Below are 144,179 nucleotides of genomic sequence, written 5' to 3' on the forward strand. Positions count from 1 at the left end.
ATGAACTGTCCATGTAGATTTTCTGTTGTTGCCCTGGATTTTTATTACAGTGTACAGATTTTGATCCTAAATGACTCTCAAAACAAATCACATACGTCCTATGGCACTTGTTGTTAATGAATTGGTCTTCACTGGTTTTCTAAAGAAAAAAAATCAGCATTTTCTGAAGCACAGATAAGTAGCATAAAAATACCTCTCGGGGTACAATTTTGATTGTAGACTTGCTTATATGCCCTAAAACATTCCCAGTGTTCCTAGAGAAACAAAATCATCAAAACACATTGATTAAGGAAAAACAATATACATAGCAGAAGCTACACCTGACAGTGTAATATTTAACAGCTAAACTTGCAAATGCTACTTTACTAAATCAGATGGATACTGGGACTTGTTGCTTGGACAAATTTTATTCCAATTTCTTTTGTGAGGCAGAATGAAGAAGAATTTTTTTAGGCTCTGCTACAGCCAAGCTGATGGCTAAAGCAGTCCCATTTTGATCTTTATAACAAATGCATGTTAATTAAAAATATGGTAATTCCTATGTACTTTTGTGGGAGTTATTAAAGGAATAGGCAATGGGGAAGTTCTTTTTGATTCCTCCTAGCTCTACTAATAGAAAAAAGCTTTATATTATGATTTCCCAAAGCATAAAAAAAGTAGTGTAAATGTGTACATACACATATGAGTTGAATGTGAGATAATCTATGTCCATTTCCAAGAGTTTATGAGGATAGTTAGCTGTATATTGTAACAATCTTAATAAACAAAACATTTTGGAGTTATTCTGCTTACATGATAAAGCAAGTTTTACAGAAATGAAGCCAATAAATGATATGGCTTCTTTTACTTAATAAAATGTATCTGTATAGAAGGCTAGAATGAGGCTTTACCCTCCCTACTCCTCTGTTCATATAGATACTGTCCCCTGAGGATATAGACTTTGGTCTTCGCCCATTTTCTCTTTGAATTTACATAAAATTTGCAAACACCATTCAAAGAGCAAATACTAATGCAGCTGATTTACAAATCTCAGTGTAGGGGAGGAGATGCTTGCAAATACAATTGGAATTCTGTAAAAGTATTTAGGCTCTACGGTCAGGAAACTATTTACAGTCCACCATGGGTATGATTGGTTCTTAGTCAATTATATTTAATGTTTTCACCAGGCTCCTAAAGGCTCTCTGCATGTAATTTGAAGGGATCTCACAGAGTCATTGTCTGTTTTTTCTACTTCAGGAGCTTAGGTTTTGACTACACTTCCATTTTTGAAGAATTGATACATTAGCTGGTAATTGATATATTAACTAGCAAAAGAGATGCCTGGAAGGACCCCTTGCCAGTCTCATGTGCAGGAAGATTGCCATTTGCTGGTAGTTTTATTCTAAAGGGAACAGATTACAAAACAAATCAGTGCAGTCTTGTCTGTGTGATTGTATTTGTAGGTATTCTCCTTCTCACAGCTGGTCTGACAGATGACACCATACAACAAAAGAAAACTTTGGCCTTTTTATACAGAGGCACTGAGATCTTTTCAGAGCAGTGGTGATGAAGTCTGCCTGCAGTAGTGACTGGGGACAGCCCGGCTCCATCAGCTGGAACTGCTCTTGCCACCAGGTAAAAAAGTCCTTTATTTTACACTCTTGTAAATGTCCAAATATGCTGTCTAGACAACAAAGGAGTGAGCATATGCACCAAATGCCATAGTAACTGTTGTCATCCTGCTTTATGTTTAGGCAGTTCAGTTTCCTCTGGTGGTGCATTCAGGTTTTGTTACAAGCTTTTTCACACAGTGCTGCACTTCTTTGTTAGGCTCCTCAGAAAGGTTATGGTTTTTATAAACTTCCATGATCACTGAACCACTTGCTGGTGTCCAACCAATTGTAATGAAAGTGAAACCTGCCTCCATGACAAAAGATTTTATTGAAATAGGAAAACACAGCAAGCAATCTACAAAACCCACAGAAATGACCCCAAACTAGGTAGCATAGTAAGCTTCTTTTAGATCAATACTTCATTTGGCAGAAAAATCAATTTCCCTGCCTCTGCAATCCATAAAATTCATCAGGAAAAAATTACCCCTCACATATTAGCAGGCCTTTCACCTTACTGGTTTGGAAATTAATTACAATAGACAATTTCAAACCCTGTAACAGGTTGAGGCAACAAGGTATTTTGCAACCTGTGAATTAAAACATGGATTAGCTGTGATGGGAGCACCTATAGCTTTCCTGATTTGCCCAGCCTCCCTCTGGTAGGGGCAAACACTGGTTTTTTTAGCTACAGCCTTCAACAGCCTCCAACAGCCTCAAGCAGTAACCAGGTTTCATTCCTGGAAAATGCTCACCTGGAAAATTCCTGGAAAATGCTTGCAGATACCTGTGCACAGAGAATGCCATAAAACAAAACGTTTTCTATCAGCATCCAAGTGATTTCCTTCACGGCAGTGACATCTTGCCTTTATTCTTCCTTATGGGAATTGCAGCCCTGCTGGGAAAGATTTAAAAGATCTTTACTGCATGGCTCACATGGAATTCACAGATTCCTCTCAGTCAGCCTGGTGCATGTGCAGGTTCCACATCTGAGTGCCTCGGCAAACTCTTCATCTGGGAGCTTTCCTGTACACTCTAGAGAGCTTGCTGACAGGAATGTTTCTAAATATAATGGCTTGCTGCTAAATATGTTTTTAAATACAATGTACAGAAGGTTATTGATCTAGTCAAGATTTAGCTTCATATTTAATAAATCTAATTTCTTTCTAGTATGTTTTTCTATACAATAAACTGAGTTGCTCAGCAGACACAATTTTCATTACGTCACTGTTTCGCTGCTACTCTAACCTCCATTCCTTTCCTCAAGTAAATTTAGCTTTCTTCTTTTTTTTTTAGACTGTTAGACATTTCTTTCCTGAATTTAGATTCAGTGTATTTTTTAGAGAATTCACAGTCTTTGTAAGGATATAGTGACATCTTATCAAAGAGGTCCAGACTCTGAGAGGTTGTTTTCCACCACTGTATCCCACAGTTCAGATCTTTACACTTTTTGTATTCACACTCCTGTATCGTCTCTGACAGAAGTTCAATAAAATCGTCTTTCTACCCTCAATATCAGGGTTCTCAGTGTTGTTGGAACTGAGTGTTATAGACCTCCAGTCTATATCTGCTGAGAAACCTGAACTCCCCTGTCTGCCTCATTATAGAGCAGGCCACTGGCAAGAGGTAGCAGTAGCTCTCCTATAAACTGATGCATCACTCCTATTGTTTTTAGCCTATTAATTTATGTCATAATTCCTAAGTTTTGTTTTTACACAGTCAGGTGGTTAGCTATCAAAAAGGTGAAGCATTATTGTTAGTATTGATACACCTGATGTTGCCTCTCTTGCTATAAATCTTTTTAAAGTTGGTTATTCCAGTACTTTTTCTCTTTATTCCATGTTATTATTTAAAGTTTTCCCTGTTTTAGACACTTCTTTTCACTTTTCAAGTCAAAGTTATCACACAGTGTCAAAATGCAGCACCCTGGCTTCCCACAGCATTGAGCAGAAGATGCAAGGACTGTTTTAAGGCTTCACTTGGTTCCTTCATTCTGAGCCACATACAAGTTCCACTATGTACAGCAGAGGTGCAGACAATCTGAAAATGTAAAGGGCAAACTGATATTTACGTACACAGCCTGGTGATGCAGCAGCACACAGAGCTCCCATGTTACTGCAGACTGAAAAACCAGAATGTTTGATCCTACCTAGCCAAAACCACCCCATGCTGCTTCCTTCCAGGATGCCTTCCAGTATATTTCAGTAATGTTCTAATGAATGGAAATTTTGTGGCTGTATGCAATGACTGAACTCAGTGACCTAGGAGGCAATTTACAATTTTAATACACTATTTTTCGTTCCTTATTTTCATCCTTTTTAGACCCAAACATTGTAATTTTAATCCTTTGTTACCCTTCCTCCACCCACTGGTGTGTTTACCACTTAGCATACATTTTTCTTTTTGGTTTAATTTTTGAACAGAGAAAGGGAACGAGCATCATAATCTGAGATGTGCTTGAGCATCAGAACCATGCTCTGCAGTGGCACTGTCAGACTCCCCTGTGATCTTGTTTCCTGTTCCTCAGCCACCTACAGTGGCACTATTTTAGTGAGTTTGCTGCAGCTTTATTACCCTCACTTGTTATTCTTGGGGATGCTGTGTGTGGGATATCTTTCAAATAAATTTATTTATTATAAATTTATTCCCTATGAAATCCATGTGAATATGAAGCTCAAGTTCTGTAGTTAACATAAGAACAATTACAAGGCAATGTGCAGATGAGGAAATGCCTTTCAGCCCACTGGTTCCAGCACTCTGAAATGAAACTACAACCATCAAAACCCAGCTAGAGCAACACATTATAAAATAGAAAAAAAAAAAAAACAATGGTCTGGGAGGTAATCTGCACAGATAAGAAAATGAATATACAATGTCATTGCAAAAACACTTAGAATTGTGCTTTACCTGTGATAAGGTGATTCTTTTTGTCTTTAAATGTTTTCACTTGAACGTTAACAACCATTTAGCCTTAAGGATAACTTCTAAAGAGGTATAAACCTTACACAATGTTCTTTTTTAAACTTAATTGCAAAACCATTACTGGTTGTTTTGCATTAAATAGACCACTGCTAAAAACTTAGCTACAATCTAGCCTTTTGTGTATCCTGGGGAAGATAGAACAGAAGCACACTCAAATGCTGCTCTCATATCCATGAGAGATACAGGAAGGAATGTCTGGAAGTTTAGAAGGAATGACCTTTGAAACCAACCTCTCCCTCTCTCCTTTTTTATTTTGCACTTCACTTCCCTCCCCTCCTCATTTGAGGGATGGTGTGAGGATATGTGAGGATGGTGTGTTGAGACTACTCCTCAGCTGTTCCCAAATTCCTGCATTTCAAGCATGTTCCCCAACAATTATTCATCATTTTTCCCTCCTCTCATACAGCAACAGATCTTGTACTCCATGATCCAAAAATTCTCCCTCTTGCTCACTCTAATTGCTTCAGACCTGTTTCATCTAAATTTTCTTTGGTTTACACATATATAGAAAGAAACTGGATATGAAGACAATGAATCTCTCTATCTTTTCTCCTCATACTTTAAAGGTCAGGTATGTTCTGCAACAGAGATACAAAAAAAAAAAAAAAAAAAGAAGCTGTCTTAGCAAATACTCCACACTGTGCATTTGCACAGTTGTTTTCCACTAAATCTAAACAATAAAAATATAGTAAAGCAGGTTCTGCATTATTTATATTAAGCAGTGAAAATGCTCCTCATATCATTAAATGATAGCCTTGCACGCAATTCACAGACATTATCTGGAAGCTTATATACCTGCTATATATATAAACCTAATGCAGACAGCCATAATAGTCTGTATGAATAGGGAACACTGTGCTTACTGAACCACAGTCATGAAACTAAAAATGAAATTATAGTTCCTCCATCATAATACCTAAGTCAGTATCTAATATTCTGAAAGAACAAGCACACAGTAATACCTGGGTTAATACTGGCACCATACATTATTATTGCTCAATGCTATCAAAAATAGCATCTCCAGATTCTTTATTGAAACATATTACATTACTTAAATTGTCATGACAAAGACAAAAGTGTTCAATTTCAGACTTTTCTAGCATCTCAGTTTTTATGAAATTGCAGATTTTTTTCTCTGTTAGACGTATAATTTATTTGCTGATTAAATTCCAATAGAGGAGTTGCTCAGTCCTGATTTTTTAAAAAACACGTTTGGGAGTCTAAGTTCTAAGCCCTGACAGGAGAATTTTCCTTTGTTCCCACTCACATCCTGGACTGGAAGATGAGGATTTAAGTGTTTATCCAACTATTTCATCATAAACCACTGAATAAATAATGTTCAGCATAAATAATGCCTCCATATAATGGTAACTCTGCATGCTTCAATATAGGTGAATTTAATACGAACTGTTGTAAAATTTCAAGGGTATCTCAGCCACTGCTTAATTTTAGCTTTTTTTTTTTTTTAAACCATGATTGTAAATGGACAATTTGTGTGAGCTATTTGGTTAACTCTCCACTACTCATAGGTGAATTATCCAAAGTGTGCATTAAACAGAAACACATAAGGAAATGCTCAACTGGTGCACACAGTGATTGTATCTGCAAAGACCATCTGACTAGTTTGCTTCACACTGTAGACATGATACAGCTGTGTCCACACCAGCCTCTAAGTCGTTCCTGATGGATGGAACAATTTTCACAAACCTGGCTTCTGGGACTCACTTTCATGAAACCTCTGCTCAGACTGTGAACTCATGTCAGATTTTAAGTCCATGTGATGGAGATAAAGCTACTGGGGCTCTGCTCTTCTGCTCCATCCTCCAAGTGGGCTGATTTTGGTGTCTCAGGCCTGGCATTAACTCACAGGTTTCACAGCATCATTTAGGTTGGAACAGACCACTGAGATATTCAAGTCCAACCTGTGACCAATCACCACCTTGTCAAATAGACCACAGCACCAAGTGCCACATCCAGTCCTTTGTTAAAAACCTCCCGGGATGGTGACTCCACCACTGCCCTGAGCAGCTGATTCTAACGCCTGACAACCCTTTCTGTGAAAAAATTCCTCCTAGTGTTCAGCCTCACACTGACACATTCTACCTGTGGATAAAGAACAGAGGTGTTTTGTCAGATTAAAGTGCCCATGAAGAGTCAGCTGGATCCCAGCAGGCCTTATTAGGGTTTATTAGCTTGGGTTAATTTGATATTTCCTAATAAAACCCAAAAGACCTTTTAGTCATGAAAAAGGAAGTCAGAACAGCCTGCTGCAGTTCAAGGCTGGCACCTCACACTTCCCAGCCCCTCCACTCATCACTGCCTGCATGTTCTCTGCCTTCTCCAGAGCCCTTTTCTGCCCTGGGCCCCAGTCCCAGACCTGGCTGTGTCATCCCAAACACACTTTTATGGGATCACCGAATGAGCTGGCTGGAAGGGACCACAGTGGCTCCTCTGGTCCAACTCCCTGCTCAACTCAAGTCATCCCAGAGCATGGGATTGTGTCCAGACAGCTCAGGAGCATCTCCAGCAAGGGAAACTCCTCATCCTCTCTGGGCAACGATTCCCGTGGTTAGTCAGTGCACAGCGAGGAAGTTCTCCATGGTCAGGCATTCCTGGGCATCAGAATGTGTCCATTGCCCCTTTGTCCCATTGCTGTGCACCCACGAGCAGAGCCCAGCCCATCTTCTTGAAACCTTTATGTTATTAATTACTCTCCACAATCAGGTAGGTCAATCAATAAGGTAATTTATTAATTCGTTGATAAGGAACGGGCAAGCAGCGCTGGGGACGCGGGGAGTCTGTGCTCCACCAACACGTCCGTCCTACCCCTGGTCACTGCCCTTTTTATAGGCAGCGTCTGGTGGGGCCATGCTGGGCTTACTGTGCTGGGGTACAAGTCTGAGCAAGCCCCAACATGTGGCTACCACTCAGTCAGCAGTGGCTACAAGCCCCCACCAGGTCTGGCCAAGGCTCGAACATATTGTCAGGTCACACTCCTAGCAAGCACGTAACAGCAGTGACGAGTCTGTTCATGTTCACATAAACCCGCGTTTTCCTTATGCATAAAAAGTAGATACAATTCATAATCATAGTGGCAAAATAATAATAAAATAATAAAAACAAAAACCAACAATTCACAGCGAAGTGATTAAAATAAATATAATGAAATCATTATATTTTCCTGTGTCTCATGTCCATGCTTTGAGTCCAGCATTCTTGTTTACATTGATCCCATGGCGTATTTCCATAATGACACGAATCACTATGTAACACCTCACATTTAGACAGTTAATACACATTAACGAAGCTCCCTCTGAGCCGTCTCTTCCCGGGGCTGACCAGGCACAATTCTCTCGGCCTTTTCTCAGAGAGGTAACACACGTTCCCTGGCAGGGACCCACACGGCCCCGACCGCCCAGAGCCGCCTCTCCCGGCCCCTCAGGGCTCCGGCCCGGCCCCTCTCCGCCTCCGCCGGGGCTTCCGCCCGGGGCAGGGCGGGGACAGCGGGAAGATGGCGGCGCCCATGGCGGGCCGGGCGGGGGCCGTGCTGCGGGACCTGGCGCTGCGATCCGCCCGCCTGCGCGGCGAATTCCCGGTGAGTGAGCGAGCCCGGCCCCGCGCCCCGCCGTGCCTGCTGCCGGCAGCCTCCGCCCCGCTCGCTGTGCCCCGCTCGCTGCCTCCCCGCGCCCGTGTGTGCCAGCGGGAGGGACCTTTCTCCTCCCGCCGCCGGCGGATGCTCGGGCTGGAGGATGGGCCAGCCCGCAGCCCCGGCGCTTGCGGGCTCGGGGCGAAGCTGTGCCGGCGGCTCGGGGCTGGGCAGACCAAAGCTGACCGCTCGGAGCGCCTCGCTCCACCCACACCTTTCAGAACTCTGAATGAATTCGGTAGCAGAGCTGGGTGACGCTGTGCACCAAGTGACATAGTTTGTGTGGGTGACGCCGTGCACGAGTGGTGCCGTTTGTCTGAACGCGTTTCGGGCGGCAGCACCGCGTTGGTTTGGCTCAGTGCGGCTGGCTGAGGTCAGGCTGGGGTGAAGATGCCTGGTTGTGCTCTCCTGGGGAAATCGATGCTTCCCGGTGGTCCTGAACCTCAGCAGAGCGATGGGGGAAAATGAGATGAGCCTCCTGGAAGGGCTCTCGAGGTGTAGCAGGTTTTCATTATTCACCTCGACAAGCAGCCACGGCGAGGTAAAATGAGACACGCACATTTTAGACAGCGCTCGTGCCTTTGGCAACCAACTCCGTTCTTTTACCTTTTGTTCATGAGCAGCTGCAGGAGAATCTTACTTTAGTTCACATTTCTGAGAAGAAGTGTTTTCCCTGGATCAAAGTCCGGTTCTCTCCGCAGGTGCCGCTGCTGGGAATGCTCCTGGCTGCAGGTGCAGGGCTGTGAGCTAAAGGCTGGTGTTGGTGCTGAGCTTAACCTGTGTTGCACAACTGCTGCTGTGTGGTTTATCTTTTAACCTGAAGGAAATTACCCACCTCGGTTGTAAATCTGAAATATTTCCTGCCCAACTTTCCTATTTGAAAGCTGGGAACAGTATTTGAGAACTCAGTGCAATTGATTTGTTGATGTAGCATTCGTCTATTTCATGTATACATGCATCAACAGGGACTGTTTATGTGTGGATATACACACACAATGATACCTATATACATACATTTATCTGTATATATACAGCTTTAATCTCATTAGTGTGGATGGGCTGCACAGTCAGTTACAACAATGTTTGGGGAATGTACATTGTATGGTTGAAGAAGTATTCCTGCCATCAAGGCTTAGGTGAGTCTGATCCTACAATAAGTAATTTGGAGGTAGCATCCCTGTTCTTGTAGGGCTGTGATATGGAGGGGATGAAAAGGCTGGAGTATGGAGCATTGTCTGAAAAAAGTAATCTTGGAATATAGGAGGTGCTCTGGTTGAGCTGCTTTGGTTGGTTTCAAGGCCTGTCTTTATCTGGTGCTGCAGTGGGGATTTGAGATACATGTGGAAATTAGGAGCTCATGCTCTATTCTGTCATCTCTCAAAGCATGGAGGCACTCTGTAAATTACCCCACTGAAATAACTGGGTATCAGCTCACATTCTCAAGAGTATTCTTAGGATATCAAGGTGGCCGTCTTTAAGAAAACCCCTTTTTTCGTGCATTATATTTGAACTAGAGATGTTGAATTTTTATTATAAATCCATTTTGATATTCTCTTTCTGAACTCTGCCAGACACTGAGAGCATCTCCCAAGATCTGTGCTTTCCAAGTAGGCTATTTTCAAGAGCCACGCCAATACTTTATAACAACAAATCAAGTTCTTAATTTCAAAGCAAACCACTTTCCTTTATACAGTCCTTCAATTTTGCAATGTTGCATAATAGAATTCCCATCTAAACATCCTAATCTTCCACTGTCTCTGACTAAGCTACAAATAAGTTGGTCAGCCAGAGTCTGGATTTCTGTGCTACAAAATAGGATAAAGGATCTGAGAGTAAGAGCCCTTCCATTGAAGGTTTTTCTCATTTATATCATTCATTCTGTTGCTCAGATGAGAAGTTACACTGTTACTTTATTTAGCATAAACCACCAAAACCTGTCCTCAAAGCCCATCACAGTGTTTCTTTCACAGATGAGGGTCTTCCATATGGTGCGAATGTGATCAAGAAATATCAGCCTTAAACTTTGGTTTTTTGGTAACCCTGTGTGAGATTTAGAATCTTTCCTTATAACCCTTATGACTTACTGTTGAAGTGGTGTTTCTACACTTCGTTGCAAAATTTCTTAATTCAGAACTGTAGCTGTGAAATTTGGTTGTATGCTGTCATTGTAATCTGCACACATTTTCCTGTGTAGCTCCATTTTAGGGGTGGAGTAGTTGATCCTATCACATGAAATTATTTTGTCATCCTTGTGCTTTCCCTTTACTTTTTTATAACCGTTAAACATTTTTTACTCGTTTTGCTGTTCATATTCGCGGTAGATTCAATTCTTTGTGCTGCTGGAGTTTTAAACCCAACCGAGTGTTTCAAGAAGACAAAATTTGAGTTGTCTGCAGTGCATGTGGACAGGAGCATTCAGGCCTGCTCTTGCTGGAGCAATATTTGTAAAGAGCTGTGACAAACGCTCCGGGGACCACTCGGCAGCAGAATTCAATCTTGTTGGCTGGCAACAAATAGGCTCCATTGAAGGCTGTTTATTTGAATGGGAGTTGGATTGGGCCCTTTGGGAGAATGCTGTGTTTTCAAAATAGCTTCAGATGCAGTGAAATTCAGCGATGAATATAAATGAGGAACAATTAAATCAGAATTAAAAAAAAAAAAAAAAAAAAGCTAAAGTAACTCTCCAATGTTCTAATAGAGTGAGCAGGTTGCTTGGTGCATTATGAGCCCTATCCCAGCCTTCAAAATGGGCCTCAGTCCTGCCAGAACACATCCAGATTCCACATGCATTGAAAATACTGAAAAAAAAACAGGAGGGGAAGATGAAATTAAACAGTATTTCTGTTATAAAATCTGGTGGAATCTATAGATGTTAAAAATTGAGAATTGCAAGGTTGCTCACTGCAGATACCTTCAGTTCCTAGACTTGTATAATTTTAAAACCTCATTAATGTTGAACGGAGAAAGTTCTGCCTTCTCTAAGAGACTGTATATAATAGTTGATCTTCCATGCAGCACAAAATGCTACTGAAAAAGACTTTTCAATTCGTGGCTTCAGAAGCTACTTTAATGTTGAATTCTTCTTTTTTTTTTCTTAGTTTTCTTTGGTGTTCTTGAAAATTTCTTTGGACTGCTTCCCTATTTGGCTTTTCCTGGTTGTCAGTTTTGCTATATTTTCAAGGTTTTACATTTAGAGGCAGGAAATACATGAGCCTACAGACTTTCACCAACAGCTTTTTCTACAGGCACCTCATCCAAATGACAGGAAAGCCCTCTTCAAACTCTAGACAAAACTGAAATGCCAAAGTGGAGCAGATGTTTGGCCCACTCCTCCCCGGCAGTTCCATTAAACACATGGTTATTGAATCCTATTTTGAGATGAAAGAAGGAAATGAAAACATAAATATAACCTCAGACTGTGATTTTTTTTTTCCCCCCAGTTAGTTTTATACTAGTGGAACTTCCACCCTGGGAGCAATGTGGCTCTGACACAGATACTCACAGCTCTGTCTTGAAGTAGAAAAGCTGCACTTTGCTGCATTGATTTACCTTCCTTTGTACCTCATGGAGGTATAATCAAGGGATAGAGCTAATTAGGTAAGAAGAGACAGCCTTCATGAATATGACATTAATGGAGAAGTAGCCACCCCTATGGTCTTAAATCTGACTCTGAATGAATAAATCCTTCCTGACCCTCCATCTGAACTCCAAACTAATGCAGACTCCTTACATTCCTTGGTCAAATTTTTTTTTTGTATAAAAGCAAGTGTTTTTTGGTTTTTTTTAATTGATCTACCTCTTGAGGCACTAGATAAAGTGTCAATAGACAAACTGTATTTTCTTTACAGTTACCTTAAATGATTGTTTCCTCCTGTTTTTCTCTGGAAATGTCAGTGTGTGTGGTAATTTTCCTTTTTTATTTTTTATTTTTTTAGTCACCTTTCATTTGGTGTATCTGGCTGATGACTGCCAGCAGGGATTTTATCTGAAATGTGTGAAGCTACTGAGATTCTTTAGGGAATACAGAGAAATGACATGAAGGTTTAGACACAGTTGTGATATAGTTGTTTCTTAGAAGTGGTTCATTTCTGTGCTATTTTATCTTTTTTCTTGTTTGGAAGGTCCATCTTCTCAAGAATGGGCAATGTCCTCATTTAGTGCACAGAGATGAGATTGTCTCCCTCCCTGATTTGGGGACTCACTCATTCCAAGATGATTTAACTTCAGCTGATATTTTTTATTGTTGGCCACACCTGTAGTGAGTAGCTCAGCTCATTATTGTCTTGGTCAGTCCTATTTTTCTGTGCATATTTGAGACTGTGATTATTATCTACAGCTTTGAGCATATACTGTGAGGATTTTCTCCAGAAATCTCCTCCTCTAATACTCTAAAAGCAGTTTCTAACTATCTGTGACTCAGCTGATTCCTTCCATAGCACTTTAATAAAACGTGGGACAGAGATGTCATTATTACCTGTCCAAGTGCATATGACAGTAACTTTGGAACTGGTAATTGAACATTGATCCATGATTAGTATCTGGTTATTGATTATATTTTAACTAGATAACAGCAAGAGTGGGTATGAAACAAATAGGAGTTAAGATTGACTATTGTGAAAAATTCCTTAATAGTGGAATTTTGCTGTGCTGCTGAATTCTTTGTTGCACGACTGAGACTTAAACCAGATTCTGAGCTGCAACCTTTAATGTGGTAAGCAAAATGAAAACTCTAGATTGGTGTTTTAGTTTGTTTGTGACATTATGCTGATGGTGATGATTTTGTCTAATTAGTGGCTAAATGTTAACTATGAAGGAATTTAAAGACTTGCTGTTTTTCCGCTTACTTGTTGGAACATGGTTTTTAAATCTTCAGTCAACGATTTATATTGATAGAACAAAATATATTCAATAAATGCTAGGGTTTTTTTGTTTAAAAGTTGCTGCTTTGAGCAGATTTACCCATGAGCTTTTTCCTTCCTGTTCTCTCTCAGGTCTCTTTCTCATTGCTCATGGGCTTCCCTAAACTATAAGAGTCTGTATCCCAAAATTGAATTAAATTTTATTTTATTTCTGTGATGATCTGAGAGTTTATAAGCTTTGACTCCAAAATCATAAAGCTCTAGGCACTCACAACCCCATTGGGCTTGAATGTGGGTTGGTGTATTTAACTCTAAGACTGCTTCATTTAAGAAACTACTTTTTAACATATTTTGTGATACTTTATTATTCATTTGTATTTACTTACCTTGCACATGGGTAGTACTTGGTGACAGATAATTTCTGTCTTCTGTGCTTGTCACAGAATCACAGTCTGGGTTGGGCTGGAGTCTGAGCAACGTAAGCTGTGAGAAACAGCCTCAGTTTGTGTCAGGAGGAGACAGAATCACTCATATTTTAGTTTACCTTTGATGTCTTAGCTTTTGTCCACCTAAATTCTTCATGAGATGCAAAAGTTTTGTAAGAATTGTCAGGAAGAGTGAAAAATGAAGCGAGATTTTTGATCGTGTTTGGTAGGTTTGCCTGCTTGTCCATGACTTTTGACTAAAAAATATTAATGGAACACTTTATCGTCTTTTGATACCTTCCTCTGAAGGATCTGTGGACAAAAGGACAATTTAATTTAGCATCTGCTAATTTCATGGCAGCTGAGAAAGCAGTTACTGCCTTGTGAAAAAAAAAATAAAAATTAGTTGTTTATACAGGGTATTGGTATAAAAATGTCAGGGAAATTCCAATTATTGGAGGAGTTCTGTATGCCAATGTACATGATACTGATGGGTATAGAGTTATTCATGATAATTGAAGATGAAAGGCCTATTAAAAGGAACCATATCCTTTTTATTGTCAAGATTGTACTTGCTAAGGTCTGAAGATGGCATAAAAATGTACTTTCCCTTAAATTTTCTATCGTCTTCAATTCTGTCACTCCAAACACATTGGAAACAGTGAATCTATTTAATTGAATTCTTTCATGCAGAGTTTCAGTCCAGATTTGTTTTTCAGTTAAATGGCTCAGATGAAAATAGTCTAAAGTAACGCCATAAATTTTGGAAGTAGAGGAACAGATATTTAGAGCTTGCTTTAAACACGATGTGAGATGATTAAACACGAGTCCAGAGCAACTGGAGTGCTGGAGCTCCATCTAGGGAGGGTTGATGAGCCAGCTGAGAACCCACAGGTCAGGATTTGTGGGCACCACCAGCATCACTGACAGGGTTATTGTACATTTCTGCTGCAGGCACCTTGATCAGCAAGAACCAGATGAAGCTGCAGACAGCTGAGGAAGCCTCAGTCAGCAGGTCCTGGTCCTCAGGGAGGATTTCATTCCCTCCAGGCTCTGCTGGAGGGACAGCACAGCAGGGAACACATCACCAAGAGTTCCAGGAGGTTTCTGGTAACAGCTTCCAAATGCAGATGTCTGAGGAGCTGCCGACAGGAGACACTACTGAACCTCACACGTGGCAACAAGATGTTGGTTTCTAATGTTGTTTATTTCTGGGTCCAGCATTGGCTGCAGTAAGACAAGAACAAGGCTTGGCATAGTCCCAGTTTCCTTAACCAGTGCAGTAATGCCCTTGTCCTTTGGGCTTGGAAGTGCTGCTCCACTGGATTAAAGTTCACTTTACTCCCCATACAGTCAGAAATGTAGAAATCTGCTTTAAGGACAAAGTCTGAGCATGATGAGATGATGCTTCTTGTAGTGTCCTAAGCTTGCTTTGAGATTGGAGAATGGCAGCAGAGTGAATTTATATAATTAGGTATAAACAGTGGAGAAATATTAATAAAGAAATTACCTGCAAAGGAAGGAAAAACATTCCTAATGTTTGGCTGATTATTCTGGGCAGTTTCTGGTTTCTCTCCAGCTCTGCCCAAATAGGTGAAGGCTCTCTGCCTCTTGTGTCTTTGTTTCTCAGAGTTTGCTTCATGTCAGTCTAAGTCAAATGGTCTAATTAAAACCAAGACTTATTAACAGTAAGGAGTGTGAAGCATTGAGATTGAAACAAAAAATGGGTACCAGTCTTTTATTTTCTTGCTGCTTCCAGGAAAGAAATTGGTACAAACCATTCTGGACTAATAAACCAGATATGACTTAGGCATGCAGTGAAACTGTTTCTGTAGATACTTTACTATATTTCTTTATTTTACTACCATGGGCATTTGCATTTTTGTTGCTTGGAAGTGTTATGTTGCTTAGTGCTCAAAGTCATATTCTATGATGACATAGTCAGGTAGCGTGGAAATTATCATGATTTGACTTCAATATTAAAGAACTGGAACAAAAAAGCTGTGATTATGTTTTATATTTCCTTCTCTGTGATGAAAAATGGAGCTCAAACTGTCTAAATTGGCATTTTATCGGTGTTTTTCTTAAAATATCAGCAACTTCTAACACTTGAAAAGCATTCTTCCAGGGTATTGTAGGCGTGAAACACTTCTTTGATAGATATGATTACTTGAGATATGAATGCAGAAACATTTCTGTTCATCTTATTGAATATACTTTGAGTTTTGTAACGATTTAGAAAGCTGAATTTGCATACAGGAAAGAAAAAATTGATAGTGGTTACTTTGTCACTTCTTTGGTGGTACAGTAGTTTTAGAATTTTTTTTTTCCTGGCTATGTGTACTATTTAGAGCATTTCTTCATAGTTGCATAAAAATATCATTTTCATCTTGTAAAAAATCAAGAAATTAAACACTTTTTAAAGATCAGAACAAAAATACAAAATTTCCCCTCAAGGTACTTAAAATAAAAGAATATTTCTGATTTATGTGGAGAAGATGGCTTATTTCACTTTTTGAATGTGTTGTGCATATCACCAACAATCTTCTTTCATTTGCCAAGGCAGGGAATATGTTACATTATTTTCTGCAACTGATTATGCAGTTGTGTATGGTAGTGAGTTTATTTTCATCAGATACTTCAAAGCCTTACTTTTTAGGTCAGGAAAGTATGCTTCTCTTAAAGCTTTGAAGTTTGAAATAAGCAAAATGAACATAATTTGACTAAAATTAATTACTAATGCAAAGCTGAACTTCTGATGGTGAGAGCATTTACAAAAGCAGAAACTGAATCTGGGAATTTGTGTTTTTCCTTTACCCAAGCAAAGGCTCTGAAAATCGAGTCCAGAGGTGAAAATCTTCTGGAGACATGCTTGCTCTTTAGGCACATATGGATATACAATAAATAATTTTAATACCGTTTTATTAGGCTGTAATTTGGATTTAACATGCAAGGAAAAAAATACTTAGCCAACAATTTCTGCAGTAAGGACAGAGGGCATTGTTTGGCCCTTTGAGTGGGCTGGGAGTTTGGTGTTTGGGCAGCCAGCTTTGTTGTGTGACATCCTGTTTGTGATGTGACCACTTGCATGTTGTTTGAACCAGACAGTTTTCATGTAATCCCCAGAGAATAAGGAACCTGCCCTGTTTCAGGGTTTCTGGAAGCTGCTAATGGTTCAGTGTTCATGTGAAGGTTCTTGGGTTGGGGTGTGCTCAGCCCTGCTCAGGCAGCCTGTCCATGCTAACCAAAATCCATCCCAGAACTTCTCAGGGTCGCGAGGGTGCTGTCACTTAATTTGCAGAAATTTTATTTTGCTGATTGGATGTAGAGTCCCGAATACTCCCCTGGAAGGGCAGCAGGATGCAGTTGTCAGGAATTTGGTGATGTCCTGCTTTATTTGGAGGTCAGTCTGTAGCAGCCTGACTGAAACAGCTGCTGAACAAAGTGAGGGAAATGGAGAAGAGAGGTCAGGGTTTTACTGTTCAAGAGGACACTCTTCCCACCCTCTCATCTTTTACTTTTGAGGACTGTAGTCCTTATAAACCTATACATACAGACACCCAGAAGGATCGTGCAGGTGGTGGCTGCTAGGATCTGCCTCATAGAGCACGAGGGTGTGGGCTCAGATTCTGGTTTTGTGAGATAAGGAGAATAAGAATGACAGAAGGAGCTCAAGTGTGACCCCGTGCATGTTCCTGGTAGTTTACAATGGAGCTTAGTGGGTAGGAGAGTGTATTTACAGAACAGCTGTCAAAATCCCTGAGTGTAAGCAAGCTGTAAATAAGTCTATAAAGTGTAATCGTTACTGGAGACTTTAAATCTGCAATGAGTGAAGGACTTGCTTCAAGTTCATTCCTGTGTCTGCTTCCTTGCATGAGAAGTAAACAGAAGGATAAATCAGAAAGCTGAGTTTGTCCATACATAGGCACATTGGAAGAGATAAAAGCACATTGGAAGAGAATTGTGTCGTTTCATTTGTGTTTCCTGGAGCTAGTGACCCAAGTGAGCCCTGCAGTGGAAGAACATCACACCATGCTCCATCATGCCCAGGAGAGGGCAGAGGTAAAGCCTGGGATCAATCAATTTGCAATCAGAACAAGATCGAGTCAAAAGAACATAGTAGGGCAGGCATTCAGAAACCTGCCCTACTTGAAGTAAAAGGGTTTCTTGCAGTAGACAGCAAGCAGGAACATTCAGTAGAACTGGTAAGGAAGTCATTACATTTTGGTAAAAATGCAGTCAGGATTTTCACTCCCACTTCCTCCCTGAGTACATTTACTGTCCTTACCATTTCATCAGAAATTCTGTGAAATATCCAAGACATAACTGAGATGTTTATAAAACTTTGTGGGTTTTATGTGCATATTGCTATGGTTTTGTTTAAAGGGAAAGGCTCGTGAATGGATACTGTTCTGGGTTTTTTTTATCCAATCTGTATGATTTTGTAATCTAAATTTCAAAATTGTGAAAGAGGTGGGAGCTGTCTTCTGAAATCCTCTTCTGTTTCTGTGACATTTGTTAAAGCACAGCAAAATTTTACTGTTTACTCTTAGGGCCACTGTGTAAAGATTTAGAAGGTGGGCTTTAATGAAAGAGATAAATAAAGTAAAGAAAGCCTTGCCAGCATCCAGCCACTTCAGAAGTGATGGACACACTCCTGGTGTTCCTCTTTCCCAGCTGAGAGATTCCACCACTGAGAGAGGAAAGAAAGCACTGAGTCAAAAATAAAGAGGGACGTTGAAGTATCATTATATGTTTCCTAATAAATATTGGTTGATATGTCATTGCAGTTTAATATATCTTTTAGTAGAAGGGAACATTGTTTTAGAGGTGGAAGAGTTCAAATCTCATTAATATTTCATATATTTATTAATTAATTAATTTTGAAGTAGTGGGTAGTGAATGAAAGGTTTAAATCCCCAATAATGTTGGCATTTTAATTTTAATGTGAAAAAACTTAAGAAGAGCCATATATTTTTAGATTCAATTACCTTGGAAAGTTGGCAGTTTAGCAAGTGAGCGAGTTTTGGGAAGGTTCTCCCACTTCAGTGAGCAAATTGGGGAAGAGTGAGGGAGTTTGATTCATGACTTGACTTTGGGGTCAAATCCAGTAGGCTTATTTCTTTAGTTAAATCATTCACTTTCCCAGGTTAATTTTAACATTCTGGGTAGGCTGTTCAGGTTGAGGCTGAAACTGTTCTTTTTATAATTGGTTTCTGCAGGATCTTGCTGCTTTGAACTGTCCTGTATTACACAAAAATGTCAGACCTTCCTACTCTGCCTAAAAGTGCTCCCTGCTGCAGTCCCTTGTGTATGACTCTGTATTTTCTTCTTAAAAAGCAGAAATGTGGCTTATTTGGCTATATCATGTAGAGGATATTTTACAGATGTTTATTTCATAGAAATTTCTGTTCATTTCTGTTCTATTATTGAAATAAAACTCCTTTGGTAAAACTGAAATTCGAAGGAAAACTTAATATTGTTTCTCATTTAAATTGTGTATGAATAAATGATTACAAATTGACAGATATTGCTTGTAGTGATTCCTTTCTTGAGTGAAAAACCAATTTCTATTTCCTTCTTAATTTAGGAACTTAAAATTATTAAGAGAGAAAAAGAGAAACTAGATGCACCCCAGCACAGCGAAATGAACTATGAATTGAAAATTTAATCACTGCTTTTGTTTCCAGGGCTGTGGAAATGTGTTGCATTGCACTAGATCTGCAGATGAACCAGCTTTTATTTGGGGTTTATTAGTAACAGAGGTACTGCAGGTGTTTTTGTGGAAAATGCAGAGTTCTCCAGTGTCCCCTCTGGGAGTGCCTCAGCCCTGAGGTCTCAGTGCATCCCCTGGACAGTTTCTCTCCAGCTCAGCACAGCTCTGGCATTGCACACCAGGTGGGCACAGTCTCTCACCTGTGTCCAGGAGCATCCAAATCCCCGGGGGTGAATTCCCAGTGTAGTGATGCCTTAGGATTTTAGCTTTTATGTTTTTTATATATTTGTAATCCTGTGGTTTTTAGTGTATGACTCTAAACTCCGTACAGAGTGTGAGCTACTGCTTCCCCATTTTGGTCACACACAATTCCTCTCCAGGCCTGGGGATCAAGGGCACCTCACTGCCTCAGGCCCTGAGAGATGGAAACAAAAGTGAGTTGGGGAGGGAGTAAACTGGGGAGTAAATGATTTCATTACCTGAAGTTGTAATTGGAAGATTAACCCCCAACATGCAAATGCACCAAACTTATAAAAGTATAAAAACCCATGACCCATCATCCATTTTTGAGTGTAGTCCCTGTGGGGACTTCATCTGCCCTAAATGTACCTGAAGGCCCTTCAATAAATATAACAGCTTTTATTTCTCTTAATTTTCTCTAGCCTCTGTTTTTAGGTAGTCCCAACAAGGCAGTTGGTGTTTAGGTCCATGCACTTCTGAGAACTTGTGCTTTTTTCAGAGTTCACCCAGAGAATTCACTTGCTACCAGGCTTTTATTATTCCATTAAATAGTGTACAACATTTTCTACTTTAATTTGTTTTGAAATAATTCAGCCATATTTTATAATGCCTTATGAAACTCATCAATATTGCCTGTGTATCTGTCTAATGAGAGTTCAGTAAATTAGCATATTCATTAAACAAACAAATTATTGTTCTGTTAGTAATTGGTGACTGCCTGTTTCTCAACAGATGAATGATGTCAACTGGCATCAATTAGTTTAGTGTGCTTTGTTACCTACAGGTAGGTAGTCTGTGGTTGATGTCCTTGCTTTATTAGGTTGTATTGGAATAATCACTGCTGCCTGGTAATGTGAGAAAAGTTGTTTCTCTTAACTAAAAAGGATGAGATCCCCAAATATATATATATATAAATATATATAATATATATATATATAATATATAATATATAAAAATATAATACATATAATATATTACATATATAATATATAATACATTATATATATAATATATTATATATATAAATAAATATAAAATATAATATATATAAACCTTCTTTAGCTTTCCAGTTAAAATAGCTTCTGTCTCTAAAATTTACATGATTCTAATTTAACAAAGCTCTTCTCTTTGTTTCTTTCATGTTTGTCACCATCTTTTTTTTTTTTTTTCCCTGCTGTGATGCACTGTGATTCCTCTCTCTGGTTTGCAGTGGCTCCTCCAAAAAAGAATTTTGCAGTGTGTGACAGGAGAAATTGGCTTTTCCTGGAGCTGTGGGAAAGTATTCAGGGGAAGATTTAACTAAGCACTTGTTTTGATTGCATTGGCTAGAACTAAGTGGTGATACAAACACCTAATGTAGTAATTAAAAATATCCTTTGATTGTTTCAAACTAGATTTCTGCAGTTCTTCTGGAGTGTTACTGTTCTGGACAGTGAATTGCAGTGACTGTGAGTAATTGCTGTGGAAGGAGAAATGCTCTTGGGCTGGTGGTTTCATACCCAGGCTTGGTTTGCAGCAGGCACTGCAGTCTCATTTTCAGTAATGAGAGCTTCTCAGCAGAGGTGGTGGCCTGCTTCACTTCTCTGAAGTTTTTAAACTCAGAATACTTAAAATTTATGCTTTCCAACCTCTTGGCCACCCTCTCAGCTGAGTCAAATTTTTTTAACAATTTAACAATAGCAATCCTAATAATTATTGTAACTGTGAGCTCCTTTTATAAACAGGCCCCATTTCATTTTTCTGTATTTTTTAAGTACATGAAGAGAATAATTTAGTTATTTAATACAGGCATCTTGTTTCAAAGAGTCCTAGATGTTAGCAATAGTAGTAATTATCCATCAGAACAGGCAATCCAGATTTATTAAACAAAAATATAGGGCCATACTTCGCATGTGTTCTTTATTTTATTTGAAGTTAGCTTTCATAAACCTTTGTTGCATGGACAGATCTCACTTGTTCTGAAAAGTGAATATATGGCTCATTGGTATAAAACAGTAAATTGTCCCTGCAGTTTATTGATCAAAATGCCTTAGCCTTTAGAAAACTGGGAAATGTGATTTTTATTTTTTTTTTCTGTATTTTACTACTCAAGATATTTTGTGTTCTATATTTTCAGGAATAAATATGGAGCTGAAAGGCCTATAGCTGTTAACTAGAGCTTGTGTGTTGGTTTTAAGTCAGTTAAAACAAATGGGAATTCATTTAATTGCCATTTGTAGGAATACATAATGGAACATTAAAAGGTCTTCAGCTGGACCTGTAGATTTTAAAACCAAATGCTCTTGTTTAATACCTGGTCTGCTTATGGTGCTTTGATACAGACTAAAAAATAAGCAATTCCTGACTGCCGTGAACAAGAGTATGGGAACTGTTTTTGTCAGGGAAATATTCAAGACTTCTTCCTAGACTAGCTCGCAGAATCAATTTTATTCCCCATAAATACATCACAGAGGTCTGGATGGAGGCTTTGATCATAATGCTCAGTGCTGGCTGAGGCTGCTGGACTCAGCTGCCATATGGCATCCCAGCTAAAGTGGGCAATTTGGGATGTTGGTGGGAGACAGTGTCCTCTGTGGCTTTTAAATAGGATGACCTGGATGCTAGCTCCTGCTTTGGAAAATTAAAATTGCTGGTGTGTGGCAGCCAACAGGGCATTAGTGGGGAGGGACATTTCCTGTCCTGTTTTCCATAATGTGCCCCCAGGTTTGCAGCATTGGCCATCTCTGGAGAGAAGGGGATGGGACAGCTTAAAGCCCATCAGCTTTACCATGACTCTTTCCACTTTCTTTTGTGCCTGAAAGACTTGCTTTCCTGCACAGCATATTTTTATATTTTATGACTTATATTTGTGATAAACTTCTATTTAGTTTGGCGCTGTTTTGCTAAATTTTTGTTGCTTGTTGGGTTAAGTTAGTCATTTTGTGGGCAGTGCCAGCAAACTGAAATAAGTGCTTTAGTTTGTTTTCAGTGGCCTATGTGGTATATTTTAAGTACATGACCTAATAAAATGTGTCTACACCTGCAGTGGTTTATGTGAGGGTATTCAGTTGAGTTTATTTCTGATGGTTTCTTTTTGAGAGAAACTTCTACATCTTTGTCAATTCCAGAGACTGCATGTCAATAAATATAATAAAGGTTTATGCCTCATATTGATGAATGGTCTGCTCTTTCATTACTGTCATCTTTGTGTATCTGCTTTCCTTCATATGTGCTTGGAATTGTATTACAGGTCAGAGTGCACAAATTGAATAAACTGGAATGCTGTAGAATGTGTTGGCTAAGCAAATAGATTTTTTTGGTGACAGACATTTATTTCTGATCACATACACTAAATACATCTTTTAATTTCAATACAGAGTACATCTCCTCGCCTCCTCAAAAACACCACTTTTTTTTTTCCCCCCAATTGACTTATTTCCAATATAACCATTACAATAAAATCCAAGTTTATAAAACCTGATACTTTGTATATTTGACATAGAATTTGCATTCATGCAGACCTAACTTGTGTTGCTAGAGCTGTTTCATACTGGCACAGGATCTATGAGCACAGTTACAGCTACTTGGCTTCAGTGGAAAAAACAGAGGGGGAAGAAAGAAGTGGGTATTTATTTGACCAGCTTTACTGCCAGGTGCTTTTAAGAAGTCCATCTTTATTTTGTGGTGTTAATACTGACTTCCATTAATACTGTGAATGAAAAGGGAATGTTGGATGTTAAAGTGTGTCTTCCTTTTAACAGTCATGCAATAAAATGCATTAAGCTATGCTAATGAAAACAGTAGAGCTGCTCAAATTATATAGGTGTGTCAAGGGATGTTCAATTATCCTAGAAATTTGCTTAGTGGTGGTTTTGTTTTCTTTAATAGTGTTGATTAACACTGGATTCTCTTCCCCAAGCTCGAATCGTTTGGCATTTTCAAAAGTAGAGTCTTAGCAAATAAAAATAAATATTTATATTCAAGGGTTTTTTTTAGGGAAATGATCTACTCATGAACACTGGACTTGATCAGGTGCAATACATAGCTGTGGATAGATAGCCAAGGTAGTTCCCTGTGGAATTAGGCATGAGGTGGCACTGCAACTTTTAAAACTTGATTTTTTTGAGACCAAGAGGACTCAGTTGTAATTGAGGGTATAATTTGTGCCTTCAGTTGTTTGTCAGACGTGACCTTTCAGTTATTGTTTTTGACAGCTTCTTCATATACTTGTTAAAGAAGAGACTTAAGTGATTCTTTCTATTCTATTTTAAAAAGTCAGCCTTGGATGTTTTGCCAGGGAGGCCAAAGAATGAGAAAACCTTATCCTGAGCTTATAGGTTCAGGTAAGAAATAATCAGTGACATAATGTGGTGGAGTTTGGGTTTGTTGATGCTGCTCTTGTTTTGGGCTTATATGGAACATTTCTTTTGGAGCAGAGTTTTGCTGAAATAGTTAACATGCAGCTTGCAAACTTCTTGATGAACGTGTTAAGACAGTTTCTTCTGTTTTTATGTGTGTGTGTTTTCTTTTTCCAAAAGCAAGCACTCAAAAGATACCTCCTGGGTCATCTGAAAGATGTTGTACATCAGAGTAGTTAATGCTGCATCTATAACAACAATGTTTCTGCTGCAGTGTTTTCTAAATCTCTTTGGGTGTTTTTTGGAGGGGCAGGGGTTGGTTTTTTGGTTTTGTTTTTTTGGTTGTTTTTTCTTTTTATATTGAAGCAAATTTCTGCTGGAAAGTGTACTTTTAGTTCCACTCTGGTTTAACCAGGTTCTTAGATTTTTATGCCTTGTTCTTTAAATACAGTTTTTTTCTTGTCATGTGACAGCTAAAGAATTGGCAAATGGAATAATGGAAGAATAATGCAACTGCTGTTCAAATACATTATTTGTGCAGAGCCTTTAGCATTTTATTAAAAAAGCCCCACCAAATAAAAAGGTGGTAAATAAGAGGTTATGTAGGTTACATGAAGAATCAATTTTTTCTCTAGCAATAGTCCATAAACCACAGATACAATTCTGCAACACCTGACCTTGTTAAGATGATCAAAAAGAAATATTTGATTTCTTGATGTATGTGCCACTCATTTAATCATGCTGTGGGACCAAATATGGTCTCTGCTTATATAAAGAAGGAACTTTGAACAGAAAGCTTGTTCAGAACAAAATACATAATTCCCAGTAACAATAGTTTTCTAATCCTCCTCACTCTATATACTTTTGGTCTACATTAGTGTGATTCTGACTGGTAACAAAAATCATGGAGATTGGAGAAGGGAAGGGAGATTAGAGGTGAAACCCAACCAATACTTTGTGCTTTTGGAAAATGCCAAATAATTCTAGCCAGGAGGAGAAAATCTAGTTTGAAATTTGTACTAGATTTAATAATTGTACCTTTATCTCAACGTTACTACTCAGTTGAGGCCTTTTGTTCCAGTTACTTGACTTTTGGGATTTTTTATGTTGTCAGACTCTCAGGAAATGTTATCAGTTGTAAAAGAGCCTTATTTAAGTGTATTAATCTCTTTGATAAGCACTTACATTCGAAATTTAATCTTAAGAAGTATCTTATTAGGACAAATTTAATTCCTCTTTAAAGCTTTATTATTTTAAATAACAACATTTTATTTTCTGTGTGCTGCTAGTAACGTTTTCTTAGTTTTCCCAACTGATTTATTCTTAAACCTTATTTGTGGTTTGAAAATAAACAACACCTTTTGATTTACCAGGGAGATCTGAATCTCAAATAGAGCCACTCTGCATCTTCAATGTGTACATCAATGCACAACACAAAGTTCCCATATGAAAGGATAACAGAAAAATGGCACAAGTGAAAAATTTTCTGGTTCTTTGTTTGTCACCTTATGAAGATGAAAGATGAGATGTCACACAGGGAGTCAGGTTTACTAAAATCCACACACAATTTCCAGTCTTTTCTTCACAGGATGGTGGGACAGGATCCTTGTACTCCAGCCCAACTTTGCAATAAAGAGACAGATGAAACACAGATACATCTTGAACTTCTGGAACATACTGGGTGTCAGCTGGGACAGAGCTGCATGGAAAGATTTCAGAGAGCTCTGGTGTTTTCTGATCTATTTTCTGACTAATGTGTGGGGGGAGGAGATAAAAATATTCAAGCAGGGATAAGGTGGGAATAGAAGGTGATGAGAATCAATAATGAACAGAAATTACTAACAGCTAGACTCTGCTTCCCTGTGCTTTAGGTTTTCTTTTAGTTGCTGCCCCATTCCCTCTTTCAGATTGATATTACTTTTCTTATGCTGATTTACAATCTAATTCTTGACTCTGTTTTTATTGGGAGCTGGAACTGAATTGGCAAATCTAACAGTGATGTTTGATGCTGCTGCAAGCAACAAAACAGCTGCAAAACAGGGAAATAAGTAAAACAAAGCCACGTGATGGCAGAGGTGTGTTCTGTGGTGGATTAAAGTCTCCTAAAAATTGTCAGGAGAAAGGGTTGGATTATGGCTGCTTGTGGGAAATAGCTTTCTCTCAAACCTTTGTTGGCTCCTCCCCGGAGTTCTGTGGCTGCACCTTTGTGCATTAGTGCTCTTGCTGCCAGTCTCACGTGTGGATTTATCTGTAGAATGCATGAAAGTTTATGATGCACAAGAATTTAGGCCACTGGAAGCCCATCTGAATGCTTGGTATAAATGTATTTGGTGGGTAGGGATTCAAGATTCTTGTATAAACTCAGATACAGATTTATTGCAACCAAAACATCTTGGACTGGAAATTGGTTCAAGGGAGCATCTGTTTAGTCACGTTTTTGAGATTTCATAGTCACTTTTTTTTTGTCTTCACCCTTAATACTTGTCCACAGCTGGCTTTTTTTTTTTTTCAAGGTGGTCTTGTAAGAGCAATCCCCTTTACAGATTCAAAGCTTGTGCTTTATTTCATCTCTTGTAACTGCTTTAGTTTTCCTGCTGTCCTCATGACATATGGTGTGTATCCTGCAAGTGCTTTAAAGCAAGTTTTTCATGTTCCTTGCTCTTCAGAACTTCTGGTACAGACTTCAGATACTTATTAATTTTATCAAGCAGTTCATTCACAACCAGGAGTTTGTCTTTTGTGCAAAGACTTGATTGAAAGTCCTCAGTTGGCACTCAGTAAAATGGTCACTCTTAGAATTATGTAATATAGCAGGGGGAAAAATGGGCTCCCTAACCTGGAGTTTGGAGGCTTTGTTTTTCTGTGCCAGCTGTTTTTGAGCAGACCTTTGTGTCATCACCCTTAGCACTGCGTTGACACTTTTCAAAGGAATTATTCTCTTATGTCCTTTCTGCATTCCTCAGGCTGGTCTGGTTCATAATTTAGGAAAGAAATATTGTCATAATATCTTAATTGTCCAATTTTTATGAGAGAACATGTGTCCCTATGCTTATGTATGCCTGCACTTCATGCATATATAACAATATTTTTAGCATCTCATCAATGGAGCATCTCTGTGGGACATTTTGAGTTATATTTTTGAGTTGTAAAGCACCTGTGAGAAGGTGTTTGGCAGCAGAAGTAACTGCAGTTCCCATCAGCCACAAAAGTCTTCTCCAGAAATAATTTTTTAAAATATTTTCCCTCTTATTTATTTGATTTTGATCAGCTTAGTAATACCTACATGCAAAAATGATTTATTGTTCTAAGTTATGAATAAAAGCTGTTATGAAGGCTTGGTCTTAAATTATAAAAGCAGTGACCAAAATCTTATTACCTGCATTACTGACCTGTAGAAATTTTTAGATAAACCAAAAGGGTCCCTCCTGGCCCCTAGTGTTAATCCCTTTGTGGAAATGATCCTGAAGTGATAATTGTTAGAGCCTAGCAGAGGATTTATAATAGGAAAACAAATTAAATGTCAACAATTATGAAAGGGACTTTAAATTTTGACCCTACATTTGAAGTATTGCTTAACTGTAATAACATATCGTCCGTGAATAGCATGGAGGAATATAAATCACATGAGGTGTCTGTGAGATGTGTAGAATTAGAGATAGCCATAGAGCAAACTGACAATGCCATTTTGTTCCTCTAAAATATGTTAATCAGGTTATGCATAAAAGGGTTTAAAATGTCATCCTGGGCTATTTGTAGCTGTTTAAGTTCAGTGGGAGTCACTTTTACAGAAAACATGCAGTTATATACTGTAAAAAATGGGTCTGTGTTTTCTTTATATCTCAGTCTTTTGTGCTGTGTTTCAAAGAGAATAGAACAGATGGGAGTTTGCTTTTGAGACAATTCAGCCTGTAAACCTTGAGTATTGTGAGAGGGTGTGTTATTGAAAGACTTTAGCATGGAGGGTTTTTGCTTTCAGTATAAAGTTGCATTAGGTTAATATTTTTTTTATCATGCTGTTAGAGATGAAAGTATCAGTATATATTAGTAATAATCCTCTTTGTCCAGCATATCTAAATACGTAGCAGTGGCTTGCATGCTGTGTTCCTTACTTCAGGAGAAACCAAGAACTGATTGTGGCTGGCTGCCAGGAGGACAGCAGTTTGTCTCTCCATGTGGGAAAAGCATCTTTGGCTGGCACAAAATGGGATTTTACCATTTCCAGGAGCCAGCTCCACCTTTGCCATTATCCCATTGCCAGGAGTCAGCTCCAGCTCCTTAATTATTGCTTTTGTATGAAACAATTTATCCTGTGTGGAGAATATGTCCTTTCTTAAAACCATTCAGCAAAGATCCTGTGACTTCTGTAGTGTCTCAAGGTTTCCTGCCAGGACAAGCAAATGTGGTGTTTTTGTGTGTGTAAGGTTGCTGTGTCTTTGTACCCATGGGCTGTAGATATTTTTATATTCCCACAGGGGCATCTAAACTGGCATGTTGGGAATGAGGAGGGAATTATTCTCCAGCTGTTCTTGGCCTGGCATGGCATGGCCACATCCTCAACAAAACCTGCTTAGAAGCACAGTGAACAAAGCAGAGATAACAGACCTCTGAAAATACATGTCTTAGTGTGTAGTTTCCTATAGAACAATGCTAATTCCGTGTCAGTTGTTTTTCTTCTCAGATACGCTTCAACAAACAGATAGAATCAGTGGAAATAATTTTATAGGGCGGAATTAGATGAAATGTTGTATAATAAGGATATTTAACATGAAACTGAATTTATCTTAATGTAAGAGTTTGTTACTATTTTTATAGCAGAGGATAAGATGAAAACATAAATAGACTTTGGAGTTCAAGCCAAATCTGCCTTGATATTAAATGCAAGACGTTTTGTCTGGCCAAGTGAGCCTTGTGTAGCTTTTAAAAAATATCTGTAGTTTTCAGGGTACTTGGGATGCACAAATGTTAAGAAAAGGCACTTAGGTAAATCAATAGGTATTTACCTTTTCTCTGAGTGTTGTTTAACTGCTGGTTGGAGATAGCCATAAGGTGGAAGGGCTCAGTGGGCTGTCTCATGAGCTCTTCTTAATGAGCATTATGTTATTTTCTCCTCTTGTTTTTTTCCAGACTGTTCAATTAACCCCCAGACGATGGCTCAACTTGCAGGAGTACCAAAGCAAAAAAATAATGGCAGACCATGGGGTTACAGTTCAGAGATTCTTTGTAGCTGATTCTGCAAATGATGCCCTGGAGGCTGCTCAGAGACTGAGTAAGTTGACTGATAATGGGAGGACTCTGCTACACTGGGTAGCAATCTGGAAAATAAATTGTTTTCTGATAAGTTTAAACAGTCTCTAAATTCATGCTTACTGAAAAGCTTTGATTTTTCACACCCATACCATAAATATATGCTTATTTTTATATATGAACAAGTTTATAGCAGCAATACTTCGAACTTTATTTCTCAAATGTTTGGCATGCAGCATGTAACGTGAATTCTTTAATTAACATTATAATAATTCAGAATGTCATGAATTGTTGCTGAGGAATCTTTTTTTGTATACTTGATATAATTTAAGGAGCTGAAATAAATGAACTTGTGTAAAAGTCTGTTTTCAGACAAAAATATGCTGTATTTAAAAGCAAAGGGAGGAAAAGGTTGTGGCCTCTCCATTTTAAAAGATACTTAGATATTTGTTAATGTATGTGTCCAAATGAAAAAATAGAATAGGTGAGCTGAGTTACCACCTCAAAAGGATGTGACAGTGGCTCGAAGAGAAGACCCTGATTCTGGAGCTTTTTTTTGTTTTTCTGACAACATCCTCATTCTGCTGTGGTGAACAAAAGATGATAGTGCAGGTCAAAAATGAACTTACGTAATAGCTTTTCTCTCAAAAAGAAAGTGTTGAAGTACTTTCTCAAGCTGTTCTAACTGAAATAATTTTTCTGCTTTTTAAAGTTGTACAGTTTTCCTCTTTTCATTTAGCTTTTGTTAATATATCAAACATCAAAATGCCAGAGGGCAGACATTATTGTAGTCTAATTGTGTAGTAACAGGAAGGTTTCTTGGTTTATGCTTTACATAATGCACAGGCCACTTAGTTAAATGCATTTCAATTTTGCACGCTGGAAGGTAAATTAACACAACTTACATCCAAGATCTCATCAGAGCTCAAGTAGCTGAGTAGCATTAGCATAATGGCTTGTGCAATCTCTAGAACTTCATTAAGGTGATACATTTTTCAGTGGCCAAAACCTTCTTATGACAATCAGTATATTTGAAAATATATCTGGAAAAAAAAATTAAATGCAAGTGTTATGGTCATTTAGCAGTACAAAATGGAAAAGTCGGACACAAAGCAAAACACATAAAATTGGAATATTTCCTCATGTCTGGCTGTCTGAGAAAATCAAGGAATGCTACTGAAGCTGTGGCAGGTTTATCACCAATCTTACAGCACTTAAACTCTCCTTTTCGTGATTGAACTCATAAATGGATTGGCCTGTCCAATAACTATTGCAATTCTTGATCTCTATGACTATTTGGAAATATAAATTACTCCATTAAAGGCAGTGAACCTCCTCTGTTTTATGATGCTAAATTTATTTTAAATAACCTCTGTAGCTTGCTTGCTTTGCAAATCACAAGAAGTATCTGTTAAAGACAAATAAACAAACTGTTTAAATTACTAAAAGTAAAATCCAGAACCAAGAAACGTTTGCTCATGCAACTTTATCGGGTAAATTTTATTTTAATTGTGTGGGCTTGTTAACACTTCAGAAAGTGGAAGTTGGTGCTTTTCTTCATTTGCTGTAGTTGCATGGTGCACTACAGAGCATGAAAGAATCGTGGTTTATGGTGTGGAATGTATTTCATGTTGGAATGACTGACACTCCATTGATCCACTTAATAATTAACAACATCCTCATTATCATTCTGGTGATGTGCTGTCCCTGTACTTCTAACATGCACTTTGAAAACTAAGGATCAAGAACAGCAGTTTTGCTGCTGTGGTCATTGATGCTCCAAGATTCTGCTGGGTTTATGTTGTTTATGATCCCTCAGATTAATATTGTCTCTATCACTCAGGTTTATCTGCACAATTTGCAACTGAATATGCAACCACTCAAAGTAAAAAGATATGGGAAAACAGGAAACTCCAGCCTACAACAGGCACGAAATGTTGTGAAATAAAATAACCAGTGCAGGCAGTTTGGGGATATTGTTGATGTACAGGTATTCTGCAGTAAAATGTGGGGAGAGGCCAACCTCCCCTGCCAAGTCCTGCTCAAAAATCTCATGTTTTAGGTGCTGTGTTGCACATTGCAGCTGTCCTTCACTTTGGCTTCTTCAAACAAGAAAAGGTGCTTGTCAGCATATTTTAAAGATAAAAATAGAATGAAGTTCTCAAAACTTGAGAGTCAAAGGTTCAGTATTTTTCTTGTGAAATGAAAATTCTTTCTATAGCCCTCAACATACAAGAGAAACAAGAATTTTCCTTTACAATCTTACAGCATTACATCACTCATAGGGGTCTGTGTGTGTGATAAAGGGGTACAGATAAGGTGACAGGAATCTCTGTCATGGAGGTCTGCATGAAATTTGGAATTGACAATTTAATTTCACAATTTCACCAACTGTTTTGTGCTTGACAGAGCTGTCTTTACTGCTGCAGGGCCTGTGCTCACCAGTTTTGCTATTGTTGGATTTCCTGTTGATGCAATGGAAAGAGATGAGATGAATTTTGCTGCTGTCTTCACTTGTCAGGAAGGTGTTAATGCATGTCTTCTTGAAAGGGTTTGCCTTTATCCAGTATCAGCAGTTTTGTTACACTTTGCTCATTTCCTCTCTTTCTCTCTATTTTTATTAATATGTACGCTGAATGTTAATTTTCTCAGATACTTTCAAAATTTACCAACTGCACAAAAGGCAGTCTACAAGGAATTTTTAATGGAACTAAAGGATTGATTTTTTTTTTTCCCTTCTAAGATAAGAATGGCAGATGTAAGGAAAATTAACATTACATCACTCATATTGACTTCAAAAGAAGTTGTACACAATAAAGAATACAGAATTAAGCCCCAAGGAATTCATTGCCTTCTATGTGCTAAGCAATTTTCAAGTGTAACTTTTGTAGAGAAGGCAATATTTACAGAGTGCCAAGAAACTCAGTCACAATAGTTTTCTGGTTTGTGTTAAAATTCCTTGGTTTTCAAGAGAGGAAAGAAAGATGTTGTCCTGTTTGGCTACACAGTATGATGTTGCTTGATCTGCTCTCTGAAGAAACTTAATTTATAAACAAGTTCTTACAATTCCAGTGCAACTGTTTAATAGGAAAAAAAACCAAAAACACGGGAGCCAAGTTTTTGTCTGAAAAATAAGCTCATGTGGCTGTTTTTGTAAAAACTCACAAGTCTTCTGATTTAATTCTCACTTAATTTAGGACTTGTTTAGCCAGAGAAAGCATTTCCTTACTTGCTGTTTCTTTCCCTTGTGCTGTAGCACCAATAGCTAAGGAAATAATCCTTACTAAATTCTCTGTATGCATTTGCTCTGCCTGCACTGGGCATCATTTCAGGGCCATCATTTGCTCTGGGCTCCTCCAGCAGAAGCCCTTGAGCCTGGTGCTCTGCTCCTTGTGCTCTGCCTGATGGAGAAGTTATTCAGGGGCCCATAATTTAAACCCAGGAGCTGGGCAGGGCTGAGAGGGGCTGTCATTATGCTGGAGGGGGCTGCTGTGCACTGTCATTTGGCTCCTTGAATCAGTAGAGAACTTAGAGGTGGCTGGCACTGCTGACAGTCCTAAATCGATGCTGGGAGCTCGACATGTGTTTCTCTTTCTGAATTTTAACAAAAGCAATGGCCACTTAGAGCGCTTCATTACATTTAGGAATCAGTCAGGTGCAGTGTTCACACTCTGTCACAGACAAATGCAGCTCAACTGAGTGCAAGGTTTTTATTCACTCTTTTTCAAAAATAAAAATAAAACAAAATATAGCCTCTGCATGTCCTATTTCTATTGCTTATGCATGAGGGAACTCATAAAATTCGGCTTTGGACTGAAGGCATGCTTTTTATATCAGGCTGGAGAGGTAAACATGTATTTTATAAAGAACAGAAAAGGTTTATTGAAGCATCTTTAAATGAGGTCATTTACCTGTCACCTATTATTCACCATTTTTTAGAATATTGAAAGAGTTCTTGGTCGTGTGAGCCCCAGTCTCCTTCCTATCTCAGCTCCTGAAGCTATTTTCTTCCCATGACTTTTTAATTTAAAGGGAAGGCTGCATTTTTAGATGCTGTTTTAGATCCCTTATCTGAAAATTCACCTCTTTAATACTAGTTGTGAAAATCACTTGAAAGCAATTTAAGTTTAGAAGGGATCAAAAATTGACCTTTACATTTGTAGTGTCCTTTTTGTGTAGATCATGGAGAATTTGTTGGTGATAATGCTGTCTGCATTTAATCTAAGCTTTTATGCTGGGGAAAATTAAAAACATCCTTGAACCTGATGTTTCTGAGGATATTTGAAATATGAATTCAAATCCTTTTTTGTTATACCAGGAAGAGCTTCTCTATGAGTGTCCTGTACAGTGGTCCTCTATATAACGTTTTATTTGAAAAACTTGGCTACTTAGCTGATCTTTTTTTGCTGTCATTGTGGGGTTCCTTATGTAATTTAATTTCCTCTCTGTTTCTGTCCATCAGGATAGGTAGCAGAATTGCTTCTTTCAGCATTTCTATGATTTCTGTATTTCTTTCTATTCTATGCTTCACTGTGTAGTAATAATTTTTCACCTGTGCATAATGAGTTATTTCTCAAAAACCCTCATGTACTTAGTGGTTATAATAAGTTATTTTTTAAAGCCACTCAGGTTATCCTTTTCTGCATATGCTGAAAAAAATGATGTGTTGCATTCACATTCCAGGAAACTGTACACAGAGAACTTGCTCACTGGTGAGGAACAGCTCTCCCACAAGTCCTCTTATTTTCTCTGACAGCTCTTATTAAAGTTCCTTAGACTTAAATTATAGCTTTCTGAAACTGTTCTTTCAGGCAAAATAATGCTGTAAGTTATTGACTAATATGATCCTATTCTCAGATGGGTAAGTATTTAGAAAACAATCTTTTAAATTTAATAGAAAACTGGTGGTGGATGAGCTGCCTTTGGACCACGTTCTCAGTGTTACTGAGCATGAGTATTTCTCTGTTCCACTTAATGGATTTTGCCTTGTCAGAAGGATGAAATCTAAGATTAGAGTGAATCTCCATTTTTCAGCCACTTCTCAGTGATAGAAAATACTTGTTAATACTCCATTATTTGCAGTCTTCATAGGCATCACTTAAATGCATCAATTGAAAGCTCCACAAAATTTGTCAATGCCTGTCCCTTGTTCAGTTCCCTGTTGTTTCTTAGAGCCCTCTCCTTCCTATGCCCATTTGCTCATTTCTTCTCAGCTTTTCTCCCATCTTATGAATTTTGATTGGGAAATCCTTTTTTTTTTCTCCTTTTTTTTTTTTCTTGTGCTGAAGAGTCAGTTGTTACCCTATTTAGCATAATTAGAGGACACATTTAGCAGTTGTGTACTGCTAAAAGCCATTTGTGTGCATACTGGTGTTTTGCTTGCTGAAGTGCTTTGCTCAGACCCACATTTGCTTGACTTGGCAATCATAGAAATAATGTTTCTGTGTATGATCAGAAGACAAATACTGATTGCTAGCCATAGTTTAAATGATATTTAAATATTATCAAATAATATTGCAAATAGTATTTTTTTTTCTACATTTGTCCATGTTGCAATTATTTGATTTTTGGAGAAAATCCCCAAATACCATGGTTGTGCAAACAACTTTAAAATTCTCACTTGTGTCTGAAAATAATTAAAATAATAAAGTAGAGTAAAAATTATGAAGGCAACAACATGTTGTTTTCTGCAGTTAAAGTAATTCTTTGCAGGAGGCTTGGTAATCAATATGTCAGTGACCCAATTTATTTACCTCATCTACTGGATGAAAAAGATCAGTCATGGAAAATCAGAGGAGCTGGGAAAGGTGTACCAGGGTTTTGTTCAGGACTGTGCTAAGATAGGGAGTTTGTTAGAAAGTCCTGGGGAATTTGCTGTGATACAGCTACAGAACAGAGCAGGAGTAAAGCACCTGTGCATAGTAATTCTTTTTATGGACATTCTTCATTTCCTCACATGTCGTTTTTGGGGGCTTTAGCTTAATTCAGCCTTGGAAGCTGAACTGCACAAGGCACTGTGGAATTAGGATTTCATTTGAGGATTTCACCCTCGGTGGCTGTTGGTGCCACAGGACCTTTCCCCTCGACAGGAGCCCTGGATTTGTTCTGCTTCCTCCTCTGTGGTGTGGGTTGGTTGGGTTTGACTCTTGTAATCCTGCTTTTGCTCCCTCCCCTCTGCTTCCCTCCTCCCTCTGTGTCTCATGCTCAGAAACTGCTTCACAGAGGCAGCAGGGAAGTGGCAGACTTTGATGTGCAGCAGTATTTAATCAGTGCAACACCCTTGGTCCAGCCTGCAAGGGCTCTCTGCCTTTGCTCTCCTTCCACCTCTGCAGCCCAGCAAGGTTTTTCCATATAAAGCTTTCTGCACCTCTGTGTTTTCTGTGGAAACCAGGCAGCTGTGGAAACACACATACACATATACACATATACATTGGTAATGGCCACATGGCATTCCTGCATTCCAGAAAAAACAGGTAGAGAAACGTCCAGCTTCTCTAACCAGGAGTTTGAGTTTTATTCTTCTTCAAAGAAGGTTAATAATAGATTTTGTTAAAGCTCACCACTGGGTATTGTTTTGTTTCAAGTTGAACCTTTCTATTTCAAGTTAACTTACAAATTGTGGCATTTTTAATATTTTAGATATGGAAATTCTTTGCAGGACCCTCTGTCTCCAGAGGAATTACAGAAATAGTTAATTTGAAATGCATTGTTTTGAAAAACAAATTGTTTTGTTTTTCTTATCTGTTCTCTTCGTTAGAGAATTACATGCTGAGTGTGAGTCAGTAAATGCAAGCTTGAGACTGCTTACATTATTTGGATATTTTATAACCATTCTTTGTCACCAAATGTCTTCATATTGAATAGATTTATTATAATATGAGTAATGGCTTGGGGGCTAACAAATCAAAATCTCATTTCAGATGTTCGACACTAATGTTGAGCTGACTTATTGTTCTCTGTGTTGGATTTCTGATCAAATTACCAAAATAGCTGTTTGAAAGTAAAACACAAAGTCAGAAATACTCTAGAAATGGGGTACTGAATTCAAAACATAATGTGTGCCACAGAGGGTGGGCATTTGTAGATTTCAGTCGTGTTAAATACACTACTGGATTTTTGTTCATAAAAGGAGGCAACAGAAGTTTTAGTGCTTGATTCAGGAACTTTATCAGGTTGGAAAAATGCAAAGTTTTACAAGGAGGGTACAAGATGACTGCTGGTATTTATTGCACTCTTGTCACACCATATTTTATGGTTCTTCAAGGTAGTTTTGCAGCTGCAGAACAATAACCAGATGCGTAATTGAGAAGCAGCTGCATGAAATTTTCATTTTTTTTATGCATAAAATCAGAACCATTAGACACACTTTATGTATAAGGTATGAAATACTAAACAACAATGTTTTCTCTGTAGTACTACCAGCTGTGTAAGGGAGAGTAATCACTCCTCCTACACTCTCTAGATGCCCATCAGCTTCTAAATATTCAGGGGCAGATTCCTGAAAGTTTCATTCTTCTCTGGTTTTCTTTCTTCTTTTCCTTGTTTGTTACTCAGTGCTGTGTAATGCTGCATCTTCTGTGTGATCAGTCCCAGTGGATAATCCCATGTATAGGGGTCTCAAATACAAAGTTGATGCTTTTGCCTGTTTTTCATTCAAACTTTTCAGTGGAAGGGCTGGTAGCACAATCATGTTGAATAAAATCTAAGAGGGAATGATGGCAGTCCTAAGGTAGGATGGTTTATAATTGATATTTTCATAATTTTCCTGATGTCCTGTAGTGTCTCCCAAGGGATACAGGGTACAGCAAGAAGATACTGTTGTTGGTTTTCCACTTTCTATATAATATATTTGGTAAAGTTGCTTTTTAAAAAAATTATCAATTGTTTCTGTAAATTTATTAAACCTTCTGTCCTTATGGACTGGGTGGTGGTTTAGAATGGGCTGGATTGAGAAGTAAGGATATTAACTTGTACATTTGCTATAAAAGCACATGGTTTTGAACCAAGCCAGGAATCTCTCACAACTGACTTTTCAACTCATGTGAAGCTCAGAGAAGATCCAGTATCCAGCCTTCATGCCATGATTCCCATCCCCTATTTCCTCCTCAGCCTCTTCCAGTCAATGAGGTAATATGAACTGGTATTCTGCAAAGGTTAGGATGACTTGCAAGAGCTTGTTTTATCTTTAAAGATGGGAGTAATTTACAAGTTGAATATATCAGCTGTTGAGAAGTATGATCATAAGAGGCTGTGATTATTATTTTTTTTTAGTGGATAATCTCTACCTAAAATGGTAGAGCAGTTTCTGAAGCTAAGGATGTTCTGACATTTTGTTAATCTGCTACTCCATATTTGAGAAAGTGCTGTGAATTTTAAATATGTTTGTCTACATTTCTTCAAATATTTGCAGTTCAAGAAAAGTAAAATATTTCAACACATTTATGAATACAAAATGTGTCTTTGTAACCCTGCTGAATTCAACTGAGAGATATTATCTGACTCTCTGCACCACAGTATATTTTAAATAATGCTCTAACCCTTGAGAATGTCACCACAAAAAAACACATTTAGTGAGAATCATGTTCAGGGTAGTTCCAGAAGTTAGCTATGCTCTTATTTTAAGTGATTTTTGTTTTATGAAGAAAAATCTGGAGTTGACAATTTTACCAGTGTGTGGTATACTCTCCATGGTCCTGCAGTTAAAGTGAGCTTTCGTTCTGTGCATCATTATGAAGGGGAACATTTTTCTTGCACCTCCCCTGGGCTTAGTTGGACTGCTCACCTGAGTAAGATGAATATGGCTAAACTTCAGGCTATAAATCTTAAATATATTTATTGTTCTAAATACTTAAGAACAGCCATGGGGGTTTTGGAGAAAGAAAAGAGAAAGGCAACCAAGAATTTGCTATATAAACAGTTAACAATGTAAAGTCACTGGGAATATTCACCACTGCTGCACTGCACTTCCCTCTACTCCCAGCCCAGTCTTTGACCCCTCTTTTTCTCCAGTTATTCACCTGTACAGTCTAGCAGGAGCTTTCTCATCTTGGTGTGTTGTGCTTTGTCCCCACTGAAGATTATTGTCACAACACTCCTGATGCCACATCTGCATGTCCAACCCCCCCTCTTGTTCTTGTTCCCACAGACAAATCTTGTATCCAGATTTTTGGTTCAGCTCATTGGATGTTCAGTGTGGTTGATTTTCTTACTGGCCTTTCCACATCTTGCCTTCAATACAATACAACTTCTGCTTGGGTATTTTGGAATAATAGTGGAACAAGAGAGACTTGAGGCTGATTTCTGCAAATTTGGCTACCTTAGGAAAAACTGTGCAATCTCCCCCCCCCCAAATTGCATACAGGCTTATGTCTCATGCCATAAAGTAATCTGCCATTTAAATATGATGATTCATGTATACTATAAATAACTTTCTTATTTCATCTTCTGAGTGGCATTCCTATTTGAAGTGCATATGCAGATAGTATTTATTTTGTTGTTTCTTTGATCCATAAGAAGCCAAGTTAGGTGCTTAAAGATGTTTGTATGGGAAAGTTATTTTACAATTTTAAGATGAAAAAATTTCATGTATTTTCATATTTTATGTTGTTGGTTTACAAGATGAGACTCTTGTGTCGTTGAGCTTATGCAGCTTTGTGACTGTTTTTACAATTTTGATGTATGGGTTCTTATTTATGGCTGGGTTTTACATTGAGTTTGTGATGTTTAGTGTCCTGTAAATAGTGAGATGTCTGGACTTCCACAGACTGGAGTGAGCATTCCTTCAGAAATCTCTCTGCTGATGAAAAACAAAATAAACCAGTCAAATTAAATACAGGAGAGAGATTTTTAAGGGCCAAGGTTCAGGGATAATTGAACATGAGTTGCATATCACTGAAGATGTCTCAGTGTCAGAATTTTCAGTTGTGCAGAAAGGATGCAATTAGTGCAGTTAGCAGCAGGTAGGGCAATGTTAATTATATGTTCTTTTGTCTCTATGAATTGTTATAGCTATTTAGAGCCTTCTTCTTTTGCATACTATTAAGTAAATTATACTACAAGAGACTTTCTGAGAGTAAACTGTGACCACAATTTATCCAAATGTGATTTATACTGTCTTAGACACCAGTTCTGAACTTGACCTTGAAGTGAGAGGTTGGAATGTAAGAAATGGCAGAAGCATGAACAAAACATCATGCAAAAATGTTACCTTTAAAGAAAGATTGCTCTATTGTGCATCTGACACTTCTGTAAAATCTGGAGCTCTCTTCAGCAGCACAGAGAGAAGGAGTGATCTACCGTAGGTTTATTTTCAGCTGTTACCTCATCTGATTTGTAAACCAGGCAGACACGATTCCATGACTCTGCCCAGGCTGAGAAGTGGGCTTTCTGATGTGGCAAAGCAGCTTGCTGACCTTAAGTTAATGAAATATTAACCAGTGCTTAGCAGTTGTCAGGATGACACAGAGCATCTGTTTTTGAGGATTCATAGGAGGGACCATTGGGATGGTGCTTAGGTCACACACTTGTCATTTAAATGGCAGCCTGGCTGAACCTACACACTCAGCTGGGGTTATAAAACTGGTGTACAGATGTGATCTGCTGCTGCTGACAAGTTCCACACACTTTTGATCCACGGTCTGCTTGTCTGAAGCTGAGAAGGGGCTGAACAGCACCATGCATGAAGAATGTGAGCACTTGAGATGTACTCACCTCTTGTGTCAGTCCCTTTACAGGTTCAACACAGGTTCAGGGCACTTAAATCAGCTGCACATTCTCCTTCTTTGCAAACAAAGTTGGTGTTTATTCCAATTTTACATTTTTACCCAGAAAAGTTCAGTTTATATGTGAGTAATTGAGAAAGCTTCAAGTTCCACTGTTTGATATGACTACTCACTCATTGTGGTGTTTAGACTGTTCAATTTCATTAAAATATGTAGAGTTCAATTTCTAAGCATAATATCTGCCTTCAAAATCCCCACAGAGCTCAACTTGCAGGAAACCTAAATGAAACAGCTTTGCTGGTTTCCACATCATGTTGAGATACATCCTTTCCTGCAAATGCTGATTGCCAAAACAAAAGCTAATGCCTCTCTCTTGCTTTTATATTAATTTTTCTAGGCTAATTTAATGTTATGAAACCTGTAAAACATGAAGTTTAATGTATATAGTTATCTCTTTGCTGCTGAGGTGGTGATTGGAGCTCAAGAGACAAATGCCAAGCTGTCAGAACTGGGGGGTAGCATGTTTGTATTCCCTCAAAGGACTGGGAAAGGGCTGGTGTGTGAGAAAGCCATGCAGGCTTCTAATTAAGCAGGGCAGTGCTATCAATAATTGAGACCTGTGCCATGTGAATGTATGTACTGCTCTCTGTCTTTAACCAGCTGCAGAGTGCCCTGTTGAATACTAGAAATTGTGGTTTTTTTATGTACCCTCCCTGCTCTTTCCGAGTTCTAAAAGCTGATCATGCATCTTCAGGAGAATCACAGATTGCATTCCTTGGGTTTCAGCTCAGTGCTTGGCCTCACTGCAGCCCCTTGGGTCACAATTGCACAGATCCTCTGTGACAAACCAGGTGCTGAATTGATTCAAATGAAATGTTGGGGCAAAGCTGTGTGGACCCTTCCAATTTCACAGGACAAAAGAAATTAAAAAGACTGGAGTAATCAAGGGAATCACTGTGCTTCTCAGTGGGCATTTGTGTGTCCTCAGCTTTCCTGTGAGGTTCAACAGCAGGTCAGCAGTTTATAAGCTCAGATTTCTTCAAGGACCTAATAAGAATTTGTGCAAATAACTCAGGAAATGTGTGGTCCAGGAGTACCAATAATACCTGTAGGTGGTGTTAGGAAATGTTGGTTTCTGCCAATATCAACATATTATTCTGGAATACAAGTTGTTACAACAGTCAAAGAAATTAATTAGTAAATTCAATAATTTTGGTCTCACGGTGTGTCTCTGGTATCTGATGTCCCTGCTACTCACTGTGGACAGTAAACTCAGGGGAGCATGGAGCAGTGGGAAGAAAGAGCCCATTTTAAAAGGGTGAGGAAGAAAGAGCCATCAAAAGAAATGTCATATTCCAACAAAGAACTCCAATGAAGAACAGCCCTAGACCAGAATGAAACTGTCCACCTTTGGACCCAGAAGTGCAGTGGAAGGATGAGCCTAACACCAGGAAAAGAGGTAGCAATTAGGGAATAGTTGTGTAATATTATAGAAGTTTTTTTTCCCCTGTTGAAGCATTTATTCCTGTTCTGTAACAAGTAAATCTGGAATTAAAATAAAAAGCAATTACGTTGTTGAGATCATGGGTATATTTACAATATATTCTTGGCTTTATATGTGTCTAAATATGTAAATTGTGCTTTCTCTTTGCCCATAAACAAGGTTTTGAGTGTAACATTGCCTGTGGCTTAGCTTTATGCAGACACCTAACAAGTGTGACTGCTTCCCTGAAGCTCAGCTTCTGTACCTCTAGAAGATTCCTGAGGTGTGTGTGCTTCTCTGCAGGAGGCCAACATTTGGATTTTTAAACACCTTCCCCCCTTTTTTCTTATGAATCCAGAGTCAGTACACTAAGACCATTCCCCACTTGGAAATATTTTTTGCAAGAACAAAAAGACAGTTTCTTTTGTATATAAAGAAAGAAATAGGCTTATGTGCAGGAATGAAGGATCTTAAATAAAACATTGTCCTTTTTCTACCGTAGTTCAACTGGGAAAATCAATTTTTGGTTCCTCAACTACAAAGAAAGATCAAAAGGAAAAACTGACAATCCAAACAAAGGGCAAGGTGATGTGGGCTGCTTGCACTCCTGTTCCCTGGTGTGCTTCATACAGGCATTTTTCCAGGCAGAATATATTTACAGAAGAATCAAGGGTATTTTTTTTTGTATCTCCAAATCAGCGATGTTGTGACTAAAAGTGACCTGAATATAAAAGTAAAAAGCCCCTACTTTATGTTCCAATTTGTGGAGTTCTTTGGTGCTAATTTAGGCAACGGTTCTCAGATGTGTCAGGTTCCTCAAAACATGTTTTAAAGGATTGTAATTTATTTTACTTCACTAGAACTGGCCAAAGCCAGTACTTTTTTTTTTTTTTTTTTTTTTTTTTTTTTTTTTTTTTTTTACATGTTATGTAATGCAAGAGAGAAAATATTTTTCTTCTTGCTTAAATGCCAACCAGATGCATATTTAAATCTTCATATGAAAACTAATTTCAGTCAGTGTGGAGGGAAACTTTATGAAGATTGGCTTTCTTGCTTTGTATTGATTCCTGTTTATATCTTTAATAAATAAAACATGATTTATTGTTATAAGCTCATATTTACAAGAGGAGAAGATTAAAGTGTCAGCAGGAAAAAGAGAAAGGAGTGTGAAAACTCTTTAAAATACACAAATGCAAACGCACCCCAAACTGAAAAACAACTTGAAGAGCTTTTATGAAGTGTATTAATTATCTTTTGCATAAATATGAAACGTTGAAAATAGTTATAAAAGTATTTGTTTTTAACATATTTTCACTTCTTGGAGAGAATTATTGTGTAGACGTCAATTTTGTGGCCATATTAAATGTTAATTTAATGGATGTTATAAGTACAAAATAAACAGGCTGCATCTGACTCAAGGCACATCTTTAGAGGAAAATATTTTTGTCTGTATGTTGTGTATCAGTGTGTTGGGTCCTTACCCGTGCAGGCAGAATGCATTTACATTTGGGACTCAGTGTTTGGCGTGTCTTGGCATGGTAGGGATGCAAATAACTATGTACAGAATGCTCATTTCAAATACAGATGGTCCCAAGTTTCAAAAGCAGCAACTGTAGCTGGCAGCTCTGGGACTTTGGTGAGTGTTTGCAGGGAAAGGAACTCTGCACTGTGGCATTTGAAAAACACAACCTTTAGACAGTGCCTCCACATGATTGGCACAAATGACCAGTGATTTATAAAGGCCTATGATTATTTTCCTCCAGAACTGATTAGCTCCAAGATCTCCCCATCTCTCCTGTGTCCAAGGAAAGTTTTGAAAGCAAATCCATTGATTTAAGGCCTTACATTTGTGTGCCTGTGTAATAGCTTTGTAAGGCTGATGTCAATATGGCATAATCAATAAAAATAGGTCTGTCTTTTTGATCTGTGTAGATTTTGAGGCACTTCAAACTGCTTACAGCTTGTTTATCGTGCATTTAAATCTTAATTTGTGGTGACAAAGTGCTCTGAATTAGGTGAGTGGTAAGAAGCCATGTAGGAAAATTATGATGATAGTAATGAAATGTACCTGATTTTGTAACTGTGCACATTTGCAAGATTTTTCTTTCTTTGTCTATTCATTAATTAATTGTGTAACAGGAGAGTTCCTGGGAGGTGCTGACAGGAAACTGGCAGCTCCACCTGCTCAGTCTGCAGTGCCATGGGAGTGCCTTTGTGGTGCTTTGTCACCTCCCTTCCACAGGAGAGCACAGCTTGGCTGTAGTGATGCTGAAAGTAATGCACTCTTCATTTTCACTTTCATTTCTTGTCCTGCTTCTTCTTTCATCGGTGTGGGGCAGCTGAGAGCTTTATGAAGAGCTCATGGCATGGAGCACACGAGATGCCCGGGATGTTCTTGTTCTCCATCAGCACCTCTGCTCTGCTGGCTGCAGCTTCCCTGCACTGAGCTGTGAACCGTCCCACTCCTGGGGAAATCATTTCACACCAACATTCCTGTCCTTCCCTGAGATTCCTCTCCTGGTGCTGCCAGGTCGCTTGTCCCCTGCAGTTTTCCTGGGTTACAGGCACAGTGGCACTGCTTTGCCCTGAATTTGGGGGACCTTTATGCCTTGTTTTGTCTTCTGGCTTGGCCCTGGGGCTTCCACTCGGGCTGCCCTGCAGGGTGGAGCATTTCATTTCACACAGCCCATTGTTCTGTTACATGCTTTTGTTTAAATCTCTTTGCCCCCTAATGTTGCCTCCCAATGTTTCCTTATGCTGAAAACTCATTAAATTGTTGATATTTCATCCTTTCTACAGGCTGCAAGTGAGTAGACGTACCCTCGATTTAGTTGCTGCTGCTTCAAAATTTATTTAACAAATGAAGACTTGGTTCTGCAGAAATCAGCCAAGATGATGTCAGAAAAGCACTTTAGTGTTAGTCAATTGAAAGAAAAGACATGATTGTAGATGTTCAGTTTCAGATCATTGGTAACAAAGTAAAAGAAAATTATTATGTGCATTATCAGATTTAATTTCTCATATATCCAGAATACTTGGCTTTAAAACTTTAGTCCAGAGGCTTTGCATCCAATTTACTTTGAAGAAAAATCTATTAATATCACAACAGCTACTTTTGTGATTAATTTGAAAAAGTCTTTCCTTGTCACACAAAGGAATTCGTACAGACAAAGAAGGGAAAAAATAGATTGTGTTAAAATGCACAAGAAGAAAATGAGGAATGGTTTAGATTCATGTAGGTTTGTTTAGGACATATGCTAGAGATAATCTGTTTTAGGGAAAAAAATAGGAAAACTATGAGTGTGGTTGATAATTATTGCAATATCCTTGTCACTCTGGAATAAATGATCCTACACCAAGATGGACAACTTTACTAGTAATATTAATGCTTGTTTTCAATATTTCTTAAGAGTTAAAACATCAAGAAGCTTTATAATGTCCCTTTAACCTCCTATTAATTAAAATTTGAGTTTTCTATGGAAGAACCATTTTTTATTTTTGCTGTGGAATTGTGATACTCAACCAGTGGGATTTTCTTGCTCTTTTTTACTTGGGACTTTACTAGCAACCAAAAGTGTTATGGGTTCTGGCTTTGCCCTGTGTGTATATATATATTTATATAAATATATTTTTATATGTATAAAAAAAGCTCTGCCTATCAACTTGACTTCCAGTAGTGGACAGCAGTTATCCCTGGTGCTTCTAAGGAAATTTCTCCCCTTAGAGATGTTTTATTAAAACAACCATTCCGATGATGCAGGTAGTTTTATATTTCCATTTTACAGTAAGAGACTTTAAGAATTTCTGTAACTTTAGGTACTCAGATGGGACTCTCAGACCAAATTGCTCTCCAATCAGCACATACACAAGATGTAATAAAAGGCAGGGAAGAAGAAGCTGGCTGTTCTGGAGTCATTTAGAGGAGCAGTTTGCAATGGTTTGGAGTGGGCTGGTTTTTCAGCTGCTGTGCTGGGTACTGGGAATTCTTAGTCCCTGTAAAATGACAAGGTAATTTACATTACTGGGGGCCTGTAATGAGCTGACAGGCTCCCAGTCCAGTGTGCAGCTCATGGATTTCATTTCTGACTGGCAGAGCTCTGCCAGGTACTTCTGGCTGGGCAGGAACCATCCTGTTAGCAAATCCATGGAATGGGTGAAGGTGAAGAGTATCAGGGTCTCAGCACAGGTTGTGCTACACAATTCATGGAAACTGTTGTGAAGTTTCACTTCTACAAGAAAAATCTTAATTGTGATCTTTAAGGCATGCCCTGTGATTAATTATAACCTCCAGTGGCTGGCATGGACCAGAAGTGTGTGAATGAGAAAAAGGCTGAGGAAGTGTTTGGAGTATCTTAGACATATGCAGACATTCCAAAGCATAATTTCCTTTATATCATTCCAACCATATGTATTTTTATGGGCTTTTTTTAGTGCCTAAAAATCAGAAAATAACTTTTAATTGTTGTTTATGAAGCACCATATGGCTGTCTGTAATTTTGGCTTCTTCTGTAATGAGGAAAATGAAATTAATAGGAAATCACACTCAGAAATCTATTATTAAGTTAATGGAGCTAACAGCTTGTCCACTGTCCTCATACACATCATGTTGTAGCTGCATATAATAAAAAGCAAGTCCTTATAAAACCACTGGGAAAATGAAGTGGCAGAGAGAGGCTGAACCAAGCAGCTGCCTGTGTTGGTACTGGGTATGGTCATGAATGGCTCAGCTAACAAGCTACTGTGAAAATCAAGGGTACAACATGAATTTTGGCAGATGCATTACCATGTGTTCAGAATAATTACTATAATTTCTTCTAGATGGTTTATGAATTAAAGGCTCATCTCAGGATAAACATCTCTTGTCCCATTTTTTATTTTCATTTTTCAAGTAGAAACTTGTTTGATTCACCCAACTAAGTTGTTCAAAGTTCTGTGGGTTTTTTGTGGCTTAACATTCAATAAGTAATGGGAACACTTGAAACCTAATTTTTTTTCTCTCTTAACCTGTCCAAATAGTCAATGGGTTTTCAGAGTTGAAACTTTACTGTCAAGTTTGCATTATCTTGCTTCCACCAAAAATTCAAAATTGAAGACTTTTAATACAGTGGTGTGAAAAAAGAATACACCACAAGATGAACATCTATAAAAATTACCAAGCTATGAAGAGTACAGCAGGTTTTTTTTCCCCCCTTTATCTGGAAAATTCCCTAAATTGCCTTCTTTCAGCATTTTTGAAAAGTGTCTGCAGATGATGTGATACTAAAAAAAATATCACAGAACAAAAAAGAAATCTAGAATTTTTATTTTTTTTTCTTAGAAGGCTAATTAATATTGTCAGGGATGCACTGTTAGGGACGTGTTCTGGGTGGGTTTACATTGAATGTCTTGGCTGTATATGTGAGAAGGAATTGTATAGGTTGGGTAATTTTATAAAGCTGTGAATATAATATTGTTCAGGTAATACAGATTTGAAACTATGTTCTAAATAATTTTTTTTCGGTATTGAATCTAAATTTACCAGTGTATCATTGATCAGTGAGATGGCCTTTTTATGGAGTAATTAAGTCTAAAATATTGAATTAGATATTAAAGATTCTTATAATAGGTCTGTTCTTAACCTTTTTCCAGTGTCAGATTATTTTGGCAATTGCTTCTACTTCACATATGTGATGAGTAAACAAAAACAGGAGGAGGATGGTAGTGCATCCCTTGTTACTTGGGCTCAGTGATTTCTGGTGTTATCTGACATTAAGTTACAAAAACAGGTGCTTACCACAACTGAAACTACATCTGTCTTCAGCAGTTAATATTTACCAATTGCCAGAGGACTACAATATCTCTTTTAATACTGCTTAATGCAGTAGGATTTTTTGATGCAATTAAAAGCTAGATACCATGAAATCTAACAACAGGAATCCATAGAAGGTTTTTAAGCAAACTGTGCAGAAAATATCTCCAGGAGTAAATATGGTGACTGTGTTGGTTGCAGTGTTTCTATGATTTAAATAGGTATCTTTCAATTCATTTTTGTATTCCATTGTCTCCTGAATTCTTTAAACCTTTATGTGGTGAGTTTTCCCTGTCTGTTTCATACTTGGATAACTCTGTTTTCTAGATCTGGAGCTCTGGAAATGAATGAGCTTTTTCCCAGAGTCTCCACTCAATTAACCTCCACTTGACAAGATGGAAACATTAGAACCAACTCTGTTCCTTCTTCCTGGATTTTCTTTTCACTCTGGGTAAAATTCATTGCTACTCCAGATGGCCAGAGCCATACCTGTTCATCATTTTAGTCCCGCTTTTATCTGCAAAAAAACTTGAATTTCATATTTGTGCAATCCTTCAGCATCTCAGTTACTGGATTTTCCTTCTGGGTTTTTCACCTGATGTCAGATGTCTGTTAGAAGCTGTGCTGGAAAAAGATTCTTTCTTTAAATGGAGATAGTGTTTCTCTTCATTGTGGAGTCTGATTTTCTTCTTCACAGAGAAAATACTTCAGTAAATGATGCTGCATCTCAGTGGTCAATACTGAGGTATTAAAAATGTCCTCTTTAAAGTATGTGATTTCTGTCTGTAAGTAGTGAAGGAGGTTGAGAAGGTGCTGGTGGTGGTCACTGGTTGTGGGGAGGGGAAAGTCAAGTGTTTTGGTTTAGTTTTGGCAGGGGGTGGCAATCAGTGTCTTGCTTCAAAATCAGGGCAAGGAATCAAGGACATATGTAGAATAACAGCTCCAAAGTAATACCTTTCAGCTTTCTGTCTTCAGCACTACTGAGGCAGACATAAATTCTTCAGTGTGATCATTTTCCCATCCAGGTGTTTCCCAGATAATGACCAGTCTAGCATGATTCTCTTCAGAGGCTCAAGAAATTATTTCAGCAATGCATTGAAAACTTTGTACTTAATTCCACTGAGTAAGTTGGATAATGAATCAGGCTACTGGAGGACATTTCAATCCTACTGGGCTTGGCTCAGATCACAATACAGCCAGATTTGCTATTCTTTTGTATGTTTCTAATTTTGGATGTGGATTGATTTATTTATGGCCTAAACCACAAAAAGTGTGGTATCTAATGCAGCCCTACACAATGAAACAAAAGTTAAGGGATATGAGGGTAAATGCTAGAGTAGAGTTGTATAACAAGAACTGTCTCTGGGAGAGAAATGTTAATTTTGCTAAAAATGTAAATGTTCAGTTGAGAGCTGTTCAGTATTTTCACTGCTTTGGATAAACATGCAAACTGTAGAAGAGATTTAAGTTGGAAGCTTCATTAAGAAGTTCTCCATGAAATGTGTCAAAGCCCCACTGAGGGAAATATTTATGCAGGCACCCAAATGCCAAGTGTGTGCTTAGAATGAAGCAGATAACCTGTTTGATGAGAGCATCTGTATTGTGTCACTGTCAATTGTAAAGAGGAGAAATGACCACTGTGGTGGTGAGTAAAGAAGTGAGGGGCTTTCAAGTGGGGCAGGGCATGCCCATGGGCACCTGTCAGGTCACTTTGTCCCAGCTTTTACAAGGCAGCAAGAGATGATGAAAGCCTTTGAAGGAATTTAGTCCTGGCCTAGTATTGGCAGCCTTGCAGAAACTGGGTCCAAAGTTGATGCACACTGAGATTTCTCCCTTGGAGCCTGTGGCCTTTTCCTTGCACTTTTGAAGGCTGTTGGTTGCCCAAGGTTTGGCTTCCATTTAAATGCTGATTTTTAAGGATCCTGCTGGGCATGGCAGGCCTGTATAGAAAGGCTGTGCTTGGCAAAGGGCTAATTATCAAATCTCTGCTTGAACAGGGTTCACCTGTCACATTATGGGTTTGCTAACAGTTCTTAAATAGTGGTGGTAACATTGCAGTTATCTTTACTGTCTGCATATTTTCATATATATGAAAGAGAGAAAGTTTCGATTTTGTAGCAGGAAAAAGTTCCTCACCATCAGGGAGGTGGCTGCTCCATCCCTGGAAGTGTCCATGGCCAGGTTGGACACTGGGGCTTGGAGCAGCCTGGGACAGTAAAAGGTGTCCCTGCCATGGCAGGGATTGGAATGAGATGGGCCCTAAGGTCCCTACCAAGCCAAACCCTCTGTGATTCTACAATTCATATTAACTTGCTTTTTTACCATTTGAACTCCCTCGTTTCTTGCTTAGGTTTTTTTATTTCATGCTCCATTTTTGAGAATATCTCCAGCTGCAGCAACTCCTTTATGATTAAAAGTGAAGTGTGAAAAAAAAACTAATATATGTGCCTCGTTTTTAATGTATTCTACGCTACATACAATTTTTTTCAAAATCATCTCTGCAGTTCAATAATGGATAAAAGAATTAGAATCAGTCAGAAAAGGCTTTGTATATTTTGTGCCTTACATATAATCAGAAAGAATGAAATTTTGAACACGTTCCAGGAAAGCAGGTGTGTGTATTGTTGCAGCAAGGGGCGAGAACAGTGTTTGTTCCTAATGGCTGCTTGACTTCAACACTACAGATTGCATAAAGCCTGTTCCCTGAACTGTATTAAAACAAATCATGTTATGGTATTCAGTCAAGAATTTAGGGCACAACTGATCTGCCTGAGTCTGCTATCTTTAAAATATATTTTACTGGGGGGTGGTGGGGGGGAAGGTTTGCATGTTATTTTGGCAAGGAAAACTTGAAATCCTTGTAAGCTTTAAAAGGTAAAGATACAAAGTAAACTGTCAGCATATTCATTTCTCTCTTTTTTTTTTTTTTTTTTTTTTGTAGTTTAGGGAAATGGGAAGGACAGACAGAAATGTCTTTGATAAGAATCTGTTGAAACTGACAAATTTTTGAATGACTCTTTTAGAAATAAAGTCTTGTGATTTATTCATGTATTTTATACTTACAGGGGAAGCAGGTCTACTAAAGCACATGATTTTGCATCCCCAGGTTTCACAGTGCTTAACAGAATATCTTGAGAAGCTTCCATGGTCAGGTCATAGGGATTGTGACTAATACAGAAGAAAAAGTCTGCTTGCTTTTGCAGCCTCTTAAAATGAAACCATCTGAAGATGAGAAAAATAATATTGGCTTGGGCATAATACAAAGAATATTTTGAAGTCTAAAAGTAGCAAGAATGGACCTGTTGGGTATAATGATGGAAGAACCCTGGATCCCTTTGCATGGATTTTTCTATTTTTGTTCAGTATTTACTATTTATATGCTGCAGGATGCCAGGGTGACTCTGCAGGTTACAGAAATTGCCTTTTTCTGTTTTGCCCAAAGAATGGCTGTTGCTTTAGAGCTGGCAGAAAGAGCTTTTTCTCCCTTGTCAGTGAACTTCAGTGCTCTTCCACAAAAGGACAAACTTGTTCCTTTTCTGATTGAGTTTCAAACCACGTCTGCTCTCAAGTTTGTAAGCAAATGTGAAAATAGCCATTTTTCTAAACCCTTTGTCTATTACAGAGGAAATTTATGTAAAAAATAATGAGAAGTTAGGTTGAAAAAAGAAGCTGTTAAAGGCTGAAAAATATCAGAAATAAGATATCCCATGGAGTTTTAAACAAGCACATACAATGAACACTTTCAATATGAGAACTGTTTCTTTGGATCCCTGCCTTAATGTGCATATTTTTCCATGCATTACAGTGGCGCTGCTGGATCTAGTGAGGCTCCGTTTGCTGGATAAGTAATTTATCAGGTTTAACTTAAATGTAGGATGTGTGAATACTTGATTACTTTTACTCTGAGAAGGTTTAAGACTGCAATATTCAGAGTGAGCTTTAGCTGAGCTGATTTTATCTAGCCTTAAAATTTTTATCACCGGTGAAGTGTGTAGTAATGACTATGAAAGCAATTAATAATAGTAGTGACAGAATCAAGAGGCTGACTAATTTATCATTATAGATTTTAATGAGGCTTATAATCTAGCAATAGATATACAATATATTCAAATGTATGGAATTATAAAAAGGATGATTTATTTAACTTTAATTCTAAACTAGTCTACAAACCAAAGGTTGTAGAAAGTAGGCTTGTAAGAACATAATTATTTTTGGTGTTATAGAGCAGAAGGATGAAAAAAACAGAGGAAGAGAGTTTAAATTAAAATTAAAGGAGGGAACAAATAATTGTTTATCTTCATTCAAAAGGCCTTGAAGCACAACAATAGTTCTGTAGATGTGGGAGGTATCTTGTGGACAGCTTCTTTTCCATCTCAATCTGCTCCCTCGGCAGAGCGTGGGAACTGCCTCGGATGCTGCATCCCTGCAGTTCTCACAAGATGGGCAGCAGTGGAAGTGGCAGCAATACTTGGGAAAAGCTGTCTCAGATTTCAGACCAAGCTGGTGTAAAGAGACTCAAATATGAAAAGTAACAACTTTAAGATTCAGTGTTCAGTGTGGAAACTAAGCTTTACTACAGTTTTTCTATTATTGCATTATGTTTGTTATGGTCTTCCTCATTGATTTTATTCTTCTCCCTTCTTTCCTTGCTGGAGTAATCTACAGAATGTCTCTGGCCTGGAGTGTTGCTAAAAGGTAATAAGTGCCTGACAGAATCTTGCCTGAATAGTGTAAGAAGGTGGCTGAAATTTAGAAAATTAATTATAGCCAGTCTCGCCCAAAGGGAATTTGGAAACTCAGGCGGTAGAAGTAGCATTAAAACAAAGAAAGAGGCAACAGTAATGAAACAGGACAGATGAGACCCCAAAAAGGAGGTTTCCCTACTGCTGGATCAGCTAGACATAGGTAGTAAAACCCAAAACCAATCCAAACTGGACCCTTTTAGAGCTTTTAAGAGGAACCCTTGGTTTTGGAAGAAAGGCTCTGAGCTGCAGAGATGCAGTTTGGGAGAGATTATTTAGAACCTTTACAGGACCACTTGAGCATTTGTGGGATTGCATGAACATTGGTGAGGAAACAAGTAGGAATGGCATGTAGGTGTTCTGGAATTTGCTGGCATCTTTATAGTTCTTGTGTTTTCCAAAATAAGGAATAATTGCTGTCAGAAAAATGTCTGTAATGTCTGCCTTGTTTTTCTCAAATCTCATGTTATGAAAGCAAAACCATTAAGCAGAGTGGGAGAAAAACCCTGCTTTGGGAAAGGAAACACTGAATTTACTTCTGTTTTTAGGAAAACGGTGTTAAGCATAAATGCTTGAGAGATGGAATTGGTCATCCAGTGAGATTCCCAGCCAGTCCTTCATGGAGTAATATTCTAGACAACCATGAAAGAGATGTGGACTAAAGCCTGGATGGTGAAAACAAAGCTTGAAGTTGCACATGTCCAAACAAAGAATTGATTTGTGTCCCTCAGAGCAGTTTTACCAGGTTTATACATCTTTAGGTTGCCCTCTGTCCCTATGTAGGGGTGGAGAGTTTGGAGCTGGTTGCAGATTCCTGTGCCTCCTCTGGCTCTTTTGGGATTTGGGGAGGAGGAAGCACTCCACAGGTTCTGCTCATCAAGCACAACTTAATTGTTGCATATAAGTAAAACCTTATAAAAGAAAGGCCTTCTTAAATCAGCCTTTGCTCAGCTGAACTAATAGATATCCTGTTGAGTTGCCATGAGAAATAAATTTTAAGAATAAAAGTCAGTTTGCATAACAATCTATTCTTGTGAGAAAAACAGGTTGCACCTGCAAAAACAAGAATTCCATCCCTTGAGAATCCACAAAGAAAAAATGTAAACACCTGTGTAAAGAGAGTCACACACACAAGCCCCTTCTAACCAATGAACCGAGTGGCAAGAAAGTTACTAACAATTGGAGTTAAACATGAAAATGGTGTAAAAATGGGCTGGAACATTAAAGTGGGGCTTTTTCCACTGGAACTTTGAAGTGTTGTGGCCATCATTATTGGCTGCTGTTGTTCTCCTTCATTATTTTACCTAGAGAAGGGTGGCCAGCAAAGCTCTTGACGCCAGTGTCTCTCTGCAGTGGGCTGGGGTCCTCCTGTGCACCCACAGCTCCTGGGTGTTTGCACACTCAGTGTCTGCTCAGTAAGGAGGCAGGGCTGCTGTAAATCCTGGGTTTGGCGTGTCCTGCCTTTGTGTTCATTGTGCAGCTCCTGTGACAGTGGGTTTGCAATGTGTGCTGAGCTCATCCTGAGAGATCAGGGCATGTTCCAGGACACTCTGCTGCTGCTGCTGCAGCATCACACCGGAGTCAGGGGTTTGCAGTGAACCCTTCTGTGCTCAGCTGCCTTACACGGGGGTAAAAATACACTGATGGAATAGTGGAACAGGTTCTGCATTTTTAAAGGAGGCGCAGACAATTAATTTACACAGAGCTCCTGCAGATAGAGAAGCCAGACCACTGAAAGTCGCACAGTGAGGCAGAAATTTGATTAGGAATTCATGTGACACCTCCTCCCTTTGTTCCAAGCTCTGATTCTGTGGTGTGGGAGGTCTTGTCAAAAAAGTCCTGAGCTCTCTCTGGTAGCAAGCCTTTTGTTCATAAACAGGGGAGCTTGTGAGACCTGTTCCCATGCAGCCCTACATCGTGTGTTCTTTACAGCAGTTTATTTTTTATAAGCTACACCACATTTTAATGTAATTGTTAACATGCCTAATTTGCAGCCACACAGTCGTATCAATAATAATGGAAAGTTGTTCACAGGTAATAAATTAGCATAGCATATAACCAGCAGAACTCTGCTTCTCAGTACATTGTTTCACGATCAAGAATTCAGTAGTTAAATATACACAGCAGTGGGCTGAGAACAAGCTGTTCATTTTTGCTGCGAGCAGTACCAGTGGACCAGAGTAATCATAGCTCCCAAAAGCAGGACTGATTTTATTGATTTTAAATAGGCTTTCATTATAGCACTGAGCTTATTCCAATTGCAAGGAGTATCACTGCTGTTTGTATTCACAGTGCTGACTGAGGGAAGGAGAGGTTTTGTTGGATGCTCTGTAGAGGATTTTTTGTCCCTCAGTGTTCTGTTCTGCCCTGCTGAAACACCTGGATTTATTATAGAAAAATAAGTGCTTAAGGCTTTTTTTCCTGTGCTTAAAGTTTTTTAGAAACATAGAGACAGACACAGATCCGAAATTTTTAATTCTGAGTGTTTTTCTGAGGAGCAAAGGTCTTGCTTATTTATTGGCATCTGATGTAGGGACCAGCTGTATTTTGGTTCCATGTTTTTAAAGGATTCTTTAGAAATCTTGGAATCACTTTGCTTGGAAATGATTGCTAAGATCACCAATTCCAGCCATTTAACCCAATACTGCCAGGTCCAGCACTTAAACCTGTCTCTAACACCACACCTGTACCTCTCTCTTTTTCCATAGATCAATGTGAAAAAGGCAAATAGAAGAGCTGCTCAGTCTGAGATATTAATGTATTCAGGTTATAATTAGTTAAGAACACATTCTGTTACCAGCAATGCGTCATTAATCTGCATGGAGCAGTTTGCAGCCATTTGTTGCTAAATTAGTGACACTTGAAAGCTGTCGGGTTTTTGTATTGTTTCTAATGATAAAGAAAATTATAAATCTGTGACTAAAAATCCACATATGCACACTTAAGAAGCAGGCTGGCTTGTTGTTTGGTTTTCTTCGGAGTTTTTGTGTTTGTGTTTGTGTTTTAATTTACACAAGGCTGGTCAGTCAGTGCCCATGCACAGAAGTTGGTTGAAGCCTTAATGCTGTTGAAAATGTTGTACTGTACTTGATGGTGGTGTAAAGGCATGTTGTTTGTGATAGGTTTTCTTCAAATCTTTTATGTGTTAATACACAGTGCTGCTTAAACATTTTTTCCAGTGTTACTAGAACTAGTTTGGAAGGGTATTAATAGAAATTAGTTACACCTTTCTGGTTTTAATGGGTTTAACACTAGCTTTAGGTACCTTTTTATTTTTTTTTTTTTTTTTTGCCTTAAACCTACAGGTGAAGGTGAATTACTTCAAATATTCTAGTTAATCCCACATTTTTGTTTTGGCATAGTCTTCCATAACATAATTTAGGAATTCAGGCAGGAACAAACAAAATCTTTGTGTGAGCATTTCTAGAAATCAACTCTTTAAATAAGATGGTGACATTAAGTAGTGAATCAGCTTGGTAAGTACTGAATGATCAAGCCTAGTTCCTGTAAAATGAGATCTGGATGGTTTATTTCATTTTACAGAGTTTGGGCAAATAATTGTGGAATTAAATTGCTTCCTGTTGGTTTCCTGCAGGGCATGAAGAACCTGCTGCACTGTGCTCTGTGAGCTGCTGCATTGATTAGTTCTTCAGGTCTAATCTTTCCATGGCTGTGCTCACTTTTGTGTCTGTTTGTTCATGGGTTTGATAGTTGCTTTTCTGAAGTTACTGTATTGCCTTGATAGTCCTCTAGTGGATTATAAAAATGTAGCCATTAATTCCTTTCTCTAAGTTCATTTGTTGGAGCCCAGTGGAGATAATTGGTGCTCCTGGAATGTGGTGCTTGGGAATGAGGGTGATGATCACTCCCAGAACTGATACCACCCATCACTGGCAATCAAAGCTCACATTGTCAGGATGGCTGGAAGCTAAAATTGATTTAATTAAATGCTTACAGCATCTCTGAACAGTACCATATTAGATTCTTTATCACAGCAGCTACAGTGATTTTTAGAGCTTGCTTCTGCAGGTTGAAAAATGATTTATAGTTTTAATTCATCTTAATTTGTGTGCTTAGGAAACATTTGATATAAAACTTTTTGTTGCATTTAAATTTCCTTGTTATCTGCCCTGCAGTGGCATGAGTAATAGGGAGCCCAGAACATGAATATATTGGAATGCATGAAATATTTTCAAAGAGAATGCTTTTAAAGTTCAGAGGGATATATGTCAAATGTTACTGAATGGATAAGCATGTGAAGAAATTTTAGCCTGAAGAAGCTTGGAAATTAAACATTCCTTAGTACAGTATGTGTTAAAAATAATTAATAATAATAATAGTAACTACTACAGTGTTAAAATACAATACCTGTGTTAAATAGAATATTTGTTTTATAGTATTTATTCTATTCTAAGCTTCAACTTCTTTTGTAGCTTCTGAAATTTATTATACAGGTACTTTGAAATGGTTCTGTGTCAGAGCTTGCCTGCACCATCAATTGCTGCACCTCTAAACTTATATTTAATAATCTGTGAAATGTTTTTACAGCCTAGAAAGCCTATGTGTGTTTGAATGAAAGTATCTATATCCTCTGTGCCAATTAAACAGTAAATTTGTCAATTTAACAACAAATTCTCGTGTTTTATTGATACTTGGATAAAATATTATTGTCTGAGGTGTGACCTAATTCAAACACCACTGAAATGAGAGATTTCCACAGACTGTAGGAGAGGGTGACAGAGTCTTTTCTCTGCACACTTAATGATCTGTTATTATTAGGATCTCAGACTTTGCAAAGCACCCAGCACTATTATGATAAACGTGGTGTTAATAAACATCTTAAAGGCCCTGGGAGCTGTTCATGGTTCAGGAATTCGCTGTGATCTGGAGCTGCAGGGATGATGAGAGATGGTTTGGTTTGGTTTGGTTTGGTTTGGTTTGGTTTGGTTGTTTTCTTTCCCCTTTTTCCCCTGTTTGACTCTGTAAGGATGCCAGGATTGCTTTTGTTTGGAATGCAGGACACGGTGCAATTGTTTTTGTCACTGTCTTGCTGCACTTTTGTGTAACTAAGAGATTGTTCTACTCAGATTGCTGAAGGTCCAAGTGATGCCTCCCAGACAGATGAAATGTTGTCACAGCTCCTGCCCTTGCTCTGCACTCACCTGCCCTTTGGAGACAGGGATTTCTTCTTTAAGAACCACATCCATGCACCTCCTTCCATGTCTTCAGAGCAAGGAATGGAATTTATTTCCCTTGATGAGCATTGTTTTGTTGTGCGTTCAAGACAAAATATGATCTGATTTATGTTTAAAGACCATGCCAGTGTGCCAGCCCCAGAGCTGGGCTGGTTGTGTGCTTTGTTGAGCAGGCCATGTAGCATTAACTGCATGGTTCTGATTCTACAATGACATTTATCCCTCTAATAAGCTGTGTAGCCCTTAACCTCCTTGAGCAATTCTTTTTTTTGGCAAGGTTTCCTTATAGGAATTACGAATTTACTCTTGTTTTATTGCTCACTGGTTATAAACAACTTCTTGTTGTTTTAAGAGTCCAATCTGGAAATGCCTTTTGATCTCATACTAACAAGCTCAATAATTGACAAACCACAGAATTGCAATGTGTTTTGCTTTTACAGAGGCAAAGGAAATTGTTCTGAAGGCACAGATTCTGGCTGGAGGGAGAGGGAAAGGTATTTTCAATAGTGGATTGAAAGGAGGAGTTCATCTAACTAAAGAGTAAGTACATTCAATTGAAAAAAAATATAAATAAATTGCTCCTTGTAGAATATTTAGGCTGTTTACAATAGCTATGGACTGTTTCTTTTAATATTTTTCAGTAAACTAACATTTTTCCTTTGTTTGTAGCCCTAAGACTGTTGAACAGCTTGCTAAACAGATGATTGGGTACAATCTGTCAACCAAGCAAACTCCAAAGGATGGTGTGACAGTTAAAAAGGTAAGATTTTGGCCTCTTGAAAGTTGAAAAGTATGTTCAGCTGCAATTTTGCATTAATAAGCTGGGATGTACGACATAGATTTTTTTCAATCCTTCTCCAATTCCTGATTTATTACATCTAATTGATTTAAAAAAAAAAAAAAAAAGAAGAAAATGTTACTTCTTCAGTTTGTGTATACATTTAGTTCATCAATTTTGGCATACCCACTGATGGGAAAATAAATTGATTTCTGCAATGTATATTGAAAGGAATCCTTTTTCATAGGCTCATCTTCCATCAAATACATACTAAGTGGTGATATAACTGCACTATAGCATTAGCTGTACATCCTTATTGACATTCTGCTGACAGAAAGTAGATGCATGGTTCCCTTTACTAATAATATTATCTGTATTTCAGTCACCCTCTGGTCTGGGCAAGTGTTAATAGAGTGACAGATGAATCACAGAATGGTTTGAGCTGGAAGGGATCTTTAACATTCCTTCAGTCCAACCCCCTGCAATGAGCAGGGGCATCTTCAATCAGATCAGGCTCTTCAGAGCCCCATCCAGCCTGTGCCAGTGCCTCACCATCCTCATTGTAAAAAAATTCTTTCTTATGTGTAGTCAAAATCTGTCTTTGGTTTAGAACCATCTTGACTTACTGCAACAGGCCCTGCTGAAGAGTTTGTCCCCATCTTTATTGTAGGGCCCCTTTAAGTGTTGAAAGATTTGCATGAGATTTTTTTCTCAATTGAAAAAAAAAAAGTCTGAACAGTAGATTCTTCTGTTTGTTGCAGATCCAGACTAAAATATGTTCATGGCAGTGGTTGAGGTACCAAATGGACATTGGGGTTCATTTTCAATGATGGTGCTTTCTACAAGGCACCAAGATTCACTTCAGCATAAATTATTTGCTGTGTATTGACCTGAATAAGAGAAGCAAAGATTCAGTAAGATTCTCCTTCAAATTAGGAAGATTCTGTGAAATCCTGGCAATTTCCTATCTGCTGTATCTGCTTTTATCTCTTGCTTTGTTTGACTGAGCAAGAATCCTCATACAGGTGAGGAGTGAGAGCCACACTGTTTCTGATGCCAGGAAATAATTTGGCATGAGCTGAAGGAACTGCAGTTCACATTTAATATCCTGTGCACAGCTTGGTGTATTAGCATAGAAGGGGAAGGAGCACCTGTCTGGAAAGATCCTGTCTAATGAGGGCTGGAGGAAGGTGTTCAGGCAGTTCTTCTCTTGGGGAGCAAGGAGAGCAGATTAACATCACTCCTTAGGGTTGTTCTTAAAAAGAAATAGTATATATTCAAATAGGAGACTCAATATTATCATTAAGGTATGTCTGTCAGAGATCCTGATAATACTAAGGATATAAGAAAGAATACACCTTTTCCATATTAAGGCACTCTGCTTGGGAAAATTAGTATTGTAGAAGCAGCTTTCTTTTATAAGTTCTTTGTTTTTATTCTTTGCCCCTAGTTGGCCTGTCTTGAATACATCCATACAGAAATTTTTTGTCAGAGTGCCAGCCTGTTCATCGTTGACAGATTCTGTTCTGAAAAAGAAATTGATAGAAATGGAAGAAAGGTGTAGGTGTTGGGGGGTTTGTGACATTGGTTATTCAAAGGATTTCTATTAGGGTGACTTTTGTGCTCTGTAGCTATAGAATATTTCACTTGTGGTTCCTTTCTCCCCTCCACATGTTGTTTGTGGGGATGAACAGTGAACAGGACTAAGCAGCTGGGGCAGAGGTGAAGTTTAAGGTGAAGTTTGCACTACTGAACTTCAGATATTTATTTGAGTGGTACAGGATTGTTTACAGCCTTGAAAGAATGTGTATTTTTCCTTTGTTATAGAGTTCCAGGGAAACTGATATTTTAATGTTTATGCATGATAAACCAATGTGATGTTTTCTCTGGGAGAAACTGATCATCTGCTGTCATAGACTCTCATTCTGATTACAGAGTTGGCTTTTAAAAGTGTGTTGGCTTTTAACTAGCATGTTTTATATTTTTTGGTATTGAGTTCTTGATTCTTAGTAATTAATGGTAAGAGCATACACTCTGCTTTAATTAATTTTGTAGGAGTTTGTCCAATATTATGGTTATTAGGTAGTGAAGAAAGCATATTTAAAATTATGCACTAGTTCATCAAAAAACTATTTCCCAGCAAAATTATGTCTTTTAAAAGAGAATTTCTCATTTACAAAGTTAGATCACATTGGGATCTTCAAGGTAGTTAAAGGAGCTCAGATTTGTAGTGTCAGGACTACAAAATCAAATACTGACATTTTAATCAAGGGGCAAACTACAATAATATTATTAAAAATATAAATTTGGCTGTGTCTGAGATATCATTTAATGCAGTGGGAACTTAGTGCACTGAAAATTCCAGGCAGACTCTTTGGGCTTGCTAAGGGCAGTGGGGAAGGTAAGAACAAAATCACTGGCATTTTTGTTTTATTTCAAGGCACGTGCTTTCTCTCTGCATGTATGGAAGAGTTTGTGTGCTACATGTACGTAAGGAAAATTGCATTTCAGGAAGAAAAAGCATATTTTTAGGATATGTGCCTTTTAAACTTTTCAGTGTTTTGGAAAGTTTATGTGGTTTAAAATACTCCTACGTTTTAAAAAAAAATTAAGTAATAAGCGTTTTTCAGAAGGAAAAATAGTTATTATGTCATTTTCTGTGAGGCAATCAACGAGCTAGTGTCAAGTCAGTGAGTAGAAGTCACGTACCTTTTACATGTATTTGTAAGGAATGTATAAAAGGTAGAAAATTTCTGCAATTAGAATAATTATGAAACAGAAAATGGTGATTTCAGCTTGTGCACCTACTACAGAATTTAAAGTGTGTTTGTGCCTCTTGAGATTTCTGTTTCTTAAATTAATAGCAATCTCTTCAATTCCCTCGTAACTGGGAACCTGTTCTGTGAGTTTACATAAAATCCTCTTCTGGCAGTTTGGAATTTGGAGAGCCTGGCTCTCTGTGGTGACAGTCTTCTCTTATCATGACAACCTGAGAATTCACTACCTGTATTTTCTCTCCAAGCAATAGCAGAATGAACATTTTGTGTATTTGATTCTGTTTAAAAAAAGCTGTTACAGTTACCCTCATGACATTCGATGTGTGGCTTAAACTTTTAGGTAAGGATTTGTTACGGAGAGGGAAAGCTTGAAGTTGTCAGGAAGTTTTAATGAAAACTGATTTTCCCCCAGGACATTTTAAATATAAATATGATATGGTAAACAGATAATGATGTGTCATTTTCTTTATCAAAAGCAAAACAGACAAAATGTGAGAAGAGTCAACAGTCTGTAGATTCAATTTCACTGTTCTTAACTGTTCATCAATGTGTTTGCTTTAGTTCTGTCGTGTGAGTGATAGGTAGACTTAAATGACATTTAAAGACCTGGAACACCAATTTCCCTGGCTTTGTTCTGCATCAAACAGGGAGGATGGTGAAGGAAAATTATTTTGTTGGGAGAAATTAGAGGTATTTCACAATCTGACAATTTTTGCTCTAAGGTTGCCTACTGCAAAGTAGATTCTCAGTAGTTTTGTGAATTAAGACAGAGAAGTATCTGATGATGTTAACATTGTTAATTAGCTACAGTGAGGACAATCACTCTGGCTGGAAGTCACAGTTGAAGATGCCTGATTTAATAATGTTAGTTCCACCTGCTGTGCCTGCAAATGTATTCCTCAAAACTTGTTGAGTGTATTCCCATCCTAAGTCTGGCCCTGACCCTGAGCTCTGTGGAAACTGAACAGCTCTGACAAGATCCAGTAGGTTTTTATCTGAATTATGTCTAAAGCAACTGACTCACATTTTTCAGATGCATTGATGCAGGATATCTAAGAAGGTGAAAACACGGATGCAGGTAAAAACAGTAGTAAATCAAAGATGCTTTCCCTACCCTTGCTTGTTAATTTGACAAATCTTGGCATGTAGCCAAGCTATGTCTGAAGTTGTCTTTTAGCATCCCTCTGTAGTAGATTAAAATAGGCAGATGCTTTTAAGTAGTACAGTAGTTTTCTGCATTCTTGGTTCTCTCCTTCACCCTGGCTTTCTTTACTTTCCTTTTGAACAGTCACTTATTTGAACTATTCCTTTATATCCCCCTATGTTGTGCAAATAAAGTGAGGTAAAAGTAGAAGGAAACAAAATTACTTTAAAGCAAATTTCTTCCAAGTCAAAAAGACCATAAAGAAATTTCATCTTTCCTTCAATTTTGAGCACTGGTGGCTTTATTTGATTCCTTGTTTCTTACTTTTTTTTTTTTCCTCTTCTCTAATACCTACTGCCTGGCAGAAAGTCCCTACATTCTTATGTACTCTGGAATAGGCTGTCAAAAATGCGACTTGGGTGAAAGTGTAGTGCATCTTTCTTGTTTATAGTCCTTGAACTATGAAAACCCCAGGAATACTCATTTGATGGAGCACCTTGTGCCAGGTAGGCAGAGTTTTAAGGCTGCAGGTATAAAAATACCTCTTGGATCTGCTGACTGAGAGAATGAATTTCTTCTTGTGGTATATTCAGTGATGGTCATTGTCTGCAGTCGTTGTTCAAAACTGTCACTTCATAAACAGACCATATTAGAAAGATGTTGCCATTTAATTCTTCTTAATTATATTAATATTTGGGAAATTATTTTCCTGATTTCCACCACTTCCATTGAAAGATGGGAAATAGTAGAAAGATGGGAAATAGTAGCTCTCTTAAGGAAGAACATAATGCTAATTAAATTGCAGAGGTGGCTGTTTCACTTTCAGATTGAAAAGCAAGACTGTAGTACAGAGCAGAACTACAGTCTTTGCAACTTTGATTATGGCATCTGCTATGATCACAGGCAACAATTATTAATGATCATATGCAGATCTTTTCCTAAAATTAAGAATATTTTGGGAAATTTAGTATTCTTATAGCAAAACAGTTTTGTGAGTCCTTTCTAAGTGTAGAACTACTCAGTCTCTGGAGTTGCTTCAATAGCTATTGTTTAGCTATTGCAAAAATTGACAGTTCAGGGGAGGAGGAAGGTACAATCATTGTAATACTAAAATAGAAAGGACCTTGTCTTGTTTTGGAGAGGAAGGAAAAATTGTATAAAAGACTTTATATGGGCCAATTTCTGTCACTTTTAATGTATTGCCTTGAGATTCCAAATGTTTGATTTGAATCATCTTTCTGTTTGTGCTGTGGTGTCTGTCAGATACTGGTACAAAATGGCTCTGTAGCTTATAGTAATAAATAGGAAGTAGTAGCTCTTTGGAAAAATAAATATCTGTGTTTTTAGATAGTGCCAGTATCTGAAGGACACACACCTGCTTGACTCTCTAAACTGAAAATAAAAAGGTGGATGGTAGAATTACCTGTAAACCCATTTTCTTAGGAAATACTTGAGCAGAGCAGGAATTCAGTGCAGAGATTACAAGGGTTGGGTGGCCTTTGGTCAGAATAAGGGAGAGAACTTAATCCTGAGGATTTGCTGGTGAGGAACATCACTGCTGTGAGCTGCATCCAAAAGCCAGAGTGCCAGTCCTCCTATCTGTGTGATCTGCACACTGAGTCCTTTGGGACTCAGGTCTTTCTGGGGACAAGAATTATTTAAATTGATAATCAAGAATTATCCCAAATTATTGGGATGAAAAGGTAATATAGAGGTCAGCAGCTCTTGGAGAAACCCCAGCACTGAGGTGTTCCTGGTTTGCATTGCTTGCTGCATCCCCAGTGAGAAGAGCAGCAATAAAGGAGTCTCTTATTTAAGGAGAGAGCATTTCTTGGGAAAAAGGTCACAGGGTTGTAGTACTGTAGTAAAAGCAGTGAAACCAATATTTCTTTTCAGCACAGCAAGTATCCAACTTCTGCATTTTAAGGCAAAGCAGAAGGACCAGTCAGAGCCATTGATGTTTTCTTTTCTTCCCTCTATCCATTTCTAGGTGATGGTTGCAGAAGCACTGGATATTTCCAGGGAAACATACTTTGCAATTCTGATGGACAGAGCCTGCAATGGACCTGTCATGGTTGGCAGTCCACAGGGTGGTATGGACATAGAAGAAGTTGCAGTAACCAGCCCAGAACTTATCTTTAAGGTATTGAAATAATCTTCTACAATAACAATTTTCCTTGCAGATTAGCCAAAAGAATATTTTTCCTCCTTTCTCCTCGCATTTTTCCTTCTTCTATGTAAAAAGGAGATAGGAAGAAACATAAAAATAGTGTTTCATCAAATACAGGATCATACCTGTCACCTAGTAAATGGAGCATATTTAATATCTGATTTTACTAGCATTTTTCAATTAGAAAAAGATCTTAAATCTCGCTGTTATGTGATATGTTAAACTTCATATCTGAAACGTTTTATGACTGAGTTTCACTTTCAGGAAGGTACAGAGTTTTTTCACAAGTGGGTTGGTGCCAATATATTTACTGCTTCTGTGGCTGTTTTTCTCTAATTGACAGAGTTGTTAATTATTTTTTTTGTACCTGCAAGACTTTTGCATCTGAAATACAACTGTTGTAATTACTTTCTTAATGATGACTGCACTGAAGTATTTTTTAAGTTACTGTGGCAATATAATGAGCAGACAAGCTATTCAGCTGAGAAAATAATTGATACAATCAAGAATAATTATTCAAAAAATTGTAAAAATATTTAATGTGCATTTAAAAATTATATAAACTTCACAATGTTGCTGGGCAGTGACACTCACTGCCTTGAAAATATTCCAGAATATGTCATAAAAATTAACAGACAAAATATTCGTCAATGCCATCTGTACAGTAATTAAAAGTGAAAACTGGTGTCACATTGTCTTGTCAGCGTGCCACCCTGAAGAATTATATATTTTTTGGAAGGACTGTTTCATAGTCAGTGTGGTAATTATAACATCCCCTATAGGCAGCTGCTATAGCCTCAGTCTCTGGGAGCCTTGGCAAACAGCCAGGCTTTAATTACTAATTTGCACATGTATACTAAGTGTTTTCCTTTTGAAGTCATAAACCTCCATTCCGATGGAATATTTAGTTATATTTACTCATGTTACTGTTGCAGGAGGAAATAGATATTTTTGAAGGCATAAAGGATCATCAGGCGTTGCAGATGGCAAAAAATTTGGGATTCCAAGGACCTTTGCAGCAGAAGGTAACTTGACTCCACTCCCTGGGTTTAGGCTGAAGACTTTTTAGCCCAGTTCTCTGTTAAATGTTTTCTAAAAGGCCAAGTGTCCATTAAATCAGGATCATTTCTGACATTCTAAATACTAAATTGCACCTATGTAATTGTCATTAGGCTTTAGCATTTTGAGTAAGTTCCTTCTAGTTTTAAAGTGGGAGTCCCAAGTCTTTGAAGCAGAGGGTGGCAATGTGCCCTCCCACCTTGTGGGATTCCTTTGCTTTCATTGGAATTCCACTGGAGATCCATGAATGGCATGGGTAGAGCTGTTTTGGAAAATTTGCCCTTAATATAGGGAGAAATAAAAGTGTATCTGGCTTTGTGATTGAAACCTTTTAAAAATTTTTTATTCTTCAACTGAAAAACAGCAAGCTGTCAGCATGTTGTATTTTCAGTATCTCTTTTCTATGTGTATATATATTTTGTATATATATATTGCCTTTATGCATCATTTTGGAGAGAAGAAAAGAGAGCTCATTTCAGCTGGCCTGGTTCTTTTCTGTAGTATCAAACTGTCATTTTTGTAGAACTACTTTATTTTTAATTCAGCAGTTTTAATTATTTTCTATCCTAACATGCAATTAACAAATGCATAATGATTAAGTTGATTAACACACATTTGAAGATTTAGCTGTATATCTAATGAGGAGGAATGATTATGTAGAACCTTTCAACCCTTGAAGAGTTCTGGTACTTAATTAACAGCAAATATGTATGGACTTTTAAACAACACATTTAAATAATGCTGCAGGAATGCATTTCTTTCCTCATGCTGGCAACTGAAAGGAATTTACTGAAGCATAAGGACAGAGCTTTTATCCAGACAAATCCTGGTATTTACTTATACATTCTCTAGTTCTAGGCTGGGATTTTCTGCTTGGAGAGGCTCAGTTCTTATAGACCCTGAGAAAAAGAAGTGTTGCCATTAAGCTGCCTGATTCAGAGAGGTGCTGAAAGATGGAGCAGCCCTTAATAAAAGTGATTCTGGTGTTCTGGTGCAATGGCAGCAGAGGACTGTGGCAACAGCAGCTTTTGGGGTAGCCCAGAGTCACTGTGGGTTCATGGTGGGGCTGCCTGCCCATGTCACTGCTGAGCCTCAGCCCTGTGCTCTGGGGGTTTGTGCCAAGGAAACTCCTGTACATTTACAACAGATTTTTTTTAAAGTCAAACCCACTGAGAATGCTTCAACTGATAACCCTCGAGCAGGGAAGGATTCTTAAGGAATTTGTGCTGCTGCCCAAGTGTGACTCTTTAAAGAATCTTATCAGGGAATCACAGAGTGGTTTGGGTTGGAAGGGACCTTAAAGACGCTCCAGTTTCTACCAGGGGCACCTTCCACTCGATCAGGTCACTCAGAGCCCATCCAGCCTAGCCTTGAACAGGTCCAGGAATGGAGACCCCACAACCTCTCTGGGCAGAACTGGGACTGGGGTTGAGTCTTTCCAGTTGAAATGTTTTCTTTTGCATGACTGACCTTGTAGGGGAAAGCTGGCTTATGCTTTCTTCATTCTGATTCATTTTACCTATCAGGAGAGGTCCCAAGGATTTTTGGGTTGTGTACTTCAGTTAGCTGATCAGTAATGAGAGGAAAAAAATTGAGTGGTTCTTTATTAGTGCACTTCATGTGCAAACTTATTTCTGCTAATAAGTTCACAGTGTGTAATGAACCAAGGGGATTTTTTTAATACACGCTCATGTTGCTGTTTTTAAGTAGTTCTATTAGGGGAAAAAAGAACAAAAGACTTGGAAATTAGTAGTCAGTGGTGGTACTATCAGGCATGGAGATAGATGGTGAGGGGTAACAGGGAACAAGCAAGAGTATCTTGTAATGGGTAAACAGTTTCAGACTTAAGTCCTCAAAAAAATATTTCAGACTGATGTAAAAAGGAGAAATAGATATTTCTTCTGAAGTCACCAGAGTGCACAAACTACTTTGTGGTTTCTGACTTTAGACTGATTAATGTGAATGCAACTCAGATCTCGGTGTACCAGAGAATATTTCATTATACTGGTGCCTAACAGTCACTTCCCCAATTAAAATTGTCATAGTAATTGCACTGCCTATTTTGTAGAAAATCGCCAGTTCATTTAGTCTTTAAGCATACCTTTACTAAATGTTACACAGAATTATAATGCTACATTGTAATAATGTAAGAGACTATATGAATATGGTTAAGCAAACAGAAATAAAAGCAGTAATTATCTAGAATTACTGTGCAATGTAATACGTTAAAAATTATTGATAATGGTTTTTCTTTGCCTTGAAAACATGAACTTCTATTTTTCTGTGTGGTAATTGTAAATAATTTGATCACATTTAGGCAGCAGATCAAATTAAGAAGCTGTATAATCTTTTCTTGAAAATTGATGCCACTCAGGTTGAAGTCAATCCCTTTGGTGAAACTCCAGAAGGGCAAGGTAAGAAATTGAAGGAAAAAAATGAATGCATTATAATTCTTTATTTATGCAAACTATAAATTAAATTGCATAGAAGTATGTAGCAGCAGCTTTGCATTAATTTCATTTTGTAATGTAATTTAAACAACATTCATAAATATTCCCTTGGCAGATTTTATATTTCAATACTTTTTGTTGTTTCATCCAAATACTGGAAGTATTGGCTTCTACATGTTCTGCTTGGTGAGAGACAGCAACATTTTCTGTTCTGCTCATGTACAAAGTTGGGGTTTTCTTGATTTTGTTTTGTGGGGGTTTTTTGGGTTTTTGTGTGTGTGTGTATGTTAATGCTGCTAGAATTACTGAGATTGTGTGGAAAGAAACTTGTTTTATGTTTGCATTCATATGGGTAATTTAAATTTCCAAGTGCATGATTCTGCAATCTACTAGAGCACAGGACAAATTTCAGCTGAGGCAGACACTTGGCTACATCCTCTGGGAAGAAAAAGGGTCACTGATCATCCTGCACCATGACTCAGGGCTGAGGAGGTGCAGGGTAAAAATAAGGACCTGAATTAGCTTTCACCTCATTATAGTAATTGGTACTCTAGCTGAAAATTTTCCTTCCGTTTGTCATTTTTGTCCAAGGAAATTGGACAAAGGTGAAGAGGGGAGGAACTAAAGGTGCCTGTGGGCTACTGAAATATTGTAGGGCTCGTCCAGGGATATCACAGTTACCTCCTCATTGTCCCATTTCACTGAGGTGCTGAAGCCTTATTTGGTGAATACCAAGAGGGGAAACTGGTGTGCAAGTCGAGGCAAGTGAGGGAGAGGACAGTAAATTATGAGAGGAAATGAAATGTGGTCCTTAAAGATTGGAAAGAACCGTGGTGGTGCTGGCTTTGCATCCTTGCTGGAGTTCTGTGAGGTGGCACTGTGGAAATAAAGATTTGGATCAGTTACCAAGCTCTTGTGGAATGGCTGTGCATACTTAGTGAGAAGGGATAAATCTGAGGGATTTAGGCAGGAGTTTCTGTGCTGTTTTCTCTGAGGTTTTTCCCCATGTGTTTTGCATTCAGGAAGCTGAGGAGCAGAAACAGAGTGGGTTTCAAGCTGTGAAAGACACCTTGCTCACAGAAATGCACTGGACTCTTCCTGTGTTTGTTCCTTTTCTGCTAGCAGTTTCTCTATCTGAAATGTCTTAAGGAAGAATAAAGATTAAACAAATGGAATAGCATTTGAGTAGCTTAATGCAGCTCTTCCTAATGATAAAATATAAGTCTCTGTATGAAGCCCATTATTCTTGTCAAAGTAATGGATCAGGTGGATTTATTTCTTACTGTGCTTTTGTTTATCACTTGTCTGGATTTCCTTGTTTAATATCCTAGCAAATTCTTTGTTAACACTAGTGGGTCAGAAGCCTGAAACTTCCCTTTTTTTGTTGTTTGTTTTTTCTTTTGTTTGCTCTCAGTGTAAACTTGAATTGGCAGATGACAAAAATCCTACACTGCTAACAAAAACAGCAGAAGTACTTCATGAATACAAGTGTTGGAGCATTCTTTGATATTTGTTTGGAAGAAAAATCCATTTGTATAATCTATCATGCATGTAACAATGTGCTTTTGATAGTGAAAATGGTTTGATAAATATTAATACATGTTTTTACTGCTACTTTGTACAGCATGGCCTTTGTTAAAGATGAATGTTCTGTAGAAATGAGTTTCTATTAATGTGACATGGAGGATGTTTGTGTGTAAGGTAAACAGAGCTCTGAAACTGCAGTTGTACTCTAGCTTTGCGTGGGCTTAGTAATTTAAGCACCTGAAAGCTTAAAGAAGAAAAACTGTCTTCTTTCATTGCTAAAAAAATAATTAAAGCAGCTCTAGTGCATTAGAAGCATATTAGGAGCTGCAGATATTTCTGCTTTTGGCACATTCCCACTTGATGATTGTCCAGGTAAGATCTCGACTCTTCCAAGAGATTTATTATACACACTCATTAACAATTTTCTGAAACTTCAGTCACTGAAGTGAAATTTGGTATTTTTTAATTTAATCTGTTATCAGTTACAAGTCAAATATTTAAAAAAAATCAACATCAAAAAACCAAAACAAGAAAACCCTATGCAAATCAAGATATACAGCTGAGACTCTCCTACTTGTGTAAATGTTTTGTTTGCTGTTTCCTTAGCTATTTTTTCCTAAGTTAAGAAACTGTTTATTAAACAGAGTTACATTTCCACCAGACAGCACTGTGTGTTTTGTTATTTGAATTGATGTGTATCTATAGCAAAGACTAAAATTGTCCTCTGAATTGTCATTGACCTCCAGATGTGTGCAATGGTCATGGACACGTGCACATGAACCATGGACGTGTCCAATGGCAATGTGAATAAAAAACACCAGCAGATAGAAAAAAAACTATTAGATCTTTATGGACACAGCATTTAAAGGCACTTAAATTTGATTGGTTTGCCTTGAGAAATCAATTATGCTTAAGTCAGTAATTATAATCTGAACATAGTACAAGGGAAATTACTTGCAAAGTAATATGATAAGTATATAGTCTTACATTTACTTAGAACATTTTAATCTAATGAGGCATTTGCCTATGCAAACCCATAGAAATAATGAGTCAGAAAATAACACTCTACAGGCATTGCTGTTACTGGTGTGTTTATGTGAATATTGTGGCTGCTAGCCAGTCCTTTGTATATTTTATTTAATGTATTCAGATTTAACAACTTCTTAATTTGTTTTTACAACCATAGTGGACGTTGATATTGATGAGAAGGTTTGTATTTACTTAATTAATTCTCTTTATTTAAAAGTAATCTTTTGGTCACTTTTAACATATTTGGCTTCAGGTTTTTTGAGCTCTTTAATGAAATACTGTGTGTGTAGTTAATAGCATCAGAAATTCAAAATATGGCTAAGGAAAGCATAAAGTTGTGTTGCTCAACTCTGAATAGCTGCATGCTACCACACATGGCTTTGGGTTGGTGTTGCCTTTTATACCTGTTATTCTTTCAAAGTATGGAAGGCAAACTCTCCTGTGTCATTGCTGCAGCCCACCTGTCCAAATCACAAAACCAGGAACTTTGTTTGTAGCAAACACAAAACATCTTCCTGTGTGGAGTGGAGATCTTGCTGTGCCTTTTCTCCATAGAGGATTTATGGAAAACCTGTTCTTTCCTGCTGGACTCAGTGCTAGGGCTTCAGCTGCTCTGTGTTGGAGGCAGCATCATTCCCCAAGCAAACTCCCCTGGCTGCTGGAGTAGCTGCAGTATTTCAGAAGCTCTGGCTGGCTAGAAACTCTAAATTCCTGGGTGTTGTTTTGTTTTCTCTTCCAGTTGTTTGCTTCGATGCCAAGATAAACTTTGATGACAACGCAGAATTTAGGCAAAAAGAAATATTTGCCATGGATGACAAGTCTGAAAGTGAGCCCATAGAGAATGAAGCTGCCAAATATGACTTAAAATATATAGGACTGGATGGAAACATTGCTTGCTTTGGTAAGAGCAAATACATCCAAAAGACATTTGAAAACAAATTTACACTTGATCAGTGTATAGATTTTGTTTACATTTGGCATTCAGGCCACCCTTGACAGAATTTCAGTCTGTTTTACTGAGTATTTCTGCAGTTTTGTCTGTCCTTCCACGAGTTCTTGCAGGAATGAAACTAAAATTGTGTGTAAACTGTGCTGATGGCCATAGCACACAGGCAGGGCAGGAGAGGTGTCAGAGAGAAGGCAGGCTAAGCAGTTTCAGTTTCTGAGTTTTTAACCTGATGTAATTGGTCTTTCCAGTAATTAAAACAAAACAAGAAAAGTCATCAAAACCTAATCATTAACTTAAAAAAAATTAGAGTGTGTTACTTAAAAGACACTTGAAAAGTATGTTTATATAAATGTGACATTCCCAGTTACAACTAAATATTAAACTCCATTTTCCTTTAAGGAAAGCTGCTAAAGAATCTGCTTGGAAATGGCAGGGTTTTTATTTTCCTGAAGTTTCTGTGGAATAGAAATTACTCTGCTGTTTAGAAGAGATAAGTAGAAAAGTCAGCTGTGGTCTAAATGCTTTTCATTTTGTACAAATTCGTTTAGCCAATACAACGTTTTATTATTAATCTAATTGAATTAGGTGTTTTTTTTGACTTGGTGAGAAAATGCCCAGCATTTATATTGGCTTAGATGTGTATTCCAAACACAAATCTAGAAGATTCTGATAATGCATTGCAGTTGATTCAGTAAGTGACAATCAATCTCAATTTAAAAACAAACAAAAGATCTCAAGCCCCAAATAATAATTGCCAACATTATGCTTTTTTTTTTTTAGTGTTCTGTATTCTGGGTGGCACAGGAGCCTTTGTCCAATAGGAGCAACACAAAACGGACACATAATTCTCATCACTTTTCCCAGTTTAGAAATTGCTACCCATGGAAATGCTTCTAGACTAGTGCAAATCTAAAATAAAAGGCAGCTTCAGGAACATCTGAGATCTGTCCCCAAAACTGAGTTATCTGTGATGCAGTAATACAAAGCATCCCCTGCTGTCAGAGTGATGGGAGAGGAGCTTAAAGAGTCCTTCACATCTCTATTCCCAGAAGTTTTTATGTCTCTTTATTTTTAATAAAATCAGAAGGTTCTGCATGGCCACAATTACTATTCCAATGCTCATACATGCTTAAAGGAAGGTGCACAATTAAGCCCTAAAAAAACCTAAATGTTGCTGTGTTTGCACCACCAATTGTTGGATTGGATATCCTTGAATAGCTACTAGTATTTAGAAATAGCTTTGTAACATTTTGAGGCTTGTTCTGTAGTTATGCTGATACATTTCAAGCCTTTTCACAAATCTTATCTATGTGAATTATAAGCACTTGATGTTTGCAATTACAGTCAATGGAGCTGGACTTGCAATGGCAACGTGTGATATAATATCCCTGAATGGAGGAAAGCCAGCCAACTTCCTGGACCTGGGTGGAGGTGTGAAAGAAGCACAAGTCTATCAAGCATTCAAGCTGCTGACTGCTGATCCAAAGGTAAAAATGTTGGATTTGGACTGGGAGCATCCCTGTGCAGTAATAGGGCTGAGTAGGACTAGGAAGAGGGCACAGAAAAACCCAGATCGTGGTGAGAACTGAGGGTGAGTTCCTGAAGGGCTGATCTGTGAAGAAAATGAATTCAATATGAACCACTGGACAGACTTTTCAGTTCCTGGTGAGTTGTGAGTGGGAACTTTCTCAAGGCAGTTCAACACAGAAGTGCAGGTGTGCTAATGCTGGGCATTGCAGTGCTGAACTCAGAACATCTCACTCCTAGAATGGAATTTGTGAGACTTAGATGCTTAAAATATCTTCCTAATAGTGTTGTGCCACAGTAGACTGGGGAGAAAAATGGGAAAATTAAGCAAATAGCTCATTCTAAGGGCTGATTTGTACTCTTTTAAACTCAAGGTTTCCAAAATATCTGACTCTGCACTGCAGGATAATCTGTATTTAATTAACATTCCCAGGCTGGAATCATAGCCTGGAACATTCTGACACTTCCTTCTGCAGATGGAGCTGCAGTTGCTCTTTTCTTTTTTGAAAACAAGAGGAGAAGACATTAGTCTGTGTGTGCTGAGTAGAAGTTATTTCTAGAGATGTGTGTTGAGGTCGTTGGTCCCCTCTGCAGACAGAACTGGAATATCTGCTGGGAGAATATTGATCAGGCGTGGGCTTTGGAGCAGAGCCAGCTGCCCATCCTGCCAACATGGAGTTATGCTTTTGTGTGCAGCCAGAACCTCATTGCTGCTGATATTTTTACTAATGGAAATCTGTTGGAGGGCTTTGATCATCTTTCCCATCTCCTGTACCTAAGCATCACAGCTGAAGTCCCTGTTTCAACATATTGCTTCTTTTTGTGAATCTGGCTTCATCTCCTTTATATCATGTTTTCTGTGATTCCAGTCATTTTCCTCATGTTCATTGTGATGTGATACTAGCTTCTAAATGCCACCTTCCTGAGCCAATTACATTGCTGTAATTGCATGTTCTGTGCAGCACTAAGTGACAAAATGTTGTGGCTTTTCAAATAGAGGTGGATATTGTTTGCAGCAAAATTTAGGAAGAAAATTTACAGTACAAAATAAGCACAGGTCAACTTCATACTGTAAGCTCTTTGCAGTTATAACTCTCCCTGCATATTTTTTAAGCACCTGGTACCTTGATGTCTCAAGTGTTTGTTGTTTGAGTTGCTCTGCAGTTCGTGCTTCATGTGATCATCTGGGTTTGCCTGAGATGTAATTTAGTTCTGAAACTCGGGTTAGTGGTAGAGAAGCAGGTGCAGTAAAGTCTCAGATACACAACTTAGCTGGTGATTATCACTGTGCTAAGTAGTTTCTACTGTCTGCTGCAGCACAAACAGCAGGTATTAATTTTGGTGATGAAGCTTACTGAGTTTAAATAATTTTTAAGCAAAAAGGCATCCTAGTAGCTCTCAGCTATAGAACATCTGTATGCTCAGCATTTGACTTGTAGTTATATCCTTCTATTATACATTCTGCTTGTACATTACTGCTTAACTATTTCCAACTGCATCCACCAGGGCTGGAGAAGCTCTGCTGCTGAGAGAAAGCAAAAGGGGAGCATGGAAAGGACCTGGATTAGGCATTTATGCTGGGGCTGTGCCATTCCTGGCATTGACTGGCTGGAGAGGCAGAAGGCAAAACATTTTGTTTTCATTTTGTTCAAAAAATATAGCAAATGTCTGTTATTTTCTCTCCTGATACACCATGTCCATTAGCTCACTAATATATAATCAGAAAATTGAATGAATCCTCTCTTTTCTTAACTAATGGTAGGGCTTCAGTCCCAAGAGTCTCTGTGGCTAATGCAGCATTCACAAATTGTATCTGGTCAGACATTTCCCTACGGCCTTTAACTTGATTCCCATTTGGTTTGATGAGATAAAAATTTATTCTTGGGAACTTGAGATTCAGTTAATTTTTGTAAATATTCATATTTCTGGAGACTAAAGAAATAAAAAAAATAAACAAAAAATAGTTTTCAGGGTTGTAATATGGAGCATTGCTGTTGTTTAGTTGTGCTGGCAGAGTTAAGGACATTGCAGGAGATAAAATCTTCCAGAAGGAAAGGTTCAACTGCACTTGAAAAAGATCTTTCTCTCTCTTTAGTTGTCTTTAAAATGTCTATTTGTATTAAATAAAAACAAAAACAAAAACAAAAACCCACAGAAAAAAAAAAAAAAAAAAAAAACAGAAAACGAGAAAACAACCCCAAACAAATCAAAAAACCACACAACATCCCCAACCCCCAGACAAACAAAATAAACAAATCAAGGTATGCCATGATTTGATTTAGTGAAGCTGAGGATATTGTTTTTGGGAAAAGTGAAGATCTGGGCTGGTTTGCTGCTGGTTTAATCTATCAGCTGTCAGGTCTATAATTCTTGGGGGGGGGGGGGGGGAAGTGTGAGGGTTTTTGTTGCAAAAGGTGATCCACTGGCTTTTGGATGGAAATGCTGTCCCTGGAGCCAGTGACCCTTTTTACACTCTGCTGGTCTTGTTTGCTATCTGCCATATTCAATACTTCCTAGGTTAGACAGGTCATTGCAATGGTTCTGAATTCCTTTTAATTCACTGTCTAAATTCCAATTGCTTTTTTAAAATTTCTTTCTTCTTTTCTTTTCCTTCTTCCTGCCTGTCTTGTTTCTATAAGTTTGTGCTGTGCATCTGCTCTGGCAGGAAATGTACAGTCTTCCCTGTTTTTAGATACCAGCAGGAAAGGGAAAGATGGCTCAATTCTGACAGTTCAAGCTGCTGGGAGACACTGCAGGAGCTTCATTTATCCCCCTTTGTCCCACAGTGAAATAAAAGTGGTGGTTTCCTTTGGTATTTCTGAGGTTCTGGGTGGTGCCTGGCTCTCCCCTTCATGTGTGAATTCCTGCTTCAGGCATCCCCACAAAGTCCTCATCCCTGGGTGCTCTCACATCCTTGCCAAGCTTCACAGCTACTTGTTTTTGTTCATGCTGAAGACCTGGTCACCATATGATGACTGTTCATAGGACTCAACAAGGTTTTTTTGGAAAGGCTAAAGCTGAAAAAAATATCTGTTCCCTGATGGATGTCCATGGGCTGCAGGGGAATCTTGGCCCTGGTGCCTGGGCAGTTCCTGCCCCCCTCCTTCACTGACCCTGCTGTCTGCAGGGCTGTTCCTCTCCTATTCTCACTCCTCTCTCCAGCTCTGTTTTGCAGCTTTCTGTGCCCTTCTTAACTCTGCTGTCCCAGAGGTGATGCCACTGTCCCTGATGGGCTCAGGCTCCATTTCAGAGCTGGTGGCATTGGCTCCATTGGACACGGGGGAAGCTCCTGGCAGCTCCTCAAGAAGCCACCACTTATCCCCTGCCACCAGAACGTGGCCTCACAAACTCATACAAAACCAACTAAGCTGTGAGCAGGCTTGTTTTACCATCAGCACACTCTAGCCCTGATCTTAGCAGTGGACTCCCATTAGAAAGTGTCACTGAAGCACAGGCAGTTAAAGGCCAACATGGTTTGTTGTTCTTTTTCTCCTTTTCCCACTAAAGTTCCTTTGAAAACCTTTTCTGAAGCCTGTCATTGATGATAGGACTAAAGACTCACCAAATCAATTGATGTTAACAAGTGCTGGCTTGCTATTTAGGCAAAATATTATTGACAGAAAGACAAATATTTCTCAGGAAAACATATTCCATATTGACCCCTGTTAGCTCATATCCAGAGAATAGTTCATATCAAACACACACAAGACTTTATGTTTTTTCTTGAGCAATTATCTAGTCCAAATTCAGATTATTATCTTAATTATAGGGCATAGACAATCATTCCTGTCACCTTGCTTTGCCTGTGTATGTTCAGGTGTATCTCTGTGCCCACATCATTGGCACTGATGTGTCTCACTGCTGTGTGTCAAGCACAGGTTTTGGGGCTTTTGTTTTCCAGACATCTGAGGGAGTGACCAGAATTTTGAAAGAGGATATCATTAAGCAATAACTTTGCAATTCAGTTCTTTTCCAGCTCTGTTTGGTGTGAAAATAATACAGTTTATACATCCTTATTATACAAGACATTTTTATCACCAGTTTATCCTTTTGGCTTCAGGGATTTTTAGTATTAGCTTTCTTAACATTTGCAGTCTGTTATGTGGGAACAGAAGGAATAACATTATACTGAGAGGAAGAATTTGGGGTATTCATTTCTTTGATTTCAGAAATAAAAATAATGTTGCCATGTATAATGTACTTGATCTTTATTTCAGATAATTAATTTAAAATTGAGTGAGCTAGGAAATAATGATTAAGAGCAGCAAAGAAATGTGGCTGTATAGGGTAGCAGTTCTGAAAATATTGCAGCCAAAAAACGTGGTTGAGTCCTACAGGATTTTATTATAGAATTTATAGGCTATCCAGCACCACAAGTTTTTAAGGACTAGCTAAAAAAGCAATTATCCAGGAAGTTTCAGGGAGAGTTGATCCTGCCTTGGAGCCAGTGAATGGTCTGGAGCTTCCTTTCTGTGTTTCAGAGCAGCTCTAAACATAAAGCTGTGATTGGTAATTTTGTAAGAGCAATAATGTCTTGACTCTGGAAGTTTAAGATTATTCTCATAAAATGACAGTTTGTGGAGGTAGAAAATACCTATTAGGACACAGAAATATCTTGAAAAGCTGGGTAAAGTTCCCAAAAGCATATTGTGGTTTTTGTCTCAGAAATTTGTACAAGTATTTTGCCTTTAGACAATGGAGAAGCTCATGATTCTTTTAAAGATACTTTGGTTTTGAGTTTATAGGAGTAATTTAGGAATTTCCCCACATTTTTAATTAGCTCTGCACTGGGGAGAAAATAGACTAACAGAACTATAGCAAGGATTCTTTTCTAATGTGCCTTTACAGTTTTGCAGAATTAATATGAAATGACTATTCCTCTTTTAAAACACTTAAATTATTGAAAAGTCAGTCTTTCATTTCACTGAGGCACTTTTACAGACTGATAGCATATTGACAATATTTATGAAAATGGGAGGACAATTATGCATTTAAAATGCATAATTGAATTGTCTTGATTTATAACCAAAAGTAAAATATTTTTCAAGAGCATGTGTATTATTGAGTCCTAAGTAATTGATATGTAAATATACTTTAACATGAATCTGCCATTATTTATGGGCACTGACAAGCTGAATGCCTTTTGGCATTTTATAGTAGGCTATAATGCATCCTAAAAACTGGATATGAAAGTAAAATTCCTAAGCAAGAGGAAAACTTCCTTTGTGGCAGAATAGGGAAAATTCACAAATGTTTTCATAGATGGTAAATGCTGGCAGATTTGTGGAAGAGCTGTTAGGTTTGGATGGAACTTGAAGATCTTGTGTGCTAATGATGCTCTGTGTAGTGCTGTCCCTTCTAAAACAGGGAAAGGAGAGCTGGCATTTCCATTTTCCATTTCCTTGGAGCACAAACAGCATTGCCCTCCTGAGACAGCTGCTCTGTGGGTAATTAGAATTCAGTTGTTGCATTTTCTTGCTTCGTTGGAGGTGCTCTTGATTAGTGCTCAGAGTGAGAGAGGATTTTGTTATTGGCTGTGGCTGGAGAATGTGGATCTCCTTGGCCTCCCCTGGTGAGCTGGGGTGGTGGGAAGTGTTTGGGAAGGACATAGGGATGGTTTTGGGACCTGTTCTTGGAATGTCACAGCCTGGTGTCACCATCTCACTCCAAAGCAGGGCCCCAGCTGGGAGGAGATGGATCCAGGCAGTAAATCTCCATCCTGGACACCTTCCCAGCGCCCCTGAGTGCCAAAGCCCTGATGTCATGTCCAGGGTGTGCAGGTTTCTCTGCACGTCTTGGATTGCCCAGTTAAAGGAAATGCCGTGTAAAATACATCAGGAAAGCGTTTAATCCTTCACTGGGATTTCCAAATTGATTAAATTTTGAAAATTGATATGACTCATTTCACAATTAGCGAGGATAAAAAGAGAAGATATTTTGGGAAAGTCAATTTGGTAGTTCATCTTCGTGAGATGAGTAATTTATTGTGAATCTACTGTTAGATCATCTGTCTAGCACATGTACAGGAGAATGAAAGACAAATAATCTGATAATGCAGGTAGGAAATAGTATATTAAAAGAAAGGTTGTAGGTGTCCTTACTTAAACTCTTCTTTAGAGAAAACTGCATTTTAATTCTCATTATTTTTAAGTGGGTGTTATGGCAGTCTAGGAAAGTGTTTGTTCTTTCAATCAAAATGAAGAAATTTAATCACCTTGCCTCCATCTGTTCCTGATAAACTGGTCCAGATGATGAAATGTGTATCTTGGGTAGGTGTTTTCAGCCATTTGTGCTGGATTAGGCACACTCTTGTGACAGTGAAATAAATAACAACTGGTTTTACTTATCATTTCAGAAGCAGCCTGGATGGATAGAGCACAGGTAGAAAGGATTTCATATTTTTCTTATTGATAAGACTCAATCTGGGGAAAAAGAAGGTAAACCATGACAAAATTAATGAGCATTCTCCCATCATAAAATTATCTTTTAATGACAGAAGGGCCTGAAGATATTGCTAAGATTTTTAGAGTAAAGATACTTTTTTTTTTTAAGGGTCTCATAGAGTGATGGAAAAGATTTGGAAAAGACAGAAATTGTTTAAAATACAGCTTAATGAAAAAGGACAAAAGCTATTTCTCTTGAATCTCTGTTTTGCTTCAGGTAGGATTGAATTATTTCACAGCTTCATATTAATGCTCAGATTCAACAAGAATTCAAACCTGTTTCAAGTTTTAATATTTTAATATCTATTATTCCGAGTGGATTGATAAAGCTGAAATAAATGAGTCTATTCACTTTTAAAGCTTATAATGTGCTTAAGTAGTTGGCACATCAAGTCCACATTTACCACAAATGAGTAGCTCTTAGTCTTTTTTGCTCCAGGTTTGGTTTCATCTTCCAATAAAAAACTTCTCATAGGAAGATAAACTTACTCCTGTTTCTCCAAAGAAGTTGCATTTTTTTGTACCTGTCACACCCAGCAGTCTCTAAGGTCAGGTGTTTTCTTTAGGGTGCTGTGAAAAATGAACTGTTTATTTATTTTAGTGTCCCTAGTTCTGTTAGCAACCTGCAGAAAACAGAAATTATTCTGTTTCCCTCTCCCAGGGGCCAGTTCTGTCCTGTTTGTAGCCTGGGGTGTTTTTAGGAATATTCCCAACATCTCCCCACAGTCCCTTCTGCTGCTCAGGGGTTCTGCTGATTGGGTTCTCCAAGAGTTGTGTAAACTTTGAGTAAGGAATAATAAGTAATAATGGAGTGTGGAGTCTGTGTAAAGCAGGGTGTAAGAGATGAGATCTGCAGAAAGAGCCACTCCAGTCAGAGCTGGGCAGAGCCTGGGGACTGTCTGAGTATGTTGGATTTTGTGGGTTTCACACAGTTATGATCACACACCAAACCTGAGCTATCCTGGATTATATTTATATAAAACATATATTTTATTTATATCTGCTGAGCACATATAAACATTACGTGCTGTTTGTGTCAGGTGCAGTGAGCACGTGTCAGCCACTTGATCCTTCAATGACTTTGGTATGAAATATAGATGTAATGTATTTGCATTTATAGCCCTGAGCTTAATCAACTTTTCCAATTTTCTTTACACTCCTACAGTCTTTCCCTACCTTTGGGGAGGGGAATACTCTTCCTGTGGGTGTTCATTCATTCTGTAAGCTTTTCTCTCTATATTAAACATCCTCACGTGGTTGTTTTTCTGTCCCAAACACCACAGCAGATTCTGGCTTGACTCTGGTGAGCAGAAAGCAGGACATTTTTGCTGCTCTATTTTTCCACTCCTTTTGTGACAACTCAAAAGGATGTTTTTTCTCTGTCCCCTTTGTTCAACAGAATTAAACTCTGGCTTGCCATCTGGGTACCTCTAAAAACACAGGAGGGGAAAGTAGTCTTAAATATCTGTATTTAAGGAATGCATTCCTCTCCATTATTAAAATGACAATATGGATTCTTTTCTAAAATGTGGGCAGAAAACCCTTTGAATTGCAGGTAGACAACCATACATTTTAGAGGAAGAGAAGTGTCTCAAGGAAAAGAGCTAAAAACTTAGTTTTTCATAATATTTTTAATGGAAAAAGGTTAAACCATTTTGAATCCAATTACTTGGAAAATTCCAACTAAAAGACAATTAGTGCCTATATGTGGAAAGACAGGTGGGTAATGTCTGGCCAAATAGGTTTTGCTGAAATTTCCAAGATTATTCAAATGTTTTCAGCATAAAAATACCAAACATTTAAAAGATTTTTTTTTTCCAAGCAATTAGAGGAGTTGATTAGGAATAAGGTAGCCTTACTTGTTGCAAATAGTCTTATAATTTCTTCTTGTTGGCCAGGATGGAGCAGGTATTGTGCTACTGCACTATTCCAAATGAATTTAAAGGACATTTCATTTCCACCTTGAATCTTCTGCTATGGCTGTCACATTCTTCTACCTTTCCATACAGATTTTACTCACCAAATAAGTAGAGGGAAAAGAGAACTTTCTTTCTAATTTTTACACGCAGTTTGCTATGGTGAAGGTGAATAAATCTGCAGGCCTATACCTGACTGCTGCTCTGACACAACTTGTGTGCAGTTTCCACAGCCTGTTTTGTATGCAGTGCTGGCTGTTGCTGTACTTTAGAAACCATTTCTAATTATTTAAGGGTAAGCCTGAGTAACCAAAGAGCTGCAGAGCACCAGATGTTCATTCCCTGGGAACATGGGGGAGAAGGAGCCTCTCTTGCTGCAAATAAAACTGCTCAGGGCAGAGGAGCTGGAGCTGTTGTGGCTCCCACCATTCTCTGCCATCCTCCTCCAAATAATTCTGCAGTGCCTCCGTGCAGGAAGCACAGCAATCCTGCTATCAGTGCCAGAAAATTGGATTTCTGGGTGGCTGACAGGTGAGCTGACCATGGAAGTCAATATTCACTTCACCAAAAAGGGAATGAAATCTGCACCTTCAGACAGGGCCCTGCTGAGAAGGTTGTTCAGCAAAAGTGTGCATAAAACTCTGTCCTGAGTGAGTGATGCCAACCCTGTGATTAAAGCAAGAACCTTTGCATAAACTATGGGTGGCACTTGTGAATGGTAGATTTGGAATTAATAGTGATATCATGGGAAAAGAGTAAAAACATCTCATTAAGAAAATAGATTATGTACATGTTATGTGGTGCTAGTTTTAATCTAGACAAGATTAAAACTTGAAAACGCTGAGGATTTCTTTTTTCTTAACTAAATCTTTATTAAGTCAACCTCCCAGAATACTGTTATGGGCCTGTTACTGGCAAAAAAAGAAGAATCAGTTATTGGGTAGAAATGAATGAATGTGCAGAGTCAATATTTTATAGTAGGTGGTGAAAGTTGAATGCCTGATGCCCAGCAAATCATTTGATTTAAAGGTTTGAGACTGCAATGCTTGACTTCTCATTGAAGAAATATAAAGGAGCAAATTACTATTTGCTGAAAAGTCACAGAAACCATATCAGAATTGTTTAGTTCCTGCTGCTCCCTGGAGGTTTTCCTCTTCAACCATTGATTGAGTATGTGCTCTCTGAATTGTGAAGGATTTGCCTTTAATCAAAACTTCCATGAGGCTCTGCAGAGTTGTTCTGGGATTTTTGTGTGTATTACTTTGAGGGAATCTCAAATACATTTTTGTTTTCACTTAGTCATACAAACTGTGGAAGTAATTGAACTGAAAAGATAAAAACAATTAGAGCAAGGATGGTGTTTACATATCAGCAGCATTCCTTTAACTCTCTTAATAATGCTGAACATCTGTTGAGCTTCCATAAGAAAAGCAGATGGGTTCAGCTTCCACCTTACTGACCACTGCAGGGTGAGGGTTTTCATCAAAGAACTTCCTTCTGCCACTTGGTCAGCTCTGTCATTCCCTTCTGTCATGAACTACTGGGAGGTTTTTTTTCACATCCAAGGAAATAAAGAAGGATTTGTGTGTGTGTGTGTGTGTGAATATGTTTTTATCTTTAACGTCCTCAAAAAAAAAAAGAAAAAATCTAGAGAGAGATTTTCTGCAGCTCAATTCTATTAGGGATAAAATGTGTTGCCCTCTTCCACCCTTTGTTTGACCCCTGATTTGGTATTTCATTTATTTTTCAGTCTTTCTGAGTACACTGTTTTAGCACACAGCACTCTGGAGTGCTCACCATAAAAAGCTGGCCACTAAACTTCCATTATTCATAATTTACCATTTTGAACCGAAGGAGAAAATCTGTCACAAGTTTGATTTCAGTAGAAATTATTATTAATATTTTGCTGGTACTTGTGCTGCAGTTCTGTATGGTGAGAGAGCTTCCCTTTGTATGAAGTTGAGCAATACCAACACAAGATTGTCCCAGCAAGCCAAGAAGAGCAACTCCACTCTTGAATTCTCAGGTGCAGCATCTTGGCAAACCCTGAATAATTCTAGTGCCAACTTCTTGGTCAAAATCTCAGCCCTGGTGTTGAATTTAATTACACGGTGGATAAAGAGCATGAAGTACTTTCATGTTATTTAGGAAAATGTGGTCATGACTACTAAATAGCTTTTACTATTCCCTGAACTGGTACAGGGATAATTGTTTATCACTCACCAAGTCTCTCATTTTCTTACTTCTTGCAATCAGAAGTGCTGTAAGGCCCCAGAGTCACAATATCACCCTCAGCAGAGGAAGATGATGTTTATCAGAAATCAGGGGAACTTGGAATCAAGCTAAGAGTGCTTCAAAAGTGGGGCTCTCCTCCCTGTCTTAAGAGAAGAGAAAGAAAACTTCAGTGCAAATGATTGTGCTGTCTCAGTTCCTTCTCTGTTTTTGATGTACTTTCATCAGCTTATTTGCTCTACAATAAAATGCTGCAAATGAATTATTGTAATATAAAAGACAATGCTTTTTTGGTCAGCTCTTCCTTCTCTAGAGGTGCATTTTATATGCTAATGCAATTTTTTGGTTACTTTGGGGAATTGTATTTGCAGAAAGCAGGGATTTGTTTAGGAAGTCAAATATTCCACTCCATTTTCACACTGAGGAGGAGGGGTTGGTTGGGTTGTTTTTTCTGGGATTTTTTTAAGCATTTGTCAGGCCAGAGCAGCTCTAGAGGCTTTAAGTAAAGTGCTGATTGCCCTGTCAATCAGGGTGCTGAGGAACTGGGAACTTCACAGATTGATGCTTGACAGAATAATTAGAAAACTGTCACTTGAAGTAACCACTCTGGTGTTCCCTAAAGAAATGTGCTGGTGCCAAATGTGTACTGTCCAGATCTAGAGGTTAAATGTTCAGTAAGACAAAACATAGCATGTCACCAGAGAAAATTACTTCCAACATGCTGGGGAAGTGATGCTCCTCAAGTCCCTAAACAGGGACTACACAGTTTATTGAGCTTACCTGCTTTGATCTTGCTCATGTATTCAAGAGCTTTTCAGCCCTGAACAAGGGGGTTTAACTTGGTAACCCACTGAGGCATTATCTAACATTTTAGATAGCAGAGGGTCTGGAAGGGTTGGAGGCAAAAGCACTTAAAGCTGTAAAAATATTTTCCAGTTCTGGAAAGGTGTTAAGGCAATTCTCTGTATTTTTTTGTACTTTTCACTTAAAATAAATGGAGGCAGGTAAAATCAAGTTTCTTTCTTAATCCCTAGCTCTTAAAGAAACTCGGATTTTTTTTCTGATTTGGGTTAGTTTGGAGGCTGCTCTGAGGAGCACAGGACAGGGGCTGTGACATTTGTGTGCTTTGGTTTTCCCTTGTGTTAGTGCTGCATGGTCTGTGTGGGGGCTGGGATGTCAAGGCTTCCAGGAATCAGTTGTGGGCTCTCAGGCTGGAAAGATCCAAGGAAGGTCTCTCCCAGGAAGTTTTTATGCTAGAAAGCTGTTGTCCAAAATAAACAAAGTAAATTTACCTTTATCAACCACATTTGCATAGCCATTGAGTTGAGGTTTACCTAATTTGTAGCTTGGAGTTTATTTTAAGGTGTAAGGGGCTTTTTCAGTATTCTACCTAAATTCCTCATGGAGTCTCCAAGTAGTGAATACAAAGAATAATTCAAGATTTTGATTGAAAGCAGGCACTTTCCTATTGCTATGGAATTTTGTAGGAAGATTTGCTTTATTTTGTCACTCCAATGCTTAAGATCACTTCATATGTGAGAGTGGTTTCCTGATTTGCTGTTATCTGTAGGGCTGAATCTTGAATTGTGCAATTCTCCTGACAAGGAAAAACTGCTTCAGTAAGTTAGAATGAGTGAGTTGTAGATGCTCAGGTTGCATTTCTCAACACTCACACTGGAGCTGCTGAGACTGTGTTTGTAGTGGATCTGTCAATCAGAAGTGCAAGTGTCTTTTTCTTTGAACATTACAGATACTGAAGGTCAGTGCTTCTATGGATTTAACTGAGAATAATTTTGAAATTTCTATTTTCAGAGTTGGAGATGAAATTTCAGAACTGCCATAGAGAGGGAATGAGTTTTATTTCCATGAGAAGCCAAGGTCTGATTCTCTCCTCAGTGAGATATTTCTATTATTTATAAATCTCCTGGTACTGGAGTGTTAGTGCTGGTTTGCAATTATTTACTAAAATCATATTAGATTCTTAATACCTGTTTAGCTCTTTTCTGTGCAGTGTGAATTGAACAGATCTTTTTTTTTTCCCCTAGGTAATGCACCTATGCAGTTATGCACATGCACAGGGCCTGAAGCAGTGTTCACTGTGTGCACACTGAAGTGTCCAAGGATGGGTTGGATGGGTCTTGGAGCAGCCTGGGATAGTGGAAGGTGTCTCTGCCCATGGCAGGATGTGGAATGAGATGAGTTTTAAGGTTCCATCCAGCCCATTCTGTGATTCATTCTAGCACAACGCTGTTCCTATAGTCACAACAGCTCTGTAGCAGCACTTCTTGGAAAATCATTCTAGGAAGACAGGATGAGCTGTCTCAGCTTTCAGAAAAAACTGGAGTAACATCATTCAGCTCAGAAAAACCATCAGGAATAGGTGAGATGGGGATGATCTGGTTTTTGAGACTTGGGATCAAGGCAAAGGACTTGTTGAAGGCAGGATTCCTCTCTTGCATAAGGTGGGATGCTAAGACAGAATCCTTCCCTTGGGACTGTGTCTGAAGGGTCCAAATTCTGCTGGAGCTGGAAATTCGGGAGTTACTGTTGTTCCTCAGCTGCTGGCTGCCTGCAGAGTGGAGGAGCAGGTTTCTCCATGTGTTGGATGCAGTGCAGTGAAGCACTGATTGTCCAGGGTCAGGGTTAGGGTTAGGCAGAACACACATTTCAGCACAGTTTATGTTGTTTTTTTTTACCCAATCACCCTTCAGATTTCAAAATGGTGCATAAACTAACTTTTCACTGATGCAACTTTTCACCTGCTGCATCAGTGACAAAATTGTTTCCACAGAAACTGATTTCCTCTAAAGACCAACATCAAAAAGCCAAAATCAAATAAATGGCATGAAATAGAATGTGATGGTGCAGATGCTCTATCTTTATGATTATTGTCACTCATGGGGGGAAAATCCATGTAGGACATTCCTATCTCTGGCACCCATTGGAGATGTTGTCACTTCAAGCTCACAGCAGTGAAGCCTTTAGAGGCTCCCACACCATTTCCTATTAATTTTTATTCCCTTTTTTTCCCCTATCACACATACCAGTTTTCCATGCATGCTTCATACACGTTTTTATCATAACAGTTTCAAACAAACTTCCCTTATCTTGCTGCTGTTCTCCAGTCCAGAGTTTTTAAAGCTCTAGTGTACCTTTCCTATCCGGAGCTACAATAAAAGTGTTCTCTCTTTTTTTACCTTTTTAATATTTTTAAAGGATTTTGTGAATTTTGATTGCGTTTTGTAAATATGTGAAAAGAGAAAACTTTTATTTCCTGTCTTTTGAAATCATTCTTGTGTAGATTCTGATAAATTGGACCTGGCAGAAATGCCTTCATTTTGTTCCTCTGTCAAACTTCTGTGTCTGAATAAATCAAAGAAAACATCAAAAATAATGGAGGCAGGGGGTGAAAGGGTTATAGGGAAGTGGTAAAAAATTATACTCCCTGGGAGGAGGGACATGCTGAGCATTTTGAAGTGTATAAAAGGTCTAAACATGAAGGAGGGAATATATTTATTTAATCTTAGTAAAACTGGAACTAATCATTTTTTAAAACAAAGAGAAGTGACTATCATAAAAAAAATAAAATTCTACCAGCAGGAGTTATAGTGTGAGACTTTGATCCTGAAATTAATGTGGTATGTGCCCTTCCTGGTGAGGCAAGGAGTCTGCTGAGTAGGTTCTTCCCTTACTCAGTCTGCATTTCTGTTTGTAGAGTCCTGCCAAAAATCACTTCACATTTGAAATAAAGTACAAGCCATCTATCTGGAAAACTTTAAAAGTAAGGCTGAAAAAGGAAAGATATTCCATGGTCTGTCAAGTAACTGGAACTCCTTGCAGGTAATTTTTGGGGTTGAATTGGTGATCTGGTTGCATGCACAGAAGATGGCAGGTGGTAAATGCTGTTTCCATAGGCTGTGATAAAATTCCAGATGTGCATCTGGAAACAGGATCTGGCTTCAAAGGTGTTCTCTCAGTGTGCCCAAACTTCTGCAGGAGTGACTTGTACAGTTCCTCCCTCTTCTTCTGAGTCTTCATTCTTTCCCATGTGGGGATTTGTATTCCTAACATCTTCCCATTCCTCATTTATGGATTGTCCTTTCAGCCCTTGCTGGGTTTGCAGTGGCCCTTCTGAGCACAGAGCCAAATCCACCTCCCTGGCAGGAAGTGGCAACCAAGTCCATCTTTGTTCAACACCTTGCTGGTGGGGGAAGCAGAGACTCTGGAAAGATTAGTAATGAAATGGGAATGGTGTCATTTAGTGCCAGTGCCAGGGCTTCAATCTATTCACTTGAGTTGGACTCGATGATCCATGTGGGTCCCTTACAACTCAGAATATTCTGGGAAGATGTGTATGGGTAAGGTTGGGTCAGGTTTGAGTTGTGGTTTTTATATTATTTTGTTGTAAAAGATTGTTAAAAACTCCCCAGCTCTTCTTGAAATGTATTCAATACTTGGGGGAAAAGTCAATGTCAAAGCATCAGTGTCCAAGGCTGAAGGGTCCCAAGATTTGGATCCCAAAGTAGCTTTGAGAAGATCAGGGCTTGTCAGTCTTTGGACAGAGCCATGACACAGACTTGCCCACACTGTTTTCCTTTGATTTGCATTGGGTATTACCTTTTTTAGACTTAATGTTTTCAAGTTAATCTCTTTGCTTGTAGCTTTTATAGCAGAAAGGAAGTGATACACTTCTGTCTATGCCTATTAATTTTCTATCTTTATTTCCCGGTCAACACACACCACATTTCTGCCTTATCTTAAAAGCAAGGCTTTGCTGGTGCTGGAGTAAATATTCTAATTGAATCCCTCCAGTTGGCACTCTAATAGCTTGTCAATTTGTTCACATTTGACAGCCAGCCCTGCTGCCTTCACAACTAATGCTCGTTGAGTGCCAATATAAATGAGCATGATAATAGTCTGATATTATGTCTAGTCTTTTTCTAAATTTAATGTCAACATTTTTCTGACTCTGTTGTGGTGTGGTGTTTTCTTCAAAGAAAATGATTGAGGAATAATGAAATCTTGCTGTGTTTGTCATATGACACTGAACCCTACAAAGAATTTTTCATTTTCTTGTGAACATCAGAGTTGTGAACACTCTGTAAAACATGTAAGTAGAGCATTACAATAAGGAAAAAGTGTAAAACTTGATGTCCATTTAAAGAAATAAGAGAAAAGGAAAAAGAAAGGTGAAGAAAGGCTACCCTTTAGATGATTGATGGGCTGCCCAGATCAAATGTGTCTAAATTAGTTATTTTTGTATAATTGACCTTCTGAATGGATATAGATTGTGTGATTGATGTTGTCACTCTTTAAAGACGGGCTTGGGTTTTTTACTATTTTTGATGGCTTGTTCTGTTGGCATTCAGGAACAATAGAGCAAATAATTTGTCATGACATTTTAAAAGACTAATAAATGGTGTGGAGGAAAGGTGATGAGTTGTGATGTTTGTAAGGGTGCTGAAGCCCTGGCACAGGTGCCCAGAGAAGCTGTGGCTGCCCCTGGATCCCTGGCAGTGTCCAAGGACAGGTTGGACACTTGGAGCAGCCTGGGATAGTGGAAGGTGTCCCTGTCCATGTCAAGGAGTGGCACTAGGTGAGCATTTGAGTCCCTCTGACCCAAAACATTCAGTGATTAGAATGATTTTTATATGCTGTACCACTTCAGTGTACAAAATTATGTACAAAGGAATGCTGAGTTTAACAGGCTCTGGGGGGAGTTTTGTTGTAATTGCTTATGTTGAAGAATGGAATAGAAACCTGAGCTGAAGTCAAGGTCTCTCCATCCTCATCCTACAGTAGAAGTCTTCTTTTCCTTAAGCAGTTTTAACCTAAACAGGTAAAGAATGAGAAGAAGAAGCTCTCTGGAAGTGGCAATACACTCCCAAGTTACCCAACAAGGCAGAGCTGTGTTAGAAACCAGGCTGTGTGCCCTGAGTTGTGCAATGCCACATCCTCCACTGCAGTCTCCTGCTGGGCTGAGGGAGAACACCTATTTATAGAGGTGTCAAAGACATGCTGGCTGAAGAAGGTTTGGTATCCATATTTTGACATGAAAGGAGATGTTATTTATTAGTGCCCAAAACAAATAGATGCAAATAAACATAAATAAATGTAGTCTTTGGTAAAGACTAGAATCTTCGGATTCTCCCTGTAGAATGAAGTCATTTTCATCTCATCTGTCTGCTTTGTTGAAATAGAGATCTGTGAAGAGAAAAAGGTTGCTTTTTGAGATTTAATGCCCTGAAAATTTACAGGCTTGATGCTTAAGCAGTAATAAGTGAAGCATTAAGGCATTTCTTGTGGATTAATGACTGGCTGGGAGGAGTTGATGGTTTGAAGAATAGCTGAGGACCATTAACCTCCACTGGTCATTAATCTTCAAAGGCTGCCTTGAATACTGAGGTCATTATTGCTATGGAAAATAAATATTTGAGGAGGGGGAGAGAGGAAGGATTATACAGATTTCTAAAATATATGGTTTGAATGGTTTAGTAGCTCTCCTATCATATGTCATTGTAGGTGGACAGTCACTAATATTATTAGGTCTACAGGATTGATAATAGCTTTGAATTTTCACTGCTGAGGTTGCTTTTATTTTATTCACTAATTCAACTGTAAAATTCGTAACATCAGGATAAATACAGTTGTAGAAATGTGACTGTAGGGTGTGTACAGCTGTGTGGTCAGAGAGCTGGCCATGTAATGGAGCTTCTAACATTGTTTTCATTTTTAAAGGAGATGTCGTGGCTTCCACTAAAACCCTTTGTTCTGCAGCCCCTTCCCCTGCTCAAGCACATGGTGGGTACATGCCTGTGTCTTATTTCCCTGCCAAAGGATGTACCTTTCCTTCATTTCAGTGCTCAGCAGTGTTATTCTCAGCAGTTCTTCACAGCATAACGTGATGTAGCATTTCATTTACTGCAAGTCAGCTTTGCTGTGTGGATGAAAAAGGCTCATAGTGGCCTGTGTGCCTCAAATACAAGTGAAAATCAAGCTGGCAGTCCTGCTGCTGTTCACAATTCCTTGCCTTCAGCTGCAGGACAGAGAACAGTGACACCTGGAAGAGTGGATGCAAATTTGCAATCTTACCTGGAAATGGTTCTTTCCAGCAACCTCCCAAATGCACTGCTTTTATGGGCTCTTTGTCCCAAATTCAGCATGTGAGGAGTGTTTGTGCTATTAAAGGGGAAATGTCAGATGAAAACCTGCTCATTTTTATCTTTGTTAGGGTTACAAAACTGAACAAATTCATAAGCAAAACATTTGGGACAGGAGTTCTTCCTCTCTTTGCTCCATTCAGCACAGCTTTCCATATATCCTTAATTTCTTTTCCAGTTTGAAGTCCCCTGCTCTTATCTTGTGTCCTGCCATCAAAATGAGCTGTCAAGGGAGCAGCTGATGGACATGCTGCTGATCAGCCACCCTGTTACCCTAGAGTTAAAACAAATTCATGTCAGTAATATGCCAAAAGTGTTGAGGTACATGGAGGTTATACAACCCCAAATCTGTATGTGCTTCTTGGGAGAGATTGGAAGATTAGGAAAGAAATTTAAGATCATCTAGTCTGACTTCCCACAAACATTTGACCAAAAATCCCTGCCTTGAGGTCAGAGTTCTGTGATTGAATTAGCATATGCCTTTTTTAGAAGAAATTCTCAGTCTTCATCATCAGTTTAGGCAGATAGCATATCTATTCCTGGAAGCTTTTCCATAGTTAACCTGTGTAGTTTGTTGTTACCTTTGAAGTATTAGCTGTCTCCTGTCAAAGTTACTCTGTGGTGTTCCACTCACTGCTGTAATAGAATGAGTTTCATAAGTGAGTTTTTGATATTCTGAGTAACTCCTCTAACTCCATTTTCTTGCAAAAAATCTGAGAATGTGAGACTTAAATTGAATTCTAAGAGGAGAAAAGACTGAGACAAGCATTGCTTTGTAGTCCTCATATTTTGCAATGGAAGGAGTGTCCAGAAAGAAGAAACTTCATGTAGATAGCAACAGCAAAATTAAAAAGTAAAGACTTCTTTAATAGCTGTGCATAATATCAAATTTGAAAGTGTGACAGAGATGCTGAAAGTCCTTTTTCTGGTTCACTTTGTAAAATCTGCCTCTTCCTACTAAAACATTTTAAATGGGAGACTTTACCTCAAGTGAAAGATGAATTAATCAATTTAAGCCTAAGGCAAGACAAGGTATATGTCAAGTTACAAGTTTTTGGTGAAAAGCTGTCTGCTGCTGGGGTTGATGTGTGCAAGTTGCATAGCAAGCTATGCAATGGAATTGAAAACTTAGGAATAAATACGTGTCTGGTGTTGAAAAGTGAATGAAACAGACTTGCACTGACACTTAGTGCTCCCAGGAAAGACTTTTTCTTGTAGGAATGAAAAATTAATGAGAAACAGGCGACAACTGCAGCATCACGTTCTACTGAAAACTGCTACCTGTAGCTTTTTCATAATTGGGAAGCCAAAATAGCTATTCAGAAATCAATACAATGGCTTTTGTTTCTTTGAGGGTTTGTACACATTTAAGTCTTTACCATTTGCAGCCGTGTGCAGTGTTTGAACAGTGTTCACGCATTTTTTGGATATATTTTTTTTTGAATGAACTAACATGCTTTTAGAAGAATGCTTTCAAATGCTTGCCATACGTGGCAAGGCCTGAAAATAACCAGTGAGTGAAGTAAAAACCCAAACATCCTGGTGACATCCACGTTCAGCAATACACAGGCTGAACTATTGCATCATTCTGTGCTTTAAAACAGTTTGTCCTACCTACATTGCAACCCATGACTGTAGCTAAATGTAGATCCTGACCTAGGAGTTGTATGGATTGTGATTTAACAATAAGCAAATTCTTGTTTGTTTAGCTGTAAAATGTTTGAAAGAATTCCAGTTCATTCCTCACATGAAGCATTATTATCTTTGAGCAGTCACAGCTCTGCCATTACATGGGTTTGTGGAGTTCATTTGTCAAATAAGACATGTGGGGCATAAAGTAGGGCTGTAATTCCTCAGTGTTGGGTGTGGTGGAAGGCTTTGGGCAGACACAAGAAGGACTTGCTGGGTTTTGACTTCAAAGCCTGAAGAGTGGACAATTATTTCAGAAGTAGCTTTGTAACTTGTGTGTGAATTTTGTACCAGAGGGAGAGCAGCAAGCTCTCAGTGTAGAACTGCTGTAGCATTTTCTGTGTTCTCCAGAAGTCATTTTCACAGCTGCTGCCATAGGAGAAAATCAGGGATATTGGATTTGCTGAAGTCTTGGTAATCAAAGCCTAGCAGGAAATAATAGAGCCTGGCTATGATGGTGATTAACTGAGCCATAGTTGTTTTGCAGGAAGGGAGATTTTATGGAAACATGAAGTGCAGGCCAGAAAATAACTGAGGTGATGGCATTGAATGAGGGCTCTTTATAAGTTAGTGCAAAAAGCAGTGGCCAGTTTGACATGTGAGTATTTAGACCAAGAGTCCAAACATCCTGGTGAAAGTCAACTGTCCTGTCCTTGGGCTTGCCTTGGCAATTTGCATGAAGGGGTGATGTTGGCTAAGCCTCCTCTGAAACACCAATACTGTGAATTTGCTGTACTCCAAGTCCTTGAAGGAAAAGAATACAGAATCAATAAACACAGGACACGAGCAAAAATATTGCCAATTTGGATCAGAACTGTCATCTCTGCAAGTTATTATATCTCTGATGATAACCTTTAGCAGATGGCTAATTAAAAGAGAAGGGTTAAAGAAAGCCCTGAAGGGGCAATTATGAACCAAAAATACAACATTCATATTTCCTGAAATTTATTTTTTTTTAATTTACTAAAATGTTGTGTTGACTTTCAATTATAAAATCCATATGCTTGGAGTGGTTAAATATATTTGTAAAGATGGATGTAAATTTATAATTTAATAGCAATGGCTTATTTTAAATGGTTTCATATAACTCTGTACTTTTGATACTGGTGGCTATAAAAGAATGTTCTCTTTATGTGAATGAGTGAATATATTCATTGGATAAGGATTAATGAAATTCAAGTATATTTATATTGTTGGCTCTGTCATGTACCACACCTGTTCATATTTGAATCCGTTACAATGAAGTTCTGCACGAATATTTGTAAACCAATAGAAAAATGAAAAATTTTGCATGTGTATTTCAGTGCTTTCTTATCCAAACTTGATTATCTGAGCTTTGAGCAGGTTTTGGTTCTTTGACAGGATGAATAAACCACTCCCATGTACATTAATCTCACTGCTCTACTTGAGCAGATGAATTAATTCACAGGTGAAAAAGTGCAGGAACTGATAAATGAAATCATTTCAATATTGCTGTACTGTTGTTCCCTCTGTTTTCCATCAACTAAAATCAGTTAATTTTCTTCAGACCACTGGTTCTATCACCCCTCACCTTTCTAGAGACCTTTTACACATTTTAAATTAAACTTTGAGACGTTCACTGGTAGATATCTGCCAAAGTGAAAACTTTTCATTTTGCACTTTGCTTTCCAAATCCAGCCTGTTTTATTCTTAATCTCTGGCAAAGCTGTTTCTTCCACATTGAGTTACTCCTTTGGCAACATCTTCCAAAGGGACCTTTACAAATAATTGTGAATTTCAGTGATAATCCATTAGTGGCCATAATTTGCTGACACAGTTCATTCTTTAATTCTGAATTCCAAGGCCTTTTGATATATTTTTAATCAAATATTTGGGGTTTGTCATCTGATAGAAAAATCAAGAAATAATGACTATAAAGTATTTGAGTGTTTATGTGAGATGTACTGACTATTTCAACAAGGACCTATCACATTTTTTCCAGTGCTTCTCATTTCTGATTTACATCAGTTTTGTCTGCAGCAATGTGTTGCCTGGAGTTGTGACTGGTGAACATTGTGTTTCTGAGATACTTTCTGATACAAAGCACATGCTTTGATCATATGCTCACAGAGGATTTTGTGAACAATCTATTTAATTCCATATGATCAGAATAGTCCCAAATGAAAGGAGCAATACAGTAATCACTGCACCATTTACCTTGGCTTTAATTTGTTGATTTTTTTTTTTTTTCTGTTTAAGTATAAATTCTTCTTTATGCAGTTTAAGTAGTGTTTCCCTCTTGGTTTTGTAACACAACTGAGGAGAACGTTTTTCTTCATTGATATGAACAGCAGTTTTCACTCTGTTAAAGTGTTTCTGGTGAATTACATACAATAGTGCAGATTTAAACACACAAATTTTTTTGACTACTTAGTGAAAGTCCTTGGAGGTTTAGATATGCTTCTAATTTGGATCAAAATTGGAACTAGTCAGAAGTTTTCTAGGCCAAAGATATTTTCTTGATACACTACTTCTGATGCTTCTTAAATTTTTCATCCAGGTTATGTTTAATTCTGAACCAGCATTTCAGGAAATGCCAGGGAACAGCCCATTGGTTTTTCTGTTAGGTATGATATAGGACTTTTTGGGTGTCTTGAAGCAAAGTCTTGAAACATTTCCCAGTTGTTTGTGGAATCAATTAAATTTGTAGGCTCAAGTTGAGGGACTAATTCAAAAATGTTTGCCAGTTTGCAACTGGCAGAGGATTATAAATGAGTGTATCTGTCAGCTGCAGACACTGGAGACAAACAACAAAGTGAAACTTTGATAACGAATGTTTTATTATCTGTTGTCATTCAAGAATCATTCTTGTTGACTCCATGGATTATAAAGTTAAATTGTTTCTCCACCTTTCCCACTTCTCTTCCCATAACACCAAGGCAATACTGTACATGAGTTACAGGTATCTAAACAAAATCATTGATTTTTAAGTTACTGTATTAAATTTCTGGAGCAATCTCACGTTCAGTCTGTAAGAAATTCTGTGTTTTGTTAGTTCAAGGTTCATTATAATGAAAAAGATCTTTCAGAAGCAGGTGGCATTAATGCTGTTCTGTCTAGGTCTTGGCACATCTTCCATGTCCTGCATTGTGTGTGTTGTAGCTTTTTGTTTGTTTATTTTACCAGCAATTTTTTTCTGTCAAAGATGTCACTTGGTCACATATTACTTTTATTCTATTTGAATGTACTGAGCTTGTAAAGATCTTGTACATTTATTTTTCCCATTGAAGTGGATAAAAAAGCATTCAATTGCTGCCATTGCATTCAGAATCATATTCAAGCAGCAGATTACATTTCTGGTCTATTTTGGATTAATATAATATTCCCACAAAGGATTTGGTCTTTTCCCATGAGCAATACAGTTTCCTCTGTCTTCATATTGACTGCTAATTGTTGGCATTTCAGAAGATTAAAGTAAGGTCTTACAGGGAGTGCAATCATACAGCTTTTCAGATCTAAACATCTTGTTGATATAGAAAACAAAATAGTCTTGCAAATTATTTAAGCCTGAAATTAAATAAGTTCTACTGAGTATTTTTTTATATCTGAAACTCAGCCTTTCAAAGACAGGATTTCAAGAAGTTAATTCCAGTGACAACTTTTCACAGCTTAAGAATTACCTTATTTTCCAGAATTAGTCTTAACCCATGGCCTTTAACATTTTACCCACTCAGGCAGGCATTTTTCAATTTATAAGAGGGGCAGCATCTTAGCAGTGAACATAGACAGGGAAGCCTGCAATTAATAGATAACCTGAAACAATAGTTTTAATAGCCCATGATTGAGCGTATTTAATAAGTAAGGAGATTTTCCCACTTTAAACAAAGAATAAGAGAATGTGTGTGGGATTAGCAGTTTGCATCAGGGGAATGCCATTGTCTGGGCTGAAAAGAGCTGCACATCTGTAGATAGTTGATAATTCAGATAATTATTCATTTATGTGTAGCTGACTGTTTCATAATAAGAGGGGGTACAAGTTTGGGGGTTTATTTTTTCTGACTGGATAGGGAAATGATTAATTACAGAGCTGTATTTCGTGTCAAGTTGTGAATAAATATGTTTAGCATTCATATGGTTGTTTACAAACAGGAAACCCACACCGCTTGCCAACAGTTTGATTAAAAAAAAAAATCATTCAATTCATCACTAATTCTCTGTAGGAAAGATCTTTGCATTTGTGTAGTTTGGCATTTTATAATTAAATTCTTTTAAAACATTTTAATTAGGCAGAAGTAAACCAGAGTCCTTTTGTTTGCTCTTTGTAAACACTCGAAGGTGTCACTGAGGTGAGAGCTGTGAGAGTGCTGCAGGCTATCTTGGCTTTGAAGAGTGCTCAGCTTGAGGTTTGTAGTGTGTCCACACTGCATTGGGAGATGGCTTTATCAAATCAAATAACAAATTCAGGAAACCCTTTTTCAGTTCAAGTTCCTTGACTATGTGTTGGTTCCCCAAAGTGTGGCAGAACTCTTTGGGCTGATGTCTCACACAAATGCGTTTGTGATGTTTTCCATGCATAAAAGAAGAACATCTGGAACAGGGACTTGGAGCAAAGCAGTTCAGTCATCACTTGGACAGATAGAATCTAGGCAGGAATCTCTGCTGTTGATGCTTAAAAAAGAAAAGGTGGGAAAGTTCAGGGGAGGCTCCAAAGAGGATCAGAGTGCTGGAGCATCCCTGCTCTGCAGACAGACTGAGAGAGCTGGGCTTGTTCAACCTGGAGAGGAGCAGGCTCCAGGGAGAGCTCAGAGCCCCTTCCAGTGCCCAAAGGGAGTCCAAGAGAGCTGGAGAGGGACTTTCTACAAGGGTGTGGAGTGACAGGACAAAGAGGAATGGCTTTAAACAGAGGGATGGTATTTTTAGATCAGATATAAGAAATAACTTGTTCCCAGTGAGGGCTGTGAGGCCCTGGCACAGGGTACCCAGAGCACCTGTGGCTGTCCCTGGATCCCTGGAAGTGCCCAAGGCCAGGCTGGACAGGGCTTGGAGCAGCCTGGGACAGTGAAAAGTATCCCTGCCATGGCAGGGGGTGGAATAGGATGGGTTTTAAGTTCCCCTTCCAACCCAAACCATTCCATGAATGAGGTTATGGTGGGCCATTAAAGGCCTTGGAAGTGAAGCCAAGGCTGTCCTGGTTAATCAGCACTGTTGTTACAGACTGTGGCTCAGCTTGAAACACCCACTTGGAAATGTTTTTATTTAATCTCCCTTTTATGTAATTCCTCTTTAGCCACTACTGTGCATAAGTACTTTAAAAGTAATTAACAAAAACTGCATGCAATGCATGCATTAAATGGTTTCTGCCTGCAATAATTTCCTTGGTTATAACCATTTGCATTGTTTTCTTGTGAAATACAGACTTTTAATTCACTTCTACATTTTAGCCCAGATCACGAGTTTGTCTTGACACTGTGTGTATTGGAAAACAAGGTGTGTTTCTCAGGTGAGGAAATAGACTCTAATGATGGGAACTTTTCCTTTTTGTGGATCATCAGCAGGAAATTAAAAAAAAAAAAAAAGTCACCATGTGAAGATATAAATGTGCAACTTTACTTTTATACTCTCAAATTGTTGAATAAATAATCTGCTTTGGATGTACTTACTTATCTGATTTTGAGATTGAAAGGTATGAGGCACTGCTGGACTTGTGTGCTTAGAATTAAATATTGCCACTGAATTTTGCACTATATTCTGTTTTGAATTAGTTTTTATTTGTGAGTTGCCTCTTTGTATCTTTGGAATCCTGCACCAAGGAACTGCATTTAAGTTGTTGATTCCCAGCAGAAAATCTGAATTTAGAAAATCTGCTGCAGAAGCCAAGTGACAGCTTTTGGCTGTGTGAAATGTGGTTGGTTGTATAACTGAGTATTTGCTGGCTATTTGTTTGTTTTCATCATGCTTAGTTTCAAGTGTTATGAGAGTGTACATTTGGGACTTGTTCTGACATTTCTTTTGCAATTTAATGTGGGAGTCTTAAATCCTCATGAGCTTTTTCCAGTTCTTATTGAAGGTAACGAGTCCAGGAGAGCCATTTTTGAGATAGATATTTTGCTTGACCATACTTCAAAATCACTTGTAAAGCAAGGGAATATGGTTAACAGGGACCCCTACAATTCCCTGTATTGTTCTGAAGAGAATTTGAGTGAGATATAAGAAGCAGCCTGTGCTTTACATGCATCTCCTGTTAATTTTAATGTGCTTGACTCCCCGTGGTTGCCTTGAGCATCTCAACCTTGATTAATCTAAAGTTAAGTTCCTTTATGCTGGCTTATCTGTGATTGTTTTAGGCTCACTCCATCTGTTTCTTAATGTTGCTCTATAACTTCTTTCACAGTTGAGATTTGCTGATTATATCACTTTGGGTTTGTGGCTAAAATATTCAGTTCTGGTTTTATTACAAGATACTTTGATAAACTTGTGAAAAGTGAATGGGAGATTATTATCGAATAATTATTTCTCTGAAGGTGATTCCCTTCTTAATGCAGAAAATAGGTGAAAAAAGTTTGGTGAAGATGAAGATGATAGGTTAAATTATTAGGAGGACTGAAGTGACATCACTGATTTTTACTTGTCAAAGATTCAGGCCAATCTTTTCCCCCTTGCTATAAGGAAAAAATGTTAAGTTGCATTTTATGATTTTGCAAATAGCAAGATAGTCCAAAGAAGTATGTAGAACCACTTTGTCAGATCCTGAGTCATTCCATTTTGCAATAATCCAGTTCTTAGTTTAGCATTATGGGGATGTTAGTATTGGTCATTAATTTTAAAACTGTCACTATTTTTTGTTGTTGTTGTTGTTTATATACCTTTATATAAACCTTGCAGAAGATAAAGATCACTATCTGTCTTTCATCAATCCTGTCCAGAGCTGAATGTCTTCAATATATAATACCAGAGTGGACAGCCTTTGGAAGAGGCATTTCTGGAACAGAAATTGTCACTCATGTTGAGGTGGCAGCAAGTCCTGCTGGTGACCACTGGGAAAAGTGTGAGCTGCTGGGTGGTCAGGGAATGTTGCAGGCTGAGTTTAGCAAGGTGGGAGGAGAATTTCCTAAGTCTGCTTGGGCAGTATTCCATCTGGAGCCTGGTATGTCCCAGGAACAAGCTCCCCCTCTCTGGCTGAGCACCAGAGGCTGGATGAAGCAAGAGGAAGAGAACACAAGCTTTTCTTAAGCTTGTTCCACAGGCATTAATTTCTGTTCCCATCTTCTGATTGGGATCTGATCCTCAAAAGGATAGGAAGGAACAAGGAATTAATTGTATTAAAATAAAAGGAGAAGTAATCAAAATCACAAATCACTTGTCTGGTGCCACGTTCCTGATTGATGCTAGGTGGTAAGTGCTGAGATTAGAGAGTTTTGTAATCAGTGAAACTGATAAAGGAACATATGACTCAGACACCAGCTATTTTGTGATTTAATTTGGAAAAGGGTTGCATAGATATATTAAAGAAATGTAAGCTGTGCCTTACTGGAAGAGTGTAACTGCATTGAGTAAGACTTGGACCTGCCTTGATCTGATCTGTTTTTTCCAGCAGCAGCCAGAGGCAGGTAAAGAGGAGCACAAGAAGAGGACAAGTGTTGAGGATGCTTCCCAGTGATCTCTGAGACTCTTTTATTTACAAGTCTTTGGTGGTTTTCTTTCCAGGAATTTGTTGCTATATATTCTCAACTCATATAAGCTTTTGACATAACCAATATCCTGTGGCAGCATTTCCAACTATAGCTGTAGGCTGTATTTGAAAATAACAGTAAAAGGGCCCCTTTTGTATTTTCACCATCTTATTACAAGAATTAAGGACTAAGAAATAAGACTACCTGGAGGCAAGTACAAAATGGTTGTACCTTTTCCCTTGTTCCCTTACTAGTTGCAGACTTGGCTCTGAATCCTCCTTCTGCTTCCTTTGCTAAGATGGAAAGTTGTGGTTTATTTAGAATATTCTGTATACAAAGCTTGTCCAGTGTCTTTATCACTCTTCTAAGTACCTTTCTGAGTTTTACTAGTTCTGCTTTGGTTTACTACATGTTAAAAGTGAGCTGATTTTTATGTGGTAGTAATTTGGAACCTAATGAGGACAGCAATTCACGTTTTTGATGACTACAATGTTACTGTAAAAGAACGTGTTTTAATTATTTGGAGATTTCAGATGTGTATATGTAGTTCAGAACCCATGACAATGCATTTTTGTACTTTAATTAAGCTTCTTGAAGTACAGAATTCCTTTTTAAAAGTTTCCATTGTCTCAGTAAGAAAAGCAGCCTGACCTAGATAGAAGCTTCTATAGCATTTCATTTTCTTCTGCACGGGGAGTAGAAGTCAGGGATGTTTCTCAGGTGACAAAAAGGAAGATCCCGAGTCTTTCTAGAGCAGTAAATAACTGTTCTTCATCTTTCTTTTTCCATGTGATTGGGACTTTTACTTAGTACTTTGATACTCCAAATAAACACAGTATTTGTATTTCTAAGGCTATTTCTAAAGAGGAAATAAAGATAAGTTCTGGTGTCTTTCCATTTTGGGAAATAAATTTTACTAGTGGACCTCAAACATTATTGACATCAAGATTTCAGATCTTAGTGGGGCTTTGGTTTTTGGTGGTTTGGTTTTGGTTTTTTCCTTGCCTGAATTATGAAGTAACTCTCTGTTTGGAGCAAGGCACATTCTAGCTGGGCTTAGGAGAAAATCAAACCAGAAGGAAAAGAGAAGGCACACCTTGAGATGTCTCCAAACTGATAACACATACATTTTCAGCTGGCTGTTGCATTAAACAGAAAGTCTTGTACAGAAAGTCATCACATCAGCAGTTCTGTTTAGTCAAGCCTTGTTGTGGATATTTGTGATTGTGCCATTTAACAGCATTGGTTTGTTCATTTGCCAGGTGTCTGGCACACACCTCAGCACACCATCCAGTGTAACTCACTCTTTGAACAACTCACCTGGCAGCAGCCCACACTGTGGATGGGGTCCTGAACAGCTCCATTTCATCATATATCCATCATATATCCATCATATATCCATCATATATCCATCATATATCCATATATTATATACCTATGCTCTCCAGGTGCTCCCTCTTTGGAGGAATATTGCATGTTTTTAGTTCAAATTATTTCAACTTGTCTGACTTTTTTGCCTTTGAACACACCATAAGGGATGATGAAACTGTGCACAGAGGCACCCCAGGGCAGAACATGTTGTTGAAATAACAGGGACACGTTGCTACATCCTGTGTCACATGCTTCAATAATGATGACACTGCTGCATTATTTTTCAGAAAGCTGATTATTGCTTAGCAAAATTCTAATTGAAACTTCAGACAGTAAAAACATTAGAGAAAGTGTATGATGTGCCTCTGAGAAATTAATCTGAAGTGCAGAGGCAAAATTCAGCAAATATTGGATCAATTTTTATAGACTTTGCTGTTGTGGAAGAACTACTTGCAGTCATGCTGCTGTATAAACTGCCTTGGATGAGTGGGTTTGGAGGGTGTCTATAACTTACCATGCTAATATGGAACAGTCAATAGGAGCTCCCTGAGTATTTCATGACCACTGTGCACTGCTTGTGCCTAAAGAGAAGTGGTGTGGGTGCATCTGGGTTTTGCTGGATTAATATCCCCCAAATCAGGCCCAATTGTGCAACTTCCCTTAGTTCTGGGTGCACAAAGAGGAATTTAAAGGCAATCTGAAATACTGTGCTCTCATCTGACACGCAAGAACTGATGATGTGTGTTTTTTTCAGTCTTTCAGTGTGGTTGTGTAGATAGTTATCTTCCCTATATTGTTCTGAAATCTGTGCTGCTCATCCAGGGGTTCATCTCATTGAAGCTCAGATATTTAAATGAGAGTCAGAACAAATTTATTCCAAATACCCATGATCTAGAAAAGTTATCCTGCCATATTTGCACCAAAAATATAATTTTTCTATCAACTACCTGCTGCATTATGTCCCCAAGACAATACTAAAGGCTTATTATTCCTATGTCCTTATTCTCAAGTATACTTCAGATTGGTACTTTGGTGGTCTCAACATTTTATTTTCCTTCTCTTTATTCTTTTCCCTTATTATCATAAATGAGGATTATATTAGGAGCTGGTTGTGCTTCCCATCAGTGAAAGAACATGCCTGCATGGTTGCAGGCTCTTGCCTGCTCTGCCTGGATCATGAGGTGGGATTAATTAACTCTGCTCTGCATTAATGTGGGCAGGACCTGACTGAGGTCTGGCCAGGTGGGAGCACAGGCATAGGAAGCAGGGGGTGGTTTGCAGCTTCCTAAATGCATCTCAGGTTGATCCCAGGCCAAAGGATGCACAGGAATGATGGATTATTGTGATGGATGTGTTTGTGCCAGGGCTCAGGGAGGGCAGAGTGTGTGTCCTGCAGGTGAGGAAACGTTCCCAAAACAAGCTTGGTGTGAGACTTCTCACTGAAATTCATTGAAATGGAGGTTCCTGAGATGACATGCCATGCCATGATATTTTGGAATTTGGAGGCTGTGTGTATGGAATTGGAATATTTCTGTTCCCAAAACATGCACTACTTAGAGCTGGGCAAAGGAATGAAGGAATGTCTCTGGGGACTGTTTCCACTGTGGCACTCTGATGTGTAATTTGCTAGTCATCATTTCATCTCGTTCCATTAATGAGCTCTGATCCCTTAATTTTTATTTTTGTGTCACTGCTACAGAGAATTAAGACAAAATCCCACAGCAGGGGTGTTCCTGGTGGTCCATTCCGGGGGGTATCTTTGGTATTGGAGAGTACCAGAGCTCTCCCTGCTCCAGACTCCTCCTGGCCTGCCTGTTTTTCATACCCCAAGGAAGGGCCACACATGGAATCTGGTCAGTGAGCAGAGGATTGCTGCTGAATTGTTTTCAAACCAGCAAAAGCCAATAAATTCCTGTCCTGTTCTAGATCCTGAATTTGCTGTGAGTAAAGGAAGGACTGAAAACTGCAGGAGGCTGTTTCAGCACACCAGAAACTGGACCTACAAAGTTTTGACTTTGCAAAAATGTGGTATTTTGCAACTCTTGGGAGTTGCATTTCAAAAGTCTTCCTCCCAGTGCCAGCCAGGTACTGCCCTCTCACCTGCCATCCAACAATGGGGCTTCACATACAGCAGGGGGATGTGGCAGAACCTGTTATTTGCTCTCAGTGACATTTAAATTCCTCAGGAGCCTCTTGAATACAGACCAGAAATTAGCTTCGGACAAAAATCCTTAATCTGCTTTTCCTACCTATCAGTTGGGGTGCCCCAGACAGAAAAATTTCGATTGTGTTTTGAGGGTTCATCAGAGTTCCTTTCCTGCCCAGACAACAGGGTGCATTGCCAGTGAATTTTAAACCTTGACCTGTTTTAGAATAGTGCAAGACATTCAAAATTGCATTGTATCAGTATTTCTTCACCTGACTGCAAGCTTTCCTACTCTGCTGTTTGTTGATTCAACCTCTTTAAACTTTAAACTTACCACTTTCAGACTTTCAAAGTTCCATCCCAAAGAGGCAGAATGATACTTTGCATAATTTTTATAAAGTTAAATCATATCGTTTGGATTTAAGTAGAAAAAATAACCCTGCTCTCCTCTCCAAAGATATTTTTATATCCCTTTTCCACATTGAATTGCACTGTCCTCTAGTGGGTGTTTTAAGTAAATGTTTTTGTGTTTGTAAATCTTTCATACTGCTCAGATACAGAAAGCTTAATCTTTATTTTCAAATGAATCATAAATGCTCTCTCATATAAAAAGATAGAGAATAAGATTAATATTTCAAAACCGAATAAGAAAATGTTACATTTGACCTGTGGTCCAGGCTGTAATAATACAGAGATATATAAAAATGTGTGCATCTGACTTATCTGTTGGAGCAGAAGGATAAAGAGTGAAGATGCAAGTGTGGGCATCTGTCTTTTATTACATTTTATTACTTTGTATTGAGAATTGGATATAATCTGCTTCTTTCACATTGAAACAAATTTGGTAAACTATGAATGAATGAATATTAAACACCAGTGGAGTAGTGGGAAGGATCAAATGCACTACATTAGACTCAAAGTGAAGGACTGTGTATCCCATTTTACCCAGTGGTTTGTTTTTTTCTTAATATTGCTATCTACCCCTTAAAAGGCAATGCCCTTCTTTTAACTGGGATCCCCTGGGATTTGAGGTGTAGAATATGTCTGAAAATCAGGATGGGAATAGAAAAGTTTTGCATGGCAGTGATTGTCAGGCTTCTGGATGTTTGCAGGGCTGGATGTCTGGATCCAGCTGTAGGTGACAGAACCTTTACTTTCCCTCCAAGGGCTGGGAATACATCTGGCTCTTCATTGCTTGTGTCCCAGCACCATCCATGTGAGCATCCCCCAGTCTGGGACATGTTTGGGTGGTCTGAGATATCATCCTTCCACTGCTGTCCATTCTGTTGAAGGGAGGAGGAAAGAAACAAATGCCTGGCAGTGAGATGCCAACTTGCTTTTCTTACTTATTTCCTCGCAATTCAAAGACTTCATTTGGTAAAAGAATGTGCCTTTGTGGACACAAAACATGACTCTGCTGACCAGAAGGACTGGGAGACACAATGCATGTTTTAACCTCGAAAAATGCTAGGAGCCTCCAGGCAGGAGCATGTTTGCCAGCTGTACCATGCAAACCCACTGTCTTCCACATAGCTGTACACTTCCAGCTGATGAAAGAGTGAGGAAGAGTCAATAAATTAATTCAGTTTCCTTGCAATAAGAGGTGTTTTTTTCCAGACTTCAATCAGACAAACCAAGAGCACGTTCTTTGCTAGTGCAGCTTTTAATGTGCTGCAGATGTAGTTTTACTGACAGTTACTGAATAGCTTATTACTGAATATTTTTTCATCTAAAATACATGGATTGAACTTGAAAGTCACAATTTCCAGCAAGGTCAAAGATTATATTGGTAAATACAATATTTTATAATATTTATAGTTCACTCTGTGAATGTTCATGCATGTGTGAAAGGATGTGTACAAAGTCTCAAGGCATGCATGGGACACTGTGAATTGGAAACTGTCACAAGTCCTTGATGTCATCAGATGAGATAATGTGGGGAGGGCTGAGAAAAAGCTTCTCCAAAATGCATGAGCAGAAATTAGGCACAGAAGAGGGGTTTTTATGGGCTGGGGAGGGAGAGGGAAAGAAGGACAACTTCTTTATGAGGCTGCCCAGTTTTGGGTCATCTCCCAGTGTTGATGAAGCCTCATCTAAATTAAACTGCATCCACGTTTGGATGTCTGCTTTATGTGAGATTCAGAGTTTGCCTTGTAGGAAGGACCTGTTGGTGCAGGTGATCCTGCACATGTTGTAGCTGTCCTGTGGTGACAGCAGAAATAGGAAATCAAAGAGGAACAACAACTTGGCAGTGTCAAGATTTTGTCCACTCTCATTCTGCACGCAGAGCTGGTGTGGTTGGTGCAGGCTCTGAGGTCAGCAGAGTGGGGAGCAGTGGCTGCACACAGCCAGACATCCCCAGTATGGATTTAGAGATGGGCTGTGGAAAGGTGCAATGCTTTATGGTGCTGCCTCGATTCATCCTCGAGTGTGTGATGATCACATCCCAGCGTGTGTTTTGTAAAGGCTGGGAATATTTTTAGAGAAAATAATAATACTAAGAGAATATAGTAAATGCACACACACTCTATCTGATTTTAGGGAGCAGACAGCTATGCTAAAGCTGCTTCTGCTCTACCTAAAATGCTCTTAGTTTTGTGGAACCTGGCAGCCTTGTGGATCATGTTGGTGATCCAATACAGTTCTAGCAGTAATCTCCTAACACCATTACTTTGGTTAGTATATGGTTACATTTATTTGCAGTGTGGGGGTTTTTTTTAGTGCCAAACATTTAAAGCAGAATTTCAGACTTTGTCGAGGCTGACTTTACCAAAAAGTGATTGTAAATTAAAACTATTAGTTTTAGTAATACAGTGACATAGATTTTACATAGTTATAGTTATCCATAAATATATCTACGTTCATATATAGAAAATACTCTCTGTGTCTGCATAGCTGTTCGTACAGCACTTAGGAGCTGTGGGATTAATTCCAGTATTTGCAAAGATTTAACACCATATCTAACATTAAAAAGTGATAATGCAGCATTCAGTTTCTATTTCTTTGGCTTCCCAGCATTGGTGCTGAGACCTGGGAGACTGTGGGGTTTTACCAATACTTGTGGTGATGTTTCCATGCCATTGTGGGTTCTCATATTTCTCCAGAGGAATCATAATCATAATCAGTTGCAAGTACATTTTGTGGGGATTTCACATCTGTCAGTTGTTTTGCTGCATTGAAAATGCTTGGCCCATGGATATACTAATACCTTTTGTTTCCCTAGTAATGTTGCTGAAAAACAAAAAACATTTATAGGGCATTCTGGTAGGTAAAAATGGTTATTAGAATAATGATGCTATTTAGTAACCTATCTTGTATCTAGACAGCTTGCCCTCTCCTTGATATGTCTGATAGTCCATAGGCATTAGATGCTGAGCATGTGGGTATATAATGGCCCTGATATGCTACAGGAGGTTTATTCTTCTCACAGACTTAAGTAATACAGAGATAGTGCATTCTCTGTGCACATGAAACACTGAAAACCTCTTCATCCGTCCACTGTGTCTGAATGCTAAAGTTCTTTCAGCTGGAAATGCAAGATCTAGTCAGGCTACAGAAGCACAGATCAACAATGTTCACAGATTTCAGCAGAGTTAAAGTGAATCTCAGCATCATTTGAACTGATCATCTGGCTTATTTGGAAGATTACGATAAAACCAAGATCGAATTCCCTACCTGATTCAATTTCTTATTGATTGAATCCTTTTAGACTCCTCTCTAATTTAACAGTGTATTTTTATTAAAGCCAAGCACGCAAACATCAATTATCCAAGCTGCATCTAATTTCCTTCATTTTTTTTTCCCTTTGCTGCCAATGGATTAGAAGACATGATTAAAATTCAGCTTGAAAGCTGAAAAGCAGATCCCTAAATGAAAAAGTCTGCGCTAGGAATTAAAATATCTGTAGTGGGCATAAAATCCTCCTCCTTATCTCTAATAATGTAAACAGACTTGGTTAAGTTGATCTGTCACATGTCTGGTGCAATGTCCCTGAATTAGGAGGATGTATTAGAAAGGGTGGAGTGCTGTCTGTGGCGTGTCCCACTGTTAGAATCCATCACCAGGATGTTTTAACACCAAAGTGTTTTGCATAGAGACATCTCTGGGTTAATGGGATAAGAGTTGGAAGGGCTCTGTTTTTCCTCTTAGGTTTTACTTCCTAACACCAGGAATGTTTGTGTGTGCACAAGCAGTGAGAACAAGGTTCTATGGTTGTACTCTTAGTTGCTTCTGCAGTTACGGATTTTGTAACACAAAGGTGAACTAAATAACTGCAATGGCATCACCAACTGGAAATCCGGAAAACCCTTAACTGGTAAATGCATGCATTTAACATGACTATAAGGAAGGGTTATAAAATCAATTAAATTGTATGTTCTTGTTTGACTGGGTTATAAATTTCCTTCTGGTGCCTGTGCTCTGCCTGGGCTGAGGAAGCCATACCATGAGTCAAACACAGGCTCCATGAACTAAAAATGCACTGGATCATCCTTTGAGCAACCTAGTCTAATGAAAGATGTCCCTGTCTCGTGGGAAGTAAAGCATTTGTTGAGATGTTTTGTTTTCCTTTTGTGCTGTGGATGGCAGTATTACTACCTGTGCTGAACTCTGTGTGTGTGAGTGCACATCACAGGAGTTAATTGTCACATTTTGTCTATGGAGAGATATAAAACCTGATTGTGCAGAGCTATAAACGTGCATGGCCCCAGGGAGTTTTCCTGGTGCTGGTATGAGCCTGGCTACCTGGAGCTGGGCAAAGTGAATCCCTTCCTCTGGTGCACTGAGTTAAGCATAATTGCAGCTGACATCATGCACCAGTGCAATGCAGTGATATTTCATTCCTTCACACCTAATCCCTTCTTTATCCTGTTGGGTTTTGAGTCAACACAATTCTGGCAAAGCTTATTTGTGACACCCAGCGAAGCTTCTTGTAGAGCACCCCAAATGTTGTGGATTAGCCCCAGGAGCAGCAGGGCTGCATTCCTATAGTGTCCTCCTCAACATGGTTGGGAGCCTGGAATATGGGCTTGGGTTCATATTATGCTACCTTACCAGGTGGAAAGAAATCATATTAATATCTTTTATGTATTAATGTCTTGTATGTTGTGAAGGGCAATGTAATTGTGAATTGGGTGGAGAAATTACAGTTTCCAGAAACTGATGAATAGCAGTTTTTTGAGGTTATCAGTTAACCTGTTGTAATGAATGCTCTTCATTACATGCTTCTCCTTGTTAATTAGAAGGGATTTTTACTCCTCTTTATCAAGTCAGGGCAAGTATATTACCTTTTCCTCTGTCGTGCTTGTGATAAAGTGAAGATCCAGACTGTTTTGTGAAGTGTCCACATGAATATTTCATTGCATGTGCATTACACATTCATACCCTGTGTGTTCTGAGCTCCAACTCTGATGATCATTCAATACATTTAAAAAATTATCAAACTATAGATTCTTTAAGGTCTTTTTATTTATATTTATAGGTAGACATTTCCCCTTTTTGTAAATACTTTAATTATGACATTAATGACCATGCCAGTTTAGACCAAGGTAATTAATCACTGCTCTACACTGGAGCAACAATAGACTCAGACTCAAGTTCTCTGAGTGCAGAGGTGAAGTTTTACCTTCCATAAATCTGCCTGACAGAGGGGAAGTGGTATCCTGGTTTGGATCTGTTACCTGAGTTTATTTAAAAAAACAAAGTCAAAACATAAACATCCCCCCACTCAATTCCTCCTTGGTTTCTTTCCTGCAGGTTGAAGCAATCCTTGTAAACATTTTTGGTGGGATTGTGAACTGTGCCATCATAGCCAATGGTATCACCAAAGCCTGCCAAGAGCTCGAGCTGAAAGTACCTCTGGTGGTCAGACTGGAAGGTGAGTGCTGCTGGATTCAGAAAAAAATCATCCCTCAGGTTCTCAGTAATTCACTTGGAACTTCTTCTCCTAAACAGATTTGTCCCACACAATAAGAATGCGTCCAATTCTTCAGCCATAGCACAACGTGAAGTCAATAAACTCATATTTCTGCATTCATGGTCTCTGATGGCACTGGAAGCAATGTAATTTTGCAATGGAAATGTTATGAGTTTCCCTGTAAGATTTGCAATGCAAATAGGAATTATTTTGATGCAGGTTTATGTTTACTGGAAGGTATTTCTTTTTTATATATTTTTTTAACGACTGCAATTCCATTATTGCTAAACCTGCAGCAAAATATGGTTTTCCTAAATTTACACCAGTGCCATAATTAAAAGAAATATGTTAGAAACAGTATTTTTGAGAGAGAAATTACTGTAGCATGTTCCTCTGCCCAAACCCCCAATCCAGCTAAAATCCAATAAAAAACAGAAGATTTGGTAATGGTAAGGAATATTTTTTCTTTAGTGCATCCGACATTATTTCACAAGAAACAAAAAAGCCATAGAGAGGGGAGGACAAGCACTCTTTGGCAGCTACAGACTTTAATGGCAGTGGGTGTGGAGTTCTGCCTCTAATTTCTGAGAAGTGCCCTGAAGGAGGGAGAGTTTTCTGCCATTGAGTGAAAAGTGCCTTGATTGCAATCAGCACACAACCCTGGTAAGCTGAAAATATTTCTTTTTGGCCAAGTAGGTTTGGAAAACAGATTTATTTCAGGTGAACTTTAAAGCCTCTTCCTCAAAACCATCCATATTCATGTTTGTGTGTGTGTAAAGAGCATAAAATGTCCTGTCAGTCTGCATTGGTGATGAAAGAAGGAAATGCATCCCTTTATGGACTTGAGATGCAATACTGAGGTGTTTTTTCACACTGTGATAAAATATGTTCTGAATACATCACACTTTTTACTTTTCAAAAATTCCTCTCAGCATGATTCCTGAGGATGCACACTGCCCCTTTGGTGAGGGGGATGCTCCTTTTGTGTTTCAGGAGAAAGCAGAGCTTCCCCCTCCCTCATTCCCATGCTACACTGCACGTGCTGGCATGACTTCTGCTGTGGTGAGTGCAGGCAAGCTTAAATACCCTAAAATGGATTTTAGAAATAAATTGTGAGAATTTTCTTTGGACGCCACAGCACCAGTCAACACCTGAAGAAACTGAGTAAAACGTTTAATATGGATGAAGGAGAGACTGATGGATGTTGCTTGGATGCAGAAAAGTTTCATTATGTAAAATCTCATTTATCAGCTCTAGGCTATGTTGTTTCACTTTTTGTCATAGCAAAAAAACTTCTCCTGTCTTTCACAGCTGGGAAAAGGTTTATCTGTCAGATCTGTGAGACTTCTCAACTGTTGTAACTGCTGCTTTTTAAGTGAAGATATTGAAAAAGCCATTAGTTTTTCCCAGGAACAAGATGTTTGTGTTGTGATATTTGAAAAAGAAACAAGAGCAACTTGGTCGTTTTTAACTACAGTCTGCTGGGTCTGCCACTGCGTTTGCTTGCCTTTCTCCTGTAATTTTGACAATTCCATGATTGTACAGAAGTAAGAGTGAAAGCCCTGCAGAGGTGCCTGTTCCTCCTGTGCCTGTGACCTTTGAGTCATTTGCTGCTCCATCCACAGAGATCGAAGCTGAATCTTCAGTGTCAAATAAAGACTTAAATGCAAACATTTTAGGGTTTCCATCTTCCCAGGATTGCTCACTCTTTACCAGAGTTTCTCCTAGACTGGTTACTGACTCTGGAAATGGCAGTACCATGTTTTCATTAGGAAGCTCTCTCCCAGAATAATACAGCCAACTCCCACTTTTGCATAATCTTTATCTCAAAATGTGTTTTTAATTCCTCCTCTAATTCCTCGTGTTCATCCTAAACAACAGCTATGATATTTACAACCTTCAGATGTTGTACTTTGGAGGTGTTAGCAAGTCACTGCTGTTTTCTCTGCCTCCTTAATCACCTAACCAACCAATACATGTGTTTGGTCCTTTTAGTCTTTCCTCAGAAATCAATCCCTTGGGATCCTTAATCATCGTCATTGTTCTTTGAACTCACACCAGGTTATTTAAACTTACAAGGATTTTGAATTAATAATGAGTACTGTGGAAGCAATAAGACTACCCAAGACTTTTTAAAACATCACTGATAACATTTTACAGTTCAAAAGGAGAAAAAGGAACGAGCACTCTTTTGGGTTTCCATTTTGAGCATTTTCCCAGCAGAAGGTTTGTGATTATTCCCATAAATCTAGCAGATTTGTGACCTGCACTCTAAAGACTCTTTGCCCACATAGACTGTACTACAAGTGTCTTGATGACTAGAGTTTTAATCAGTCAAATCTGTCTTGATTTAGTAGGATTCTGTGGACAAATCTTTGTTCTCAGTTGTATAATAATTACAAGCCGTTTTACCAGTGGATAAAGAAAGGATTACTCTCCTCTTTGAAAATGGTAACTTTATAATTACATATGTTTGCTTGCCTTATCAGTAAAGAACTCACCAGCTGAGACACAGGATTATTGTTTAAAAAGCTCATGGCCAAATGGAGAAAACACAGATTCCAGATTTCATCTTCTACAGAGAGAAAAGTAACTGCTGCTGGGTTTATGCAGGATTTTTTTCCCTTTAAGATGTAATATACTTCAGTTAAGTTTTGTGAAAACTGACTAGCAGTGCTGAAGGGAAGCCAAGCCTTGCTTCTCATTTATGTAGCTCAGAGTTAGATGAAAAGGAAGAATAAAAAAGAATTGTGAATTAGGTATCTACTTCCTATGCTGGAAATTTTACATCCTCTCTCTTTCAAAAATGAATTCTCTCTTTCTCTGGTGATAGGGCAAGAAGGACTGGGAGGAATCATAACTACTTAATATGTTGAAATACAGATAGAAACAAGTTGCTCTTTATTCACATGTCTGAATGCAAAATTTTTTATATTTTTCATTCATGTGACTAGTGAACTTGTGTGTTCTTCAGAATCTAAAATATTCTAGTATCTTCAGAAATCTTTCACACACAAGTGAAATTTTGCTCCAGCTTGTGTATTTTGTCTGTATGTATACTTTAGTATGTGTGCCTGATTTTTTTTATTTTTAGTATCCCAAATTGCCTGTCAAGAGACAAGAATGGGATATTGCAAAGTCACACTTACAACTTCATTCAGATCAGCCTATTCAGACATCTTAGGTTTAAACATTCAGCACAAATTTAAATGTGCCCTTCTCTGTTAGGAAGTAAACCTGAGGCAGAGGGAGAGATTAAAATATTCTGTGGGGAAAGTTTAAGGTAGGAAAGGGCAAATGGAGTGGATAGAATAGAGTTTAATTGTCTCTTGCAGGTAGGCAGTGGAAGTTGGTTTATTCTTGACTGCAGAATCAACAGGTGTGAGATGTGTAAGCCACCAAAATTTTGTATGTTCCCTGCCTAAAGGTCACTAATTAAAGCTTGGCACCTGCCAAACCTCAAATCAAATGTTGTTGAAGGAGGTTAACTAGTGATGAACTTGGTTCTCCAATATCTATAGGGACCTGAGAGGCCACGAGTTTCCAGATTGTGGGAAGACAGGAGAGCATTGCCTGGATCCATGCCAGGGGAGATGTGGCTCAGTGCACTCAGTGCAGCATGCCAGAGCTGGACCCTCTGTAGGGATTCTGTAACATGGGCACAGCCTGCTCATGTCACTGATAATAACTGACATTCTGCATATTGTGACATTTTTTGTCATAGCAGAATGTTTTGGGTTGATCAGAGTATTTCTTATATTATTCATCTAAATGTTAGCATTGCTAGTAATGTATATAACTGTGTCTTATCCCCTCATATCTTATTTACCTGAAAAGGCAGAAATGGCATTGCAGAATCCTCTCTAACCATCAGCATTAAACAGTGACCATTTATTCTGTTCCTGATGGGTTTATGGCAGTCCAAGTGAACAAGGGAACATAACCCAAATCCTGCATGTGGAGTATGACTGGCTGTGTTTTATTTGTTTGATTTTCATTCAACCTCTCCCAGTGTGTGCTGGTGAAATCTTACCACTGGCAGAGACATGCTTAGACAGAATATTTATTATTAGGATTTTTTCAGTAATGAGTTGAATACATTTGCTGTGCTACTGATAGCAGAGATTTCAGGTCCACAGAAGTTTAAATGTGAGGTTGCATTTACACAGACTGAGAGGTGGTTCCAGAACCCAGGTTTTCAGCAGGAGGATGTTTAGATTACAGAGCCTGAAGGTACATGCCAATAAAATTACATCTTTCCAGGTTTTCTATGGAGTGTTGTTGACAGTAATATGTGTCAGAAGACAAAAGCTTCTAATTAGAAAGCCATTCTCTTCATAGAATCCAGTATAAAAAAACAAAAACAAAAACAAAAAAACCAAACACACACAAAACCCCCAAACAATAAAACCCAGCAACAACAGAAGCCCCACAGTCTCCAGCCCTGAGAATTTTCACCTTTTCTGAGTTGGCTGCAAGGGAGGTGAAGGGCAGATTATTCTGATAGCCTGGATATGGGATTCTGTTTACAGTTCTCTGACACCATCCAGTGGCAGGAGGTTAATGCTGGAATAGTGGAATTCTTTATTTGTTTATTTTAACATCTGTTGCAACAAGCTGGTACTCTTTGTAGATTCCTAAATGTTTCCAGTGTTTTCAGAATGTTTGATTTGAAATCTTTTACCTCTGCTTTTAGCAGGCTCATTATAATTTCCGTATTCTGCACATAGCTAAAATACTTAATCACAATGAGATAAAAAGCTATCACTAAAAAAAAAATAATTATAGAAAAAGACATTTTCTTCCTGAAAAGTGTGTTTAGTTGTATGGCCTGCCTATAAAAGTGTTTTATTTAAGAAATACAAAATGCAGTGAGATTTTTGTTTTCAGCTTTCATCATTTCATTTCCCTGCATAAACTCCCCCTCCCTTCTCAGGGGCCTGTGTTTTGTATTGATTTTGTAATGCATGTTAGACAAGTGGTGTGGAGAGCAATCAATGCAGTGCAGAGCAGATCCAATGTATTGTTCCCTCTCCAACCCGTTAGTAAATTAATATTGGCCACTTAGTGAAGAGCAAAAGTTAGTTTTAAATACATGGTTATCACAAGCAGCACAATATTTTTTTCTGTGTAGGAAAATTTCCAGGAAAATTTCCCTCTTTCCACTTTTTTGCTTCTCATAACACTTTGTCTTGTAGAATGCTATTTGAGAGATCACTACATTCTTTACTGTTTTAAATTTTGTCACACTTGTATCTAAATAAAAGATAAAACCTTTAAGGCATGTTGGGAATCACTGTACAAATGTGAGGGATTCCAAAGATAAGAGAACCCTGGGGATGGCTCCTGCCTCCCCTGTGCAGTGCTGGGCTGACAAGTAGCATCTTATATAGGATACTTGAACAAAAATCAAATATTATGCTCTTTTTTTGCCCATAATATTATTTTTTTTTTCCTATAGAAAAAGTTCTGTACAGTTCTGGGTGTTACTAAGCAACCAAATCCCCTTTCTGGCAAAGATTTCAGATGTCTTTGACCTTCCTGCACAAACCCTACAGCGTGCCCTCTGCACAACGATGGGAAGCGTGACCTGCTCTGCCAGTGCCTTTGCAGAGGGAGCAGAAGGGTCCCACATTCCTCTTCCTGATCCTGCTTCTGCCATCACAAAATGCTGTGGCAGGGATGACTTTGGTCCCTTTCAGAGCCAGGAGTGGGATTCCTGACTTGAGCATGCTGATGAAACAGGCTTTTGAAATGCTCTGCTTCTGTGGTACCATTTCAGATGTTTTATGAAATCTGCCAAAGGAAAAAAAAAATTAAAATCATCCTTTAAAATGAGCATTCTGAAAGTTGCACAGTAAAGAGTATGCTTCTTGCTTGGTTAATAATTAAGGGTATAATTAGTGTATAGCTCCAAATATAATTAAAATTCATTTTGCTAGGTCTAGGAATTACAAAGTAATTAAGCATTTTGACATGGCAAATGAACAAGGACCATGACATGGAGGAGGAGGACAGAAATTATTCTAAAGGGGATCAGCTCAGGGTGCTTGTGTTTGTGACTAGTGTGTGATCCCAGGTGTGGATTCTGCTCCTCAGTAGGATGTCTGACTCCAGGTTCGTCTGTGGTGCAGAGCATAGCAGTCATTAAAAGTGTCACTTGGCTTTGCTGGAAAAAGCTCTGGAGAATTCAGATTTTCTGTTAGTCCTAGTTGTCCAAAAAGAATGAGATAGAGTAAATGGGAAAGTGGTGCTCTTTTCTTTTAGACAAGGAAAGTGGGGAAAATGTATTTTCCTAGAATATCTTTTTCACCTTTGGATTTTTTGTCCTTTCCTGTTTTTTAGTCTGTTGACTGAAGTTGAGCTTTTTCCATACAAACTGGAGCCCTTGTGCTGTGTAATCAAATATTCTCCTTGAGGTGGGGTGGACATGGCACTCAGGGACATGGTTTATTGGTGGGCTTGGCAGTGCTGGGATTCCAGTCATACTGGAAAATCTTAAGGGTCTTTTCCAACCTAAATGTTTCTGTGATTATAATAATTTAGTGCAGCAGCAGAGGGGTGATTGGTGTCATGCTGAATATTTGAGAGACCTTTGTATTCCTTGTTTTTAGTACAAATGCCAAAGCATATTCAGGAGCAGCTTAAACCTGATTAAATTTTCAGGATTACTCAAATCTTTGCCTTTCAACAGCCCATTTTGCAGCTTTCAGTTATCACAGGTGAATTTTAGTTATTGTTGACTCACTGATTAGCTGTAGCTGATTGTGGCTAATAAATGCCTTAAAAAGGGCCTGGTACGTGGTCCATTACCCAGTGCTCTTGCTGGATGTCCCTGCTGGCTCTGGGGGATGCTGCACTGACCCTCTAATCTTCACAGAGCCCCTGCTGTGCACACAAGTGCCATTATCAGATTGCATTGTCTGGCACAATTGTCACTGGAATTAAGTGCTCCTTCTCAGCTCAGTCTAAGGCACTTGTTTCATCTGTTGCTAAACTGAAATAATGTGCAGCGTGAGGCATTACCTGATTTTTCAGAGACGTGCTAGGAGATGTTCATTTATTCATTAATATTAATTATTAATTACAGTCAGTGTTCTTTTTTTCAGGAACAAATGTCCAGGAAGCCCAGCGTATTCTGAGTGAAAGTGGACTCCCCATCACATCTGCCAATGACCTTGAGGATGCAGCAAAGAAGGCAGTGGCAAGTGTGGCCAAAAAATAACACCTTGAAGATTATTTTCATGGCAAGTGCTTGTGTTTCACAAGGTATCATTCCTGCTGCTGTTCCAGAGGATGTGTGAAGTCTCCTAAGCAGTCATCAGGCTTGGTGGACTTACCTGGAGACATGTGGCCAGCCCAGGCCATAGGCTTGCAAGTTGGGCTTCAGAAATTTTGCAGCTACAATCTTCAAAAGTTTGTATGTCTTTGTCTAATTTTGGTGATTTTGTTAATCAATACTGTAATGAATAATACTTCACTCCCTAAAGCTCTTTTTTGTCTCTCCTTCCAAAATTGTCACTGATAAATTCATGAAAAGACAAAATAAGTAATAATTGACTTCTGTCAACAAAATTTTTCTTTAATCAATCACTTTTAGGTCACCTATTTCACCAGATTTTCATTTATGTTTTTATATTGTAAAGAGTCAGCGAACTAACAGTGGATTTATATTTTTTATGGACTTTTGCAATAATGTAAAAAGCTGTGCTTACAATTCTATTTTTATTCAAATGAATGATGTTTATTTTCTTTTTTTTTTGGAAATCACTGGCTTTGCCTTAAGATGATTCTCTTTTGTTGATGCCAATGGATACCTCACAATAGGAAAAGGGATTAAATAGTTGGTAGTGAAGGGAACTCCCACTCTTACCGTGCCTATAAACCACTGAAATGTGATTCATTTCTTTTCTAGTTTTTGGAAATGTCCTGCTGTATCTCCAGGTGTAGCAATGCCATACAGAAAACTCCAGGAGGATGTTTCTGCCACTAAGGAAATGGCTGCTAACTTTTTAAAATAACTTCTTTTGTGAGAATGTCACTGCTGTGAGGTTTTAAAGTAAGATGAGAAACTGAAGCAGTTTTCTCTCAGGAGCATGGAGAATTCTTCTGCTGATTTAACTTCCTACAACCATTTCTAATTTATTGGGAATAAAACACAAATTAACTTTTCAATTTTTAAAGTATTTGACTTCTCAGGCATCAGTAAAAGTATGTATAAGAAAAAAAACCCTAAGTTTCAATGCTCAGATATTGACCAAGATTCATTTTGATTATATACTCTTTTACAGCAGTCAAAATTCGAGCTGTTAGTTACACAAATCATTCATTCAGGGAACAGAAAGCAATACTAAAGATCTTGAGTAACTAAAGAACTTTGTACAAATCTCAGTCTACCTAGAAATTATGTGCTGAAAATCATCAATAAATTTGAACAGTGAACAAATGAGGGAATATTATGATCTGGTCTTGTAAATGGGCAGAAATATAAAAATTTGTGAAATAAATTCTTAATTGTGATTTTTTGAGCAGCTCCAATCAATACAGTGTTCTGCTTAGAAAAATGTAAGTAAATTTTTCTTGACATTTCCATTAAAGCTGTTACATTCAAAATAAATTTTCTGCACTAATCTTTGGCTCTTGACACAAATAGTGCAGAGAGGTTGCTATCATCAATTCCTGCAGGTTTTTCCTTCTCCATTCCTTTCTCTACATGTTGCTCAAGGAAAAAATGTGTGACCATTAGAGCAGCAATAAATATGCCACTAGGTCTGTAGTTATTGACAGAATGAAGGAGAAGGGTATTGTTAGCAGCTTTCTTGAAGGTGCATAAAAGCCACACTGCTCTGAAGGAAGAAACATTTACCTCACCAAAATAACGAGTCACACTCTATTTTTTATATTTTAATACTGGAAAGATAAGATTCTGTGGAAGAACTGTTTGTGCAATGTTGTCACACTGTGTCCCTAACTCTGGTCTCAAAACAATCCACTGTGAGTACACAATTATTATTTTGCAAAGATTAATACTGTGTACACCACTTTGTCAAATAAAGGTAAAAATGAACATGTTTATTGACTTTGTCCTTTCTATAAAGTAGAAAAATGTTTAATCTGCCTGTGCTCTTCCAGTCAGCATTTTGTGACAGGCGGGTGAAATCAAATGCATTGGAATTTAGTTTCAATTGGGTGATACTGCTCTAGTCCAACATATTTGCCTTTTATCTAAAAATGTAGATTATTATCTCCATATGTCTTTTCTTATATATAGGCCAATGACATTACATACAAGTTTTATTTCTCTTAAGCCATATACAGAATGGAACAGTATAATTTTATTTTTTCAGATGTAGTATGAAAAATTCTAAGCTCTGGTTTGGTATCTTTGAAGGTTTGGTATTTCACAGGCACTGGCTGTACCCGGAGGCTCGCTGTGGTGGTGTGGACTGGTTTATTTTATTTGTATGGATCATTTCTCTCCATGTGCAAATGTGCAAAGTTGGGTTTTGTCTCCCTAGGAAAGGCATTTTTAGTTGCATTTTCCCCAACAAACCAAACAGCAGCATAAGCAGTGGGTAAGTTCCAGCTAATCCCCTCTGTGAAAGCTTTAAGTGGGATTTAATTAGCCTTTAAATCTGGAAATTTCAACCTGTATTAATAAAACTCCGTAGGACAGGACACTTTGGAAGGCAAAACAGGAGGAAACTATTCATGCTGACATTGTGTTACATCTTTAACAAGATACCTTTAAATTCTCCCAGCGAAAGTGTAACAGCTGGGAGTTGTGGAGTAATGTCCTTAACGAGCACTTACAATCCTATTTGTCAGGGCTGTGCCTCCCTGCACAGGGCAGAGCAGCTGGTGCCATGCAGAATTGCTGTGATTGGAACAGCATGGCAGTGCCAATCAGTCACCAGAGGAGAAGCCAAGCAGGGCTGGCTGCTCTGCCCTGCCTGCCCTCTCAGCTGAGCCCTGCCTGGTGGCTTTCAGACCCCTACAGGAACATCCCATGGACAGTACATGTTCAACATGTACAAAAACATCCCATGGACAGTACATGTACATCAACATCCCATGGACAGTACATGTTCAACATGTACAAAAACATCCCATGGACAATACATGTACATCAACATCCCATGGACAGTACATGTTCAACATGTACAAAAACATCCAATACATGTACAACATGTACAATAACATCTCATGGACAATATATGTACAATTCATGTACAAAAGATCCCATGGACAGTACATGTTCAACATGTACAATAACTTCCAATATACAATACACATACAACATGTACAAAAATATGCCATGGACAATACATGTACAACATGTACAATAACTTCCAATATACAATACATGTATAACATGTACAAAGTGTACAATAACATCCCATGGACAATACATGCACAATAAAATCCAATATACAATACACATACAACATGTGCAAAAACGTCCCATGGACAGTACATGTACAACATGTACAATAACATCCAATATACAATAGATGTATAACATGCACAATAATATCCCATGAACAATACATGTACAATAACATCCCATGAATAATACATGTACAACATGTACAGTAACATCCTCTGGTTCTTGTGGGTCACGCTGGCCTGGAGGCTTCCCTCGTGCTGGGAGCTGAGCCCAGCACTGCCTGAGTGTGCTAAGAGTGGCCCAAAACAGGACTGAGCAGCCTTGCTGGGCTAGAAGAGCCAGGAAATCTGTGCACAGAGCCAGGCAGTGGCCAAACTGAGTCCTAGAGCAAGAACTGTCAACTTACAGAAACCCCCAAGCCTCCAGGGCTTTATTACATGGCATGTAGAATGCCAGTTTTCAGTGCAGCTCTAAGCTGATTGTGAGGTTTCATTCCTTGTTTTACTGTTTGCTGCCTCTCAGGAAATTGGAGTGTCTTTTGCAGTCAAGGTCAGCTCTAGCACGGCCAAAGTGGGGCAAAGAAGATCATTGCTCATTTTAATTTATCACCCAGCTTCTTTCCCCTTCCTCCCCTAAACTCCCTGGGGTTTTTCCCCACTTCTCCCCACACCCAGCTCACTTGTTGTGCTTCCTCAGAACTGGCTGAGCCCAGGGCACTGGGTTTTGCTGAGTTTGTGTGGCTGGGCTGCCTGGCCTGGGGCTGCATGGGCTGTGTGAGCACCCAGCCACCCACCTGGGAGCTGGGCATGCTCTGCAGGTGGTGCACACCAGCCTGAAACCCATCCTGGAATGCTCTCAGTGCCCATCCACTGCTGCCCCAGGAGGCAAAGACCTCGAGCTCCTGTGTTCTCCTCTCACTCCTGTGGGACAGGAGTTAAAGCAGCAGCTTAGGCTTAAACTGTTTGACTTGCCTGTTCTGGAGTGCTGGGCTGTGAAACAGGGCTGAGCTTTCTAGACAGACATGTTTGGAATAAATGAGTGCAAAGCCTGGGAAAGCTTGGCACCCGTGTTTCAAAGGTCTGTTTCAAAGTGAGAATTTCTCTTCTGCAAAGAGAAATAGTCTCCCCAAGTTCAGTGTGGACAGGACAAGCAGTGAGGAGCATTGGCTGCAAGGGACATTGAGGTCAGGCTTGTAGGTGTGAGGTAAGCCAAGGGATGGGCTCTGAAATCATCAATGGATGCTTTTTAGAGTTAGGTGAGCATCTGTCAGGGATGGCTTAAGGAGAGTTGATTTTTGCCTCAGGGCAGAGGGATGGATGAGGTGACCTTCCATCCTGATTTGATAGGATTTAATGCCTGTTGAGAAGGTTTTGTTTTCTTTTTGTTCTCCCTAACTTGTAGGTACAGGGAGAAAAAAGGAGGACAGATCTGGTGGATTCTTGAAAGAAACTGTTTTTAATTTAGTCACCAAGAATGATCTGCAGCTGCCAGGGAAATGAAAAGCAGATTATGCAAACTCAAGACTTTCCCTAACAATGGGAGCAGTGTTATTGCAATGCATAAAAGGCTGAGCAGAGAATTAGGGATATCTATCAACTTTAATATGTTTAATTTAAAAAAGAACAGGTTGCACCAACAATTTTTTTTTCCTACTTAATGAGGCCCATTCATAAGTAGAATAACAGGATTTGCCTGTCACCCAGAGGAAATCATGGCATGTGTATTTGTACTTTGGTGCAAAACTTGTGTTGATCGCAGTGATTTAAAACTTTTTCCAGCCCAGCTGCAGTCAGTTTGATGTCAGGATCCTTTCATCTAGAGACAGATGCACCCTTGGTAGAATCCTCAACACGTCCGTGTCTTTGTTCAGTCCCACAAAGTACCAGCTAAAGATTAAAAATAAAAGTATACGTGGATTATTGCATGTTACTCCTCAGAGATAACTGCTGTGAGGTAAGATTTGACTTATGCAAGACCTGGTAGCAGGTTTCAGAAGAATCTCTAGTTTTTGCATTTCTGTGGTGCCCATGTTGGTGGTGCTGGGCAGTGCAGGGACAGTGACCATTGCACAGCACGTGGTGCTCCCCATGTCCTGAGGCCATTCCTCTCCTATAGGACTGAGAGCACTGAAGAAGGAAAAGGGTTTCTGTGTACCCTGGATGAGTGTCAGGCTGGAGACAGGACCTATGTCCATTCTGGTGTGTGGACAGACACAGACTGCTTCCACTGAGCTCCCCCTGCCACATTCTCTTCCATAAGTACAAAGTGGCCTTGGTGGGCAGGCAGAGGGCAGAAAGCCAAGGAGCTGCCAGGACTGGGTGGGGATGGCAGGAGGATCCTCACTGGGCCTTGGGAAGGGCTCTGCTTCTCATCTCTGCCTGCAAGGAAAATCCTCCACACTGGAATTGTGGTGGTTTCCCACATCTGCTCTTCTTGTGTCCTTGGAGTCCTCACACATCATTAAGAAGGAGAAAGTAAGAGCAATGCCATGAGGATAATATTCCCTGGTACAGAAGATGCCTCATTCTGGTCCTCCTTGTGTTTTCAAAGATGGGAGAATATCCTGGTCCCTAATTCACAATTAAATCCATGCTAATTTTTGATGAAATCTAACAAAGATAGCCAAGCCTGGAGAGAAGGAAGCAACTGACAGAAATAGGTTGCTCCATGAATAAAGTGCTGTTGGGATGTGCAGCATGATGAGATTTGGAAACTGGGACCTTTGTATTTACCAGAGCAACTCTTCTGAATGCATGGATGAATAAAAGCAGGTCATCATCAAGGAGGTGACAGTGACAAAGTATTGGTAAGCAAATCTGGGAAAGGAGGGCTCAGAGAGATCAAGTGTAAGAAATTTTGCATTTCTCTAGATACAGAGGTGAGAAAATGAGAAATTTGATCTTTCTATTATAATCGACATAAAGAATTGCAGGGCAGCCAAAGGCCACACAGCTAAACAAAGCTGTTCCCTTTAAGTTTATTTCAAATGTCTCACTGCTTCAGCACTGTGTCCTTCAAGACCTTCCCTCTGTAATTGTATGTGGCAGCCTCTTTAGAGCTAGGTACTGACTGCTGCTCTGAAACAGAAACAAAAAATACCAGGCAGGAAAGGGCATTGCAGTGAGTCCTTAGGAGGGATGTTGCTCCTTTGTTTCACAGACAGGTCAGTGAAGGGGGTTAGGAAATGCCATTGAGTTCAGGGGCATTGCTCTGTTTGGTTCCATGCTGAACAAGGGCCAAACAGAGCAGCTCAATCCCCAGAACAACTCTCCTTCCTTGAACTTGCACTCGAAGAGCTGTCCCTGGAGGCCAGCACAATTCAGGAACAAATGGCATCTGCCCCCTGCCTTACCTGGCTGCCTGCTTAGCAGAACAGACCTGGTGGCAGAGCAGCTGGGACCAGGGGTCTCCTTCAAAGGGGATTGGCAGCAGAGTGGAGCTGAGCCCCCACTGTTGTAATATCCTGGGCTGGGGGGAGCCAGTCCTGGGCACAGAAACCCCTGCAAAGTCTCTCCAAAGCTGTGGAGGGACTGCAGCCCTTCAGGAGGAGCCCAGCAGTGCTCTCACTGCACACCAAAGGGCTCATCCTGCCCCTGCCACCAGCACTGGGGGACATGGGCTTGGCATGGCCAGCACAGACCAGAACTGCCTGCCCTTATGGCCTCTGTGCCATGCACAGACAAGCCCAGACTTTACTAGGAAGGTGTGAATGAATCTTTGCTTTGTCATCAGCAGATGTCAAGCTCAAAATCCTCTGACCCTGCTCAGGTCATTGGGATGTCCTGACTTGCCCCTGAATGGATGCCAGGGAAGAGGTTTGGTGTTGGCAGCTCTGTGCCAGGAGCTCCTGGAGATGTTTGGGCAAGATGAGCTGTGGACTTGTCCCTCCCTTTTCTCCTTACAGTGAAGTTGGTGGGGTGATTTTCTCTCTGCCCCTTTTTCCATTTTAGAGGCAGATATGGGGGAAAGGGCCTTTTAGGAATTATGGCTGCAGCATTCCTTTCTGACGTCAACAGAAATTCTTAGGGCTTGCCCTAAGAATCCACTATTAATACAAAGTCACATAAACTCCCAGTATTTCTCTTGAACTTTCTTAATCCTGTCCATTCACTGAAGTTCAGCTTCATTGACTAGCACTGCTCAGCCTAAATCTTGTATTCCTGAAGTGCTAGAAAGCCCTCAGTGCCAGAGGCTTTTTCCTGTTTTCCCAAGTGATTTTCCCATATTATACAGCAGGAGAAATGTCATACGAAGATGTTAATCCCTTTTGAGCTGTGCTCTAAACAAGTATGTGCAAAACACAGGGAAAATGAAGCAATACATTATTTTGCATTTAATTTTCCATACCTATTGTCTTGCAGCCCTGGTGGAATGCTTGACATAACACACCTCCACAGCTTGTCCACTGAACATCTGTCAGTCAGTCCTAACTGTCGCTTCAGAGAATACTCAGAGCAGAAAACAGATTTTCTCAGACATGCAGAATGTCCCTTGCAAAAGAATGAATCTTTTTCCTGTGTTTACCATGGTGGGAGCAGAACACTGCTGTTCTCATTCCAGTGTTCAGAATGCCGAGTGCTTCCTCATCAAGACAAAACTCTTGAGGGCAACCAGCAGAGCAGTGTCACTGTCACTTCTCCATGTGCCCAACTCAGCCCTGGACCTCCAATCCTATTGATTTCCTTAACAGGAGTCATCTTTATTTTTCTTTCCCCAACTATTATCTGGATTATATTAATTGCTGAAATTTCTGCTCTCAGACCTGAAGGATTCTCACTGTCATGTCCCATCTGCTGACCCTGGCTTGTTCTGCATGGCAGCAGCATTGGATTGTCATGTCAGGAGATTCCCATCCCCGTGTCACAAGGCTGCCCTTTGAAAAGGGCTCCCTTTGAAGGGACACAGAGGGGTCTTGCCAGAGCAGTGCCTCCTTCTAACAGAGGATTTCCAGGTTCCATGATTGAGCTTGAGCTTTTACACATCACAGCTTAAGTTCTTCCCCAGTTGTTTCCAGGTCTTTCAAAGGTCTGAAAATGCAGCAACAGCAGGAAAGCCCACGTTTGTAGGTCTTGTATGAAGGGTTCCTTTTGTTCTGCTGTCTGGTACTGGTGTAACAGAACCACACTCTGTGTTTGAGTCTCTTCTAAGATAGATATTAAAAGCAGAAAGTGCCTGTATCACTCCCAGCCTTCAGGACAGAGCTGTGCAGAGTCTCTATGATGTCCCAGGATCCCCATCCCTAACTCAGGATATGTGAACCACAATGAAACATTCATTTGGCAATTCAAGAGCAGGTGCTGCTTTAATAGTTTGCAATAATTCCCATTCACAGAATCACAAAATGATTTGGCTTGGAAAGGACCTTCAAAGATCATCCAGTCAAACCTTCTCTGCCAACCACCATCCACTATCCCAGGTTGCTGAAAGCATCATCCAGACTGGCCTTGGACACTTCCAGGGATCCAGGGGCAGCCACAGCTTCTCTGGGCACCCTGTGCCAGGGCTCCACCTCTCTCACAGGAAGAATTTCTTCCCAATATATGATCCAAATTTGCCATTTTTCTGTTTAAAACCTACATTTCCTGATGAATAGTCCCATTTATCTTTCCTGTAGCCTCCTTTAGGCACTGGAAAGGGCTTTTTCTTGTTGTATACATAAATGCCATGGCATGATGAAAACTTCAGTGGGTAGGATTTTTCCACAGATTTCACCGCTTCAGTCTTCAATTCTGTCTTTACTCAGAAAGAGTGAAAAAGAAAACCTCAGACTTGTAAAAACAAAATAGTGAATACGTCCATAATACTGTAATGTTTCATTTCTCAGACCTAAAGCACAATTAGAAGTGTAGGGTGAGGCTATCCTTGCAGCCCTGGTGGTTCTGATCTGCTGGCACTGGAGGAACTCTGGGCTGGTTCCCCTCCCTTCCCTGCATCTCCAGAATGGCTGGATGCCAGCAATTAGAAACTAATTGAGAAGCTTTAAAAATGCATCTCTTCCCCATTCCTTCTGCTCTGTTTAATCCTCTCAGAATCCCAGCAGAATTCTTCACAAGGGATTTTGCACAGTGCTCGTGTTTTCTCAGTGTCTGCAGTTAAAGCAGGTGTCTCAGCAGAGTGGGGCTCTTTGGGGACCTGGGAGGAACTCACTTTTCTTGCTGTTTTCTCTGCTGCTCTGTCCTCCTGGGCACTCTGTCTTGACACAAACTGGGATGGCACCAGCCTGCACAAGTGTGTCCAGGTGCAGTACCTGCATTGATCTTGATGCTGTGGAGATCAGGATATGGATCTGTAACGCTGGCAGGTGTTTCTGTGCTTTTTCCTTTCCTCAGTTTAATATTGAAATCTGTTGCTGCTGATGGCCTGGGAAATTCCCAGAAGCAAGGAGAAGGTGGCTACACCTCCTCACTGTCTTCTGGCCATTTCTGGATGCACAATACCTGAATTGTTGCATCCTTTACCTGGCAGCAGGGAGCCCTGATCAGGGACCACCACTGTACCCATAAGTAGCCAAACATGCAACGCTAGAGCCTGGCAGTGCCTTGGGGAGCCAGAGATCCCCTTCTGCTTTATAAGTCTTCCCCTGGCCTGTAAACCATTCCTCCCTATTATGATTATTCCTTAGTTACAGATGTTTATTCCCTGCATCCAGCAGGGAGTGCAAACATTCATCTACCCCCTCCCTGCAACGTCTCCCCTGTCTCTGCATCTCCTTGCTGCTCACCCCATCCCCTGGCATCCTCCTGCTGCTCTTGTCTCGGCATTCCAGACTGCCAAGGCAGGGTCAGGAGTGTGTTGAACCATCATTTGCATCCTTAGCCTCTGCCAATTCCATGGAGTGGGGGTCAGACCCCACATTATTGCTGTTACAGCTCTTGAGGGTTTTGGGAGATTTAGCCCAAGGAGGAAATTTTGAGCACGAGCACTTAAATACCTGGTAAATAGAAAACAAGAAACTGCTTTGCCATTTAGACCAAGATGCTTCCTTGCTTCCCCCAAGCAAGGGGGAAGATGTCTGGAACAGGTTTTGAAAGCACAGAACAAGCAGGACCACCCTCATCCTTCCTCCTCCTGCAGGGTGGCTGCACAGGGGTGCTGGGATTGTGAGGAAGCAGTTTTGTGTCACTTTGCTTTTCCCTTGTTTGTTCCAGTTCCCCAGCCCATTTACCAGTGCACAACCTGTGTGCATGGGTTTAGTGCTCACCTCTGATAAAGCTCATCAAGACATTTATGAAAGTAATGTATTAACATCATGGTCTGTCAAGTGTCAATAAGCAGAATAAAACACTCAGACGCTGCATTTATAGAGATCCAGCAATTAAAGCATTTGATGAAAGTATTTTATGGGGATATATATTACCATTTGGTTCAATTATTCTGCCATTAAACATTAAGAATAATTGAACCAAATGGTGCCTGATAGAAGGAATACATCTGCTCTGATGAATTCCTGCCAAAAGGCACTTGGAATCTTAGTACAAGCATTTTGTCAACCAAGATAACAGTATTTTTCTCTCCAGCTGATAAAGCAGGGCTTTTGAATCTTATTTATGACGTATAAATTGGCTAATTTGTTACCAATATCAAACAGCCCATAAGAATCAGGCAGTGTAATAGCTAACAAAATACTGACAGCTTCATCACTTGCTGACTGCATGGAGTACAATATATGCTCAATTAATAGAGAGTGCAATTATCACAGAAACTGTGAGCAAGAGCTAATTATACAGAAGCCAATCAAAACCAGCCCAAAGGAAGGCAGAATCTATTTCAAGAAACTTGAGATTTTTTTTTTCTCTTTTTACTTTTTTTGGCTTTTTTTTTTTTTCTGATCTCTATATTTGTCCCACCTCCAAAAGAGAAAAGGGGAGGTGGCACCAACGAGAAGAGCAAGTCAGCCAAGTTCCTGCCCATCATGCTGTGGTTCCAATTTCCAATAGCACAGGTTCCAATTTCCATGTGAAACAGAAAATCACCGTGTTTTGCTGTTTAAAAACATTGCAATTTTGGTGTAACAAGGGTTAACCAAAACACAGCTACATCCTTTCCCTAGGGTGTGAGGGACTTGCACCCAGTGACAGACAGGGACAGTTTAAAAGAAGATTTAAGAGAAAATAACATCTTTATATGTATTTTGAAAAAAATTATGTGCTCAAGGGAGTGGGAAGAGAGTGCCCTCTGGGAAGGGCAGCTTTTAATTATGGGATAAATACAGCACTTGGCTTGTTAAATTCCTGATGTTCTCTTAAATACTCAGTGGTTGCTAAAGTGAGAGGTCAATCTGCTACTTTCACTGAAGCTGAAAGGAAAAAAAAATCCATATGAAATCATGGATTTAATCGATTTTCCTTGGCCTTGATTTCCTGGAGCTCTCATGCTTTGGGTAATGTTGGTCAGTCTTGGAAATATCCAAAAATATTAAAATCTGGAGAAATTAAAAAGAAAAAAAAAAGGAAGAAAAATCCCACTAGAGGCAAATCATGTGAAGGGCCAAGATTTTTCCAATGTTTCAGAAAGTGAGGATATTTGGAATGATCCTGGTTATATTCAGCAAATTACTATTCATTCCTGACCCTGGAATTATTTAATTTCCCACTAATGGGAGTTTTAATTAGAAATGTTGATCTTTTACATACCACCACATTTAGAGAACACAAAATTAAATATAATACAAAAAAAATCCCAAAAACCAAATCAAAATAAACCAACCAAACAAAAAAACCCCAAACCCCCTAAACCACCTGAAATTCATGATCTGGCAGCCACAGGTAGCCTTCTGCTCAGTAGAGTCCTTTCTAGAATTAGGAAGCAAATTGTTTTACTCACAGGTGACTGGGAAAGGGACTTGGTTTTTTCCTCTCTGAGGACAATAACTTGCACTTGAAGTACTGTGGTTGAAGATTTATTTTTGCTCTTGAAGATAAATGACCATTTGGAATGGATGTTATTCACTGAAAGTTAGAAAATAACAGTTTATACTGAAACCAAAGGAATATTGTCCTGGTTTTGATTGATTCATATGACAAAACCTGAGTTTTCCTGTGGTAGAGCCAATGCCTATTTTTTTCCTTGGAATTTTTGCTGTTGTGGTTGTTTTGTTCCGATAAAAAGACTTTGGAGGCATGAATTGTGCTCAACATGTGATGTTACATTTTGGAAGCTGCTCTGTTTCCTTTATTGGAAAAGAAGCTGTTGGTTTCCAAAGGATTTCAGAGGTAGACTCAACATTTTTCTTTCTTTGTTTTTTTTTTTTTTCTTTCTAATTTTATACTAAAGTTATTCCCTGAATTTGCTGTCTGCAAAACCCTCTAGCTCACAGCCTGTATCTTTGTGTCCATGTATTCTGTTCTTGGTGAAAAACAAGGTTGTTTACCCATGGAAGTGATCAATGGCTCCTGCAGGCACGGCTCAGCAAAGACATCCCCCAGCAGGAAACCACTTAAACATGTGCTGTGCTGTAAGCAGAGGTGGAAGGCAGAAGTTGTGTTCCCTGAACAGCGATGGATAGGTGCTGATGGGGTTTTTTTAGTTCATTTTTATCTCTGAGGGGTTTATTAGATTTTCACCCACTTCCAGCTGTATCATAACCAGGACCTGCAGAGGAGTTTATTGCTCACACCAGCCTGGAAGAGCACCTTGTCCCTCTGTACCTGGTTCTCAGAGCTGTGACCCAGCACTGCTGCTTTAGGATTAGACCCTGGTGCTATTTTTGCTGGAGAACTGATTCAGGTGAGCTGCACCCCTGGCTCAGTGCTGGGTGGCCTGACCTGGTGGGAATCCCCTTTTTAACCTGTGCACACTCAGTGTGCTCTGGCATCCCTCAAAGCACATCCACAGGGCTCAGTGACTCTCCCAGTGAGCTGAAAACCTGCTCCAGGTCCTGAGATGAGTGGAATTTGGCAGGAAAAATTAGTGCTGCCCTGTGGCTGAGTTAGGCACTGTCAGCCCTGGAGTGGCTGATCCTGCTGGCTCTGACCAGGGAGGGATTCCAGCTGGAGTGGGACCAGAGCTCCTGGGCTGCCATGGCCCCTTCTGGCCTGAGCTCTGCTGTGCTCCTGAGCATCACCAGCACATACAAAGCTCTGTGGATGGGCCCTGGTGCTCATTACAAAGGCACTGGGGTGATGCCTTTTGTTGCTGGCTCCCAGCTGGTCTCCTGGGGCACCAGGACAAAACACCTTTTTATTTCGTTGTACCTCAGTTTGCTATCTGCCAAATGACATTGGTTTCTTTTGTAAAACCCAAGGCTGAAGAGTGATATTCCTATTTACTGCTGTATGAAATTCACCATTGTTAGCTTATTCAATGCCATTTTTCCATGATTTAAAAAATACCCTTAGTGGTTGCATTTATTTTCTTCAAACCTTTAGAGCTGTGAAGCCTTTTCATTTTCTCTGACAGCTATTTAAATCCAGCTTTTTTCAGCTGCTGGTATAAACTTCCAAAGCAGAATAATGTTGGCACACTAGGTTAAATAGTTATTGGATGCTCAGTATCTTTGCACTTGCTAGTTCTCCAACCGAACTCCTCCAAATTCCAAAATGAGGTTTTTCTCTGTCCATTTATGACTAATCACATTAATCCTCTTCTCGGGGTCTGATGCTGATAATGCAGCATTTCTGTGCTCTTTGTGGGACACAAATTATCAGAGCAGCAGAGAATGGAATGGATAACAATGCTCCCAAGCATTCAGCCCCCTGTTGTGCCTCTGCCAACAGAAATTCCAGGGTTGTTACAATTTGCATGGACTATGAAGTTTGCAGTATTGAAATGATTGGGAAATCCTTCAGCAAAAGCATAAGCAGCTTTTCCCAAACATTTCTTCCCTTGCCTGGTGCCTGGACACAGCTGTCCAGCAGCCTGCAGCACACAGGAGTGGCTCCAGGCTCCTCTGTGGGCAAAGCCAAAGGAGAGGTGAGACCATGGCTGGGCTTCCTGGGCACAGAAAGGGAAGAAGTGTTGTGAGCAGGGAGGAGAAGACTGTAAGCATTATGGGGGGCTGCTATGACAGTTCTTTTATTCCTGGTGCAGCTCAGAGCTGGTCTCTGCAGTGTTTCATAGCTGAGAATTTGCAAAGCAGGGACTGAATTTCATTTCCTGATTGAAAATAATATTCCACTGGCACTGGGTGCTTCCCCAGGTGGGGAAGAACCAGGCAAGGCATTTTCCTGCCCAAACCCCAGCTCATTTATCTACCTGCACTGGGTCAGTGAGCCTCACTCCAAGCAGGTGTTAAAGCTTTGCTGGGTCAGAGCTAATGTAAAGCTCTAAGTGCTTTCCAACAAAAAGGGAACAGAATCATTTAGTCCAGACACTCATTAGCACTGCCACCATTTGTCAAGAACATCTCACAGGTCTCTCTGCTCCGTGGTTTGCTCAGTGCATGTTTGATATTCATGTTTCCATAAACATCATTTGTCCTGTGGTCAAACCTCTCCCAAGGTTCAGGGCCTTGGCTGTGGGCAGCTGATTCTTTGGGTTGTCTTCTCCTATTGGGACATGAAGATGCATGTGTGATCCAGCAAAGTACTAATCAAGGCTTGAATGACTCCCAGTACCCCTCCTGTTCATTTTGAGGTGGGAATATATCAACCACAGAGCAAAACAGTGTTCCTCAGCACTGTGTCACAATGATTGGTTGTTTGGGTGTCACAATTCTGCAAGAAATACAGTAAGTTCTGTTCTATTGTCAGGAGTGCTGCCTCATGGGGAGGCATTTGTAACTAAAACTGTTGCTCATTTGCAGAATCTGTAAGAAGAATGAAGCCTTGACTGGAAATACGCTGGAAAGCTGTCGTAATAAATTTGACATAATATGCATGACACGGATGGATAGATCATTGTTTGCCAGGCCTGGAAAATAAAACTGGTGTTGTGGAGTCAGAATTACAGGGGGAGAGAAACATTGTTCTACAAGGCGTGTTTCAGAGAGGAACCAAATCTGAAACAGCTATATATTTTACTTGCGCTTAAATTGAATAATAAAAAAAGCTTGCTCAGAAATCTTACTGTGCCTGGGAACACACATTGCTTTTTTTGTTCTTGTGAACTTCTAAGAAAGTTTCTTACTCATAAATAGAAGCACCTGCATATCAGTTATTTCTTTCTAATGTTATTAAAAGATACTTAAGAAGCCGGAGTGAGATACCTAAGAAAGGAAGCAGAGAATCAGCAGTGTAGTGTCATACCAGGGAGTGTTAGGACAAGAATTTAAAATTTCATTTCTCATACCTTGCTCCCATTCTTGGTGCTCTTGCAAATTCCCTGTATGTCCATGGCAAATTGCTCCTTCTCTTTGACCTGTGTTTTCAAAAGTCATCTCTAGGTCTGATGCTTGCATTTCCAGCTAGGTAGCTCCTGGAGGACTTGTGTGAAATATATAAACTCTATGCAAGAGTTCCACTTTGGAGTTTTGCACCCTACCATCTATCTGTCTGCATCTTTCAAATCAGGATTGTGTCTTATTATGTGTACATGTTATTTCTAGCCCAAACCAAATTTGAAGTTGGATGATATATAGCATTTACAAGTGTAAAAGCTCTCAGTAAAATACTGTAGTGATGGACTAAAGGCATGCATGAATAGCTGGGAATTGCAGCTTACAAAAACAGGCTAGAATTTCGAACTTTAAAGTGGAAAATAGCAATTTCCTGCTCTGGAGATTTTAGTAAAAGATCCCTGGAATGCAGTACCACTTCTGGCATGCACAGGGCTTGATTCTGAAGTGTGCTGTGGTATTCACACTTTGCTTTAAAAAGCCACTGTGGGTCCATCCCAGCCACATCCAGACTCCATCTGTGACTTCCAGCTATGAGATTTAGGGCAGCAGTTTTCCAAAGTTCCTAAGTGAACTAGGCTTCAAAGACATCTTTAAACTGTCTGTGTCTTTTCTGGGAACAATTGCATCTCACAAGGGTAAGATGGGCTTTCAGCAGGCAGCTCCACATGAGCAGGGACAGCTGGAGGACAGAAAGTATTCTTCCCAGAGGAAGTACAGAAGGTGTTCTTCCCAAAGGAAGGGTAGATTAATTTTGGCCCCAACAGTAAGAGATGCAAAATCTAAGCAAGCATGGAAATTGCCCTCATTAAACAGCAAAGCAATTTGCTGAGAACAAACTGCAGCTGATGACATTTGGGGAGAGGTGAGGTCACTCTTGGAGTCTTAAAAGAAGGAAAACACCTATGGAAATGCTCAGTGAGCAGAGGCAGGCACAGACTCACGCTCTCTCTTCCCTCCTGGTGCTGATAAGGGGCTCTGGGGCCCTCAGTGCTGCCCAGCCCAGACAGAACATCATTAATATTCCTGACTTGTGGCTCTGTGCTGCTTTGACACCAAGGAAAGTGAATCAGTAAAAGAGACGCTTGTTTTTTCTGTTGATTTCTACATTAGGGAGCATGATGTGAAAAGCTCTTTTTTTTACTTCGGAGCAAAATTCTGTGGAAATGTCCAAATGTTCAGACAGGAAGGTTCTGTGTGCTTCCCCAGACTGTGGCAGGTGTCCACTCAGCTGCCTCAGGGTGGGCAGTGTGAACTCGGAGCTCTTGGCCTTCCTCAGCCTCATCCTAAGGGATGAGATCACTTTTCCTGCCACAGAAGAAGGGTCTAGGGGTGATTGTTGGGCACTGACCTCTCCTGCCAACATGGCATTGAGCCTGACCTGGGCACAGGTACACCAGTACCAGCTCACAGGTACACTGGGAGAGGAGGCAGCAGGGCAAATCCATCAGTGTGTGACTAGCAGGTTGAAGCAGCCAGTGCCAGGTTCCTCTCAGGACATTGCCAGGGCTGCAGAGCTGCCAGCGTGGTGGCTCCAGCTCCCTGGGGGGCTCTCCTCGGAGCAGGGAGAGGTGCTGAGGTGGCAGCCAGCCCTACAGTGACAGCAGGGACTGAGACCCTGCTGGCTGTCCAGGAGGATGGAGTCCTGCAGGAAGGAGAGAGCCGGGGATGCTTCCCTCCCCCCTGGAAAGTGGTGAAGGTTTTGGGATCGTGTGGGTTGCCAGCTCTGCCTTGGGTGTTTGGCAGAGTGGTGCTGACACAGGGCAGACAGGGAAGATGTGTCCCCTGAGCAGACAAATAACATGATGGAATTAAGTAGATCCATTTTCCACTTCCATGCTGTGTCCAGAGTGTTTGCCCAGCCCTGGGGACGGGGCAGGGACAGGGAAATGGAGCCCTTGATGGTGATGTGTGTGTGTCTGTGGCAGGGGAGAGGCTGAGCCTCCAGCCCAGCACACAGGCACCGAGTGCTCTCATGTTATTAATGCCCTGTCTCACCTCGAATTTAATTATAACCAGCTCATGGTGCAAGTCAGGACTCAGCTGGGGAAATCATACCTTTGGGAGGGGATGCAGTCAAGAGCAGGGCTCTGCAGGATCCATCCCTGGCAGCATCCTTCCTTGTTTATTTGAGGAAAAAGGGTCTGTGTTGGCCATCAGCCCCTGTTTGTCAGTGCCCAGATCCCAGACACCTGCCTGACGGAAGGAGAAGGCTGACAGGAGAGGTGGATTTACACCTTTGGAAGGTTTCTTGCTGCAGGTCTCTCTCCTTACAAAGCAAATTTTTGGTCTTACCAAGAGGACTAGGAAGCAGCCCAGATCTGTTCGGGAAGCCAGAGGACAGCTCCCTTCCTGCTTGGATAAAGGCCACCATCTCACCCACCTGCACAGCAGACACAGGGTCAGCGATGTTTTTTCAGCTGCTTTTTATGTGCCCATGGAAAATTGGGAGAGATAAATGTTTTTGCACTCTCACCAACAAGCTGTCTGTGTGGGGATGAAGGTCACCTTGCAACAACTCAGAGCAATTATCTGAAGGAGGTTAAATCTCTGTCCTCTGCCTTTATATTATTCTCATAAACTGCATTTTTGGCATCACTTAGAAGCCAGGAACATATCAAACCCGCATATGTCAAATGCAATTGACATCAAATACCTTTCATCGAGCCCCAAGCCTCTTGGCGTCTTTTGAGCTCTGCACCCAGGAAAGTGGCTTGTCAGAGATGATTTTTCCAACTGAGGAAGCAAGTAGCATAATGAGACAGTGTAGCTTCAGCAAACACCTTCCAACAAGTTTCCCAACTGCTCAGAAACCAAAACATGAGCCTGAATAGTAATTAGCCCATGAAGAAAGCTGGCAATACAAAAAATGTATGAACTGTATTAGCAAAGCATTTATGGCCCCTCATTGCCATTCTCCAAAAGCATTTCTGTCTGCATTTCCCATTTTCAACAGCCAAGATCATAGAATTATAGAACAGAAACACAAAACAAAAAATCCAACTGTGTCAAGTGGCACAAGTATGATCACTGCAGGAAATTACCCAGATGTGCCAGGTGCTGTGCAGATGTGCTCAGCACTCAGCAAAGCCCTTGGGCTGCTCACAGATCTGTTGCTTCTGGGCTTCACAGCAATCAGGAGGGTTTTTTTCTCCATCCAGGATGCCACCTTTCCCAGGCTGGTCTCATGCTCACATGCTCAGATAAAGTATCAGGGGAAGAGTCTTTGTCTTTCTTTCATGGTCATTTTTAAGGTTCTTTATATGGGTTATGTATAACCCATGTATACAATCACAGGCACGTGTGGTTAGGGGGAAATGCTGGCCAGTTTCTGCACAATATGGATTTGCTCACAAATAACTTTGTTGGGATTTTTGACATTTCTTCTCCACAGCAATAGAGGGTGAGCACTGACCTGGGAACATGCAGCCACCAAATACAAAGATATTGTCAAAGGTGCAAAGGACCTGGTAAGGAGGCAGGAGCCTGGAAACTTTTCTGATGTCAGCTCTGAGTTCCCAGGTGATGGAACTGCTCAGCTGTACTGAGTTTTGAAGGGTTGCATGTTATAAAGTCTGAGCTGCAGAAGGGCAGCCTGAAGAGCTGGATGTTGCTGTAAGGGACTCTGAGCTAACTGAAATAAGTCAGCCTTGCTCTGCATAGTCATAGGTCTCACAACACCTGAACAACATATATTATAGGTATTTTCCTTTTCTTTTTTCCTTTTATTTCCCCATGTTTTTTCCTCTGAATTCACATAGTTCCAATATTCCACACTTTATTGTTATTACTTCTCTTCACACATGCTCAGATAAAGTATTAGGGGAAGAGTCTTTCTTTCATGGTCATTTTTTGAGGTTCTTTTTATGGGTTTATTTTCTTATTTAAGCTGTGACTTAATTCCCCAAGAAGGAAAAAATGCTGTCAGGACTCACCTTCCTCATCTGATGTTATGAGGAATCAATCATTGCATTATCTTCTCTAATTATCCATTATCTTTATTAGATTTATTTTCTAAAATAAAAAATACATATATTCACAAAAGCTCTTGTCAATGCTGGAAGATAAAGTTGGGAAAGTGAATGAGAATTGACACAATTTTCTAGGCATATTTTTACAATCGTTTGTGAAAACATTCATTTATATGATCCTCCAGAAGAACTTGACATGGAAGAGTTTTCAGTAAGAGACAAATATTGGAAAAAAATTCCATTATTTTTAATAATGGCACACTGGAAGCTGGGCTTCCCCCAAAAAGGTAGATTTAGCAATTAGCACAGAAATTTGTAGGTAGATTATCTTTGAAACTGCCCAAGCCTTAAGCAAAGCCCAAAATGGTTCTGGCCTGCTCCCACCTTGCAGTTGCTCACAGAATTACCCTTTTCATCAGCTAGCACAGAAACCCTGCCTTTCCCCCTGCTGCTGTGACCTGTTCATTCATCAAGCCACCACAAGACATTTTGCCCTTGCCTTTCCCCATTCATCAAAGGTTCTTTCTTCTCTGCCCTCCTCAAAGCCTAAAACCAGAAAGAAATTATGCATTCTCCCTAATTAATGTGATGATTTTTACAGAAATAATTTACGTCTGATGTCCTTCACTGCTGTGAGACTTGTGTGCTCATTAGGTTACTCCTTCCCTGTCTGAAATGTTTGGCTGCTGGCTCCAGTGGTGGCCAACACTGTGCTATGGACTCCCAAGGGTGAGATGCTGAATTTCTAGAATTGGTGGAGTCTGGGTTTTTGCTGGAGCTTGTATGTACTGCTGGGAGAAAAGGATCAGGTAAGCAAAAATCCCAGCCCTGATGCATGTCCAGGGTTACCCAGAATCTCAAACACCACCAGCAATGACTGGAGTGCCTCCCAAGTCCCTGCTGATTATTTAAAGGATGGCTTTTGTATAAAAATAACTTGAAGATCTGACTCAAGCTGAGAGTTTGCTAATAAGATGCCAAATGAGCAATAGTTTAGCAGTCTGACACACTAGAAATTATTGTTGTCCCTATTTCATGTTGTTAGCACTGATTCATCAAGAATTGAGGTGGTGGAGCTGCAGGTCCTTTTCAGATGTGCTCAGAGTTGTTTTTCCCAGGGGATGAGAGCTGTGTGCCCTGACCTGATACAAAACCTACAGTAAAAGCCACACATTTCCTCCATCAGCCATTAAATGAGCAGTGCTGTTAAAGCAGCAGTTGTGTTCTGAAATGCTCCTTCAAGGACTTGTTGGATCAGTTATGTTAAAATTGCAGAGCAATAGTGTCTGTAATGGACTTGTGCTGGGAGAGTAACTTGCCCTATTAATGTATTCATAGAAAGCTACAGCTGTAGGTTTTGCTTTTATACAGGTCAAGCAGGGGGAATCACAGCTGAATCAATGTACCTAACTCCTCCAACGCCCAAATTTACAAAGAATACATTCCTTCTAAAATTTCTATCTGCTTTTTTAAATTCGGTCTCAGCAGAGCGAATTCACATAAGGTGAGCCTCTAAAAGGACTGATTTTCTGCTCCCCTTGACTGCACAAGATATTCAAAAATTAATGAGAAAGTGACACCCGTCTGGCTTCCAGGGCATCACATTTTTGTCTGCATAAATTCTCCCAGGCCAGCTCAAAACCAGTTCAGGGTTAAAATCTCATCTAGTCACCTAGATTAAAAACTAATTTCTCTAAAGTATATCCTATATTAGAGCCTTTTCATGCAAATAAATAGCCAAGGGCCTCATTCTCTCCTTCTCTATTAGTTGTGCATGTCATGAATTTGAACAGAACATTTTGTCCTGTACTCTAATTACATGCATTATGAAGAAAAATCTATTCCTTGCATACATATTATTAGGAGCAGTTCAGAGGCACCATTCCATCAGGGTGGCCGTCATGGTGGCTCATCCTGATATTGACACTTTAATCATTTTGTTTCATAGGAGATTAAAAGTCATATGATGGCCCTTCCTCTGTGGAGCAGCCAGCGAAGCCAATTGGAGTCAATCTGTGCCTAAGTGCCTTTTCTGCTCCGAAATCAGACTTGCAGTTTACAAAATATATTAGGTAATTATCGGTGGCTATGGAAGAATGATAAAAAAATACTGGCCTGATGGCAGAGTAAATAGGGGTACTGTTAAAAAAAAAAATAAAATAATGCTCATTTTGCTCACAGCTGTGCTGCAGCACATGCACATGAGGACTTAGCTGTTTCTTAATGTATTCATATGCATGATCATTAGCAGCTTCAATTCCCTTCACTTTATCTCACTGGAGGAGGATGGAGCAATTGATACACCAGACAGCCACCTAACACCTATTGCAATTAAAGTTGCCTTTTATCAAAGGAGAGCGTCACCTCCTTGGAAAGATGCTGAGAATTTCAATAAACTTAGCGAAATATTAGACCTCTGCCCCTGTTTATTTTAGTTTACAACAGCCTGAATTAACTTCCCGAGGCAAGATGTGATTTAGCCTCTGTCTTTCAAGATGCAGCCTGGAAATAAGGAGTGTTCAGCTCTATCCGTTTTGGTTTCTCAGTGTGAGACACCATACAAGGGGTTTTTAGAGTAGTGGATCCTGTTCTCTAAAGATCAGTCCCCTCCAAACCATCACATGTAGGGCACCATAGATCTCCTAAAAAAATGTTGATTAGAATGAAATCCCAATGGATCCTTCACCTCCTGAGGGACAGGGCTGTGTGTAGCATCCTAAGAAGGCAGCATCTGAAATTCAGTGTGGGTCTTGTATGAATATAGCTCCAGGGTGAATGTGAATAATTCTGTACCTGCACCAGGTGATATGGGAGGCCTGCCAGTGTGTGTGTGATATATAACTGTCTGTCTACATAGCTGTTGATTCAATTTATTTCTAGTCTGGGACAGCACAAGAACCTGGTTACTGGATTTTTTTATTTTTTTAAATCACTCAATTTAGTCTTTTTCTCTAGTATGTTTCAGACATGATAAATACCCTGTATCTTCCAATGATGACCTTAAAAGTTGAGAAAGATCAATAGCTGTCCACCAAGAAATTTGTAACTTGGCTCCCTTGAGTGCTTTTCATTCGATGGAGCATCTTGAAAAGTGGAAACTAGAGTTCAGTAACTGCCTTGTTACTGTGAAAGTGCTGTATTTCAGGCCACAGATTAAAAAAAACCCAAAACCAATAATTGATAAAATATCTTGTCTCTGGCTGAAATTCCTCTTGGAGTGGATAAAACGTAATTATTGTTATCTGAAATCCCTCTTGGTGCAGTGCCTGGAAGGTACATTTCAGCACAGAAAGGGAATCAGAACTGCTGAAGATTTTCACTGTGCAGGTTCATGGGGTTTTTTTGTCGTGCAATGTCAGGTATGGATGATCCAGGGAGGCTCCTGCCCCTGTGTGTCAGCACTTGCTCTCTCTCTGAGGCCATGTTTAGCAAAGCCCTGGCACAAGGGTTTAACAGGAGCTGGGGAGAAGGTTTTATTGCACACTGAATGTCTTCCTGCTGGAAGAAATATTCCAGCTGCAGCTCCCAAGCATTAACCTTTCACTTGGCTAAATCAGCCAGAATTGCCTCTGTGCTGTCAATGTTTGCACATAGGAGCAGTAATTATGAGAGCAGGATCATTCCTACTCTCTAGCAGAGTGCAGTCCTTGAGTAAATGAATTGTGATTGGGAAACAATTGGATGGTGGAGATGTTTCTAAGGAGAGCACCTTATTGACATTATTTTCAAACTAACAGGACACATCCTTGCAGTGCAAATATTGCTTTCTTTTGCAAATGTGAAAGAGTTATTACTTACTGCTCTGTGAGAGAACAGACCTGCCACTGAGATAATGGCAACTTAGTGTTTTATTGTGAATCTTTCCACACAGACTCGGTGATGTTTATGATAGCAATTGCATAGACAACCCATTCTTCATTTCCAGTATAACTAAATTACAAGTGACAGCAATATAGAGCATGATATTTAATTGCCTCAATGAACATTGACTTCCTTGAGCACGTATGATGCACTCCCTGGCTGACACTCTCTGGGGTATGTGTCATTCTGAGGAGCTGCCTTTTGGGGTTCCCAGGTTGAGTCACTGGCAAGAGTTGTGACCTTCTGGAGATGCCTATCATGAAAGATTCGGTAAATGGCTTTAAAATTGAGTCTTTTGTGGAAGGTTTTGGATGCTGCTCTCCATTCCCATCTCCCAGGCTGTCTGTAACCTTGGCAGGCACCAGCAAAGGGGAGGAGGCAGAGTCCCTCAGGCAGGTTTGTGAGAGTTGTTCTGCTCAGGGCTGCACATCTCGTGGTGAATCCCAGGGTAGCCTGCAAATCAGGAATACAGAGAAAGCAAAACAAAGCAAAACCAGCTTAGAGGAGATGAGAAACCCTGCTGTGGGAGGTTTTCAGGAGCAAACTAGCCAAGCATCTGCCACTGATTCTGTGAGAGGATCAGAGATTCCCTTCCCAGTGCCATTGATTTGGGCTCTGGTGAGGACCACACTGCTCCTTCAAGGATTCCCTTCTCTGACACCAATTCCAAGTAGCCAAAAGCATGCATAAGTGCTGAGAAATATGTTTGGAAATTTAAAAATTCATTTGCCCTTCTTAACCTGGAGGCCTGGGGATGCCTCTGACAATAGTAATCTGCCTGACATATCTGCAATCAGTACAGCCAACTCCATTTTACAAATACCTCTCTAAGTCAATAAATCAGACATATCTTTTAGTCATCTCAGACCCTTTAAGTCCTTCTGCAAGGAGAAATTATTAATATTTGGGAGCCCAAAGCATAATAAAGCCTTCAGCTGTTTTTTTATGAATGGGAAATTACTGAAGCTATAACTTTTAAGAGAGCGCTGAAGTTTTAGCTGATGTCTTAAATTATTTAAAATCATATAAAGTGTAGTACCAGTAATTATTTTCAAATTTAAAATGACGCTTTTAGAGAATGTGTTGATGATGTCTTATGTTCAGGCTGTGCATGGCATATACACAACACTGTGCAGTTATAAAATTTTCAGTGGGATCATTTAATAAAATCTAGTGTGTGTTTCTCTGTAGTTATACCTGATAAAAATATCTGATGTCTGTTTATCTATATCAGATAAAGAAACACATAAATATCTTAATTGGGAAATATTCCTATGCCAGCTTGTCTACAAGACCTCATTAACTCTGAATACATGGCACCCCATTTTGGCACGTGGAGATATAAGATGATTTTGTTTCAAGAACACAGAGTTCTATAAACGTCCTCTAAGATTTACCTGCCCTAGAGGCTGAGTTAGTTTTTGATTGATTTCTAGAATTCCTAAGTTAAAGATGCTTTAAACTGATAAGCCCGGTTTGTATAAACACTTGAGATCCTATTAGACACAGATGTAAAACACAAATAGTTTTAAACTGACTGATTTGGTTTTATTGTTTACAGATTTCTACATGGAAGGGATTTGTCCTCTGCTGCACATGTGCTTGTTTCAGAGAGAACAATTTACTTCTGGCAGAATTGCTATAGCCCTTTCTGTGTTACTAAGTGCAATCTGAGGACAGGTGAAATGCCCAGCACTCATTATTGTAGTTGCACAGTTCACCAGTGCATTGTGAAAACTTTGGATGGCACTAGGATTGCACATTTTTTGTCATGAAAATGAGGCATCAAAAATCTCCTGCCTCACAGACAATGTTCTGTTCTGACTGATGCCTTGCAGTTTTCTGACTTATTTCACTGTTTTGTCATTCAATTCTCTGGCTACTGCGTTCTCTTTTTGATTCAAAACAGGAAAGGTTAGAAAGTGGGTGGCAGTCTGTGGGAAGAAAAATGCAGAATTTTTTATCAGTTGGATGTAGATCCACTGGTTTGTTGGATCCCTTTGGTTTAGTCAAGGTTGGACGTATCTGCTGAGGACATGTTGCTAGAATGCAAACCAAATTCACACTACAGAGATCAGGATCCAGAGAGATGTAGGCTGAGCGTGTCTGTGACAACTGCTGTCATGAGGAGGAGAAACAGAAGGAATTCACTGTGTCTGAATTCCATGAGTCTTCAAAGAATGTTTGCACCCCAATGCTGTTTTCCTCTCCCTTTTTTATGCTCAAGAAAACTCCATGTTTCAGCAAGAATTAATCTTAGAGAGACGAACTGATTCAACCTTTTACTGAGTTTTTCATCCCCAGCTTCTACAGAGCAAAGAGATCATCCAGCTGCTACTCAGAAAAGTTTGTTTGATGTAAAAACTACCTGGCTAAACCTCTAAACATGGATTTGGAACACTGTGGCAAGGTTTTGTCCTCAGAATTTCCCCCACACTTAAAGTGGGGCTGCCTCAGTTGGTTTGTGGAATTAATTAAAATTAAATTTTTTTGGCAGCTGTGGTGCTTCATGCCTCACTTGGCTCAGCTGCAATGTGCATGTCAGAGACATGGGGAGGGGAAAAGCCTGCCAGAGAGAGACTGCAGGATTCATTCCTCCTTCCAATCCATCAGGTGATAAAAGATCCCCATTTTTTTATGTCTATCATTGGTGTGAATCTTCACATCAATAGCACATTAATATTGGATATAAGCCATGCACTGTAGGCCAGAGGTGCAGGCAGGTTATTTTTCACAGCAAAGCAATCTTGACTCTGGTTAAGTGACTGTCTGGGCTGGGTTTGAGCATCCTGACAGTACAGAGCAGCAGCTTGCTGGCAGAGTCTGATTCTGTGCATTCAGAGCCTTGGTTTCACAGTCCTAGCAGCTCCCAGTAATTCTGAGTCTGGGAAACTTCTCCCATTTTTCTTCAAGATATTTCTCTTCAAGCAGAGAAATACACTCAGATTGAAAAATGCTACTCATGGAAGGAGCCTGCATTATACATTATCTTCTCACTGAGGAGAAAGGCCTATATTTGGTCCTGGCTAAAGCTTCTTTAAACGGACAGCAAAGGTTTCTCTTGTCATGCAGGGTCATTTAGTTGATGCAGAAACACATTTGCAGGCTTGCTGTGAGCTGAAAGGGACACTTTGGGGTAATTCTGGGGGAGAGAGGCTTACAGTATCTTCAGTTTAAAGAACGAAATCTCTCTCTCTCTCCAGGTCCTTCCCTGCCCAGTGCAGTGGATCTCAGTGTAATAAAAGTTGCCCACAGAGATGGCTCCCACCACTGATCTTGGTGGTTCTTGTCCAGGGGCTGAGTGACAAACTGGCAATGAAGAATTTTATCATCATTGTCATGGTTCTGCTTGCCATGGCTCACTTCCTTCAAGTCTTATAAAGCCTTAGATCTAGACAGACACTCAACTCTGGCTGTAGCTACAATAGCTGATGTCATTTGGTATTTATTTCTCAACATCTTCATCTAGTTGAGGACTTAAAACACTAAAATGATTTGCTTTTTGAAGCACTGACAGACGTGGTCATGAAATCATGGCACACACCATAAATCCCCTCTGCATGCCATTGTCAGAGCAGTTCTGCAGGTTATATTTTCCAAAGGTTCACCTTGGGATTGTGTTATTGGCATCATCAGAACTTGTTCATAACTGGGTGTGAATTTTGGGGGGTTTGGTAGTTTTTAGGACCCTCTGCCAAGGCCTGTGTCCCGTGGGGATGAAATGACACATGGAGAGGCTCACAGCCTGCAGGCTCCTGCCCAAAAGGCAAACAGGAGAGCAGAGCACAGGCACAAGGAGCCCCAGGGTTTTAATCAAATGCAAGCAGCTGGGCAGCAGCAGAGCTGCAATAAAATCCCTCTTCTAGTCCACCCAGCTAAACCCAGCCTTCATTTCTCTGTCCCTGCACCCCAAGCTCTTTTGACAGATCAATCAGAAGAAAAGCTGCTTCTTATCACCCCACTTTTGTGTTAGCCTTAGTGAAAAACCACATCACACAGTTACTCCTTTTTTTATTCCCACCTTCATTTGCAGAATCTTCCATCCTTAACAGAATTGATATTTTTGCTGATGTGTTTTGTGGCAAGAGCCCTGACAAAACTCATTTCTTCATGCAGACCATGACTATAAGCTTAATTCTTTACTTGCATTGTAGGATGTGGCAATATGTTTGATTAGCCATGACCACTTCTCTGGGGAGCCTGTTCAGTGGTCCACCACCCTCTGGGTGAAAAACCTTTCCCTAATAGCCAGCCTAAACCTGCCCTGACACAGCTTCATGCCATCCCTTGGGTCCTGTCCTGGTCACCAGATCAGCCCCTGAGTCTCTGACCCCCCATTTCCCCTGCTGAGGGAGCTGTAGACTGATCAGACCCTTGGATAGATGCCTGCATTCTGTGAAGCTTTAGGTGTGGGTATGAAAGTTGGAGATGTGGAAGGTCCAGTGCAAAGGCTGTAAAGAGAAGGGGAACTTCATCAGAATAAGGGAACTGGTGTGACCTGAAATCCTGGTGATTAAGACCAATGGCAGCACACTTGCTTCATTGGAGAGGATGCTGGAAATGAAAAGACTCAAAATTCTTACTTCTTGTTTATTGTTTTGCTTGTTGCTTTTAGTTAAGCCAGTGGGAATTGTTCTAAGTAACAGTGAGCAGCCCCAGTCTTACTGCTGTCTCCTTGGCACTGCATCACTGTTTTTGCTCTGGGGGCTCCCAGAGGACACAGGTTTTGCTGGCCACTCAGTCATTTTGATTTGTTACCCCTCAGCTGGGATCTCAGTTTCAGCTCACAGAACTGAGAAAGGCA

General features: G+C 39.3%; 1 protein-coding gene across 3 annotated transcripts; it reads left to right on the top strand.

Moving 5' to 3' along the window:
* The first annotated feature begins 8,041 nt into the window (after positions 1-8,041).
* SUCLG2 (succinate-CoA ligase GDP-forming subunit beta) lies at positions 8,042-117,950 on the top strand. 3 transcript variants are annotated; one of them, XR_015805988.1, is made up of 12 exons: positions 8,555-8,758; positions 28,919-29,060; positions 57,408-57,507; positions 57,637-57,727; positions 63,657-63,809; positions 64,772-64,861; positions 67,213-67,309; positions 70,641-70,802; positions 72,195-72,337; positions 108,720-108,840; positions 109,351-109,542; positions 115,989-117,950. XR_015805988.1 is itself a non-coding variant. In XM_014873325.2 (11 exons), the coding sequence occupies exons 1-11, from the start codon at positions 8,083-8,085 to the stop codon at positions 116,102-116,104; spliced, it is 1,299 nt and encodes a 432-aa protein (XP_014728811.2). In that variant the 5' UTR covers positions 8,042-8,082; the 3' UTR covers positions 116,105-117,950. The 3 variants fall into 3 exon arrangements, 2 of the variants coding, with proteins under 2 accessions (XP_014728811.2, XP_088027413.1); XM_014873325.2 differs by lacking the exons at positions 8,555-8,758; positions 109,351-109,542 and adding an exon at positions 8,042-8,166; XM_088171287.1 differs by lacking the exon at positions 109,351-109,542 and having other exon boundaries at positions 8,562-8,758.
* The last annotated feature ends 26,229 nt before the right edge of the window (positions 117,951-144,179 follow it).

This window comes from Sturnus vulgaris, chromosome 11 (genome assembly GCF_052056855.1).
Source record: "Sturnus vulgaris isolate bStuVul1 chromosome 11, bStuVul1.hap1, whole genome shotgun sequence".
NCBI classification, from domain to species: domain Eukaryota; kingdom Metazoa; phylum Chordata; class Aves; order Passeriformes; family Sturnidae; genus Sturnus; species Sturnus vulgaris.

Excerpts from the sequence above, each read along its gene's own strand:
- SUCLG2 (XM_088171287.1), top strand. The coding sequence starts at position 8,672 with ATGGGGGAAAATGAGATGAGCCTCCTGGAAGGGCTCTCGAGGTGTAGC. Across the intron at positions 57,508-57,636 it reads GGAGTTCATCTAACTAAAGA|CCCTAAGACTGTTGAACAGC; the intron begins GTAAGTACATTC and ends CTTTGTTTGTAG. Across the intron at positions 63,810-64,771 it reads GCCCAGAACTTATCTTTAAG|GAGGAAATAGATATTTTTGA; the intron begins GTATTGAAATAA and ends TTACTGTTGCAG.